The sequence below is a fragment of the Lynx canadensis genome, chromosome A2, assembly GCF_007474595.2.
Source record: "Lynx canadensis isolate LIC74 chromosome A2, mLynCan4.pri.v2, whole genome shotgun sequence".
Taxonomy (NCBI): domain Eukaryota; kingdom Metazoa; phylum Chordata; class Mammalia; order Carnivora; family Felidae; genus Lynx; species Lynx canadensis.
Window position 1 is genome coordinate 96,219,828 of NC_044304.2, and position 144,179 is coordinate 96,364,006.

Consider the following 144,179-nt stretch of genomic DNA (forward strand, 5'->3'; position numbering starts at 1 on the left):
AATTGGTTGAAATAAAAAAATTAAAAATCAGATCCATAGCCAAATACAGAAATATTCTAATTCAAAGTCTAGAGTTAAAAAGAAAAATAGTGACCGTGATTTTGATTTTTCAAAGTTATAAATGGCTCAAGATTAACAAGGAGCACCCTGTTTCTGAACTAGGTCAATTTAGTTGTGTTTCTCTTGGATACTTTGCTTGCATTACTATGACATCTGCATCTCGGTCCTAGATGAAAGATGGAGATCACAAGTGATGCAGTGGGAGACCCCATTCCTAGACTGTCTCCCACAGCAATAGTACCAAGGATAACTTTCTCCAGATTTACTATGGACAAATTCACTTAATAATTCTTCACGAATGATATGCTCAGCTCCTGGGAGGATGGGGATCACTTTAAACACATGGTCTGTCTGTCTCCCAGGAAATGAAGGCTCAGTGATCATGATGTAAGCTTCACATTCAAGCGGATGACTCTTGCTCAATGATCTCCAAAGCGATGACCTCCGCACCCTCCTCGCCCAGGTTGTTGGCGGCTTCGTTCCTCGGCTCCTGATGGCAGATGTAAACCGGGATGTCGCCGGCTTCAGCTGCGGCTGCGGCAGCGGCTGCAGCAGCGGCTGCAGCGTTGGCAGCAGAGCGGCGGGGGTTCCTGCTCCCCCAGCGCTGATCCCACTGGGTTTTGAATTGGGCCCAGTGGCGCTTCACGGTGGTTTGGACCTGGAAGAGAAAAGGAGACCTTGTTTTCGTATAATTGTCAGAAAGGACCTGAGCTGTTTATGAGTGGGCACAATTCTAGGAGCTCATCAGAGGTTAAAGGAGATCGAATCGTAATTCTGATCCAAAGGACTGTGCAGGATATGCTCTGGTTGGGGAACATACCATCTTGGCAGAAGAATTTACAAACTGGAGAAGTGAGTTGCTTGCCTAAGCTACCACTGGCAAGGTCATTTGCTCTTATGAGTAAAAGTCTGTTCTTTAGCTCTTCTACCCAATCAATGAAATTTGACTTGGTTTCATACCCAATATGGTATACATGTCATATCAGAGGAAAAGATTTTGAGAAGCTTTTATCTGCTACCACCTCTGGTAAGGCAGAAACTTTCATCTAAACCTACACATTATTGGTCATGATGGAAACCATTGCACAGTTCTGGGTTTTATGATAATGACTTCATACTGTTGATTTTCCTTTCTCCAACATGGCTTGAGAGCGGATGTGCGAGGTAAAACTCTGGTTAATGGAGTGACAAGCTTTTAAGAATAAAATTTCAATCTCTTTCTATTGAGAAACTTCTAGTATGTAAATAAACTCATCAAACTTACTTTATAAATATGATAAACTCTATCTTGAGCACAAGGGAGAAGGTGCTAAAGTCAGAAAGTTCTAAATATGAAAATTACAGTAAGCATGGCTGAAAACAACACAGACGATAGTGTTGCTTCCCTAGCTCTGCTTTCTACAGAACTGAATTCAATTTAGTAGTTAAGTTAATCTTTTCTGTTGTCTTCTAGCATACAGTGCTTACACATATGCTCCAAAGACTGTGCTCTTTGGGTTTGAGTTCCAGTTTGTTGACTCCATGGTGGTTGTTGTTGTTTTTTTCTTTCTTAGGCTTTTCTCCTTTGTAAAAAGGAGATCATGACACTAATTCAGAGTTATGAGTAAGATTTATTGGGGTTATTTAAATCACCTAGTATGCTACTGGTGCATAGCAGCAGTAATTCCCTACTTTTTCTCCTGTTCTGTCCCCACGTTGACTCCCCTCCTATACCCACCACCTCCAAGGATTTCCCAGTCAATGTGGCTGGATTTGAGAGAGTCAAGTGTCTCTCTTAATATTATCTAGCACTTAATAAAGACCTAGCTCTTTATTAAGGCTATTTGCTGGTTGAAAACTGATTCATGTAAGTGTTTTGCCTCCTATGGTTGTAAGCAAATCAGTAGAAGAGGTACAAATGTCAGCTGTAATATATGTATAGAGAGAAAAGGATGGATTGGAGCCATGGAAGAGGTATAGGTGAGGAAGAACAGAACAGTAAAGAAGAAAAGCAGTTAGGACAGTGCTGAATAACTGAGTATTGACTAGTTTGTTAACCCTCTGAGACATTTCTGTCTAGAGGTCAAGACACAAAGAGAAGACGAAGCCTGAAAGATTAGGTCCGTTTATTTCTAATTGAAACGATATACTCCTTCACACACTATGGTTTCCTGCACTCAGCTAGTGCCATTCAAAATAGCAGTAGGGAGACATGCTCCAGATAGGCTGAACTTGATCACGGTTATTCTTTTCAGAAGGAATTCAGTCCACACCCTAGGTGACCTGAAATCTTGGCCTCGTCGGTTTGTCCTTTAGCTATTTACCAAAAATGCCTCCATTTCAGTCACTCGGCCAGGCACAGATAGAAGGGATTCTGGTCCCGTAAGAGCACTCAGACACCAGGAACAGAGCTGCCATCAGGCAGAAGTGGAAGATTCCCATCCATCATTCTACTGCGTTTGCCTGAGTTGGCTCATCTCTCTGCCAAAGTGGTTTTAAGCCACTTATTGCTTTGACCCTGATTCTCCAATATTAACAAACTGCTGGTCTCTCTCCACCAGCTATATGGTTTCTTCCCATCAGGCCTCTGTTCACTGTGTTCCCTCTGACTGGAATGCCCCTCCCCCCACCCTTCACTAACACCAAAACTTGTGTTTTCAGGACTCAATTCTGTTTCCCTGGAAACTTTTCTTAACCCCCTAATACAGAGTTAGGAGTCTCTTCTGTGCTCTTGTTGCACTTATTCTCCATTCATTATTGCTCTTGCTACATTATATTATAATGCTTGGTATGTCTCCCTCTCCTCCTGTGTGTGTGTGTGTGTGTGTGTGTGTGTGTGTAGTGTCTATTAAGTCTAGGTCCTTAAATGTTTTAAATGCCAGGTTCATAATCTAGGAACCATCAAATACCCTGTTGAGGAAATAGGAAATACATTGTTTCGGCATATTTTTGGAGAAGCGATGTCCCCAGACAAAGGGAACTGATAGTTTCTGTGGATTCAGCATCTCTCAAATACCAACATTGTCTTTATAGCTAAAACTTACACCAATATTTAGAGGTATCCAAGGCAGACAGTGTAAGTTTAGAGTGAGTTTGTAAAAGTGCCAGCAGACAAAAAAAAAAAAAAAAAAAAAGTCTTTGTTTTTCCTCACCTGTTCTTTTAAAATAATCCCCTTTGGAGTGCCCATGCATTTTAATGAAGTACCCTGCGTAAATGAGGCCAAAGGGTTTGAGACCCATTTCATGTTTTTAATATTATTATTACAGAAATGTTCATAGCCTTCTATAATTGCATTCCTGAATTATAAACCTGTTCTTTTGTGTGAAGATGACAATCTGCTTCAATTTGTAAACCACACATATAAGAATAGGCCCTTAACAGGATGTAAAAGACACTTGAATAATTATAGTTTAATAGGGCAATTATCTCCTACAATACCACAGGTTAGGCTTGATGCTGCTTTGATCACAAGAATAAGGGCATTGAATCTGATTGAAAAAAACAGGGAGACTTTTCATTGCTCCTGAAAAGCATCAGAAATGTTAGAAGAGGCCAATGGGATAAATATACAAAGTTTGAATTGTATAAATTCATCACTCATTCTAAAAGCAATTAACACAGATCACTTTACATTTTCCCTAATTATATCAATTTATTTATTGCCACCTTTAAAAATAGAGCCCTGGACTGAGGGTTTGAAGACGTAATTATTGCACCTGGCTCTATTATTAACCATCTATATAAGGCTGGTACATTTGGGCCTCAGTTTCTACATTTGTGAAAAAGAAAATCAGGTTGCAATCTTCATGGTTGGACTTAAATGCTTTTATCTTTGGCCTTTGTTTTGCTTAAATTCAGTATAAGCACCAGCAGTTATATACTGTTGAATGGAAGGTGGGATTTCTCCCAGGGAGTTTTGATTCAATGGATGAAAAGATTTTCAAAACTCCTCCCTCATGTCTTCCCTTGTTGATGCCACAACTGAATAGACCTGCTGCCATCTAAATTTAAGATTAAAAATCATGAGTTTTAAAAACACTTTAAATCCACTGGGAAGTTAAAAAGTAACTATATGCTTTAAATGCTTTTATATGACTTTTTGAAGCTGGATCTCTATTAAATCCTGTTAATTAGATGCTGAGGGGGAATTCTGAATATTATTCATAAAGTTGCCACTGATATTTTTTTTCATCCTTTGGGAGCATTATCTTTACTAGTCTTTATCTTACAGAATTTACATGTTTTACAGTTTGAGGTAATTGGGTACTGCAAGATTATAAGATCAAGGTTTTCTAATTCCCTTTCACTACCTACTTTCCTATGTTTGGGGAAGCTTCCCTGTTCTAGAAGACAGAAATAAATAAATATCATCTATAATAAGGTTAATATTTTTGAAAATATTTAACTATTGTGTTTCTTAAATAACATTATCCTACAACCCTCTCATTCATTAAGTGAAGGTCATTCATTGCTTGAAGAACAAATTAGATTTTGTCTAGAGTAGGTTCACCAAGTGTATTCTCTGATCAGCATCAGCATCACCTGGAAAATGGTTATAAATGCAAATTCTCAGGCCCCATTCTTGTCCTACTAAATAGGAAACTCTTCTGGTTGGGGCCAACCACTCTGTGTTTTAACAAATTTTCCAGGTGATTCTGATGCACACCTAAGTTTGAGAACACTGGTCTGGAAAAACAACAAGAAAAATCATTGCTTAGCTTTGAGTCTCCAAGCTGACTTTCTTGAGTCTCTAGAAGGACAAGCTTTGAAAACCAGGTTTTATGGAGTGAGAGAATTTCTAAATAGAAAAGTTTACCTTTGCATTGAAGTGAAAACCTTACTGCTCTGAAAACAGAATTTTACTAAAAGCCATAGTACAGAGAACACACAGGATGTGACATAGCAGACAGAGTTCCTTGCAGACAGGAAGGGGAGTGGGGAGCCCAAAACCCTTCTAAGCCCCAGAGGAAGAGAAGAGAGAGATACAGAGACACAAAGGACCTTGCATTTCCCTTCATGGGGGAAATACCTGGGGACATGGGGAGAAGAAAGAAAGCAGGAGTAACAGAAACACCCCAATATAATAAATCTTGCTCTTATGATTTTGAGAGCACAGTTCTAGAAATTGATAGCCCCATAAAGAAGTCCCACATTTGGCTTGGTACCATGTCCAACTTGGTGCCTGAGCAGTGGCTATGACATTAGCTGAAGACAGATTCACAGGCCCTTCTCAGTGTGAAGAAAGGAGGCTGACTTCCCAGGCTCCTCAGGTGGCTCCTCAGAAAACTGGTGTAATCAGAACAGGGGCAGGGCCTGGTCAAGGAGACTACAGAGTAAAATGATCTCTAGGGTCCTCAGTAGTGAGGGGAGCCACCATGAGTTTCAACAGGGGGTGCTAGCATAATGTCAGTTTTCACACACTCCAGTCTTAAACCGAAATCTTCCTGATCATGCTAGTTTGATCTACAAACTATTTTAGCCATAATGCATGGACAATAGCAAGAAACATGAAAAAGGGAGAACATTCACTGTGTTGTTAGTGCTCTCTCAATTTTTAAGCTGTGGCTTGGAAACATTTGAGTATCTTTATAGCTGTGATCATCTTTTTGAGGTCCCTTAGATAGTTAATAATTTATTGAAGTTGGATGGTCAATGTCCACACTCTTGGAAGACTTCTAGGAACTATTTGATCCATAAGCAAGCTCTCATGGTTACCTCCTGATTCCTACTACTGTAATTCTCCAAATTCCTTTCCTGCTTCTAGTCTTTTCATCCTATCTGATCCATTTGCATAACAGGAATCGCTGATAACATACAGATAAAAAATAAAAACGAAAACCTCAATCTTCATAATCTAACTGACAGATTAACCCTGGAAATCTCTTAACATTCTGGTAGGCAAAGCCCAATCCCAACTCTGTCTCAGATGCAGCTGCAAGAATTTCCTGTAGGTTCAAGTGCCCTGCCTGTGTTTCAGGTTGTTCACAGAGGGCCTTGCTGAGATCCACAGGCCTAAAATTCATGGGGCTGTGACATTACATTTGACACAGTAGACAATTTCTATCTTATTAGAAATGTCACACTTGTAGCTTCTCCTGGTGAGAGAATCTTAATTAAAATGGAGACAGTTTCTTTACTTCAAAAAGCAGAGATAACATACTCAAATGAACTAGAAACATTCAATTGTTCAGGAGCACTCCTCGGCTTGCTTTCTATGCCTGACACTCCCAAGACAGCATCATGGTTAAAACATAGTAAGTACTGAGGTATTTTTACAAACGCATGCAATCCTCTAATGTTTTCAAGGCATGCCCCTTCTGAATATGGTTTTTATATTAGCCCTATATGGGTATTGCTTTAGATGGGAAAACTTATTTTGTATGGCACCTGTAACAACTCAGAAGACAGAGACATACATTCACAGAAACTGACTAAAGATAAGGTGACCTAAGCCCTATTTATTTTTTTATTAGTTTTTGCTATTCTTCAAACAAATGAACAACAACAAAACAAAACAAAACAAAAAACAAAGGAAGAAAGACACTTTAACAGCTGGCAGCAGAAAGATGTCTTTTCATTTCTATCCCAGGCCTTCAGTCTAGCCCATAGCAATAGTGAATACATAATATATTTTTGTTGAATGAAGGAATGAGTTTATGGATGAATGGACGAAGGGAGGAATAAAATGTACCAATTAAAAAGGAGAATGAGAATGACAAAAATCCCACAATGCAATGTCGAGGTTGGAGATAAATAATAGGTCACAAAACAGCAAAATATTATAGGTGCTCACTATTTAACTGAAGAAATAAAGAATGGAGAATCAATTAAATATTAATTGATTATGGTTAGAAAACCATTCTCGTTTGTAATAGAAAAATAATATTTTTGTTTATCTCTTAACAAAATCTGATTTGCCTTGGTATAGAATTATTCTTAATAGGAATTAATGTAAAATTATAAAAAATAATTGCGCATTAAAATTCATGTGGTATATAACTAGAGAACATATGCCAACAAATCTCCAGGGAGGAATCCTAGACATATTATAGAGCAGTGGAAGATGCAGTTCATTTAATTAAGAATCAGGAAATTTGGGTTCTAGTCACCGTTATACAATATACAACTATGACTGTGACATTGTGCAAGTCACATGTTCTTCCTGGAGTGTAGACTTCTCACCTAAAAAATGAGGAAGCTTACAAACCATGTTTCTTGAAGCCCTGGATATTCTATGGTACAAGTTTAAGCAGCTCCACTTTTTTTTAAATTCAAGTATAATTAACATATGTGTTGGCAGGATTTCATTCTTTTTTATGGCTGAGTAATATTCCATTGTATGTATATGCCAGATCTTCTTTATCCATTCATCCATCAATGGATACTCAGGCTGCTTCCATATCTTGGCTATTGTAAGTAATGCTGCTATAAACTTAAGGTTGCACTTATCTCTTTGAATTAGTGTTTTCATTTTCTTTGGGTAAATAGCCAGTAGTAGAATTACTGGATTATATGATATTTATATTTTTAATTTTCCAAGGAGCCACCATACTGTTTTCCCACAGTGGTTCCACAAGTTTGCTTTCCCAGGGACAGTAAGCAGGGGCATTTTTATGCTTTACAGTTGGGGTCCCAGGAGAGATTTCATTGGAAGAAAGGGAACTCTGACTAACTCCCCCCACCCCTGAAAACACTGGCCATATGGATCTCTAGATTTTACTGATCTAAATATTCAGATAATAAATTACTTATTTGAGAATGCTTTTTGAGTCTTAACTTCAGGGTTGTTTTCAAAATGTCGAATAAGTGATATGACACCGGCACCAAACAATGGGAAGAAAAAAAGCGATGAAGCAGGACAAATTGGCTGGATATTGGTTTTGCTCTAGTGAGCAGTTGGGTTTTCCAAAGGAATGGGAGCATGACTTCTCCTACTATGGGAATCCAGAATAGCTTTCACTATTCCTGCTCAAGGAACTGACTAACTTAAGGTGCCATCCAAGGAAATCAGAACTTAGCTGCCTGTCTGGATAGTATCTGCAATTGTACCATAGAAACACAGATAAGATGCAGCTTCAAGTAACGGAAAAAACATGATCCCTCAAGTCAGGAAACCCTGCGAGGTCAACTGTAGAAGTGAGAGCAAATGAAATGTGTACAGAAATCCTTTGGGAACTGTAAAGTGCTGGCTTTATATAAATGAGTGATGGTATTATGTGAAATGCATGCTTACCTCGTTGTTGCAGAAGCAGTAAATCACGGCAACGAAGAATCCCTTAAAAAAGGAGGAAAAATAGAATTGAAGTTATTTTTGTGTGCATTATGTTATTTAGGAATCAATATAAATAGCCTGGAGAGGAACATTTCACTGTTGCAACAGCAAGTGAAGGCTCAAGAAAAGACAATTACAGCACTCATATCCAGTGTTTTATTACAAGAATATTCCATTTTAAAGGGATATAGCTTCCAGCTTGGGGTCCAGTGGAGGCATTTCATACTGATATAAACATGTGCTTCTCTGCCCTGTGTTTTCTTGGCATTGGGGACTATGATGATAGAAATCCAGGTTGGGAAACTGACTGACATTGGTGATGTTGATCTTCAAAACTCCCCTTCATGAAGGAAAAACAAATGTGGCCCTCAAAATACTGGAGAGGGGAAGGAAAGGTTGAAAGGATGGTGGGAATAGAAGTTCTGTCCTCAGTACTGTGCAGTGGGCCCATCCCTGGACAAATATTTGTCCTTAGGAAGATTTGTTCTCAAAGCTCATACTCCCTCTATTTCCTTCTTCAGTTTTGGGATTCAAAAAAAGGGGAAACAGGCAGTGAGAAAGACAGAAGCTGTATCCCTTCCAGGTTGCATACATTTGAAAAGGTCCTTCTAATCATATATGAGGCCTAGAAAATGGTTCACCTTATGTCAACTAGCTGAGCAAGTAGTTGAATAAATACATTATTGGCTTCTTTACCTGGAAATGGATCAGAGAGTGCATCAGGTAATCATAGATCTTCCCAAGCATCTTGTTGGATGGCCTCCAGGGAAAGACGACAAACTGGATTCCCAGCAGGGGCACCAGGATCAGGGTGGCCCTCACAGCCTTCAGGTACATATGCGATTCTGCCTCTTGGGTTTCCCTCAGTTTACTCACGAGCACGCGGACGATGTTGAGCAGGAAGAAGAAATTGACCTGCAAAGATATGATGTTTTGAGGAAATCATCTATGTCAGTACTACTGAAGGGTGCCCACTTTCCTCAGTTCTTGTTTATTCCTGGGAGCAGATGTGACCTCTGCAGGACATGAGGGATGGCCTGTGACATGGTGTAATTTGCTAAGCATTGCTGGGAACATCAGTATGACCAGACCCTTTCAGATCTGAATTAACATTTCTTTTTTTTTTCCAAATGAGAAAATATTATTCCTGCATATGTAAATATATGAAGTTCAATTCTAAGGAGGGTGGTTTATTCTTTACTTTGATTTTTACGTTTTTACAAAGGAGCATCATAGATGACACTTTTCGATCTTCCTTTTTGGTCATTGCATTATGAAGATTTTCCCTGTAGGCAAGACTACTTAACCAAGGCTGAAATGAGGACCGAGACATTTATTTGTAAAGTATTTGTAGTGGAGACAGCGAACCCAGCCTTCTTTTCTCTTTCATAACATCTTTTTAAAGACAATCACTTCATTGAGGTATAATGCACATTCAGTAAAATGGAGATTTTAAGTTTACATTCCAGAAGTTTAGAGAAAGGTATGCACCTATGTAACAACCACTCCAAATAAGAAAAGAGCATTTTCATCACCCCAGAAAGTTCTCTCCTGCTCCTTTGTGGTCAACAACCCCCTCCCCTCCACCTCAAGCAACCACTAATTTCTATTACCATAGAAGTGGAGTATTATATAGTATGTACTTTTTTTGTGTATGTCTGGCTTCTTTGCTTTGACATATTATCTGTGAGATTCATGCATGTTGGATATATTAACATTTCATTCATTTTTATTGCTGAGTAGCACTCTATTATATGGGTAATACAGATAATTTGTTTATTCATTCTACTGTTGATGGAAATTGACATGGTTTCCACAATTTGACTATTATGAATAAGCATGCAATGAATATTTTCATACAAGTCTTTGTGTGGACATATGTTTTCGGTTCTCTTGAACAAGTACCCAGGAGGAGAACTGCCTGTTGACATGATAAGCATGTATTTAATTTTATAAGAAACTGCCAAACTATTTTTCAGAGAGGTGGCTTCATTATATGTTCCCTCCAGCACTAGATGAGAATTCCAGTTGTTCTCCACCCTTGCCAACACTTGGTATGGTCACTCTTTTTAATATTAGCCATTCTAGTGGGTGCCAAACTACTTTTGGCTATGATGATTAGTTTTGAAACCAAAGTTGTTTTTAAAATTTAATTGATGATTTATTTTTAAATGATTAGAATGATTCTTCAACCTGGAAGAGAAGTAACACGATTGCCCCCAAAAAATTCAGTAAAGGAGAGAGACCTTTATTAACAAATAAACTCTTACGAGGTGTTGGAAATATTCGAGACCTACATCGGTGGGTCTTTGTGAGGACTGTCAGGCTGGTAAGTACATCACTGCTCTGGAGGAGGGCAGAAGAAATTGGCTTTGGACTAGAGACACTGGTTACTAATGAATACTTCTTCAGTATGGGAGCAGAATATGGTGTATGACTCACTGTTTTTATTTTTCTCATTCGTACCCCAGGAAAACACTGTCTTTGAGGTTGGTGGGAAAACTAATGTCTAAATATTAAATTTGGTGGTTCTGACACTGGTCACCATATAGTAAACGTTGGGTAGAAACAAAGAGCTTGGAAATAGATGCAGATGGTCATATTCTCCACTACCCCAACTTCTTACTAGCCTATGTGATTTGGGGTGAGTTTACTTGAATCTTTGGGTCTAGTTTTCCTACTGAGTAAGGGTTGCTTTTTGAAGGGTTGCTGTTAGAAACAGCATGGCAGCGTATGAGAAGTGCCTGAAATACGTTAAGTGTCTGCTGAGAGGGAGTTCCAACGATGGCTCATGTACCAAAGATGAAATGAAAGATGGTTTTGTTTGGCAGAGACCAGGGGAAAAGGTGCAGATGGACTCTGCGGTTTTTCACTTTCTTTATCAGAAACATTTTTTATCATTCCTCAGCCCCTTGATCTTTACTTTTAACTAGAAGCATTTAGTTATAGCATTGTTTAAAGCAAAGTTGTAGCATTGAAAACTATATTTTTGTTATTGTGGGTGTAAAAATGAACTTATGCCCTTTCCCCAGTTGTGTTAAATGTTATTTTTTTCATTTGAAGACCCTCAAATAAAGTTGTTACAGATTATCTCACTATAGATTATCATTAAATTAGCCTAATTTTGAAGTTCGAATACACATGCTACATAGATCCGTCTTTACAGAAATCCTCTCAAAGAGGTAACACTTAATAATGGATTTAAAAAGCAATTCTCAACAACAATAACAAAATAAATAAAAAAGCAATTCTCACCACCAGTGCTGCCATGACGGGGCCGTGGATGATGTAAAGCAAATGGGTTTCCACACTCAGCCAGCAGCTAAAAAAAATAAAAAATAAGAAAAAAAATAAGGAGGGAGGGAATACATGAATATAAATGCATTTTATTTACAAATATGTTCACTTAAAAACCATCAAAATACTTACTTGTCATTGAAGTACAGCGCCCGAGTAATAGCATGGATAGTGGTCGGCACCAGTGGGAACCCTAAAAATGTGAGAAAGCAGAAATCACACCTGGTGTCTTGTCATAAGCTACAAGTAGGGTTGCATGGAAAATGGTAGTTTATCTTCAAAAACAGTGGCAAATTTTAATGTCTCTGTCAAAATATTTCCCTGATGTTTTTGCACAAAGTATTGTTGGTCAAACCAGATAAAAATGCTCTTGGTTAGAACATCATGTGTTTTCAGAATTTGGTTAAGAACATTTCTAGGTAATTAAAAATCTTGTATGAATTATCCAAGATGGTAGGTACATTATTACTCTCACTATGACTATTATATCATTGTTGTCTGTGGTGGTGATGATGATGATGATGACGACTATTAGCTGAGACCAGAAAGCTCTTCACTGAGTGTGAACTGGATTCTGCTATAGAGAGGAGTTGGGTCACCATGGAGGGAAGTGACCTGGGACAGCTTATGGAGTCAATCACCTGATTGCTCTGAATGCCTCGATGATGTTCATAGTGGTTTTTGTAGGTTTCTTGTGTTTTTGTCTGTTTATATTACATGCATTGATCATGTTTTCTTTCTGTAAGAATACTTCAGAGCAGTACTGCATTCCCTACCCTCTGTAAGTTCTAGCTGCAGAACCCTTATTAAGGCAGCTAACCATCCACTTCCCTGACTAAACTTGAAGGGCTAATAAAAAACAACTTTGAATTTATAAATGGAACAATGGAGGTCGTGACTGGCAATGCATTCTGTCAGGGTACATGTTTTCAAAATCATTTTTCATTCTATCAGTGTAATCTAGAATAAAGTTGTAATTCTTGTAAAACAAATTTTTTTTTTCCTCAGAGGTACCCCTGCCCAACAGAATATTGTTTGATTTGGTTGAGACATTTGTGGGAAGACTTTTTAAAATTATCATCAGATTAAGAAATGTATCTGAGAAGTGGGTTAGACCTCCACACTTTTTTTAACTTTTAAAGAATGCTTGTTTTTGAGGGAGAGAGACAAGAGTGTGGTCAGGGGAGAGGCAGAGAGAGAGAGAGAGAGAGAGAGACAGACAGACAGACAGACAGACAGAATCCAAAGCAGGCTCCAGGCTCTGAGCTGTCAGCACAGAGCCCAATATGGGATTCAAACTCAGGAACTGCGAGATCATGACCTGAACTGAAGTCGAATGCTCAACCGACCAAGCCACCCAGGTGCCCCTAGACCTCCACACTTTTATTTTCTGTGAGTTATATGCAAAAACAGCCTCAGCTCCTTAACCCATGAAGCATATAATTCAATAGGGCTACTGATTAAATGCTTGACCTGGGAGAACTTTGAGTTAGACTATTTGCACAAAATATAGTTGTATTTTATTCACAGCAGTTATAACATAGCATTTCCCCACTTGGGTTTTAAAAACAGAAATTCATTCTCTGGATTTATTCTGAAACTTACGTTTTAGAATTAAACAGCAGAAGAAGCATATGGAGATCTCACTCTCACCACATCATTTTGGAGAGAGGAAAATGTGTTCCTTAGTGTACAGAGGAGCATAGACCCCATATCTGCTGATTCCTGGTGCTCTTTGCCTTGCTCTAGCCACTGATGTCTCTTTCATGCAGTTTGTTTTCTCCTTCCTCTTCCTCTCATCCCCCAGGGCCCCAAGAGCTGTAACAACCCTTCCTTCCACTAAAGTTGGTGAGAGTAAAAATAATCCTTTCTCCCTAGGATTCTTTTTCTAGGGAACTAGATAAATTCTGTGTGTTCATTGTAAAAGTCCATGGGGGGAATTCCTTCTTTGATTTATAACAAGAGGAGAACCAGCAAGGCGAAGAATCAATTTGAAGAGGGTTGTAAAATAAGTGACTTTTCTGAGAGCTAAACTTCACTATTTGAAACTGCTTCAATTTGAGAGAAGTCAACTAGTAAGTGGCCCTGTGCAGATTTGTAAGGGAGTAACCACCAAAAGAAGCATTCTTTCACTTTCTCTTGTAGAGAACTGTACTACCAGGTACTTTTCTCCCAGAGGGTGATGTTCATTATGTCTCTTATGATTTTTAGGATCTGTTCCAGATCCTGGAGTGGTAATATTATTCACAGCTGAAATGAATGGATGGGGTGTGCGTCACCTGGAAACAAAGTTAGGTCTGAGGACATAGCTTTCTGGGGCTAAATCTTTGCTGTTCCACTTTCATACTCTTTTCAAAGCACAGGTTATGCCTTATTTCATGGCATTGTAAAATTTGGGATCTATCATACTGCTTAGGTGTGAAATAATTTCAAAAGGACAGTAAAAGTAATATCCAGTGGAAATGCCTTCTCTGCTCCATTAAATTCTTTAAAGATTCTGTGACACTATTTTTCTGGAGAAGTCATTTCAGTTGCACTTTTACTTGTTTTACCCCGACCAAAGATAATACTTGTTAAAGTTCTAAGACAGAACTATTGCTTTAAAATGCATCATCATGGTTGTCTCTCAATTTTGTTCTTAGACATGGTAAAGAGTTTGGTGGAATTATGGAGTGTGTGTGTGTGTGTGTGTGTGTGTGTGTGTGTGTAGGGGGAGAGAAAGATAGATTTATGTCTGGCATGCTAAAAAATAATTACACTTTAGAACTTTATTGGTTGACTATCTGTCTTTCCAAACATCTATCTATGGGGAAGTGCAAATCCTCATGCTTTTAAATTGATGATTCTATGCTTACCTTACTGAGTGCAATGTTCCTTAGGATTCCACTTCAATCATTCTGATAAAGTTTTAAGTATTTTCTGATTAAGAAAGGTTAAGGTATTCCATAAACATTTTACTTATATTTATTCCTTTCTTTTTGATACAGCTGAACAGCTTGTTCCTTTTTCCCCTTGAATTGTTTATGCGTGTTAAGCAGATGTCTTCATCAAGCTGTCTCTGATGATGTCAAAAGTTTTATAACTAATTCACAATGCATCAGTATGGAAAGAGTAGTTATAAATTGTTCCTTCCAGGGTGCCCTCATCTCTGCTGAATGTCACGGGCAAGAATAAATTTATAGCCTTTTGCTTCCATGGAAAATTTTCTGAGTATGGCAGATAGATGTTTTTGAATAGTCAAAACCAGTACAAGAAATATGCCATAAATTTTATGTCATTGGAAATAAGTAAAATACATCAGACAGAAATGGTGTGTGTGCGTGTGTGTGTGTGTGTGTGTGTGTGTGTGGCAGGCTGGGAGTGTGATGTTATTTTCAGGTCTTCGGTTGGAAGGCATCTATCTGACCAGCACCAATCATTATTATTGTGATGATCAGAATTTCTTCTGGGGGCATTAAACTGTATCCAGTTGATTCCTGGTATGATCATCTTTGGAGGACTAGAAATCTCTGACAAGGTATGTGTGAGGCTGAGAAGGTCAGGGAAAGGTAAGATCAGCCTTCTGTGGAAGGACACAGCTAAAAGAAAAACATAATAAAAGGCTATTTTGACCTTTGTATTCTGACCTGTTTTGAGGACAAGGAAGAGTAAGAGAACCTAGCACTTGATGTGGGACTGGCAGGATAGTCACAAACTTTCTTTCTAATCTTTCTGGATTTTGTAAGTCACAGAATGAGGGGAGCATGAAGGAGTAGCCCACAGGATGAGGTGGTTTGGGGTGTATTCTATATGGGCTTTCTAGTTCAAAAAAACCCCTCTCCCATTTTTTCTGGATGGGTCACCATCCCCAGACATGTCTGCACTATGTGATTAATATCCCTTTCAAAGTCTTTGACCATGGTTTATTGAACCATGGCTGGCCCCCTAACTTCAGCTGAACCAATCAGATTTTCTTGTCCTGCTATTCACAATTGGGACTTAGAGACGAACATCTATCTAGTGTTTCTGTGTACCTGGAACAGAAAAATGTGAGCTCGGGAAAATTTGGGGTGGCTTGTGTTTACCACGAGGACTGGGGGAGCAGAGACCCTGTGATCTATGTTCTGTAGACAAAGAGAAGTGTTAAAACATATACTTAGAAAAAAAGAGACAAAAGAGAGGGAGAGTGTTCCTGGTCTTCTGGTCTCAGTGTATAGTTCGTTCGGTAGCTGAGCTGTGTTTCAGATCTTGACTTCCATGAGGTACTCTAGATTCTGATAATTTCTCTCTTTTTGTTTAAATTAGAAAATTGTATTCTCTGTTACTTGCAACCAAAGTGTCATAGCATTATTAGCTCAACAATGAGACTGCCCAAATATCTGCCCTACTAATTCACCATTATAGACTTATTCTATTGGTTTTGGGTCATGTGTTTTGTCAAAGTCCATATACTCCTATTGGGGAGGGTGTTATAGAAACAAATATTGCATAGGGCCAGTCCTGGTGTAGATTATAGAAGATTTTAGGTCACTTATATGACTTCCCAGACACATTTCCATACATTGGTGACAATGCCTGTTGAGTAGGGGTTTAAATACAAAGGGTCATGTTGTTAGAAAGCCTTTGGATTATCTTTTCTCCTCATTAAATTTTTCCTCTCTTATCAATATTTTTTGGGGTCCCCCAAAATGCTGCATTAAAGGGCAGGTTTAATTGAGGACAATCCATAGCCCCTGCTCCAACAGCCATCGTCACCCTATTAGTGGAGAATAAGAGTAAGCCTTTAGCTCTACAGTCAGGATCCTCCTCTGGTCTGGGAGGTTCACAGGATGTGTCTTTTTTTGATAGCACTGCATGAGTTATTGTCCCAAAGCTTTTTCCCTCTTCCTGCCTCACTACCTACCCAGTTTCCTTCCACCAGAATGAGTCATATCTTAGCATACTTGGTGAAGGGGAGAAATTTTAGAGTAGCCTCATGGACCTCAGCACCCTTAGTCAATATGTACAGAAGTGACCATGGTTTAAGCAATCAACCAGAGGCTTTTCAAAGTCATTGCCATGCACTGTGGTGTCAGGTGGCTCCCCTTGGAGTCCCATGAAATTATTTGTGTCTATTGTTCAGTGGGGCTCTTCTACCTGACTTTTTACTGGAGGAGTTGTTGATGGATTGCTAAGAAGGAATGTTTTTGAGGAAGGGGAGTGGTGCCTGGATGGAGGAGATACAGAATTCAAAATGTGAGACTCTCTACAAACAGGTGACAAATAAAACTGAAGGGAGGATCTAATCATATCTCTCAATCAGAGCATGTTTGTCTGTCTGTTAGCTGGTCTGTTCCCACAGAAACACATAATCATACTCTTCCTTCTCTGCACTGACCCCTGTGCTGGCCACAGTCCATATGAACTTGTTGATGGGCTTCTACCGAGCTCTCTTGGAGACTGAACTCCTGCCCCCACCTGTGTCCCACCATTCCTCACAAGACCTAGGCCCCTGACTCTTCTCTGAGACCAAGAGTAGAAGAAGATTGTAAATATGCAGACAGAAGGGAAGGTGGCTGGAAAAAATACATACCCCAGCCCAAGAGATAATACCAACGCAGGTGTTGCTCCTCAGTGAACACAGCCACCACGATGAGTGTGTGCAGGTAGATTCCCTCACAGAGCATCCAGAAGTAGTTGCATGCCATCATGTACTGGTGAAAAAAGTGCAAAATCTTGCAGCTCAGCTGTCAGAAAGAAATGGAGAAAGTCAGTGGAAGACACTGGCAACGGTCTGACAGTGAACAGAGGGTAAATGCGAAAATGAGCCAGGTATTAACATTCAGTCTGCAGGGCATCTCCCCAAGGATCTGTGGACACGCGCCACCCTCTATATCCACAAGTCAGAAAGATAGTGTGCAGAGCAGTAGTATTACAGGTAAACAGCCATCCAGGGCGATGGAAGCCTACTCCTCAAAATGCTCTTTTCCTATTATATTCTGGTGATTATATAGACTAGAGAGGTTGATTTCCCTGCAATGTTTCTGAGGCCTGTAATTTTTGAGAGCATCCAAGGCTTTTTCACGTGGCATTTATGGCCCTTTTTCTGTGGCCAATGAGGCAAATAACCCAGAACTTGTTAGTGATGTTCCTAAAGTTCACTGATCTGTTGGTGAGGTCTCGTTAGCAATACAGAGGAGAGAAACAAGTGATACATTTCTCAAAAATGAGCCAGGAGCTATGCTGAACCCAATTGATGTGAGTGATTTTGTTTTCATATGGGAGGCTTAGCTTCTATACTGAGATCCAAACGTTTGGTGCACAGAGATTAGGATAGCAATCTTATTTAGTACTCAGTGCAGATGTAGGAGCCATACCTCTGGGGGAATCAGAGCAGCTACATAGTGTTGTCTGTAGAGAAATAATCATTGCTTCAACTGAATAACAGAATACCCTAAATTATTTCATAGTCACCTTTAGAATAGGGCTTTTCATCTTGGCACCACAGATATTCTGGACTGGATGATTTTTGGTTGTGCTGGCGCTGTCCTATGCGTTATGCGTTATTTGGGTATTTAGCAGTATTCCTGACCTCTGTCCACTAGATGCCAGTAGCATCCTCCACCCATTCATGAAATCAAAAATGTCTCCAGACATTACCAAATAGAGGAAAATGCCCCTGGTTGAGGAACACTACCCTAGATACCTAAATACCTAGAGTATTTAGTGGTGTTTAACTCTCTCTAACAACAATGGCAACAACAACATTTAGCATTTAAGACTTGGGGCATTAGAGATGATTATCTGCATTATTATTTTACCAAATGCCCTGCTTTACATATCGCATTTTGAATCTGACCAATTTTGGGCCTTTTTTCACTAAGTAAGGTAGTCATAGCATGACTGTCAGTACTATAGTAACCTTCTTAGGACTACACGTTTCTATTTAATGCATAGCAGTAATAATTTATTTACTGACAATCCAATGTGCTCAGTCCTTTTGGGACTCATAGAACATAGGGAAAAGCCAGCTGGGGCCACAAAAAGGCAAATACTGCATTTTCAGAGATAGAAGCAACTTCTGATTCTGTCCAAAGTGGAACAGTAATGCAGAGAATTCAAAACATCAGGTAACCCAAAAGTAATTAATATTTGGCTTAGGAAGGCACTGGCTTTTTTTTTTTTCCCATCTGAATGGCTTCCTGATTAGAATTATTTAATTTTATATTAGTTTGTATTTGCTACGCAAATACTTGCTATATGCACACGAGACTCAAACATATATTTGAAATAAGAAATTCAGTTGACTCTCACTACTCTTATTTAAAAGCCCTATACCTTCTGGGTCAAGAATTCCAGTGGAGATGTTTTGCCAGCCACCACTTGTGGAGGAAGGGAGAGGAAGAGGATGAATATGACAGCCCTGTGCAAAGATGTGGTTCTGTGTCATCCACAGCAGCTTTGGCTTCAGGTTTTACATACAGTCAATTCTCATTACTCACAGCTAGTTATATTCTATAAAGTTGCTGCAAAAACTGATTTAGCAAATGCTGAGCCATTGCTCCTAGAGGAAACACAGGGTTAGGTTCCTATAAGCCTCTGGTCAAAATATTTTCATCAGCCAATCAATATCTAACTTTGTTTTATATGTTTCTGTTTAAAGACACCTTATTTAATATATATTCTTGATTTGTTAACATTGAACTTATGACCAACAGCACTATAACTTCTGCCTGAGGGAAACTCATCTAGCATACCTATTTTTTCTGTAAGGTGTATCACAGCCAACTTGTACTTAGGAATATGACAACACTTTGGCACTATGCTTGGGGGCTATTTTAAGCAGTGAAATCACCCAACAAAAGCAACAAAGTGTGAAAAACATGGCATTTAAATAGACCATGAAAAGGATATTTATGCTATGAGAGATGAAATAAGAAGACAGAGTGTTGCCTTGTTCAACCTCAGCTGGGAATGTGTACATCAAGTGACTCAGTGTTTTTTTGCTACTCCGTGCATATCTGTAAATGGCCATGAAAGCACTGAGAATATGGATTTTGGACTTATAAATAAATTTTAGCAAGTAGGCAAATTTGCAAATATGGATCTGTCAATAATGAGGATCAATTATATTTGGGTTCAGGGTAAGATATTCTTTGGAGGGCAAATGGCTCAAAAGTTCACAAAAATTCTGAAAATGACAAGTCTATTATTTTCCCCCCCAATGTATCATGGACATGATTGGATATATCTAGATGATGAAGTTGATTATTAAAATTTTATAAAATTGGTCACCACTTAGGTCAGTGGTTCATAACTAGGGTTGTTTATCTGTATCACCTGGGGGACACTTACAAAATATGCATAAACAGACCTCATCTCCCTTCTGTATTTTCAAAATATTTTAGGAGTTTCTAATGTAAGTTCCTAGTGAAGAATCATGTGCCTGAGATATTCAAGGTCATTCTGTTGCATTCCACAAACATTTACAGAGCACCTAATATGAGCCAGGAACTATACTAACTCTGTGAATATCAAGATGAATAAGGTGTAGTCATATTATCTCTGACTTGATTACAACCTTTCCCTCAAGGATGGGGTGAACCAGGTATTCAACAGACAGACAGGGCTTCTGCTGAGGGTTAGTGCTTCACATCATTCTGGGATAGTTTTCTGCTTAGCAGAATGAGGTATTAAAAGATTCACTCTGAGCTCAAATAAGCTAAATAGCTTTTTGGCTATTTTTTCAGGCTGTGGTCACAATACTATAATTTTGGTTAGAGTAATGATTTCCAAAACTGCAAGACATAATCTATATTCAAATATAACTAGATCACTCCCAAGTAATACAACAAATGTTCCAAGCCAGAAATGTGTGGAATTTGTGAATTATTTTCTATTTTATTTTCTTCTTTAATATGGACTACAAAGGGATAATTCTACTGTGAATGATATGCATTCTAAGAAATAAAAGCAATAGTATCTGCTTTGGCTTCAGATAAACTGTTATCACCATTTAGTGTCATTATCTGCTCATAATTCAATAGAACATAAAATTTGTTGAGCAATAATGTCACTATCAAGGGAACAGATCCTACAGTTTTCTTAATTGGGTATACTCATCAGACAAATCTATGTTTCCCATCAAATAGCATGAAGATATTTTATAGTACTGTGATTAAAAATGGAATTGGAATTGCAGAGCAGAAATTTTCTTTAGTCTAATAAATTAAGTCAGCCTCAAAATCCTATAGAAGATACTCAATTGTGGATTTTGTTCCAATTGTATCTTTCTTTTTTTATGTTTATTTATTTATTCTGAGAGAGAGAGAGAGAGAGAGAGAGAGAGAGAGAGAGAAAGAGAATCCCAAGTAGGCTCCATGCTGTCAGTGCAGAGCCTGACCACAGGGCTCTGTCCCATGAACAGAGAGATCATGACCTGAGCCGAAACCAAGAATCAGAGGCTTAACCCACTGAGCCACTCACGCGCCCCTCCAATTTTATCTTTCAACACACTTAAAATTCTTCCCATATGTATAGCATGGGAAATATTGTGTGTCAGTGTGTTTAAGAACCATTCAACGGGGGAAAGAATGCCTCCATATGAAAACTGCTTTGGAATTTTTTGTTGTTGTTTTAGAAAAGACCAACCTTACAACAGGTAGTCAGTGTTTTTGAGATGTTCTATTGTGCTGGGACAGGGGAAGGGCTTTGGGTTGAGAAGTATAAAGGAAATCAGCTATTGCTCCATGGAAGCAATGCAAGCAACAGTGGGTCACAACCTATATCCTACCTTTAAGCCATTGAAAAATCTACCACGAACCATTCCTGATACCATTTCCCTTACAGGTATGTTACCAGGTCTAAAAGGGAGCTAGGGAATATCATCTTGCCTCTGAGAACTTATTCCACCATCTTCATGATGTCTGAAATGCCACATAATTTCATTTCTTTAGCTTACGATTGTTTTCCTTATTAAAATGTCACACCTCTGGAAAGGATTGCACATTTTAATCCTATCATTTATAGAAAATTTAGAGTAGAAGAATTGAAGAAATGAAAGGGAAGGAGGGTGGAGGATACTAGGAGGTGCAGATTTGGAATGTGGCATAACAAATGCTTATTACTCTTGTGCTGGAGGAAGGCATTAGGCTGGAAGATTACAGCTGCCAAACACAGATCCTACTGCCAAGAAACTTAGTGTCTTGAAGGGCCAGGGAAGGGCTGCCAAAGGTAAGCTTTGTCCACTGGAAACCTTTGGCAAGGGCCAAACCAATGCATACTTCATTCTCATAATACATTTTATATGTGACCAAAAACTCTCCTCTTTTACAAAAAAAAAAATACTTGGAATTTCTCTCTTTCATTGATAAAATGGAATATCAGGTGAATAGGTTCAGCTTCTATATTAACTCTGTCAAGTCGAAGTTGGCAAGTTTATTCCTAAGTCGTGTTTTAAAGTAGAAATAACGTTTGCAGTAGGTTCAGAGTGATTTTGAGTGATTAAGCATGATTATTTATATTTCCCTGAAGCTTCTAAAAATGTTTTCTCATCAGTTCATTTTAGCACAGAAGGAAGGGTGCAACGTTATATTTACTTGAGCCAGGGAAGAGGAATCGATAAGCAATCTCTAGATAATTTGCTTGAAGGAAAAGACATTAAAAAAAAAAAAAACCTGAATAAGAAGGATTTGTGGCCTATATTGGTTAAATTTACCAGGTTAATCTTTTATTAAATTTTACTCAGTGGTCATTTAGATTACATATTGAGTAAACATGTAATTACTGTTAAATATGTGTCTGCCTGATCATCTTTTTGTCTCTGCTGTTTTTTCTATCTCTACCCACAGGATTTAAACCCAGTAATACTTATACAGTAGGTGAGCAGTAGGTGCTAATTAAATCTAAATGAATATGGCTTTGGATAGTGTTTATAATGTTGTTCATCTGAAAGTATTTCAATTCCTAATTTATTTCTCAAGTGCCCAAACAAGAGCTGCTTAATCAAGATTTAACAAATAAATTCCAGGGTCCTTTTTTCCTAACAGACCTATGGTTCTTGCAAATGTCTGCAGGGGTCAGGCTATTGATACCAATAGAAAACTTACAATGCTGGGTGGGATCCCTGGCGGGGTGTGGGGCGCCCTCCTGAACCTGTGATGTTCTTCTAAGTTTTGGGATTTTTAGAAGGTAGCATCCCCAAGGTCAACTATTCCCTGTCATTTATACCCATTAACCCTGGTACAACAGAGATCTTCAAACTGGGCACACAAATTCTTTCTGAAAACGCTACCTTTCATCATGATTTGCAGTTTATCTTAATATGTTCCCAGTCTTGAGATAATGTTTCAATAATGTATTTAAAAATACAGTCACCTATAAACGCGGTAGTTTAGTTTTGGTAATATACCTGCTTGTTACTCTTTAACATTGGTTCACAATTTTCAATTATCTATACTACATGTAAATCATCCAGAACTTTTCAAGGCCTTTGAGCTTATTAAAATCCATAGTCACTTGTTTTTCTCATAAGGGAGAAATGCAAGACTTATTTATCAGCTAAATTGAGTTGCATGTGACATTAAGAGGGATGCTCTCCATTGAAGTACTATTCATGGATGCAATTGAAACATTTTTCTACAATGGCCATCTTTCTATGAGACCTATTTAAAAGTATGTCTTTTGCTGCTTCCCTTATCATTTCAATTAAAAGAAAACAGGCTTTTGTCTGGGTCAAATATACTCAGTCTTTTCTCCCCACCCCACCATTCCAAACAGCATTTCTTTAGAAAACACAAAATCAAGAGAAAACATGCTCTCAAATGACTGAAAAAGGTTATACTTTATGGGCACTTCATCAGTCTACCCCCAACTTTGAGAAAGAATTTTGATTTCAGGATAGTTTTATTATTTTTATTTTTTTATTATTAAAAAAAATTTGGGAGGGCGCCTGGGTGGCTCAGTCTGTTAAGCGTCCGACTTCATCTCAGGTCATGATCTAACGGTTCGTGGGTTCGAGCCCCGCGTCGGGCTCTGTGCTGATGGCTCAGAGCCTGGAGCCTGCTTCGGATTCTGTGTCTCCCTCTCTCTGGCCCTCCCCCACTCACACTCTGTCTCACTCTCTCTCTCAAAAAATAAAGCGTTACAAAAATTTAAAAAATTTTTTTTTAATGTTTATTTATGTTTTGAGAGACAGAGCGCAAGTAGGGGAGGAGCAGAGAGAGAGAGGGAGACACAGAATCTGAAGCAGACTCCAGGCTCTGAGCTGTTAGCACAGAGCCCGACTCGGGGCTCAAACTCACCAACAGTGAGATCATGACCTGAGCCAAAGTTGGATGCTCAACCAACTGAACCACCCAGGGACCCCTGATTTCAGGATAGTTTTAAAGTATTATTATTGAAGAAGGGTTTTCATAATTAGCTTTTAGTTTTATGTGAAAAAATTTACAAATGTTCCCATTCTCTGTGATATGATTGGAAGTATGTGTTTATTTCTCATTCATTGTAAACATTATTTTACCCAGTTATAGGACCAAAACAAAATGGGAGATTATTGGATCTGATGAGATGAGGGATGTTGAGAAGCATTTTATTTCCCTTACTTAATCATTTGAAGTTGTGGATTTGTGTTGAGACATATTATGGGAGAATGAGATATGTGAATGTTTTGGTATATAATCAAAGAAAAGTAAATTATTTTACATTTTTAGAGTCAAGGACTTACTTTTCTCATCTTTCCTATTGCTCTTCTTTCCTTCTAAAGCAATATCAGTGCTATAAAGTTTCCAAAAAGGCTTAGCGGAAAATTAGTGATGTTATTTATCACTGCCATTGTCTCCCTTTTGTAAGTGGTCCCTTATCATTCTGGAAGCTATTTTTAAGCAAAAAAGGAGTTCCCAGCAGAGAAAGATGACCAGAAAAACAACCCAAAGTGTCCTCAAACTTTCATGTGCATAAGCATTTCTGTACAGGAACGTATGTTGTACTTGACAGATGAATTAAGGGATTTGGAGCATAATTTGATGATTTGAGAATTTTATTTTAATAGGCTAATGTTAATACCCAACACCCCTACTATGATACAACTCCACTATACTGCTTCTCTCTTTAGGCTTTCATTTTAAGGAGAATAATTTGTAAATCTCTAAGTAAAACTTCGTATTCTTTAAATCAATTTATTAGGTGACTGATTATTTTGTGCTATTAGACATGTCTTCTGTTTCCCCAACCTATCAACCATGGAATTGCATTCCAAATGTGCAAAATTTAGAGGGAGAAATGAGAATGTGTCTCTAGAATGTGATATAAATTATTTATTTTAAAGGTAGCTTACATCTGGCCTGACCCCTCATGTCTTCAAATTTCAGGTTTCAGTGAAGATTTTCACCTTCTTGTTTTTACCTGAGGTTTTTCCTGCCTATAATATGTCTGCTTTTCAAACTAGCATTTACTTTGCTCTATCACAGGAGTGCAAATTTTCTTTTCTGAGGTGTTTCATTTCTTTGTTTTAAAAAATGTTTATTTATTTATTTATTTATTTATTTTTATTTTTGAGAGAGAGAGAGAGAGAGAGAAAGGGAGGGAGGGAGAGAGGGAAAGAGAGAATGAGAGAGGAGAAGGGCAGAGAGAGAAAGACAGAGGATCCAAAGCAGGCTCCATGCTAAGAGAACAGAGCCCAATGTGGGACTCGAACTCACATATTGCGACATCAGGACCTGAGCTGAAGTCAGATGCTTAACTGACCGAGTCACTCAGGAGACCCAGGTATTTTTATTTCTAAATGATATTTCTAAATAGTCAAGGTCTCAGTATCTTCCCATGAGGGTGATTTTTGATTACTTTTTTCAGGGCAACTTCTCTGTAGAACTTTTTGTGTAGCTGCAATAGAGCTACTCCAAAGAAATGTTTTGTGTCATTTGAGGGTGTCTTTGGATGTGTGGATCAGGAAATACTGGAAAGGTCTGCTTCTGGTTTCTCCAGGGAAACATGTCATATTGGGCCCAGGGCCATTGGAAGAGGGATTTTATACTTTCAGAGTCAATGTGGGGCTTCCTTGGGAGACAGGAGTCAGACCTGTAGGGGCAATGCAGTCTCCTGTGAATGGCTCCCTGGATTAGAACTTTGTCTGTGTTCTAGCCACTTCCACACAGACAACCAGAACTGGTCACAGATGAAAACTGGGGTGAAACCATCCAGAAGAAGTAGGAGATGGGAAGGAGTGATGAGTAAAAATGCAGAGAAGAAAATCTTTGTGGGAGAGAAATAGGCTAACCACATCTAAAAGCCAAAACAAAAAGGATTCTGATCTTCTAGTTAATTTTGTTGGAGTCTGATAGGTTTCTAGAAATCACATTTCTGTTCTTCTCTGAATGTTCCAGGAAGAGCTGGCCAACATATATATGTACGTCAACAGGGCACCAGCCAGCACTGCATCTCTGGCTTGTTCTGCCTCTTGTAGATCATTCTGTCTTGTGTGGGCACAAACTTTTGGGAAATGGAGGCTCATCTCCCTGATCTTCCCTGAATTATTTGGAACTGGAGTGAACAGTGCTGTGAATTTGTGGGCAAAGTTTTGTTTGTCTACCAGGGAGGATGGATCAAATAAGACTGACATTCGTTTAAGCTGGTAATTTTCCCAGCTCTCTTCTCTTGAAGTGAGAGGGTGATTTTGATACATGGAGAACTAGAAAAGGAATATTGCTTAATTTTTCCTCTTTATCCCTTCATATATCTTACAAGCTTGAAAATTCCCTCTAATCTACTCCTTGATATTGAAGTCGAAAAGGTATGGGTATGAGTTCCTGAAAGCCTCTTATAGTGCACCCCTCCAAAATAGGTTCAGTTCAAATGTAAATAATAAAAGAGTATACAGTGGTGATCTTCCTATGGGGGTGATTTTCTCAAATTTTAGCATGCATCAAAAAGCACTGGGAGGGGTTGTTAAAACGCATGTTGTTGGGCCCTACTAATAGAGATTATGATTCCGAGGGTCTAACATAGGACCCGAAATTCTGCATTTCTATCAAGTATCTGGGGATCCTGATGCTGTTTTTCCATGGGCCCCTCTTTGAATGGATTTAGGGTATAGATGTAATTTCCTCAGTATCTTACTCCTGTTTTAGTTACTTGCTGGCCTTCCAGTGCCGATAATCCTAATTATCTATGTTCCAGGAGACTCACAATGCAGTGGGAGAAGTCCCGACTTTGAGTCACATGTATACTAAAACCTCATGAGGAGAAATTACAGTACTTTTTGTCAAGATGCCAGTGCAGTTGATAAATGGAGGAGCAAAAAGGCACTCATATCAACTTGAAAACTGTCAACTTGTACAGTCTTTAAAGCTAGCTGAATGAAGGAGAAGAATCCCCCAGTCAGAAAATCAGCATTAAATAACTTTGTAAGGAAGTACCACAATCTTTCTGCAGAGGAATTTCAGGATGTAACATTTTCAATTAAATGCGAGTCTGTCATGCAATTCTGAGCTGATTTCTGATAAAGCTTCAGAGAAAATGAGCTTGAATCTGTGGAACTATAGTCATGATTCAGTGTGTTTAGGGGGGAAAAAGCACTGGAGATAAAAGTCCCATCTAAGATAAGTACATTGGAAGATGACCCACACATTGGCAAAGGAAGTGTTCTGGAAGTATTCAGAAAACAAAGCCATAGTAAACAGAAAAGCAGGATACACACATGATGGAAAAAAAAAAAAAAAGCCTGTTAGGAATGTGACGAAGGAAAACAAATTAACAGCTTGCTACGCTCAAGGGTCTTTCTCTATATGATATAATGAGGATATTATGTCACTCTTCACTAGAAGTTCTCAAGCCATGACTGAGTTAGTTTTATTTTCTCAGACCACCACCCTTTTGGTTATTTCTGACTTACTAACCTCTAAGTATTTTTTTGCATTTGGCTTTTACACTTAGTCCTTTTGGATTTAAGCAAAATTTACAAATGCTCTGTGTTTCCAATCTCCTATGCTATGTAACACAGAAATGAAACTAGGTGCAGAGTTAGAAAATGACAAGTACTTAAGGCCTCATGACTGTGGTAACAACTATAATATAAGTAATAATAGATAACATTTGACAGTTGTTATGTGCCAGCCTGGTTTTGAGCATTTTAAGTGTATCAGTTCATTTAACCCTCACACACAACTCTATGAGGAAGGTGCTATCATTATCTCCACTTTACACATTAGGAAAGTGGGTTTCAGTAAATTGCTCAACATTACAGAATAATCTCTAAGTAAGTAGAAGAACTACAGGATTTGAGATCCTCTAAGATCAGCAAGACCAATTTGGAGCAATCCAGCTAAGCACAGCGATTCTAGCGATGAACCAACAGGGTTGGTTCAATGTACAAACTCCTTCATACAACCAACAGAGTGGTTCTATCTCAACTAAAAGCTTTTGAGAATAAAATCTATAAGAAGTTCTGCATAAAATGCATGATAACCTTCTCAAAGCAGGGGAAACTAGCTGTAAATGTTGACATGAAGCCTTGCTACACAAACCACATCACAAGGTACCATTTGTAAGTCACTGATTTCCTGTGCAGAGGAACCACCCAGATTGGCCAGATGAGAGAAACTGGAGGTTGGGTTGATGTTTATAGCCATTTTAGCAGTAAATGCTTCAAACCCATATGGGAAACCATATAATCTTGGTTAAAATATCATTTATTGGTTTGATGTGTAAGTAAAACAAAATGGCATAAATGACCAGAGTAGGATATTTCATTTCATTACCACATCTTGGCAACATGCTCTCTGCATCATCCCTCAAATGCATCATACTTTTTCATTCCCAATCTAATTTCTTCCACAGGCTACTAAGCTGGATAATTCCAATCTAGTTTTACATGCATTGATCTCTCATCTCAAAAACTCTGCTGTCCCTGTCACCTCTCTCACATGGAGATGCCCTCCCTTACACCAGTCTCCTCTGGGCTGGGTAGGAGGGTTCTAGTTTCCACCCTGGGTTTCAGCTGTCTCTGGTGCCTTAGATCTCGGCAGTCATTCCAAACCTATCTTTCTGTGACTATGATGAAGTTCTGACATAGTCTGGTGGCTCAACTGTCCTGAACAAATTAGAATTAGAAGAAATCCACTTTGTTTTTCAGACTTTGCTTATATAAGAGGCTATAGAAAATGTGTCTCGATTATTTTGGCTTTTGAAGTGCAAAATGCCCAGATTTCCAGTAAAAACTAATCTCCCTGTATTGTCCCTTTCAGACCCAGATAAAAAGTTCAGAGAGACATTTCTTCCTAGAAAATGACAAGTACGCTGCCAGCTTCCTTTAGATGCAGTAAGAACAATGCTTTTAATTCTGCCTCCTGACTCTACATGAAGATCATCAAATAAGCAGATGGAACAAGAAAATGAAATTTTAGGTATTATGGAAATGAAATACTCAAATGACACAAATGACAATGGGCAATTTTCACATCACTCAATAAACTGAGGCTCTATTCAGCCCTTATTTGTGCCATGAGTTATTTTGAGTTTAACTTTTAAAAAAAGAATGTCAAGGAATGAAATTCTCACCCTTGGTTTTACAGGAGAGAATCTGCCTAACCAAAAAAATTCCAAGGAAAGAAACTAGCTACTTTGATGGGAAAGGGGCTGCAAGTCCATAGGGATTCCCTACTGAGGAGTGAGAACATTGTTTGCTTTTGCCCCCAACGAAATAAACTCTTCTAGAAGTAGTGCAACAGCATTTGGGATGATGCAGCCTCCTTTTACAAGAAATAACTTTCTTTTTAATATATTCCCTTGGGCACTGGGAAGGAAAATCTTTTTGCCTCTTAACTGCTGATTCAGTGACCTGAGAATTGGGTCAGAATGAAAAAATAATCTACAACTCTGCTTTTAGTTTGCTTAAGAGAAAAAGTGGGTTTAAAAATTACATATTTTGTTGTTGTTGTTGTTTTTTAAAGGAGACATATACCTGAATCACAGATAAATGGAATGCTGGCAAATATACTTTAATTTATGACTGTGGTTATTTTTTTATGTTAGTTGTAATTTCAATAGATATATGTAATTGACAATGTCCAATAACTTCTTTTTTTCAAACATTTCTTGTGCTTTTAAAAATTTTTTTGGGGGGGGTCTATTCTTGGGCTTTTATTATCTCCACTCTTCTTGGCTATGGAGAACCATAATCTAATGTTTTCTGGAATGTCACTCTTTCAAGAAAAAGGCAATATTTCAAATGATTCATTTAAAGTAACATTTAAATATACAATTTTGCATGTGACTTACTAATATATTGATGACCTGATTCTCGGTGTTTGGATGATATTTTTTCTGCCTTTTTAAGCAGTGAAGAACTTTACTCTTAGGAAAGATGGGGCTTTCCTAGTCAAACTTCTCCTAGTTCTTGTTTATCCCCTGTAAATGTAAATATATCACAATAGGGAAAATTTCTCCCTTCTCAATTCCTGAATTTATAGCTGCAACTGCAATTCAATTTCATTGTCTTTGGATGGGAAATGATACTTAAGAAATTGGGCTTCTCTGAGTGCGTTAATGACGGAATATGTGTTTTCAAGGTGAGCTACAGCACAGATTTCAAGACTGTTGTCTCTCTTGGAAATACTAAATAAGCAGTTTCAAGGATGAATAAATAACATAGAAGACATGTCTACTTGAAGGTTGTTTCTTGCCCTTTCTTGAACTTTGCTTAGACAGAGCAGCCCCAAGTTTTGCATACAGAGAGTTGGAGAAAAGATTTAATAAGATCTCACTGAAAAACAATGACTATTTTCAAACAGAAAACGTACTAAAACCAAATGACCTAGTTTTGGGGGGGGAGCAAGTGTATGCTTCACAATTTACAAACATGAATTAATTTTTGTTGTTGTAGTCATTTGTGCTTAGTCTACACTATTTATATATATTTGGTAAAGGGCATGAATTTCCAAATTTTGTTTTATGGAAGAAACAGACTTTTGGAAATGTGAAAGAGGGCACATTGTGTTCACACATTATGATGTTCCCTGTTTCCCACTGTCAGTGGCTTGTTATTGGTGGCTTATTCTCATTTTGTCTAACCTCAGAGGAGAGGAGGCTTCTTTTTCACCCAGACTTTTTGCTCCTGTGTTCTCCGTTAAGAAACCCCACAAACACTTGGAAATAGGTAAAAAAAGGACTGAACCCCACATGTTTGGTTGCAATACATAGGAAGCTGTTTCCATATGAGGCTTAGTCTATTCCTAGGCATTGTGAAGAAGACGTCATAAATAGCCATCTTCCCCCAATTCTATGAATGTAGTTCAGCTTGAAGACTAAAATTCGAGTTTTGGGCGATCGACAACACTTGATTGATTGGATTAAATTCTGCCTTTCAAGATTTTACAATTTTTCCCTAGGAAGTTTATTCTTGCATAGCTAAAAATAACAAGTCTGTTAGGTTAACAATATATTGATTGGCAGAACCAGGTGCTAGTCATGTCATAAAGATAAACTTCTTTCCATTTTTCAAACTTATGTCATTTTGAGATTGCCTAATGTGTGCAAAGGAGCCACCCTCACTCCTCCATACCATAAGAAAGCTTCCTGTTAATTTCTCTGGCTCTCCTATGCTCACACATTCTCCCAGGAGATGAGCTGTTGAACTGGGTCCCTAAACATCTGCTTATAGGCTTTATTATAGGTTTCTAGGCAAGAGAGAAGCTGCAAGGCAGAGCTGGGCTGACTTGTTGGCTAGGAGGCAGCCTATGCATGGTAACTGGCAGAGCAGATAGACATGTGTGCCCCTAAAGTAGCCTATGAAAGTGAAAACATACACTGTTAAGAGCCATGAATAGACTAATAAATGGACCAGGGAAGCCAAGTGCAGAGACCTAGGAAGTCAGTTATAGGGCAAGAGTTAGCAGCAACTGTGTGAGCGATCATTTGCAATACTGTGTCTTTGGGAATTTTTAAAAGTTTTCTGCTTCGGGGCATCTTGGTGGATCAGTCAATTGAGCATCTGACTCTTGATTTAGGTTCAGGTCATCATCTCACAGTTCATGGGATCAAGCCCTGTGTTTGGCTCTGTGCTGACAGCATGGAGCCTGCTTGGGATTCTCTCCCTCTCTTTCTGTCCCTTCCATGCTCGTGTGCGCATGTGTGCTCTCTCTCCACCCCCCACCCCCCACTCTTGAAATGAAGAAAATAAAGCTTAAAAAATTAAAGCTTTGTGCTACTTTTGGGACTCCAGGACAAGTTCTTGGAAGTAAGCAGGGCAGTTTTTATTTTTCTCGTTGATGGATAAGGTTAAATGGCTTCTGTAATTCAATAGTGAATTCAGAAAAATCCTGAATTTAGACTATTTCAGGAAGATAATAGGTTTAGTATGATTTCACAATGGATGAGAAGCCCCCTTCACCCTAGGAGCCAGAGAGAGGGATGGTGGAATGATACAGGGGTATGAAACCCTCACAAGAGAGATGGGACAGAGGTTACTCAAGAATTTACAATACTTCATAACGTGACTGAGTGTTGCTCCCATGATTATTTAGTGACTAAAGTGCCATTTCCAGGCCTACTCCATACGGACTGTAATTTGTCAGGATTTCCACACTTAATGTTGTATGGGAAACCAAAAATTTGAGCTTTTCTGATGAGAGATGCTTAGTTAATTGCTTTTACATTTTAGTAGGTGTCAGCTTCCCTAATGAAACATAGTATACGTGCCCAATTATGGGCAATTACCACTTGGGAATGGCTGAGACTATTTCTTTAAGAACACATCTTCTTAAGGAAATTAATCAAGAGCTCCATGTGGTATATAGGAGAGAGGATGGGATTTGTGTGAGACAGGTCTGGGTTTGAATCCCATCTCTAACTAACCACAGTACAGAGGACACATCCCTTCACTGAGCCTCAATTTATTCAGTTAATAATGAGAATAATATCCACCCTTTCCTGGGGTCTTGGGAAGACTAAAGGAAATGAAATTATTTTTATTAAAATCAGTTGACATTCAAAAAGTAAACTCATCAAGATGAGCCCATTGGGTCACATTCTGTAGGTAAGATAAGACTGTCTCGGATAACAGATGCCATGATCTTAAGAGATGGACCATCATACCTTTCTGGATATATTCGCACTGCAAAAATTATTAACACTGTGGATTCATTAGAAGCCAAATTAAGCTGCTTTCCCATGCCATGCCACTGTCACACAGGATGCATGCTCTGGGCAGATTTCACGCATTTTTGTCTTTGGGTTGGCAGAACTGTCAAATGCCACTTTTGAAAGATGAGGCTATCTACAGATGCTTGCATAACACAGTTAAGCAGAGAAACAAAAATAAAAGTATCCCTTGGTCATTTACTGTGGGCTGGATAGCTTCTGTTCATGCTCTCAAATGCACTCTCCACCCTGCTCCCACTGCCCTGGGCTCAGAGAAACACATCTGTACAACTCCATCCTGGCCTCCTTGCCTTCTGGTTTATGGCTGAGCTCTGTTAATAGGGATCGGCGGCAGAGATTGGGAGCTGAGAGTGAGTGAGTTAGGGGTATTTAAACCTTTTTCAAGTTGTGCAGACATAGAATATGACAGTATTTATGTGGGTTACTAGAGTAAATGCATAGCAACCCATAGCTAAATTGACTGGCGCAAGCCCAGCCTGGTGTCAGGATGCTAAGGGGAATTACTTTTAAGGACACCTGTAACCCATTAGTGACACACTGGGGCATTGCCTTAGTACACCTCAAATTGCCCACGTTCACAAGATGTGCTCAGTAAACTTCCCATAGACGTGAATAAATTTTTAATTCGTAGTAAAAACTCAAGATTTGTTGTATAATTCTGGTTTGGTTATGACTGAATTATTCCCAGCCCTTTACTACTGCATATAGCAATTACTTCCAATAACTATATAGAAATGATATGTCATGGTTGATGCGAAACTCAACTGTAAAAGTAAATATGATCACACATGTAAACAGTTGCTTCAGTTAAACACAATAGCACCATGTTTACTCTTCATGTGTACTACATCCTTAAGAACAAATCAAAAGCAAATCATTCAGTGTTTACCGGGTCCCTTCTCACAAGCTCTCCATTGGGTACTACTTCAACCAGGTGGATGATGATAATCATAGAATTCAGAATATAAGTCAGAAACATGTTCTTGTGCAGAGTTACCCTTTGGCAGCCAAGGTTCCTGGAGGAAAAAGTAACAGCATTAACTGGTGCCAAAAATATTGACATACCTGGAAAAAAAATTTTTTGGTAATATTTGTATTATTTCTTTTAGCAATAGATGAGAGACATATAGAAATAAGTGAGACTGGTCCCATCTTTAAGACTCATTACTACTTTTCTGCCTGATTTTTAAGAAAAGTTTTCTAGTCACGGTAGCTCATAGTTTTCAGTCCTCAGGGTGACTTCATACAATAACTGAAAGAGTGAGTGATAAAATCACTTTTAATTATACCAAATGTCGTGAAATTAATTAAGAGAAGGACTCTTACAAGAGAAACCATTAGGGTTTGGAGTGTGCTTCAGATGAAAAGTCGAATATTCATTGATGTAACCGGGCAGAAATTGTGTGGCAAATGGGATAACAGAGCATGAAGTCAGAACCAAGGCTGCCCTTGACAAAGTACTGAATCTGTGTCCTTGACCCATCACAGACACAGACTTTATTAAGTCTCCGTCATTCTTCTCTTTTGCTATTTTTTCTAACGTCTTCGTATTTCTCATATTCCAACTGGAATCAACTCTGTGGTTCTCCCTTTCCACATCCTCCTGATGGTGGAGCTCAGACACAGGCACAGAATTCTACATAGGCTCAAATTTGATCTCATTATAAGGCATATTGTGGTTTGGATCTGATGAAACCCATCCACGTGCCACTGCTTGTTGGCATAGCCATCTCCCACCTTTTGGACACTAAACAATTTGTTGGAATTTTCATTCCTTTCTCCTCCATTTCATAAGCTTGTACATACATATTTGTGTGAATGATCACATAAATAAACATTAGTTTGGATATCCTATTCCACTTTTTGATGCAAATGGAGAGAGTCCTGCAGGATGGCTATAACAAAATTGGAATGATTATCCAAGAGGAATAAAAATCTTGCATTTACCATAACTGATCCAGTCAAAAAACATTTAGCATAATGTGAAAATCTAAAACATTCAATTAATGATGCCAATGACTGATCATAGTAATTATTCCTAATTCATGGAATAAAGTTAGGATTCCAGGAATTTTGAAAAGGAAATTCTGGGGAAAGATGAAATATGAGAATGGTCTGGCTTTACTTAACAATGCTTTCCTAAATTTCGAATCAAAAGAAAATGCAATTATCTGTTGTAAAAAGTCGATTTAAGTAATAAGGGCATCTGTTAAAACATATTTTGATTATTGTAACTACATCTTTCAACATTCAGGAAGCACAACCATTAGAAAATAGTTAACACAGAATATCTTAAATTTTTCAACTTGCTGAGCAGGGATAGAATGCAGAACTTTATATCCAGGAAGGGTTTAGAGAAGAACTTAAACACACGCATGTGCACACACACACACACACACACACACACACACTCCTGTACTACTTTATTTGACAGCAGAAAACACTGTTAAATAAACCAAACCTAATTGGTTTTATAATAGTACTATAAAAGTAGGTTGCAAATTTAAGGCTTTAAAAAGAAAAAAATTACTTATGGGAAACATCATACCCATTTATACCACATAAACTCTTCAATATTGCAACTGGTACATTAAACCTGTGACCTGCCATTTTCCATATAGTCATAATAGCATTTCATAATTCTTCTCACTGGGGGGCAAATATCTGTGGCCTCATTACTGGATTCTGCCTGGCTTAAACCAACGACACTTGGCATTATCCAGAACTAAAGAGTATGGATAAATGCATCATACAGTGCCACTGTTCTCATGCCTGGTTTTCTTCTGATCAGGTAGAGTTCAATAATCTGCTGATATACAACATTAGTTTAAAGGACTGGTTAATGCTCAATCTTCTGTGTAAACCAAAAATCGGCTTCCTCTACTTCTAGCTTATTACTCCCTGGCCCTTTTATCCTTACTTTATTATTTTTTTCTCTTAAGACCACCTTCTGACATATCATATATTTGTTTATTGCCTGTTATTTTCTCCGTTTCTTTCACTAGAGTGGGAGTGCTAAAGGATTTGTTTTGTGCACCTAGAACAGTGTTTGACACCTTGTAGGGCTTGATACTCATGTTTTTTAATTAAAAATCTTTACATAAGAGCAATTTCCTTCTTCAAGCAGTGGCCAGTAAGTAGTTTTCCAGTATATCAGAGAATTACATTAAGTGCTAGATTGTGTAATATCTTATACTTTGAATCATACTGAACATTTGCCAAGTTCTTACTATAGGTATTAACTACCTAATATTGGACATTATGCTGTTGTTCAACAGTAGCTAAAACCTGTATGTGGTACGGTGTTAATTATATAATGAGAAAATGAAGGTTTAAAGCTGGATAAACTATTAGACTCCAAAGGAAGAATATGACTAGTATATAATAAGAGTTTGTGTCTTAAAATTTCAATATAATTTCTGCTTATTGAGTTTAAAAAAATTTTATTACACTTACTTGACAACATTTAAACTCAGCTTTTTGAAGCAAGTTAGAGTTACTTTAAATTTATTAAAATTCCTTCAGTAATCTAACACATATCACTGTGTACCCATTTAAAAATCCAACACACATTACCATATGGTTCAGACCTTTGGTAGATGCTAGGGGTATATGGATGAACAAAACAGCCTCTGCCTTCAGAGACCTTATATGCTAAATAACTGTTTATTTACTCTTATTATGATTACTGTTCTGAAGGAGAGGTATAGGATGCTAAAGAGGGTAACTGAACTTAACATGAGTAATTATGCGCTCAATTGTTCTCAATGCAAATACCTTGTTGCTTGAATGAACATGATCTGTCAGATCTGAAAGGTCTTAAGTAGAAAATAGCACAAACCTGATGTTAGCTATACTTCATTCCTCTTGATTAAAAGAAACAGTTATTTAGATAGACAGAACATTGCTTACTCTTTGCAAGACAAGGAACCCTAAGTACTATAAATTCTCTAATAGCAGGAGGATAAGAGAACATAATTGACGTCTGTCTTGGCCCAAAGTGTCACTCAAGTGTGAGGAAGAGATAATGATTTACCTAGGTATGAATCTCAAGATGTCATACTTTAAGACTAAAGCTAGATGTTATTTTCATGGTTTTAGCTTACTTGGGGTAAATCTGCCACACTATTTGTTTCAAATAATTGGGACCCTATGTATGTATGTGTGTGCTCTTGGGGAGCTTTTAGTCATATGAGAAAGCATTTCTATTTGCCTTGAGTTTTGCATATTGCATAAAACAGTCTGATATCAGAGGATAAGGAAGAGCAGTGTTCAGTCCTTTATAAGACAGTGTAATTACAGTCACATTCAAAGTAAATGAGGAAAGATGCAAGCAATAAAAAAAGTAAAAGTTGTTTTGAATTTACCGATGCATGAGAAAATGTGCATTGGAATAACTGTTGTGATTAGTACAAGGAGTCATATCTCTCAGTGTAATGCTAAATTTTTCTTTACCTGGCTATCATATTTTGTTCACAATAGACCAGACAAGTAAGGAGAAGGGGAGAGAGTCGTGGAATGGACTGCATTAAAACTCCTAGAAGAATTTGAAACCCAATACTCTTTATATCTTTCCCCTCTGACAAGAGACTTTATACCTTTGGATTTAGCACAAAATCTTTATCCTTAAGGAACTCCCTTTTGATCATAATTCTTGCTTCTTTTCCTATTACCACTATTCTATGAGTGAACAGTTTACCAAGATATGACTGGCAGTTATCTTTTGTATCCTGTTGTGTCAAGGGTGGGTTGGGAGAAAGGAGGTTATCTTTGGTGCCATTGATTTAGTGGTTTCTTTGGAGCAATAGGAAGGCAGCTGGAGATGTATCATAGTGGATGCTATAGAAGATAAAGTGTTATCTATCCATCCACTATGTAGATGTGACAGAATAATAGTGAATGCTGATGAGTAGAGAGGAATCAGTATTGCTTCTGGAAGGTCCCAGTGGAAAACCTCCTTTTGTGCTGATATGGCCAATGTAATGTAATGTAGACAATGTAATGCAATAAAGACACCCCCCCCCCCCATCTTCCAACATATATCTCTATTAACTTTCAGGCAAGAGTAATTAATATTCAAAATTTAACAGTAAGTAAGGCATGAGTATCAAGCAGTTAAAATGGATGATAATGAATGTTCTATTACTGTGCTTTCCTGAGAAAAAAGAGTTAGATATTTAGTAATTTAGGATTCTTCCACAGAAATGTCAATTGATAATTCTAACTGGAACTGATGGGATAAGTGAATTTTATTGCAAACTTGCTTAAAATGGTCAGGAAATGCACACAAATAAATGTCCACTTATGTGGCTTTCTCAAGCCTGTCTCCCCTCGGGGTATCTTCATCTTAACTCTCTTGTTGACATTTACTATTGGCATGTAGTAGTGAGGAGTCCTGCTGAATAAATTTGATGTTTCTATTTAATCCCTCTCCATACTGTTGCTCCTAACTAATTTTCCTGCAAAGAAAATGAGTATATATGAGTAATTTCCCAGATTTTTAGCAGCAATGTATTGGCAGTTCCACAGCCTCCCGTGTATTTAGTGACTTTAAATTCCTCTGCAGGCTTTCTTAGCCTGCTGGTTTGAGGAGGACACCTGCAGGGTTATTCCTTTTTATAGATCCTATAAGGCACATTTGATGAGTTGAGAGTGAGTTTCAATGGGATGATTATGAATGGGGCATTAGGTCTGAAAAGTGGGGCTGGGTGTAACTTCTCATTTTGGTTTCATGAAATTTTTATGAAATAGATTGTTTGGATTTTGCAAAATAACTCAACCCTGGGAATGTGGAATTAAGCGAGGGAATTATGATTTTTTTTTTTGCTCAGGTTTACACAGATGATGCATCTTAAACTCATAAATCACAGAAGCTTCCACTGTAATATGAAGTAGAGACCTTAAGGGTGATGTTGAACATTGAGAACAATTTGGGGAAAATGTTGCTAATTAAAAGATAAAATCCAGTGATAGATCAGAATTACCTTCTTTTAATATTTATGAAATGCAAATGTAAAGAAAAAAATCTGAAGATTCAGAAACATACTTTAATTTTAAGAAAAAACACAAATGCCCTGTATATTTTTAGTTTGAGCAGGTTTAAGATAAAATTAAGAACAAGTATAAAAATCATGTATGACTGCTTTTAGATCTGAATATTTGATATCTCAGCATGTGTGTTTTTCATATCCTATTTGTCTCGTTGTATGTGCTTTGGAGAACAAGCTATTTCGGTTTATGTCTCCCCATTATCGCACTCAGATTATAAATCCATAAGAGCTGGTTTTCCTCCCAAGATTAAAGTTGCTGTTTGGTAGGCTTTTGGAACTGAGAGATAGTAGGACAATATTAGGTGCTTTCTAATCAATCTGCCCCCAAATTCTCTCATGGGTTCAGCGAGATTAATTGTGTTCTGGGTCTAACTGGAGTTGAGAAGTATTTTACTTTACTTATGTGCTGTACTTTTAAACACCCATCTTCAGTGGCTTAATACAGCATGAGTGTTGAAAGAATACTGCTATTTTCTTTGCTGATTTGGCTCTCACATCCTATCACTTATTTAAGTGACTGGAGAAATAAAGAAGTAAGAAATGTTCCCTGGACATTTTTTATCTTTAAACTCCTGAATACACTTATTAGTTTCACCATTACAAACTTGGGGGCTTTTTCTTTCAATTTTTTATGGTTACATTAAAAATTTTAAAGGTGAGACTTTTAGTGACAGACTTTTTAATCAAAGTTGTATGGGAGCCATGATGATGTATTTATTCACCGTGGTCAAGTGCAGTTGAAAAATGAATAGACATTCCAAGATTAATCATGCTGTGTGTTTACTCTGTTGTATTCTGATCATTATAATTGAAAATACTCTTCTATTCTAATTCTAGTAATTGATCCCTTATGTCTTATTGCTTTGTTTATATCTTTCTCCTGTTAAACCATATATGGAAAGAGCTCATTCTGTTTATTTAATTTATTATTTATTTATTGTTATTTAATTATTATTATGCAGTTAACAAAAAATTGCTATTCAATTACGTTCCTTTGTCAGAATAAGAATCTTGACTATATAAGATACAGACATAATATGATAATGGTATAAGATAAAGGCAAAGATTAAAAAGGATCAAGGAAAAAAATAATAGTAGTTGTGTTAAGGGTGTGTTTACAGGTGATTCCCCCCTTGGGTTAGGCTTCTTTAGTATTATCATGATAATATTTTAACAAAAATCAAATTAAGATTCTGTTATACTATATATGAATCACTGTATATTTAGTTACATAATCACATCTGTAAAGTGTGGAGGATTATTTGTAGTCTGAGCCTATGAAGGAGCTTTTCTTTACCATTTATATAATACCACTGCAACTAAAAAAAGTGTTAGTTGAAGGAGACAGCCCTGTAATGTAGAAATTAGAGTTCTCATGAAAGGGTAACGTAGCGCCTCCTGCCTTTGATTTAAAGGAACTACACTAAATTTAGGATGTTTCTAGAACTGACTTTAACTTTCGTTACTATCTCACATGCATTATGAAGTCATTCCTGAAAAAAACAGATTTAAAGTTTCAAATTCTCCAATAATACAAAATCAGTAGTTATACCAATGTTTTGTCATATATAATGCAATCAAGTACGTAGACACAGCCTTGGAATAGAAACCTCATTGGGATTTTACTCCTCACAGTGTCTTAGGAGGTAACTGTGGTGGATGATGCCAGGTTTGCAAGGGCAAAATACTGACACTTGACTCTTCTTCCAGAGATTCTCCTTGGTCTTGGATGAGTGAGTCAAGGCCAGAAGGGAGCCTTACCTTCCTTCTCTGACTAAACACTATCATGGCCTCAGTAGCCACACTTCTCCACCGGCCAAATCCACCTGTGATACAGCTCATAATTAGGCAAGGTGCATTTGAACTTCTGGCCATGACCTCCATATTTTAGGATGGGGGTAAAAGAAGGAAGAAGAGCCTCTGCTCAATACTTCCTGCAACCTTAGCAATGGTAAGTGGAGCCTTTAACATGTTAACAGGATACCTATGGGCTCACAGGACTGTTTCATTTTGGGAAAGGCATATTGCCTTTGAGAATTATACGATTCCACCTTATTTTTCTCAGAGATAGGATTAAAAACGGTTTTAATTAATTTTATTTTCCTTGCTACTTCATGACTCTTGGTGGTGCATTTCTCTTGTGATTTGCAGAAGATCACCCTTCCCCCAACTCTTGCAGAGTTAACCATTTACTTCAGTACCTTAAATAAGAAAGTAAAAAGCAGATGCTATGAGGGTACTTACTTGAAAAACACGAAAATCCCCAGCGAAATCACCAAGGTGAAAATCGACAAAGAATGACCCACAATAGCCAAGTAGTACAGGACATATGCGTTCTGCAACAACAACAGCAACAACAATGAAACAGTTATAAAAATAAACAGGCAAATAAGTGATAATAGAGGAGGGAAAATAGTTTCTATTTTTAATATAAGTGTAATTCAACAATTGTTCTCCTTTAAAAAAATCTAAAATTATAACATATTTCAGACAAATTATATTGAATTATAATATTTGGGTTTAACAGGTTAAATAGTATAGAATTTGCATGATGTGGTGGGAAGAATGTAAGACTGGATTCATCAGAGCTGTTCTTTACTCAGAGTATTAGTGATTAAGTCTTTGTGTGACTCTCATAAGTCAGCCACTTCACCCCTCTAGATCTCAGTAGTTTTTATCTGTAAAATAATTTGGTCAAACTAAATGATTTTTAAAATAATTACATACTACTTATAAGAAACATAATTAAATACTGGGATACAGAAATACTAGACATAAAAGGATGGGGAGATGATGATCTAGGTAAACACTAACCACAAGAAAATGGGTGTAATATCATATAGGTCCAGAGCTCAAGTCAGAGAGATAAAACAATTTGTAATTTCTATTCACCTAATAATATCAGTTCAAACCACATAAACATAAAGCAAACGCTGACACCACTTAGTAATCAATAGAACACACAATACAAACGCAGTATAAATAAGTTGGATAATTTCTGTGAAGTTTTTTAATTCCTGGTAGAATGTGGCATTTATGTACAAATCATGACCCTTCTGCATTTGATTCTTGTCACTTTACTCGTGAAGAGCCTGATATTGAAGTACTGATTCCACTAACAGGCTCTCAAAGCATGCAGAGTCCTTTGTTTGGTTAAATGCATTATTGCTGGACAGAAACAAATATTGCTTTTCTAGGAGTTTGAATTTCAAAATGAACTAATCAACATCTCCTGAATTGTGGCTGTTCACCACTTGACCGGGTATTTGCATATTATTTGCCATTTTCATTGATACTACTCTCCTAACAGAATGCTTTTTATCTTTGCAGAAATGATAATTAAGGTTGGAGTCGTTGGTTTATATCTAGAACTTATGATAAAGACTTCAAAATAGCCTATAAGCCCCTTCTTAGGAAGTATTTAGGAATCTTTGCAAAAAAACAGATACTCAGCTGCTGTCTTTTCTCCCACCAATTCATTTTCTGGCTATTTTTTTCACTTTACCACTAGACAAAACCAGGAGTGGCATTTTCTAAGAGTTCTTCCTTTTAAATAGTTCACCATGTAGAATCCCCTTGTCATTGAAAGTACTGTTTTTAATTTAGATATATGCTCATGCCCCATCCTCTGTCACTATTTTATTTTTATCTCTGTATATTTTTATTTCTAAGAAAATTTTATACAATTGATTTTCTTTCAGTTGCCTCCAGACTACTTTAAAAAATATTTATTCTTTTGAAATAAAGTTGTCTAAGATTAAACCAACAGCTCATAATTTAGTTGCCATTCTTGGTGTCATTCTTAAGACTGAGAAGTGCTTTTTTTTTTTAATAAATTCTAAGATTCTTTCTTCAAAACAAAAAAAAATTTTTTTTGCCTGTATATAGATGGAAGATTTGTTCAAAGAATTTCAATCATTATGTTAGGTGCCCAGAGGGGAACATTTACTCTTAAAATCCTTTCTTTCTATCTCAGATGTGGCTAGAATGAGAAGGTCAAATATGGCAGCCTGAAGAACTACTTACTTGGATATGTACTCCTTATAACAATTGAGTTAACAGGATTACAGTTTTTTCCTGTAAAATCATAATTAACACTCATTCAGGTATTCCTTACTTGGTGACATGTCATCTCAGTCAGACCTTATTACGTAAATAGCTCTCCATTAGGATGTAGACATGCATCTAATTCTCAGAGGCGACTATGCAATTTGTAAAGCAGTAACCAGCATTGGTGCCCCCAGCCTACGCCTGTGACAAGATGTCCTTCTGGTCTCTAGTCAACTGGTCTCAAGGCTACCTGTTCATCTTGTTTGTTTTTTGCTGTTGTTTTGTTTTTAATAAAAGGAAAATTTTCTATACTCCTAAATCTTCACTGTAGCAAACAGAAGCACTGATGAGCTTTTAGCTTCCAACTCAGTAATTATTTAGCATGTAGGCCTATCTTTGAAGGAAACAAAAGGTTTCTACTGCTGTGTGGTTAAACACTGCCTGTTTCTCCCAGCTCAGTGGGAAAGAGGAGGCTGATTGTGGGTTTAGTGATTTTTTTTTTCAGATTTCTCATGCATTTGGAGAGTAAGTATCTGGGTTTTTCCCATTGGCTTAAATGTATCCAAGCAGAGATGATACTAAAAATATTTAACAGGCAGTAAGACAAAAGTAGTTCCACTGAAAATAACCTAAACTGCCACACCTGTATCTACAGGCTGATGGGCAGCCCCTTTCTAAGGGTTCCTTCAAGCCCTGATAGTAAAATTCTAACTGGCATCTTGGGGGCAGGGAAGAGGGGAAACTGTCACTTTGTGGCTTGAGGAAAAATCTCTAATTTTGGAATTTTTCCCACAGAAGAGACATCTTAGAGAGTCCCTGGAAATGCTGCCTAATGTCTGAATGGGGAGTCCCATCATCTTTCCCATGGACACTATTTGCCTCATTATAAATGGCCTGATTCTATATGCTCATGGAACTCTTTGACACCAGGTGTCAAAACAAGAAGTAGAATGTCATTTTTTTCTAATACTACTTCATAGAGTCCCTAGAAACTTACAGGCCATTATCTGATTTCCTTCTATAAAATAGGTTGGCATCTTGGTAGCAGGTGTTTCATAGTGATGCATATATTTCTATGTAAAAATAATGGCATTCTCACCCAATACCGAAATTTGAAATAGAACCTACCTTCAGTTTCTCAGGAGTGAAAGCATTACACATAGTATAGTTGGACCAGGTTCGATTGTTCTCAGGATGTTTATACCAAACCCCTTTCTCATCACAGTATTTTGTAACCTTTTCTGTTAAGGAAACACAATTATTATGTTATTATCTCAAACTACCAAGATGGAAAAATAAAGCTTAAAAGCCATGTCACAATGTTAATCACTTTATATAACTTGAATGTGAATATAGGTCAATGGAGACCATCATGAAGATGTATTATGCACAATGTTTTAGCATGCGTTGTCTCATTTTATCATCAGCGAAGCCATATAAAACGGATGTTGCTATATCTCCATTTTGTAAACAGGAAGCAGAGAGTGAGAGAGGTTATAGAGTTTGAAAAGTCACTGGATAGTGGGTCAGCTAGGATTTAATGTCAGGTCGTTTGCACTAAAAAGTGCTACCTATACTGTACCTCATATTTTTTTAAAGCCACATTACATTTCTGATTTTAGATAGAAACTATATGAGAAGAGCAAGACCACATCTTCATTTATATGCAATATTTATTTATTAGGTTGACTGTATGAAACCACAGTTTTTGTGAGTCAGATGGTCAAATATTGGCAATTTCATATAGTTAAATCCAAGAGAACAAAGAAGTCCAAAACTAAGAGGTGTATCAAGAAATAATTTTTGTGCTTCTCAAAAATATTTCATTTAAATCATCTCTTTATCCCACAGAGGGCATACTAGGGATGTATAGATTTAGCCTTCGCTATTTACTTCTTTAACCATCTCTCAGGTGATAGTGAAATTTGCTGATTTGGCTGGATTGGCATTTTAAAGATCTCCACCTTGCTATGGGCCAGGCACTGTGCTAAGCACTTTGCAGAATTATTTTCTTAAATGTTAATAATGACCCTTTAAGATGGGTATTGGTCTTCCCATTGTACATATGAGGAAACTGAGGCTCAGATAGGTTGAGTAAATTCCCCATCTATGGCTAGCAAGTAGGAAGGCCAGGGGTCAAATCCAGGTCTGGTCTGCTTGATTCCAAAGCTATTGTGCAGCTAGTTAACTCTGTATTAAGGCTCATAGTTCTGTGGGCAAGTTATCTACACTCCATTCAGTGACCCAAAGAATCATAAATAATTTGTTGACTGTAAGATAGTATTTAAAATCTAATCTGATTGGCTATACAAATGGAAGAAAAAATTATATTGAGTTAAATAAAATAGAAAATAATGAACAAATGCACATTGAAATGAATGCACTTGCCAAATTTAATCTGAGTTATTCTGACTTCCTCTAGTTCTCCAGAGTATCTCTGCAATGCACTTATTGCCTTAGATATCATAAAGCAACCTCAAATTGGTATAATATGCAAATAGGTTTTACCAGTGTATTTAGAACACTTACAAAATTTTGATTTTTGATAATTTCCTGGCAAAAATGTTTTTGAAGCATTTTTCTTCATTGGCAAAGGCAAAGAGCTGTCCCACCTGTGGATAGACCTTTTATTGTATCACTTTTGGGTTTTTTTTTTTAGTCCAGGATGTGGGAGTCTGAATCACATACTAATATTTGGAGGAAACTGTTATTGTTTTAAATACTAAGAAAACAATTCATGTAAAAAAAAACCTTATTTGTCTGAAACATCACTGAGATCTCATAATATTTAAAATAATTTTCTATCAGTAGTTATGGTTAGTCAATCAATATGCTAAGAGCTAGTATGAGAATTCTTTTATCTTTGGCAGATTTAAGGGAAATTAAAATTTTTAATTATAGAACTGAAACAGGTGCTATCAAATTAAACAAGATTCAAGCTTAAAATTGTAGATTTGTTTGTATGTCTACTCTAATAATTATTTCAATTGGATGAAAAAACACATTCTGCAAGCAAAAGATGTTTTCAAGCAACCTATGAGACTCATCATTGCTTAATGTAAATTTGTTAGAAAGTTAAATGGAAAAATTTTTAATTGTAAATCTGCTGAGATAGCCATTGGACAAAAACTATATAAAGAATCACCACTGAGGGGTGCCTGGGTGGCTCAGTTGGTTAAGTGTCTAACTTCTGCTCAGGTCATGATCTCACGGTTTGTGAGTTTGAGCCCCATGTTGGGCTCTGTGCTGACAGCTCAGAGTTGGCTTTGGATTCTGTGTCTACCTCTCTCTCTGCCCCTGCCCTCCTCATTTTCTCTCTCTCTCTCTCTCTCTCTCTCTCTCTCTCTCTCTCTCTCTAAAAAATAAATAAACATTAAAAAAAAAAAGAATCACCACTGGACACACTAACAAAAAAGGGTTAGCACTAATCAGCATAGAAAAATTGATATTGACAATTGGTCAATGATTTTGCTAATGCTATTTGTTGAAGCTTCTTGCAATTTTTAGAAAAGTGGCTTGCAATGCAGCATCTTATCTTTATTATATTGTCAGAAACTAGCTTATTTATCAAAATGAATACAATCTGTTTTAACAATGTTATTTAGCTATGTAAGGCAAAATATATTCTATGGAGGAGGGAGGGGTGTTCCTCCTCAAGAAGTCCATTCCAATCATGGACAAGACTGTAGGAAATATTATTTTGTTTTGATGTCACTAAAGTCTGGATCTAAGCATTTCTTGGTTCTACCTGTTACAGCTATAAGAACTTGTCCTCCCCACCTGGCAAGTCTTTCAATATTCAAAGAAAGGATATGTCTACTCTAACTTCCCTTTCCAAACCAAACATCCCTATTTACTTACACTACACAGTTTGCTGTCCCTTCATAGTCTGGAGCCACTCTGCATGTGCTGTGATACTGGTATTTCCCTAAGATATTTTAAGTTTGGACTGCCCCATGAAGAGGGCAGCATGCTTATTTCACTTTCGATTCATATGGAGGTTTTACAGATGCTCAGCTCCAATCTCCAGAGATTCAAACTTGATTAACTGGAGAGGTAACCAGGCATTAGCATTTTTAAAAAGCTCACCAATTCCAAAGGGTATCAGGGTTGAGAATCATTGTCCTAAACCATGTTGACCATCTTGGCGCTGTGCCATTAATGTTGACTGAGTGACATTAAGATCAGGGCCTTGAGCACCTCCTTGTAAATCTGCTTTTTACATTCTAGCATATTCCTTCAGGCCACCAGCCTCTTTTGAATTTCAGTGCTGTTATTCACTCTCTCATGACCTGTCTTTTACCAAGCACTTTGTCTAAAATGAAATCTCTGTCATTTCATGAAACTGTTTTGTTTATCATCAAGGTGTAGCTTTGGGTCAATGGTAAAATCCTAAAGAATTTACGTTTGGTGAAATAGGTATTTTTAACATGTGTTTTTCTTTTGAAGTGGATTTGTCTCCCCGTTGAGAGGGTTCTTTCTACAAACCAGGCTGATAAGATGGATCTATGCCTGGAAATCCCTGTTTTGCTGACCAAAAACTTGCCTTTTAGTCAGTAAGTATAGCCATTTTGGCAAAAGCCCATTGCTGCTTTGGAACTGGCCTTGTAGTCTCAGTTGCAGAAAAGCTCTTTGTGCCAATCAAGTTACTTCTAATGTAGTTGTCAAGTCAAGATTAATGAAGCATCATTTACTGGGAAGAGTCAATAAAAGATGGAAAGATTATCATCAAATAGCATTTAGTTAGAGTTTACAGGAATGTAGTGCTGAGCAGGGGCACAGCACTAAGCCCTTCCTCTTTTCACAATGAGAATTTTCAGCAGTGGCTGGCCTGAACTGGTTTTTAAAGTAGTCCCCTATAATCTCATTTTCACTATTTCTGTCTTACGGGGTGGAACTTTGGATCACATCCTTGCTAGATGCACGAAAAGCATCTCTCAAACATTGATACAGGGACAGACTAATTTCTCTGCTCTAATCTGGATTCCAGAGACTTTCTTGACTAGATTTTACCATTTGACTATTGTTTCTATCTTAACTGATGATCTCACTTTCGGTCTGTGCAGCAGTAACCTCTTGCCATTCTTTATCAGTGAGTAAAGGGAAACAGATGGGCTGGTTGATCCCAAAAGGTGGTAGAAACTCTGACCAAACAACTCTTGGAAAAATTTGAAAGTTAAGGTTGGTTTTTTCATACATAATCTCTTAAGCATGAAACAAACACTGATTCCTCCCTTCAAAATGTTAGTTCAATGAAGATCCTTCCTGTCAGGACCTTGGCATTCCCTTCCACTCACTGAATATTCCAACTCTCTTCCACTGAACCACTCCCAAAAGGACACTGAGGAAAATCGGCACTGTGAGGTGTGGAGGGATTACTGTGTTCTGTTATATCACATCTTGTTAAAAGGGATCAGGAGCTTGAGACGGAATGAACTGACTACCCGGGGCCCTGACTCCCAGCCAGCCAGTTCAACACCTAGAGCAACTTAAACACAGTCAGCAGACTGGGACTCAGGCACACCCAGGCACACTCTGCTCTCAGGCACAAACCTCACCTGTTAACTGGGATTTAAATCGTGTGTCTGTAGCTTAGTTTCAGCATATGGGTCTCTTTTATAACTAAGATTTATACTCCCTTTTCAGTATGTTAATCCCATATAGTATTTCATTAGGGCAGATTTTCTATCTAGTGTTTTGGAACAGAATTTTTCTGGCCCCAACACCTGCAGTCCCTGAAGCTAGGTGGCTACTGCTTTTTACTCCTCTGGTACAGTCTCGTCGGATACTGGGCTCTCCCTCCCATGGGCACAGCTACTTAGTGTATTGGTTGAGCTTTCCTGGTACCAGCCACTTTCTTAACTGGACTCTCTTTATTATTTAACACATTTTCATCTTGGCTATACATTTAATCACAAGCAGAACTTTAAAAGATCATGCCCAGGTTATGCTCCAAACTAATTATTTAAGAATATCTGGGGTGGTACCAGGCATCAGGATTTTTTTAAGTTTCCTAGATTCTTAGCTAAGTTGAGAATCACTCATTGCTAACACCTACCCAAATCCATTCCCCTTATCCCCACGTAGCTAGTCTCTGGATTGAGGCTGTTATACAAACTCAAACATCTCTTTACACATTCCTTGCACTGCTCCTGACCACTAACTACCACAGCATCTTGGATTCCAGATCTCCAATTTATTTGGATAGCTGACAGTTCAGAGATACATCTTGTCAGCCCTCTGGCTTCTCACTCCACTTGGTAGCTGGTACTCCTCGACCTTTATCCTGCCTAAGCATCCTGACCCAACTTCCAGTTACACCAGTGTGGCTAGATTAAGGCCTGAAGGAAAAACATGTCTTCCTTAGAAGGTTCTAAAGGTACTTCAATCTGCACAAGTTTGTATGGAGACTTAGAAATATTGCTTCCCAAATGCTTTTCCAAGACTGTTGCACCTACTTATATATATTATATATATATAAGAGAGAGGGAGACACAGAATCTGAAGCAGACTCCAGGCTCAGAGCTTTTAGCACAGAGCCTGACATGGGGCTCAAACCCACAAACTGTGAGATCATCACCTGAGCTGAAGTCAGATGCTTAACCTACTGAGCCACCCAGGTGCCCCTGCATTTACTTACAAAGAGAGGGTTAGGTAAGAGCTCTAGGGACTTGGTACACTTGCAATTTTGTATCAAATATTGTGTGAATATAAAATGAGATAATATATATGAAAATGTTTTGAAAAGTTAAAAATGACACTCAATGAAAAGTATTCCTGTGTTACTTTTATAACTAAAATGAATTTGGTGTCACTCATTTACTTAACACACATTTATTGACTGCTTATGTTGTGCAGGGCATGGAGCTGGGTATTAGTATGATCCATTATAACAGCATTAGTCTTATTTACTGAACATATTTTAATAATCTACTGTTGGAACAGAAATCTAGTAGATGTCTAGAGTTACCACCGTCTGGTTTATTTTCCTTTAGACATGACAGTTTTATATAACTCTCTTTTTTAAATTTTTTTTAATGTTTATTTATTTTTGAGACAGAGAGAGAGAGAGCAGGGGAGGGGCAAAGAGAGAAGGAGACACAGAATCTGAAGCAGGCTCCAGGCTCTGAGCTGTCAGCACAGAGCCTGACATGGGGCTTGAACTCACGAACCGTGAGATCATGACCTGAGCAGAACTTGGACACTTAACCAACTGAGCCATCAGATGCCCCTATATAACTTTCAGTGTTATATCAAATTTCCATTGTGCATGCTATATCAGCCCAGTAGACCCGAACTCTAGACCAATCATTTGCATAAGTTGCTAAATGTGACACAATTGAAAACTTAAGAACAACCACATTTAAGTAAAACTTCACAGTTTAAAAAAATTAATTTAAAATTTTACTAAAATTTAATAACAAATATTTAAAATATATAAAAATTTAACTTTTATTTAGAATTTAAGACCTAATGTACACAACTGACCAGTAATGCGACTTAAAAAATAAGGATAGCTTGTAATATTTGTGCAACTGAGTAATATTTCAAGTAAGAAAATTCTTCAGAAAATGCTGAAACACACAGAGTATGATTAGATAGATATCTTTTATATCTGATTTTCTTTTCAGAACCATGAAAATTCTAAAAGCGAAGCAAAATGTAAAATAAAAAGAAATATTTTACCTGATGGATCAAAGTCTGGAAAATAATCTGGGCAGTATTGATGGGACAGTACTCCAGCCGGTGTATCATCCCAGCACAGCCATCCATCCCAGGTACGGTTGCAATATGGACCTGATTATTCAGAAAGAAATTAACACTGTATTTGGAAAAAGTTGCAGAATCATCAGCAGGGATTTGACAGTGTTAAACAGGATCTATCTATTTAATAGATGGTTATTTTGGAGCTCTGGACATGCATATGCAAATATTAAAAAGAACAGCAACAGCAACAAAATAAAGATATTAACTTTTCCAACTCTTAATAGAGTTTACATTTTTAGAGGGTTTTCTCCATTTGCTCCTCAAAAGACATACATGTCATCTGTATGGAATCTTTCCTCTAAAATCTTTCCTTGAAAATGTCTCCAGAAATGCTGCAAAGAAATCTTGTGAAAGGTATATGCAGTATCACCCCTGGAATCAGAGGCTTACCTTGAAAAAACTAGATGTTTTTGTAACATATGGATCCTACTAGCCATTAACCTTCAAAGGGGTTGCCTTGAATAGTTCTATTCTTAATCCAAGGGTTTAAAATTCAATTGTTCAAAATTCCTGTGGGAGATGCATTTGTACACAGATAACAGGTCACACAGAAATCTAGTCTTATTATTTTAGAATCACACTTTGTTAGTAGCTAAAATAATGCTCAGTTCGAGTAGTTTATGTATTTATCAGCATTGGGTCTTAGTGGTGTCTCACTGCTTTCAAAATTTAATCTACCCTAAAATGTGAAGATTGACCTCTATAAAGCTATTCAAAAGAATAAGCCTCAGGCTTTGAAGGCAGTCCAAGAACAAAAAAAAAGGAAGGAAGGAGGGAAAAAGGAACGAAGGAAAGAAAGAAAAGGAAGGAAAAGCAAAAAGAAAAAGAAAAAAACAGAAAAAAGAGAAGAAATCTTAAAAGAATGATCATAGCACAAAAGTTCAGCTTCCCAAAATGATTAAGACTGAAGTGAATGAAGGAGTCTGCTCTCGCTTGGTCTCTGAAAATAAATGTTGTGTTTCTATTGTTTCACTTGCTTCAGAAGAAATGATTTCTTCTTTGGGCAGAGTTGCATCTAATAACTTTTCAGTTTCTTAAAAAACACTGAAACTACTGGAGACCGAAGAAGAACATGTATCTATCTTTCTACTGTCTTGAGTTCTGTTTAAAAGAAATATTCTAAAAACAGGAAGTAGAAATTAAATAGAAATTTAACTATTTAAAGGCAAACATGTGTAGTAATAGAATATAGTTAACTGATATTCCCCCTCACCCCCAACACACACACCAAGCGGTGTTATCTTAGAATATACAAGGGTGTACAAGATCTTGTTGGGTCTTTTCAAATGTTTTAGGGGACAGGGAAGAGAACTGAAATGGATGTAGTATGCTTGGCCATCACATAGCCCTCTACGGCTAAGAGAATAGGCTTGGCCCTGAAAATATTTGAACAGTCACATAGAGCATTCTAGAGAAGGTGACAGATAAACAATGCCTGCCTAGGAGATAGCTTTTTTCTAATTTCTCTGGGAACTGGGGCTAGAAAAGGAGAAGGAATAGCACTAGTTGCCAACGAATTGACAGTTAAGGGAAGATACTGCCTAATTAACCCAAAACAAGACAGGATTTTGACAGGATTCACCTGAGGCAAATTCTCTGCCCACCATTTTCCCATTCCCTTCCTATCATTTTCCAATTCTTCTCCCTCACTTCGTCCTGCATTGTTCCTCCTTGCTAGGTGTGAATACTGAGTTATTGTAGCAATTTTGTCATAAGTGTAGATGTTAGCCCAAAACCAGTTGGGTGGACTTGAGCAAAGAAAGTAGGCATGTGTCCAGCATGAAATATACAAGCATACCATAGTTTGAAAACCACCGTTAAAACTGCTGGCATATTAAAACTAGTCAACACATATTTACCCACTGAAGCAAAAAACCTTTAATGTTGTTTGAAACATATTTGCATACATCTTTCTTCTTACCTTCTCCTTGGTATGGGGGTAACTGCTGCATGCGGTCATAGCATTTGTACTGCGCATCCGTCATTTTCTTACGTCCTAGGACGTAGAGAAATGGCTCGGACTTCATATTTGGAGGATAGGTGTCATTTGAAGTGGCAGGAAGAACTGGGGTTGGGTGCTGTATTAAAAAGAAAAATCAGTCACTTATAGAGAGCAGGAACCGGTGTATACAGAAATAAATGAGACAGTCAAAAAGTTTGAAAACATTTTCCTTCCACGAGCAACAATTATATATGGTCTCCAAGTGGAATATTTTTCCTCATAACTGAAAAGTGTATTTATATTTCATCTACAAATTCTACCTACAGATTTCATATATGCATTCTTTCCATTCACTACTGAAAATGTATAGCCCCACTCAAACTCATGCACCTCTTTATCATATAAGATTGTTTTAATTTTGTTATCACTGTTAAGTTTAGAGATAAACAAAACAAATAACCTGATTTCCAAAAAATACCAATATTAAATCAACTTTGCCTTCTTTGGAACTTCTAATAATCATGAATCATGTTGTTAAAAATAGATATATTAGTGCAATAAGTAAACTTTTATATTAGATTCTTTCAGCTGATTTTTATTTGTGCTTAGATTATGTGCACTGCCAAAAATTCACTCCAGGTAGTCACAGAACAAACAAAATCTGTTCTTCTGAGATACTCTGCATTGGATAATTGGCTTTAATATCTTTAAATAGGCTTCTTCAGCAGGTGACCTACACAGGATAATTTATTTTCACTGCTGGAAATCAGTGCAAATCTTAAATATTTCTCTTAGTGCTTCTGCACTTTTGGTACAGGCTGTCACTGGTCATGATCACAGACTGACAAATCATCCTAAGTCATGTTTATATAGATTTCAATTTCTTTTGTGGCCATGATGTTTTTGGTGGTGCTTGAATCTGTGATTCTATACCCATGTTCTGCATAGAGACTTGTTCAGAGAAGACTGCAAGCTCCAGCCTGCACTGGCTTTTTCTTCTTCTGAAGTTAGGACGTTGCTCTCTTTCTATCACACCTGTTAAACACATTTTTTTATTTGGCCTTATTCTGTCTAAATTATTCTAAGATTGAAGTTTCCCCAACTGTATTCATGCCAGAAACAGTGTTGCATACTTTTCTCTATTCCTCACAGTCTCTAAAACAAACTCATTTTTATTAAGTTGACCTGTATACCTCAGGCTACTCGGAGTGTAACCACACTGTTTCCCAGTGTATGTCATTGTGTGGATGCGGCATGCTTTCCTATCAGATAGCATGTCACTAGATGCTAAATTGTACAATGCATAATACAATAAAAATTCGGAGTGTACAGAGGGCATGGTGCAAGAATAGTCAGTTACCATTACAGATACAAGGTAGAATTTCAACTGGACTTTGAGTATATGCAGTGTCTACATAGGCAGAGAGGAGAGGGAAGGCTTTCTGAATGAAGGGAAAGGAATGTGTATAGGTCCCAAAGGTAGGAAATGGCACGTATGAGACACAGTAAGGAAACCATTGTTCCTGGAGAGAAGCATATTTGGGGGTTAGTAAGAAATGGAATCAAGGAAAATAAGATAATATAGAGCCCTGAGAAAACAAATACAAAATGCCTAGTGCAATGAAAGGCTCAATACGTTTTAGCTAATATCATTAAAACATGACAATAAATTAAAGATGTACTGTAGGCTTTTGACCAGTGAAGTTTGTGAAAGGAAAATGTTAGTAAAATTCATGTGGTGGGCATCAGATGTTCACAGATCAGAGCTGGGGAGGGAGCCAGGAAGCTGAAGGCATGGACTAGAGCACTGCGTGAGGGAACAGGGAAGCACAACCCTCAGCACTTTCTCAGATAATAAAAACATATATTTGAATATAAGGACCGGAGAACAGTAATAGTCAAATAGCTCAGGTATTTTAACCTACATAATGGACAAGAATGGGAATACCTGAGAAGGGAGAAGTTACTAGGGGGAAGAATGTAAGTTCTCTTTTGTTCTTGTTTTGAAGGTGCCAGCAAGGCATCTGAGTAGAAATTGCTTGCAAACAGAAGAGGGTGAATACTTTTTACATACTGTGATAACTCTAGATGGACACTTACTGTTGGTATAGTTGATACTACTTTTTAAATATTAGGATTGTTTCTAATTTTAATGCTTCTTGAATGTATGACAGAAAAAAAAGAGACATTAATGAACTCACAGAAATTATTTCAAATGTACAAATCCTTTACCAACATAGTTGAACACCATTCTGTTGTCATATGATCCTTCCCTACTGGTTTTAAGATCAACCAATCAGCAAATAGTCATTGAACTTTATCAGCCAAGCATTATGATAGTGCTGAGTAAAATAAACATAGATCCTGCCCTCATGGAGCTTACAGTCTAGCAAGAAAGATCAACATAAAATATTTCCTGACACCAGGAACTGTGAAATGTAAAGAATCATTAATAATTGAATGCTCTGTATTCCTTCAGGAATTGGAATGTGGTTTGGGAGTAAAAAATACATATTTTTAATAGATTTCACGTTAAAGGCTTCATTGTGGATTATACTAGCCTACATTTGTATGAATGCGTGTGGCTGTGTGTGTTTTAACAATCTGACTAAAGATCACATAACCATGGTCTTTAATAGATCATTGTAGCTCCACAATAAGAGATATCAATTATAGGTTAACCTTATGCATCTATTTTAGATTCTTTGTAGCTCTATTCTTAGAATCTTTAATTGATGTGAGAATTGTCATTTGATATATTATTTATTTATGGGTAATTTTCTCACCATATTCAAATGAAATTAGAAGCTGGAATGTGATGTCCGATATAAATATTTTCTGTCATTTATACTAGATGTTTTAGATGTTAGGGAGCATCCTGTTTAAGTCTGGCATTCTTTCCAAAAGTAACATTCTGAATTCTATCTTTAATGGACTGGGCAACCAATTAATAAATGTTCCTGCACTAGTTGGAAATTCTTGTAAGCCATGGGGAGTCATTATGTGCAAGGCTACCAAGAGGAAAGCCTGGTATGTGTGTTTTCAATTACAGCATGATTTGTTTTAATGAAGTTTTAACATCTATAACAGTGTAGATATGACCATCTGAAAGAGCATGTGTATTTCATGTAGATGATAGGAGCATCAATCTTACCATTCTTGCAATATTGAAACAAACTCCAGTGAACTTGGTTTGGAGCCTGGTTCCATAGAGATTGTTTCAACACTGAAGGAATGAGAAATTAGAACTTCTGTCATAGATGAGACATAGTAATCTGAGTCCACTCCTTGTCTGGTTGGTGTGTGAGCAATGACTATAGAATGTTTGCAGTGGTAACTGAATGCTTCAGTGACTTTCTTCTGAAAATAACATATATTTGAGGCATTCTGTCATATATGTATATATAATGGATATGAAGATATAGACAGATAACGATTATATATATAATTCTAATAATGGAATTACTACTGCTTAAAAATAATACATATACAAACTTCATAAAGCTCATGAACATAGAAAGGTTTTGCTGGTGATTTTGTACCAATAAAAATGGCTAGTGAGGTGGCATAATTTTCAGCAATATAGAGACAAAAAAGAAGCAGTAGTGATTAGATAAGACTACCAAGCAATGTGAAACACTTAAAAATATTTTAGTTATCATAAGTATTATGTTTATATTATACATTTTGGCACATAAATATTTTATGCTCAAATGAAGATAGAGATGAGATATTAAGGGCACATTGATGTTCTGGATAAGGATTCATGTTCAAAGTTTTTCATACAAGCCATCTTATATGATTCTCCCAAAGCAAAACAAAAAACAACCTCTTAATTGTTGTCCTATGCAGCAGTTTAGCCGCCGTATATGTGATGTCACTCCTAAAGGTTCAAGTAAATGGCGCCACACATACGACCACCAAGCTGCCACCAATACCTGCAGTCCGTAGCTGAAACACCGTTGTTCTTTCAGTTAATAAATACTTTGCTTCCCCCATGCCAGTTACTGTTCTAGGTACTGGAGATTCAGCAGTGAACAAGACTGGCAAGGTCCCTGTCCCCATGGGGCTCACATTCTAGGAGGTTTGGTGCACACTAATCATGGAGTCCAGTGGAAAGCAATCTGGTTTGAGTGGACATGTACTCAAGCAATTCCTACTTTGATGTAAGACAGTCTTCCTACTTCTTGGTTTCTAGAAGCACAGAGACAAAACAATTACAGGACCATTCTGTGTAGAGCTTTAAGAAATGGTGCATCACTGCAGTGGTTCAAACGTAATGAATATGGGAACTCATGCTACAGTGCTGAAGGGAGAGATTCCTATTGATTGCCACAGACAGAATTTGTCTAAAAGGAACATGATTCCAGAATCCACAACTTGATATAACGAGCAGGATTTTGACATCACCATCCTTAATACTGACAATGTACATGTTGGAATTGTTTGTAGTTTTCAGTTACTTATACTTTTCAAAATAATAAAGGATAAAACAGAGCTTTGTAAAGTGTTAACCTGGTTCTTCCAGGTAGGATCAGATGGTTGGTACCTATGTTTTTTCTACTTAAGCATTATTTAAACAACAAAACTGTTCCATAATGATAAATGCCAAGCAAATAGGGGAATACAGATCAGTTACCAACAACGAATGCTTCTCAGAAGAATCTAGTTTTTCTATGTCTTCATCATTGTTGCTATAATTATCATCATCACTACCTTTTTTTTTTAGAACTCACTATGTGCCAAGCACTATTCTAAGCCAATTGCACTATTACAGATAAGGGAGAGGAAATGAGTAGGTGGTTTTGATTGATGTAAATTGAGGCTCATGAAATGCGGTGACCCAAACTGATACTTTAAAGACCATTTAGAAATCAGGTTGGTAGAATTCAACAAATATACTGGCAGTGATTTTTCACAATAATGTATAAAAAAGTAATATTTTATAGTAATTAAAATCAGTACCACTTTTTAAAATAATTTACTTTTCTTGAAGGAGTATCAGTGTAGAACACAATGTGTGTTTTAGAAGGAAACTCACATATCAAAACTTTTTTTTATGGAAGAATCCTCCAAATCAAATATATGATCCAAATACAAGACAGAGAAGCAAATTTCTGTTTATCACAGGAAAGAGAGCACAAAGCCACTTAAGTGCCCTGTACAGTATGTTTACTAGTAAAGAGATGCCCACAAACCATAAAATATTTCTGCCCATGGCTCAAATATATGAAATTATTTTAATCTTTGAATTTTGTAAAAGTTTTGAATAGAATTGATCTACTTTAGTTTTTTAGCACACCACAAATTATCTGTAGTCTTTATAATAGAAAAGGTGGAAACACTCAAACTGTCTTATATCTAGTTAAAGTTACTTTAGTTTTTCTTCTGTCAATGTTTAATATAATTATATGCTTTATAAAATAAAATTATTTAGAGATATTTACATACAACTGATCACATAGGATTTAATTTAAGCTATAAAAATAACAATATCAATCACGAATAGAATATACCAATATTTCTGTAGCTATAGAATCTCATATAAAGCTTGAGCATTTACAGACAAAATAAAATGTGCTAATAATTTCTACAATATTCTTGTTCCAGTGTTTTTATTATATTTACAATGGCATGAAGTTACCTGCATTTCCAAATACCAGATTACGTTTAGCAAATTATGTTGTATCTTATCTAAAGATCATAACATGATACTTTTACATAATAAAATAGACTATACTTAATATCCAAGTAGATGCAAAAGGACTACATTGACAATCATACCCATAAACCACTTATTTGATGTATAACATTACAAAATAAAAATTTCCTTAAAAATAAGATTTATGTTTATGGAATATTAGTGATATTTTTCCCTGAATAATGTTAAGAGAAACAGTTTATACAAACTTGTAAGCCCATGACGACACATTAATTAACAATGTAAATCCTGGAACCCTGGACTAGTTTTGTTTGCCTGAGTATAATAGGATCAGTTATTGACTGAATTTTATTGCCAGGTATAATTCATTGGCCAGGATAAGGATCAATACAACTCCCAATTTGTTTATGTAAAATTTACTCATCTCTCTTTCATGTGCTATGGAAGTTGATGTGATGGGGAGTTAACAAAGTTAACACAAATAAATAGGCAGGCACTGGTAGTATTTTCTAAGATAATTGCATTCCTGACTACTTGCTAACCATTTAGGAAAAAAACAATATAAAATTACAGAAATTGGGCATGATTTACAAGGCTAGAGAAAGAGTTATGGAATGACATTGGTATGTTAAGACCTAAGATTCTTAGTTTTTTTAAAAAAAATTTTTTATGAGAAATGCATTTAAAATCAATAGCCAGACTGAAAGAGTTCAGATGTTTGAAAAAGACAGAAGCCTAGAAACTGGTTCAGATCCACATGTCTAAGATGAAAAACATTTTATCGAAGGACATTATTAGACTTCGATGTTAATTTCCAAGATAATGTGGAGATGTCTCAAGTTAACGCTAAATTTTTATAAACAAAGCTCACATTTTTCAGTGAACTATAACACAAATCTAAATTGTGGAAGTTGGGGGGGGGATCTGTTAACAAAGTATCAAGGAAATGATAGTTTTGGCTTGTGGAATGTAGTTTTGGCAAGACCTCTCCCTGTGTGAGCATCTACTCAATCACATGCTCTGTGTCAGCATTCTTGATTAACGTGGCTTAAATAATGTTTTACTTACATTTAGGAAGATGAAGAGTACCAAGCACCGGCGGGTCAGTGTGAACTTCATTTTTGGTGTTTGAAGATGATCTTCTAAGTCCTAGAAAAATATAAAAGTAACAAAGACATTTACATTAATATATGTTTAATACTGACTACAGTCAATTTCTTTTTCTTGTCTTTCAGTTTGACTTGGAGAGGATCATGTCCCAAGACATTCTAAATAAATTCATGTAAGTAAACAATATGCTTGTGATGCAAATGCAGTTGCATGTTCTATTGCCCTTCCTTTCAGCCAGGAAGGACTGGTGTCTGGTTGTTGTCTAAAGTCCTCCTATTAAGAAATTCCAGAGCCACCTTTACATATCAGGATCAAAATATAGGATTCAGAGAAATCAAGAGCAATCAATGTGGGCTTCAGCTAACATGTGGTGTCAGTAGAACTGTTGAAAATTTCAATGGAAATGTCCAGAAAGAAATCACTTGATTAGACATGAACAAATACAATCAATGATTTGTAAAGGATCACCTAGGTAATTTAAGGCAACTTTTATTTAAGCAGTCTTATTTAGAGCCTTGAGTATTTTCCTTTCCTACAGAATTTTCTACAAGCTTCAAGTTGCTATTAAGAATAAATTTCTTCAATAGCAAGGATAGAATATGTCAAAATATTTTTCTTTCCTACAAAATTTTCTAGAAGCTTCAAGTCGCTATTAAAAAAAATTTCTTCCACAGCAAGGATTGAGTATGTCACCTAACAGCTCACCATTCCTACCCAAAAGCATGTAATCGTCAGAAACATGCTGCTGTCACAAATATCAGTTTTTCATGACTGCAGATAATTTTACACAAGGAAAGATAATAAAAGAGCAAAAAAGTATATATGTATATTTTTCATCAGTGGGATTTGCGTGAAAACTGTATTTCACCTAGGGGTGAGTGGCTATGATCACATCATATATCTTACACTTACATATTCTGCTAGGTATGTTAGTATCTGCACTGTCTACCTAATACACTTGCTCCCCAAAGAGCAAAAGTTGTATTCCATTTACATATCAGTACTACAGGAAACTGAGAATGTAAAGTATAATTTTCAAGTGTCATCCTATATGCGGATTATTATTTATGGCTTGTGGTTTACCTCAAGTCCACTAGTAAATTAAAAACACACATGGGTGAGCTGGATGAGACATGGTCCCATTACAAGAAACTGAGCATTGGGGTGTCTGTGCAATACACTAGGTATGAATGATACAAGACGTGTGCTAACACAACTATAACATAAAATGGGTAAAATGATCAAAAAATGGTACAAATACAGAGCTTCATAAAAGGGAGAGCTTCTGAATAGGGGAACCAGGGCAGGATTTGTATTTTGACTGAATAGGATTTTGAAAAGCAAGACCTATAGGCAGTGAAAGCAGATGAAAACAAGATATGAAGATAGGCAAATTTAGGGGTAGCTGAAGAATAAGGAATCCAATAGTTTAATTTTGCTGGAGCTTAGAGCTCCTCAGGAAGTGAAAATACAGCTAGAAAATTAGGGTCTGAGTCCCTAGGAAACTTATTACCCAAACCATCCTTTCGGCACTTTATATGCCAGCTATACGTTTTCATCTAGGTATATACATAACCTGACAACCTTGCCTGATGCTAAACCCCTTTCAGATAAGAATTACGTTTTAGCTATCTTTATCTCTCACACTTCACATAATCACTTACACATGATTATTATTATTATTGATTATGATGGGGGTTAGTGGTCCAATGAATCAAAGGAAGCATAGAACTCTGTGATTTTTAAAAACTGCATCTTCTCTACATGACCACATTAACAAATCTGAATACTGTATATCATTTTCCCTCTCCAATTCCTTGCATTCCCATGTCAGTGACTTGCATAATTATCCATGAATTGTCCAAAGGAGAAACCCAAATCATCCTTGATTCTGCGCACTTCCTCGTACCCAACATCTAGTCTCCAGGACTCCAATTCTATCTGTGTTTGGTATCTTTTCAGACATGTCCACCCTTCTCCACTGCCTTAGTACAGGACTCTGTCTTTCTCATCAGGACCCCAAAACAGCCTCAGGATGTTTCCCTACTTTAAGTCTTGATCTCTCCAACCCATTGTCTATATTAAAATGAGTGTAATTGTATCTTCTTTCAGTGATTCCCTACAAACTTTAAGTAAACGAATAAAACCCTCAACTAGGACTAGAATATAGGGCCCTATTATAGCAAGAAGCACCAATATGATTGTGCTGAGAAATAAAGAAGAAGAAACTAAAGTTGTCTCCCAGATTGCTAGCTTGGATACAAAGTTAGATAATGAAGAAATTCAGGAAGGGGAAGTAGGTGAAAGAAAAAGAACTTTTGATTTGTATTCTCCTTTAATTAAAAATATTACTACCAGAATCTTGGATGAGTCTTATTTCCTGGGCTGAAAGGCAGGACTTTTGAAATGTACTGTGTGTACTCATGAAATTAACGCAGCTTTGCTTAACTAGATCCTGCTTTTTTTTTTTTAAGAAGGAAATCATAGACATACATTGATTTTTTAAAGTCTGCTATTAATGGTAGCCCTATGATTTGGCCTCTGAGAGAAAAGATGTGTGAGTGCCAGAATTAAAAGTCAGATCTCTTCTTCAGATGAAAGTCCTACTCATTAATTCTAAATGTGAGAGCTACGCACAGTGAGAAGCCAGCTTCTCTATGAAGGTGAATATGGGGTGATTAGGCAGTTAATTGGCTTGTTCTATCCATGTCATATATTTGATGTCATTTGATATGTTATAAAGTGTAAGTTGCTAGGTTTTCGCTCAACAGTATCATTACCATGAGGAGCATTAGAGGCTGTGGGAGAACTGTCCCCCGGAAGGTGAATGAAGCTGCACATTTTTCTGTAGGAAAGGGGAGCCCCATGGTTTCAAAGCCCCACACACTGCTTTTACGATTGTCCCACGACCAACTAAAGCGAATGAAAATAGTAAGGACATGGATCTGAGAGTGAATGTTCGGAAATGACAGAGGGGTTTAGCCAAGAAACAAAGTCCTTTCCTTTCTCCTATTAATTGGACATGTCTATAATTTTAAATACATGTCTATAATTTTAAATACTCTTGCATTATTGTGGACTATAACAAATTTCTCATGTGCAACTTTATAGCAGATCTGGACTGTACCGAATCTGCCTCTAGTCAGGAAAGATCACTTGTAATTGTTCAAGGTTAAACAGTACTTTGCAGATCTGCCTCTCTTTGAGAGAAGTATTTCATGATAATGTGTGAAGAGGAGAGAAATAACATATAAGTAGAGTTGTGAAGAAAGACAGGGATTTATGAATTTAAGGGAGAAAAACATGGCAAAGAAGAGCAGAATCAGAATAAAAAATGAAGTAATTCACCTTTGCTGAGATTCTTCCAAGGGAAGAGAGGGAGAGAGAGAGAGAGAAAGAATGAAGAGGAGTTAAAAAGAATGATGGATGTGGAAAACCTAAGTCTATAGCTTAGTTGAATAGATGATTAAAGGATGGATAGATTGCAGGGTGGAATCTAGGGAAAGACTAATGTGGAATTTCCAAAAGGCAGGATTCAGAATTCAATGACCATGAGGAAAACAGTTTTGACCTAAGGCTTAGAGAGTTAAATCTGCACCCAAACAGGAAAGGACAAAATCAGGCAAACAGCAGCTAAGGGAGATAAAAATGCAACTTTGGAATGGGTACAGATGAGACAGGTAACCTGTGATCAGACAGGTAACCTGTGATCTGGTATACCTGGAAGATGACTCAGAGAAAACCAGAACAAAGCTTAACTTTGACATTAGATTATTAATTTGTTTACTTCTTAATGTTTTCCCTATTCCTTCTGTACAGCAAGGACTTTACTCATTTTTGTAACCCAAGAACCTAGAAAGGAGTCAGTAACATTGTAAGTGCTCAGTAAATGTTGGTTGCTTAGTTTAAGGGATGAAATTTTACCAGATTTTGGTAAGGTAGGAAGCATTATTATCTCCCCAAAGAACCCTAGTTGGAGAACCAAGAGATTCTAATTTCTGCTTTTAATTTTTTTTATGTTTCTTTTTAAAAAATTTTTAAAAATGTTTTATTTATTTTTCAGAGACAGAGAGACAGAGTGTGAGCGGGGGAGGGGCAGAGAGAGAGGGAGACACAGAATCTGAAGCAGGCTCCAGGCGCTGAGCTGTCAGCAGAGAGCCCGACACAGGGCTCGAACTCACGAACCGTGAGATCATGATCTGAGCTGAAATAGGAAGCTTAACCGACTGAGTCACCCAGGCGCCCCTAATATTTCTTTAGTGATTTAGAGAGAGAGAGAGAATGCAGGGTAGAGGCAGAGAGAGAGGGAGAGACAGAATCCCAAGCAGGGCTTGATCTCACAAACTGTGAGATCATGATCTGAGCCGAAACTAAGAGATGTTTAACCAACTGAGCCACCCAGGGGGCCCTAATTTTACTTGTATTATTTCTTTTGTTTTGGGCAAGGAGCTTCATCTCTATGTCAGTTTCCTGTCTATAGAAAGACTCCTTAGCCAATCCTCCTTGACTAGGAGAAGAACACACTCTCATATGCGAAGCTTATGGATTCCACTGGATCTGTCCAGCAGTCTTCTTAGGATAATGGTTTCCAACATGTCTTTTAACCACTTTTTTTTTTTTAACAAAAGCTCTTGTGGGAGCCCCATATATAAACCAGATGAATGTGGAGTCTAAAAGCTTGATTGTGGAGCTGGACTTAGAACATGTAAATGAAATAACCCTGGACACTGGTTCAATTAATGGGTGAGACAATACAATCTGCACTACTTTGAATCCACAAATGAACACTCAACACTAATCTCTTCTCTAGAAGACTGTATTCCTTTGTTGCAGGGATGAGTTGGTCAGTGGAAACCACTTCTATTAATACACAGAGTCTAAATCACTAATTCAATGATGGTGATTGAATAATCTTCATTTAAGAAGAACAAATTTCCTTGACATGTAAAGTTTTTTTTAATTTTTATTTATTTTTTATATTTTTATTTATTTATTTTTTTGTGGAAAGAATATGAAATGTCACTGTCTGAAAATAATGTGTCTATTCTCATAGATCAGCATTTCCAAAAGTGTATTCCATAGAATAGCAGTAATCCCATGAGAAGCAGCATAAAATAAAGTTTCCATGGCCAAAAATGTTTAGGGAAATTAAGCATTTCCTATAGTATTCTTAGAGATCTACCATAGACATTAGCACTTTAAAGTACCTAATTTTCTTGTACCAAAAACACTAGTCTGACTTTCAGTCTTCATTCTCCAAACTCATTTGACTATGAAAAAAATGTTTTTGGCAATAACAATTATTAACCCATCTACAGCATATACTTTGGAAAATGCTCTTTTGGCTCAATGGCAATTTCTAACCCACCATAGTCTATTAAGTTTGCAAGTCATGAGAAAGAGCTGCCCTTTTACTTAAAATTTTCTTTTTTTCTTCTCCATGGAGCAAAAGTGGAATTTCTGAGGTCTTAAATATTCCCCAGCCTTGGTACAAAGCCCAAAGCTATAAAAGGCATCTCAGAGGCAATTGCTCCTTTGGAGCATTATTTGTTAAGAACCTCTCCTCTAATACCCTGGCTATGAGAACAAGTAGTATGAGGGTATGGGCATACAGCAGGAAAGAGAAGAGACAGGCACTGCTTATCTCAAAATAGCTGTAGCCTTTTGTCACCCAAGGCCTAGAATCTGTTTCAAATTTGAAATTTGACATTTCTTTTGAAAAAAGATCTATCTAATATGTTTATGTAGATATAGTCCAAGTGAACAGGTAAATAAATTTTGTGAAACCACAGGGTATACTGGTTTGTTGCCTCAGCAATGCCTTCTGTTTGGATAACTCCTTTATTATGTGACCTACTAGAAAATCATTCTTCATTACTCTAGGCAGCTTGCCGAGACATAGTGTTGTCATTATGCCATTCCTTCATGTCATTATTTATGTTGACATATTCAGCAAAACAGACTGACTTCTTGCTCTTCATCATGAGTTTAAAGTGCTCATCTAACTCTAAGCTCCAAGTTTAGGTAGTAAAAACTGGCACTCTGCAGTGGGAGCTGTTTTTGGTAAACTGGTTGGCACATCATGCAAAAGCATCTAGATGAGAAGGGAAGCAGAATAAAAATGATGTCACATTGAAAAAAAATGACTTTATCTTTGACTCTTGTCAATGATCTGACATAATAAGTGTTCAATAAGCATATATTGAATGAAAAAGATAGATTGCCTCTAAGCAGTTGGCTAGGCAACATTAATCAGTGGGAAATCTTGGAGAAATGGTTCAAAATCACGTGTAGTTCAAAAGTGTGCCATTACTCAAATGGATATTATTAATGAATAATCAGGCAGGATTTGGTTAATTAAGACTAATTTGAGGAAGTGGCATTGTGACCTCATGGTACTGGATCTCCAATGGCAGTCATGATAGAGAAAGGAGAGATAAGAACTGACTGGTTCAAATCAACTTAGTTAAAAACACATCATGCACTTATTATGTGTGTCTTAATACCATCTCAAGATAAAATTTAACTTCAATATGTGAGAGGTTGGAAGAAAAACAGTCCAGTCTAAAGCGTCAGCATGAGCAAAGACAAGGATGTGGGAATCATTAAATGTATTGAGGAAACTCTAATTGGGCTGATTGTGAAGTTCATGTTCTTGGTCGTTACCTATGTACTGCCATCTGACATGAAAGGAATAAACTCAGCTTTGGACAAATGAAATTGGAGTTGTCAGCAGGGTCTTCTATATGGAGAACCTAAAATGCACCTGGTTGTAATTAATATATTCACTGCTTCTGTATAAGCTCATAACTTTATAGTCTTATGGGTTCTGTGAGATCACCTATGGTGAATATGGGAAGACGAGTCAGTACAGTGTAATGGAAAAAAGATCTTGGGCTAAGGAATAAGGAATCCATAGTCTAATCCTAGAATAACCTCAAACTCATCATGTGACTCTTAAGCATGTTACTGCACCTGTCTGGACATAAATTTCATTATCTATAAATTAGACAATAGAGCTATAATTAAGGGTTCTTCTCACTCCAACAATGGCTCTAAGTTGAGCTACAACAAAATATAAAAAATATATTTTGAAGAAAGAGAAAGTGTAGTAATTAGATACATATTGGGTCTATTTGACCCTCCAATAGAAAATAAACAAAAACAGCATTTTCCACTTTGTGCTCTCCAAAATATGATACCTATGACCACTCATTTAATAATGAAAAAGGGGAAAGAGTAATTCACTAGGACAAAGTTGGAGAAATGTGGAATATTATGTGCTCTTTTCTGGAAAAAGCATTAGGTTGATGTTAGGATACTAAAGGTTCTGAGAAGTCCTGCATCATTTAACTAAATTCATTTAAGTTAGCTCTTGTTACTAATTACATTTACCAATAATAATGTGCAATTAACACTCTAGGACTGAACAGGCAAGCTTAGCTATTAGTTGACTTCCACTAATTTCAGTGAATGAAAGGTGTGTTGCTCTTTCTTTATTAGCAGAAGACTTACTAGCATTTCTTTATTATATTGGAATAGAAATGACAGGACTTTGCCACAACTTGTCTGGATTACTGCAACTCACCTGAATAGATGACTGAGTTAAGTATATTGGTGCTATTACAGCATGGGGAATATAGTCAATTAAAAAAATATGTTGGTGCTTTGTTTTGAAAGTGCATTTTCACAACTACTGATATATGAAAAGTATCCTCTCTTATCCAGGAGACATCCTGAGAGGCACTGCACTGGTCAATTCAAATTACAAACTCTTTTAAGTCAAACTTTAAAATATTTATATAGAATCTGGGGCACCTGGGTGGCTCAGCTGGTTAAGCGTCTGACTTCGGCTTAGGCCATGATCTCACAGTTTGTGAGTTCAAGCCCCGCGTTGGGCTCTGTGCTCACAGCTCAGAGCCTGGAGCCTGCTTCAGATTCTGTGTCTCCCTCTCTCTCTGCCCCTCCCCTGCTCGTGCTCTCTCTGTCTTAAAAATAAATAAAACATTAAAAAAAATTTATGTAGAATTCAATGTCGTACACACATCAAACTATTCTATAAATACCAATAGGAATTCGAACTTGTGGGTTTATGATTTAGTCCTTACATACACATTATTGGGCCCTTATACACACACTTTTGACCAAATCTTCTTTCAGAAAAAGATAAACCTGATTTCATTGGATGCTAGAACTGAAAGAGATTCTAGAATTTAAATTTTCCAAACCTCTCATTGTACAGGTGAGCTTATGAAAACCTACTGAAAGAAGGTTAGTGGAAAAGGTCTAGTTAAACCCTTATCATATTCCCAGACTAGTGTGTGCTCAAAACTACTACCTTGCCTCACACCAAAGGTTTTCCCTTGTTGGTTTCAACCTTCTGCCCATGAAGCCTGTAAGGCCTAGTCTCGCTGGGATAGAAGTAAACAACAACCACAATCATCCTCTTGATCAGTTTGGTTTCTCTTAATCACCTTCAGGAATTCTGTTTGGTTCTGATTTCAAGGATATATTAGGGTAGAAGATGTTTAGGCCTGAATAAAGTGGGTTATATAAAGGAATATCTATCCTGTGGTGTTATTCAAAATGCGTAACAATGGCTGCCACTTAAACATCCACTGATCAGAACATTTGCTCGCTGTTAACCGCAGACTCTGTTGTGCCAGTGCTCACCAGCCCTGGAGTTGTCCACTTTCTTCCCCTCTGCATAACCTTGGTGTTCATTATACATGTGTCTCTGTATGTTTGTGTTTACAGAAATGGAGGTGAAGCGGAATGAGGCAGAGAGCACTTAGTTATAAATTCACTCATTAAATATATGAGTCAGATGCACTTTTTGCTCTTATGAGCCATTATGTACTACAGAGAATGCCTGAGTGGAAGCTACTCTTATGTACCCCCTTTATTTATACTGTTTCCCAATCCTCTCACCATTTCTGAGATTCCACACAAAGATATTTCACTGAGAATCTTACAAGGGGCAGGCCTGCTCCTGTTTTTCCAATTCCAGTAGCATATATTTACTAACAGAGAAAAGTACTATCAAATATAATTTAATCATTACAAAGCTTTCTTTTTCTTCCTATTAAATTATTTAAGGGTCCATTTCCCTGAAATTTGAGTGCCTAGGAAATTATCTTTTTTGCATTGCATGGCTGTGTAAGCGGTTCAAAAGTTTCTGTAAAATTAGCTGGATTCCCTTGAAAAACAGATTAAGTGGGATTAATGACATCAGGGTTGGTCAGCCAAGCTGGAACCCTCAATGTCAGCCATGATGATGCAGATAGTCTTCATTATAGCAGTTGTTTCCCACCATGACCCTAACAGCTAACATTCAAGGCCCTGATCTAAGGGATTTTTGTCTAAAATTATGGTGTCAAAGTCAATTTCAATGTGGCAATTTAATATTTCAGAAGAAGCCAACATTTTGCAACCTGCTTTATTGAAGAAAGAATGGTCCTTTCTTTATTAAAGAAAGTTGCATATGATTCACTTTGCCAATTCATTTTTTAAAAATTATACATGTAAAGAAATTATGGTCAATGAAATAAGACTTAGCCGATCATACATTTAATTAGGAACGCCAAAGAAGTGATCTTACTGCATGTGATTTGATTTGGGGATATAGATGGGATGATAACTGAGAATCATGGAGACAAGTTCAGTGAATTCAGAATGTGTCCGGGAGATATCCAGATAATCTCTGTCCATAAGTAATCCCTATTTGTATTTTCCCAATCTCTGACTGAATTTCTATGACAGATCTTTGTACTTCCTGCTGCCCTTTGGTGGTTTGCATTCAGTGAGAGTAGCTAAAGGAAACACTGCAAAGATATAGAGGGAACCTAAAGTTTATCAAGAAAAAGTTTTTAAAATTTTTTTAAAGTTTATTTATTTTGAGTAAGATAGAGACAGCATGAGTAGGGGAGGGGCAGAGAGAGAGGGAGAGAGAGAGAATCCCGAGCCGGCTCCGCATTGCCAGCGCAGAGCTCGATGTGGGGATCTAACTCATGAAACTGTGAGATCATAACCTAAGCCGAAACTGAGAGTCGGACACTTACTTAACCGACCGAGTCACCCAGGCGCCCCAGTAAAGAAAAACTTTTATCCTCAGGGGCTTGTTGATACATATATAGTAGTCTTTAGCTAAATTAAAACATGTCTTAAAATGGACTTTTTTTTTTTTTTTAAGAAAAAACTGGTGGTTGGGAAAGGAAGGAAGGAAACTAAAATGAATTGAGTGCATACGAAGAGCCAGGTAATTCTATTTATTACATTATCCTCACATTAAATGCAAATAAGCGTTATCTCCGCTTTATGCATAAGGAAACAAAGGTTTGCAGGTGTTAGGTGACTATATTACGATCTCATAGTCAATGAGGGGCAGAGACAAAAATTTGAAAACGGTTCTTCGAACTATGTTCTTTTCATATTTCACACTGATTCTAGAAATACGTACATTTAAAATCAATATTAGGCAATGGCACTTTGAAAATAAGTTGTCAGTAATTTTTCTTTTTATTTTTTTAAATGTGTATTTTGATTTTTATAATGGCTAATATTTATTGAAAAAAATTTTTTTTCATTTACATCCAAATTAGTTAGCATATAGTGCAACGATTTCAGAGTAGATTCCTTAGTGCCCCTTACCCATTTAGCCCATCCCCCCTCCCACAAACCCTCCAGTAACCCTCAGAATGTGTATTTATTTTTGAGACAGAGAGAGAGAGCATGAGCAGGGGAGGGGCAGAGAGAGAGGGTATAGACAGCAGATAGCCTGATGCAGGGCTCAACCTCATGAACCACGAGATCATGACCTGAGTCGAAGCTGGGATGCTTAACTGACTGAGCCACTCAGGCGCCCCTCAACAATTTTTCTTTTTAAAGGAGAATCATCTGTGCTTAAAAAAGTATGTAAAGTTTTACTTTGGAAAAAATATAGAAGTTTGGTAAAGATCTATTGTCTCTTAAATTAACAATTTGAAGAGTGTTAAACATGTTAAATATATTTCATTCTTTCTCTTGGTTAATACGTATTTTACTTTGTATTTTTATAGAATTCTAATTTATCATACATTTTTTTATAATTAATTCCAAATAATGACTATACATTTCCATTTAGGGTCTCTTCATGAACGTTCCTTGTTGAAGGGTTATGGGCCAATGAGGTTTCTGAGCTTTCGTTAGCAATCCATTATAACCACCAAAAGCTTCCAACAAGGACCAAATCTAAAAGGCATTAAGAGATTTATGACTATTCATTTTAAAAACATTAGACAAATGTTATTTTCTTAGGTCGACTGTATTGACTATATTGAATTTTATCTAAATCATGCATGTAAAATAATAATCATACTTTGAAATGATTGTTGCTTAAAGACAGATGTAAATTATTTATATTCTTTTTTCTAACTTAACTGTATTGAAGCAATTATTCACAAGTGCTTCAATGTCAGTTTCAAAGTTGTTCTCTGTGGAATCGTGCTAATTCTGGAGTTGGCCACCAAGGTGAATACTGGGCTAGATTACAACTAATGCTCCTTGATTAACTGCTTCAATATGCCTACAATAGGTAATTTAAAAATGCAGTGCTATATTTTTCTCCTTCTGTTAGAATTAAATGCAGAGTCTATACAACCAAAGATAATTAAGATCAAAACCAAAATACTCAATTCATCAAGGATCTTCTTAACCCAGTATCAGTGGTGAGGCTAATGTTGATCCCTGGGCTCTCCTAAACCAAAAAACTGTGGGAAATAGAGCCAGCCAAATGTTTCCATCTGGTCCATATCAACTGCTGTTTTAGAGTCAGCTTAATTAAGCATTGGCAAGTAAAATACTGAAATAATTTAGAAAGGTGTAAACAGAAGCCCATTAAGACAAACACATAACAAAGGAATTTTCAAACATAAAAAGTAATACTTTTATGAGTAGTTTGCTTATATTGTCATCAGTTAATACTTTGTTAAATGCCATAGATGTTCATAGTTCATGGCACTGGTTTAACTGCAGTTCAATTCTAATTTGTCTCCCTAGAACAGAGATGCTTCTCATGGAGTTTTGTGTATATAACAAATTCACCACTTGAAATGGGTAGCAAACATCACTGTAAAGTGCACAAGTTCACCCACCACACTCATCAATACATACATATACCTAGTTGACACAAAGGTAAACCACATGAGCCCATGGGCTGACAATATTTACCAGAACAGGAAACAAAATCAATAGCACACATGGAAACATACCCTAGGAATTGTTTCCTTGATTTATACTTAAGACCAGGATATTTATCACAGTCATTCAGAAATGTCTTTAAAGTTATTTTTTAATTAAAAATCAGTGTTTCTTGGGGCTTCTGGGTGGCTCAGTCGGTTAAGCATCTGACTCTTGGTTTCAGGTCAGGTCAGGGTCTCACAGTTGGTGGGATCAGGCCCCATGTTGGGTTCAGCACTGACAGCACGGAACCTGCTTGGAATCCTCTCTTTCTTTTTCTGACTCTCCCCCTCTTGTGCTCTCTCTCTCTCTCAAAATAAATAAATAAACTCAAAAAAATCAGTGTTTCTTGAAAAATAAAATAACAAAAGTCCTATTTTATTAAAAGAAGACAGTATAGAAGAATTTGATTGTCATATATATAAGTCCTATGGCAAAATGTGCCTTGCTATTTTTATACAATACTATCAAAGACATAAAATTCAACAGCACCTGGTTTAAGAGCAATGATAATATCATGCTCAGACAGCACATTTTTTCCTTGTATCAACATAAATATTAGAGACTTAGAGAACAAGTCAGAATATGTATTTTTTTGGCTAAAATAATTCAGTAGAAGTAGGAAAAAATACTGCAACATGAGGGTTCATGCATTTTAACATAATTTCTTGATGGGATTTTACCACAGTAAATCTTAAATACTATAAGCATTATAGTAATAGGAAAATATAACTATCTTCCGGCAAAATTCTGCTTATTAACTGCATAAGTTTATAAACTTAAACAGTTTTGCAGTATGTGTCAAAATCCTTAAAACATATAGACCCTTTGACAGGGTTTTTTTTTTTTTTTTCTTCTCAAGATATAATCATAAATTGGCTCAAATTTGAGCCCCTAGGTGGTTCAGTCGGTTAAGCATCAAACTTCAGTTCAGGTAATGATCTCACAGTCTGTGGGTTCAATCCCTGTGTCAGGCTCTGTGCTGACAGCTCAGAGCCTGGAACCTACTTCAGATTCTGTGCCTCCCTCTCTTTCCACCTCTCCCCTGCTTGTGTGTGCTCTCTCTCTCTCAAAAATAAGCATTAAAAGAAAATTAAAAAATAAATTGACTCAAATTTAATTATAGAAATATTCATTATAATATTGTCTACTGTAGTGGAATTTGGAAGTAATCTAAATGCTCGAAATAATGGATTCGTGAAATAAACTTTGGTCCATCTACCCTATGGAACACCACACAGACATTAAAAATTGTGTATTAGAATATTTAATTATCTTATTAGAATATTTAATTATCTTATTACACAGATAGGTATTTATTACATTAACACTTTAAGAAAGGACTACAGATTAAATGCCCAGTATCATCTTATTTTTGTAAATATATATATGTGCACATAAAAAAAGGCTTGAAGAATACAATAAAATTAATTTTCTGAATTCCTTTATGCAGAAAGCACTATCAATGTATTATCTTCCTGAGTCCTTTCAGTTGCCTTAGATATTATCGTTGTTACTGTAATCCTGTAGCTATGGAAACTGAGTCTTAGGGGGTTGGTAAAATATTAGTCAGATTTGCTGTGTAACAACCAACCCTCAAATCTTAGTGGCTGGAGAGGTCAGATCTTTATTTTTTGCTCAAGTGACATGGAGCTACTGGGCAGCTGAACCTCCCTCTGTGGATCTGTGTCACATGACTTGTTTTCCTGTGACCAAGACTGAAGGAGCAGCACTGATCTGGAGCATGCTGTTCTCCTGGCAGGGGGTTGTCTTGCCAGAGGAGCCAAACTACAAAATGGCATTTCAAGCTTTGCTTAGGTGGGGGAAGACACAACACTCACTCACATCCCATTGACCTAAGCAAGTCACAACATGAAGCCCGAATTCAATGTATCAGGAACAAACAATTCTTTCCTGAGTAAAGAGAAAGTGAATAGTTAGAAACATACATACACACACGTACCCACGAAAACTGCACAGATTTCCACAGCTGAGTAAGTGGCAAAGATGATACTAAAACCTCTCCAGGAGGTGGGATCGCAGGTGATTTTCTTTTGCTTATATGCATTTTCTAATGTTTACAATATATAGGAATTGTTTTGTTTTTTAAATTTTTTTTTTCAACGTTTATTTATTTTTGGGACAGAGAGAGACAGAGCATGAACGGGGGAGGGGCAGAGAGAGAGGGAGACACAGAATCGGAAACAGGCTCCAGGCTCCGAGCCATCAGCCCAGAGCCTGACGTGGGGCTCGAACTCACGGACCGCGAGATCGTGACCTGGCTGAAGTCGGACGCTTAACCGACTGCGCCACCCAGGCGCCCAGGAATTGTTTTTGAAATATAGAAAAGGGAAAAAAAGAAGAGACAGAATAAACCAACTTGCCTTTGTTCCGGGTTTTATTTGGTATTGCTAATAGGAATGTTCCCTGTGGTGTAGCTTTGGAGCATAGACTAAGAAAGACTTACAGAAGGGGAGGGAAAGTTATATTCCTCTCACCTTAATTGTGTGGCCCTGCTTTTAATCTGTCTTCTGATAACTGGAAGAATACTTAAAAAAATGTTTGACAATAATCCCCAATAAGGAATACCCCACAGATTAAAAGAGGGCACTTAAAACAAGAGAGTGCCATTTCAGAGAGGTCCATTTTCTATAATTAAAGCTTCATTCATGATATCAACAGCAAGTTGCAATAAAAAAAATGAGTTAGTACTAAATTAGCAATACGTTTAAGACAGAATGTCTGATGGTCTTTCTAATTACATCTCTTAAGAGTACCCTGGTGGTGATTAGCTGTTAAAAATATATTTCACAAATGTAATTACTAAACTATAAAGGGAAATGAATCTCAGTGGCCAATGAAGAACAGTCATAATATACCCATAAAAACAACTCCCAACAAAATACACACAAAGATGGAACATGTTCAGTGATATTATAGAAAACTGTCCAAGTTTTCCATTTTACTTCTTATTGCTGTTTTGCTTCTTTGGAATTCCCACCAGCAGGGGAAAAAAACAACATATCCTATCTCACATTTCGTAATTGCCTTTCCTAATAAACACTATGATAACATTACTTACATGTAGCTAAAAATAGTTAAAATTTGCAACAACTGTGCTTGAAATAAAGGTACCACCCAGCTGTAGAGTAATAGACCATAAGATAGTTACAATATCTAACCTCAGCAATATCTGGTACTCAAACAATGCCAGCAGGAATTCTTTAACCACATATTATTTTCTCTGTTCAGCAATATCTTTTCCTTTCTCCCACTGTGTGTGAAATCTGTGATCTGCCATTTTGGGCAGACACTCAAATAATACTTGTAAATAAGATAGGCCTCTATATCTACCACAATCTTTATGGTTTTAAGACCAAAGAAGAGATAAAAATGTTCAATGACTAGGCTTGTGATATATATTTGACCAAAACAATATGCCCCCTCGGCAACTCTGTGTAAATTCCACCCCTGCTATATCTTCAAATGGCATTTTTTTTAGTGTGACATTTCTCAGGAAGAGAGAGGTGTTGTATAATTTATCAAAAAAACTCCCCCCCCATCAAAAAACCTCAAGGACACCACAAAAAAACTACATTAAAAAATAAGCAAAAGACCTGAATACAAATGTCTCCAAAGAAAAAATGCAAATGGCCACTAAGCATATGAAAAGATGCTCAACATCATTAATCAAGAGGGAAATGCAAATCAAAACCATCTCAGTGGGAATGGGGGCAGGTGGGGAGGTTACTGTTCAATGGGCACACAGCTTCAGTTGTGCAGGATAATAAAACTTCTGGGGATGGATAGTGGTGATGGTTATACAAGATGAATGTACTAATTGCCACTGAACTGTGTACTTAGAAATGGTCAAGATGGTGAATTTTATGTTTTGTGTATTTTGCCACAATGAAAAATAAAAAATAGTAAAAAGACACCAGAAAAAAAAAAAGAAGCTTTGAATGACTGGTATCATTTAGAGTTCATCACTGACATGGTGGAGAAGGATAAAGTAACTGGCTGGGGTGGGGCTGCCGGGAAATAACAAGTGCCAGTTTGGAGATATGGATTCAAGTCCCAGCCCTGCTGTTGGCTACTTATGGGAATATGGTGAGATAAGGACCAGGGCTGTGTAAAATGAGAAAGTGCACTATAAGCTCTCTAAGTCCAATAACCCTACAACTCTATGAAGGAGGAGAATGATGAATAGAGAATCGAGTATTAAGCATGGCAGTACTCAGCAATCAGAGATGAAAGGAGGAAACAGATTGCTTATGCTTAAACAGAGATTTTTTTTCAAATGTTTTCTTTTCTTTTTTATATATTTACTTCTGCTTGAATTTTTTAATATGAAATTTATTGTCAAATTGGTTTCCATACAATACCCAGTGTTCATCCCAACAAGTGCCCTCCTCATTGCTCATCACCTACCCTCCCCTCCCTCCCACCCCCATCAACCCTCAATTTATTCTCAGTTTTTAAGAGTCTCTTATGGTTTGGCTCCCTCCCTCTCTAACTTTCTTTCTTTTTTTTTTTTTCCTTCCCTTTCCCCATGGTCTTCTGTTAAGTTTCTCAGGATCCACATAAGAGTGAAAACATATGGTATCTGTCTTTCTCTGTATGACTTACTTCACTTAGCATAACACTCTCCAGTTCCATCCATGTTGCTACAAAAGGCCATATTTCATTCTTTCTCATTGCCAAGTAGTATTCCATTGTGTATATAAACCACAATTTCTTTAGAAAATTCCTGTGGTCCAAACAGTGGTCAGGATCATAGGGCCTAGAGGATACACATTTCGTCCTTATCTCTTTCCCTTTGGGGCAAGATTACTTCTTCCCTCTGGAGGGCAGCAAGCCAAACAATGAAAACTCAGTCTAATGACACTGCTTAGAGAGAAGCAGATGCCCTTATTTCATTACAGAATTGTTTGGAATGAATCATGAGGACATCCATTCCTGGATAGCTCCAGAATGTGGCCAAGAAATAGAGGATGTTGAATCAGGGCTATTCGCTATTTTAATAGCTCTTCTCTTTTCCTTGTCTACGTTGTGAGGTTCCTCATGAAAGTGCAGTGACAGCTGCCTTGAACTACCATCACAAACAGTGCTGTGCCATTGAAATGCTTCACTGGGGTGCTTTTGCCCACTTAATAAGCATATCACTGGTGAGTGCTGAAATTATCATAAAAAGGCAAAAAGAAAAAGCATAAAACAAAACTGAATCATAAGTTAAGACAAACAGATAATAAGATTTTCAACAGAAACAAGTCAAATGGCCAGAGGTCACAAACAACCTTACCAACAATTATTATAGATGTATTGCCTGTGTGGGAACTAAATAAAGTATATCATTATGGGGCAGATACCAGATTTTGGTCACAACTAGAGATTTCTTTGTTAAGTCTTTGATTTCTTACTTAGGATTTTAGAAAGTCTGAAAGGTACATCATTTCCTTATGCTGATTTTGTTTGCTTGGTCATTTGTGTTTGTGAACACAGTAAACTCTGGGAGTCATTTTATTCAAACAAAAAATTGTATTTGTTGAGCTTTTATATTTTGTGCCAAATCATGTGCTAGACCTTGGAAATACAGTAAACAAAAATATATGAGATCCTTACCAACATGAAACTTGAAGTGAAGTTGAGGTAACAGACAATAAGAGGACTGGGAGAATAAATGCACCTAGCACGGGTAACAGAAGATTCCTGAAATAATGTAGGTTGAATTAGTTGTGACAGAAGAGTGGGAGTTTACCAAGCAGAGGAAGGAAGAGCTCTCAGTTAGACTAAAGCAATATGTGGAGTCCTATCATGTGGGGGAATGTGATGAATTTGACTCCTGTGAACTACAGGGAAACATGGGGCTGGAAAAGGGAATTGGGATTAGATTACACAAAACACACACATCATGGGGCCAAACTGTGTCCCCCTAAGATGCTTATGTTGAAGTTCTAACCCCTAGTGCTCCAGAATGTGACTATATTTGGAGCTAGGCCTTTTAAGAAGGTAATTAAAATTTCATGAGGCCATTAGGCTCCTTGCTGTCAGCACAGAGCCCGACATGGGGCTCGAACTCACAAACTGCGAGATCATGACCTGAGCCGAAACCGGACGCTCAACCGACTGAGCCACCCAGTGGCCCCCAATTTCACAGTTTATCCATATTCTCCTAGAGACGTGTTTCTTGGGGGCACACTTAGGGCTATATACCAACTCGTAGTGGCTTTAAGAGCAGTCACAGAGGGGGGCACCTGGGTGGCTCAGTCAGTTGAGCATCTGACTTTGGCTCAGGTCATGATCTTGCAGTTTGTGAGTTCAAGCCCCGCATCAGGCTCTGTGCTGGAAGCTCAGAGCCTGGAGCCTGCTTCGGATTCTGTGTCTCCCTCTTTCTCTGCCCCTCCCGCACTCATGCTCTGTCCCTCTCTCTCAATAATATAATAAACAAATGTTAAAAAAAAATTGAATAAATCTCTGCACTACAGAAGAAAATTGCTAAATAGCCCGGTAGAAAAGAAACAGGACTCTGTTGTTATGACTACATGCTACCAAATATCCAGCGAGCTCAGCTCTTTGTTAAATCACTTGGCCAAAGAGTTGTCTATGGTGATTGGTTTTTCCCACTTTAGTTCGAGTTTGAGGCGTAAGGTCTGGAGAGTCTCAGCATCCTAGCTTAATCTCCTAGGCAAGAACTTCTCCTCCAGGATGTGGCTAATAATTAGAAAAGTATAAAGTCCCAATGAGCCAAATTAGGGTTAATTTAGTGAGAATGAAGAGTAAGCAGCCTGAGTGTAATTAGAGGGAAAGCAGAACACTTCTTTGTCGAACACACATAGTGAATATACTAATGGTGTGAGGAAGTGGTAGAAAGGGGGCACATTAAGCTGTTACAAGCTGACTGAGAAATTAGTAATGTAACAGCAGCATTCCAAAAGGACAACCAGCTGGCAGGGCAGTGGGTGGGAGGTAGTAAGCCAGGATTAAAAGGGTCAGGGGACACAGGTAAGGTGGCCTCTTTTGGGGCCTTAATATTGGGGTTTTTTAGACAGCCTGAAAGTTGGGAATCAGGTCACAAGAAAAGGAACAACTACTGAGAAACAAAAGTGGAAGAAACCAAAGAAACCATCCCCTACACCATTGTACAGGACTGGAATCAGGTTGATAGAGTCTGCATTCCCTTGTGCAATTGTTCACATAGACAAGATGAGGCTGACTACCTCTTCTCACTTTTCATGTAGAAAAATTGATGTTCCCAAGCTACCAAATCTTGAATTTCTGGTTAACTCGTGCTTGCCAGGAGCCAGTCTACAATATGTCATAAGATACCCTCATAGAATCTTATGGAAGCATTGATACTACATATAGTTAAAACCTGGATTGTCATGTGGTATATACACAAAGATAGGTGGACATGTATTGCACAAACATAGACATAAGAGAATTATGACATATATATTGGGTATTTTACCAAGAGCAGATCTCCAATGTAATTAGTTAATAAAAGAGAGGAAAAAATCAAAGCAAAATGTAATATACTTTCTGGTTGGATATACTGGAAGTGTGGCTGTTAGAAGGTAGGTGGATGGACAAAGGAGGGTGGCCTTTTTTAACTCCAATTGAAATGGACAAAATTAAAGCATTCAATGCAAGTGTTTTTGACGCAATTTAACTGAATTTAAATCTTAATTCTGATTCTATGGACAGTGGGTTTTCATGTAGCAATAAAACAAAATAAAAGTCATGACTATAAATAGTAGTTGAATGGTCTAGTGGGTAGGGTCATTGAAATATTTTTAATTAACCCAATATGAAATGAAAAGTCCATCCAGTGCATTACAGGTAGAGTGCTGCCCTTGTGATGAGCTATTTGTAAGATAATAACTGTGTGCCTAGAGCAGTGCTCAAAGTAGTTATTCTCATCACCTAAATTAATCCACTCAACAACCCTAAAAGGGGAGGTTTGCAGGTGAGGAAGTGGCAGATCTGGGATTCAATATCAGATCTTTCAGATCTTACAGTCCCTGTACCCAGTGACTATGTCTCCCTGATTTTAATTTCCACAGAGCTGGGTTAAAGGTTGAGAATTCGGGTTCCTCTTTCCTGCTCCCTTGCTCAAAATTAAACAAACGAGGTACTCAATACAGAAAAAAACTGGCTATGACTTTTCTACTTTCATTACCCACAAAATGACCGACATAACCTGTGCACTCAGCAGTTAGGCATATTTGGAGAATTAATTTCAAATAGACTGCAACTATATTATGCCAAAATAGGTGCCAGGAGAGATTAAATCAATTAGTGAAGGGAAAATTTCAGACAAACTAGGAATTAGATATTACATGGATAGGTGGTTCTCACATTTTCAGTTTATGGATAACTTGAGTGGCGAACAAGTTTGAGAGTAATGTCCCACCATTTATGCCTTGCACTGCATGTATGTGTATGTGTACTCATTATATACTGACAGGAAAAGTATGTCATTAGTTCATGCTAAGAATGAAAGTGCAGGCGGTGATTATAGACCAAAAGTTCATAAGCATCAATGCTACAAGAAAGAAGTTCATGAACCATCTAAAAAGCCTTGTGATCTTCATTTATAGACGAACAACACTAGATATTTTCCCAAACAGGCCACTAAAATTTAAATACACCATAATTATAGGGAACTCTGGTAAATAGGTGAGAAGAAACATTTGATATGATCCAAGTTTTTCATTTTTATAGGATATAATATTTAAGTTATCATGATTGAGTAACATATAAATCTTTCAACATTGTCTTTATAATATTGTAACATCAAGAAAAACTTATACATGTACTTCTTTGGGGATGTATTTCAGAATTAAGTTAGTTTTAAAGGGCTCTTCAGTTGGGGTTTGACTTAAGGGTTATTCAATTAATTATACTTGAATCAAGGACTCTGTCCCAGCTTCATTTTTAATTCAAGGACTATGTTTTAAATTCTAAAAATACTAGAAAATGATTTCCAAAGTAAATTAATAGAACTTTCAAAAAGGACTTAGACCACCTACTTGTTTAGTGGTTAGAAAGGATGAATTAATAAGGATGTTCTTCCTTTGAGACCTATACAACAAAATAACTTTGACATTAAATTGAAAGGATTAGAGAGGTTTTTCATCTTATTTTTTAATACTGTCTTTATGCATGTATTTAAGTTATTATATGTAGTATGAGAGATAGTTAGCAGTGGCTCCCTGAGTCAGTAACTAAGATTGGTAATAGCATGTAAAAAGTATTTGAATCTACTAAATTATGTTGGTATTTGCCCAACTATATCAGCAACAGTCAGGCTGAAAATAACAGACTATTTTCAAAAACAAGGTGTCATTGTGGTAAGTTTAAAAAATAAAAAGTAAGACTAAGGTTTTCTATCATGAAATCAAATTTTAGATGATTTAAAATGTTTTAACTTTTCCGGTTATTTTGCATTAATCACAGTTGAAAATAATATCCTATTGGGTTTAGAGTTTGTCAATGATTCCTATCTTTCAACATTCAGATATATATTTTTAATATTCTAAAGTAATGAGAGATTTTTCTAATATACCTTTATATAATAAGTTTCTTGTGGGTTTGGACTATGAACTTACTTATTCATATTGGAAATAAACCCAGTAAAATTCTACTTCTCTCCCATGAATAAACAGTAGGAAAAATTACAATGATAATAAAAAGAAGTCTTGATATTTTTCAGCATGTACACACTCTGTAATGTTTCTGATGAAAGATTAAATGATTCAATATATATATTGACATATATATGTTGACATATATCAACATACATACATATTGTGCTAAGGGCTATGCTGGCACTAGAAATGCAACTGTGAGTGAGAAAGGCACAAGCAATTCCCTCTCAGAGCTACATTCTATATAAAGATACAGAGAAGGAAAGAGGAAGTTGTAAAATATATGCTTGGGAGGGGAAAGTTCTAGGCTCCAGGAGACATTTAGTTGCCTTACTCCACTCAATTGCCCAGATATATTGTAATTTTTTCCTGACTTCTTGAGAGTCCATATATGGGACTGAAGTCCCTCTAATTTTCCAAGTGCTGTGGAAAATAATAAAGAGAAAATTTGTTCATTGTCTTACTACCATCACGTACACAGCATTAATAAGCCAGAGCATGAAGCTAGAGCATAAAATCAGAACACTAATTGTAGGAGGTATATATAGTGTGTATGTGGGTTTTTTAAGGGGATATATTGTTTAAGCATGATTTACTTTAGGCTTTTCAGGGATACATTCTTGATGGAGTTGTGTTCTCTTGCCTTATTTATATAAAAAGTGATAGCCATGGTTTTCAACCTGTACCAGGCTCCCATAAATAATCTCTGACTTGAGGCATATTGTTTTCTCCCAAAGATGGTGGCTCTGATAGGTATATAATCCCACATTATCTTCTTACAATGTGATGTGGACACTCTTCCAAGAGGTGGGGGGGGGGTGGTCATAGTCCCTCCTCTTGAATCTCGGTACCACAGTAACTGACCTGACCTTCAGAGTGTGGCAGAATAACTCTTTATGACTATCCAACTCAGCTATTTTCCCTTGGCTCTCTCTTTTTATTGAGCCACTTTCTCTTGGACCCAGACACCATGTTGTAAGGAACCCAGGCCATAACACATAGAAGGGCCAAGTATGGGTGTTCTGATCAACAGTATGAGCATCAGATGCCATACATGTAAGGAAATAACCTTCAGATGAGTCTAGCCCCCTACCTATAAATCTTCCACTAAAGCCCCAAACATCAAGGAACAAAGTCAAGTTGTTCCCACTATGCCTGGTCTAAATTACTAGCCCAGAGAAATGGTGAGATAAAACAAATTACTTTTATTGTTTTAAGCTACTAAATGTTAGAGTAATTTTTTGTGCAACAGTAGATAGCCATATTAAAATATGGCTCAAGGACTTCAGGTATAAGATTAAGTAAGAGTATTTGTGTTTATTTTTAGCTCTGCCACTAACTAAATGTTTTAGTCTAGTGTAACTAGTCTTGAATAAGTTACAGTACCCTCTGGGTCTCAGTTTTTCCATATTCTAGTTGGGAAAATCAGAATAGATCCCTTTTAGCCTTAGCATCCAAGATTCTGTGATGGAGGCATTCTAAATAAGGGAGTATCAAGAGATATACCCAATGGATATTTGTTGAATGAATGAATTTTATTTTAAAAATAAAATTATATAATAGCCATTATCTAAATACTTTAGTACTTAGTAACTGTGACAGAGTGAGTGGACAGGAATCAATATATTGATCACCCTAAACACAATGGTGCACATTTACAACATCCTCAAACAGAACAAAATGCTATATGGAAGGTAAATGTTTTTGCTTGTGGTATTCATTGTGAAAAACAAAAAATAGACCAGTCGTCATTACTCACCACCTTCAGATAAAAAAAAAACAACAGGGGGCGCCTGGGTGGCGCAGTCGGTTAAGCGTCCGACTTCAGCCAGGTCACGATCTCGCGGTCCGGGAGTTCGAGCCCCGCGTCAGGCTCTGGGCTGATGGCTCAGAGCCTGGAGCCTGTTTCTGATTCTGTGTCTCCCTCTCTCTCTGCCCCTCCCCTGTTCATGCTCTGTCTCTCTCTGTCCCAAAAATAAATAAACGTTGAAAAAAAAACAACAGTATAGACAATATTAAAAGTCACACAAGTAATATGTAGTAGCAAATGCAAGGTGTGGGGGACACAAGAAGTATTCAATATTGTTTTGTGATCAGAAACTCCAGGGCTTCTCAAGCCTGGATACAGATTGGAATCACATGGGGGAACTTTAAAAGCACACTAGTTTCCTGGCCTCTCCTTCAAGACTCTGATTCACGGGGGGGGGGGGGGGGGGGGGGGGGGGGGGTTGGCCCAGGTGTGGCAAGGAAACATACCCTTAAGTTCCTGGGGAGAATTCTGGCTAGATCTAAATTTAACTTGTAGCTCCTCATTCTACTCTTCTCTTTTCACTCTTCCTGAGATCTCTACCTGATGAGAAACAGAAGAAGGAAAAGGGAACTTCTCTGTCTGGAGGCATTTGGTGTCTTTTTTATTTTTAGAAACAAAATGATCCTTAAATGAAGGAACTAGTTAATTTAAGGGAAGAAAATTATGTGAAAATCATATGATTCCTCTTTGTTGATCACAGAAAACCCAACTTCTATGTTAAAAATCCTGTGTGGCAGAAATGAACTATGACACTAAAGAAAATACCACGCTGTGAGGCTGACTCAGCTAAACCATAATGAAGATCTATGCCAGGTAAGTGGGCATCAATTTGTCATTCTCAGAACCACCAGCCCGGGAAATATGACCTTCATCAAATTAGACTGAATGTTTTCGCTTAAAAGAAAACCTGGTTTTAGTGACAGAGAATAAAGTTTTGGTTCTAGGAGTTGGACTGGCCCTTGGGAGATGTGAGACTGAGGTCAGGGCAGAGCAAGGCACAATGGTACCCTGTTGGTTCAGATTAAAGCATAGCAGAGAGGAATCCTATAAGATGCCTAGGCAAAATTCTTTTCCCCAAATCTCTTAAATTGTCCCAATAATATTCATTTTCAGGTAGGAAATCATGAAGTCTTATCTTGCACATTTCTGAAGATCTAATATGGGGAGCCATTCTCTCAAGAGTTGCTGGCAACTCTGAGACTCAAGTTATTAGAAATATGATAATGTTATCAGGGTAAGAGAAGATCCTAATGGTGTATTTAAGAGCTAACAGGATTCCTAACCTCATATCATATAAATAAACTAATGCCCTAGGTCCTTTTGGACCTTTCTGTACATATGACAAAAACAAAACAAAATGAAAAAACTTTCAAGACAACTCAGCAAAAAATTCCAATTTAGAATCAATCTAAAACTTTGGAGGTCAACTGCTTTCAAAGCAGAAACTGGCTTTATTTTCTTTCTAAAGACTTTGGTCAAAGCAACATTTGGAATACTCACATTTGGAGATTAACTTTCTGCCAAATACAGAAGTTCCCAGTCTATTTCCTCAATGGAAATCATCCCATTAAGTGAATCTTATTTATTCCAGGAACAGTGTTACATTTGTAGACTATGTTCCTAAGGACTCAGCATCAAGTAAATTATGTATATGACATCAGTATATAATGAAAGTTTAAATACAAAACTAAAAAATCTCTAAGATAAAAGTAGTAATATTAAATTCTAATTAGAAAATGTGAATACATATAGGCTGAATACATAAAACTATAGTTTCCCTACATCACTTGTTTGACTTAAAGCCTCCCTATAATCATATTAATGCGGCATTGTATTTATAATACTTTTACTAATTTTTTAATATAGAAGGGGTTTTCAGAGATGCATTAGAATGATCTAGATCTTAAAACAAACAAAACCAAATCAAAAATCTTTTCTAAAGTCTTTGAGTTGTTTTTTTCTCCCTATAAATTTCCCTGTCTGTAAGCAAGGGCATTTTTTAAATATTATTTCAGTCATCATAGTGGAACTCAAAGTAGAGTCATGAGTATTCATAGTTATTTACATGGATGATATAAAAATGTGTCTTCCCCTGAAAATATATTTTGACTTCAGAGTAGGTCTGCATTTCTCTGCTCCACATTTTCCATGAGTTAAGACCTTCCAATAGGAGGCATCCATCAAGAGTAGCAGGGCTTTCCCAAGGGAGCTGTGATCAGTCTTTTCAGAAAAGTTAGGAATCACACTGCAGGTTGCTTATGTTGCATGAACCCTTCGTCTCTAAGCCTGGACCAAGAGAACTGGGGAGCCACTAGAGTGTCAACTGGGAAAGTGACAGGGTTCTATTTTCAGACAATGAGTTGGGGAAAGGCAATTTTAGCGGCGGGGACAGTCAGGGTGGAGCCTGGGGGGTTGGGGGAAACTTCATGCAGGAGGTGACCTTAAGCTGAGAAGAGTAAGTGTAAAAATATGTGAGGCAGAAGAAAATTTTTATTGCTTAAGGACACAAACACATGTGATTAAGAAAATCATGGAAATAATAAGTAGACATTTTAGAATAAAAATAATAGTTGCTTCTGAGTGGGAAGGGAATGGAGTGAGATTGGGGAGGAGTTATAGGGTACTGCAAATGATCACCTTAAACTCAAAATAGTTTGAGACCTAATATGGACAGGCATCATGCTAATTACCTCCCCAACAACCCTGTTTTGCCATGGCATCTTCATTTTATCGAGGAAGAAACTGCATCCCAGAGAGATTAAGAGATTTGTTCAAAGTCTTCCATTTAGTAAGAGGCAGAGTCTAAGTTCAAACTTAAGTTTTTCTGACTCTACAGGCCCATGTTTTCATTTTTACCATACCTCACAATGGTTTCATTTTAAAAAAGCATTTCTTTTGTTTTATGGCACCACAATTTGTAATAAAAGTAATCCAGAGCCTTAAAAGTATACATGACATGAGACTTTTTGTGAAATTTACATGGGATTGACAACCATTTGGTGAGTATAAACATGGAGGTACCCTCTTGCTTAATTAAATCCAGCTGGAGGTCCGAAAATATTTAAGGTAATTATATTTTTGATGGTATGAATTACTATGACTTATACAGACAACATGAAAAGTCTAATTAAAAAGCAGCTCTCAGAGTGGAAAAGGCTCTTCAGCAATTCTTAAAGGGCTCCATGCAGTTTGGCAGTACCTGCCCCTTACATACACAAGAGTATCATAGGATTCCAGAGAACCACAGGATTCCAGAGAATCATAGGATTCCAGAGAATCATAGGAGTATCATAGGGATTCCAGAGAAAATTATCCGGTTCTAAATAGCGCTCATAAAATTTTTTTCCTTGATAAATGATAACACTGACATAATTTATGATAACTGCTTTCATTCCAACATATGATTGCTGCACTTAGGAACTGGCATCTAACTGTAATCAGGCATTAAAAACTGCCATGTAACAAACAAAATATTTAAGGCAAATCAGAGGATCCATGGAGGCCAGGAGTGACCATTACTGCTCTCCAAATACATGTCCATTCCCAAATCCAGACACAGCGGCTGCTCCCCCACAATGCTCTGTGCTCCAGAAAACCCCGAGACTTTCCTTCACGTGCATATGTATCCTGACTCCCCACCTTCTGAGTGGTGCTTCTGAGATGGTGTTAAAGTAGTACTGCTTTCAGGGAAATTGGGGTATGAGTAATCCCAAAAGACCATTAGAAGTCTCAGATATTCCACAGAAGATGTGAAAAAATTATTTACTTTCAAGAAAGAACAAACTGATCATTCATGTTAATACATGTTAAATGGAAAAAAAAAATCTTTGTAACCACATCTGCTCAGGGTAAAAGTATATATGTATTTATTTGCTGGGATACTCTGTTGAATACTGCAATATAGAATCACAGGTTTCTTACAGAACAGCTGGTTTAGAAGCTATTTCCTTTTATATTTCTATTCATTTGAATTGCTCGCTTACATTTTATTCTTAATATTTCTATATATGTAGAAGGTAGTATTAAAAGGTAGTATTTTCTGGAATGTTGTTTTTTCAATAAAACTTTTCAAAATTTCTGCATGGCATCATGAAATGATCAAGCTAAGGTTGAATCTTTGCTATGGCATTTATGAGCTGTGTGACCTTGGGAAAGTCAGTCAATCTCTCTGAGGCTCCATTTTCTTATTTGAAAAATGGGGCTCATAATGCCTGTCTTGCAGTGTTAATGTGAACTTCAAGGAGGTTGGGTCCATAAAACATTTGACATGCAATAAGCATTCAGTATATAGACACATTTTTATTGTGACCTGAGCCTGTTTCATTTCTCTTTGAGAATAAACTATAATTTAAGAATGTAGCCTCTAGAAAGCCTAATAAGTCAGGGAGAAAAGGCCCAGATACAGTCAGAGAAGTAGAAAGTCCTTAGAAAGCATATAAAATTGAGATAATAATCTTTATCTCTTTGTGCAGTAAGATTATTAGGAGAGATTAACACATTTACAGAATTGTCTTTACATATTCCTAGTAAATTTTTTCCTTTCATAGCTGAATGTAAAATTTTACACATTAAAAAGAAAAGTTCTGTTCATAAACATACTATCGTTTATACCATCTTATGTCATTGTAATGATAAGGAGCAAATTTCAATGGGATCTTAAAATTATTCTACAGTTAGATCAGCCTTTTAAACTAATCTCAGATATTCTATTGAGGCTATATGGCCAGATTTTTCTACGTGCCTTATGAATCGCTCTCCTACCTTAAAAAGTGGTATCCCTGGGGCACGTGGGAAGCTCAGTGGGTTGAGTGTCTGACTCTTGATTTCAGCTCAGGTCATAATCTCTAAGTTCATGAGATCAAGCCCTGCATTGGGCTCTGTGCTAACAGTGTGGAGCTTGCTTGGGATTCTCTCTCCCTCTATCTCTGCCCCTAGCCCCCCTCAACAAGATTTTTAAAAAAGTGGTATCTTACACTGAAGAAAGGATTTAGCAAATAACAATAACAATGGTGAAAATAATAGCTAATGTTACTAGCATTTGCTATGTTTTAACAATGTTCAAAATTTACATATGTTGTCTCATTTACTTCTCACAGTAATCGATGGGGTAGGTACTACCGCACTCCCATTTTGCAGATTTTTAAAAAATGAGGCACAGAGAGATTAAGAAGAGAAGAAGGAGTAATTGACATGGTATGTCCTGAGAACATCAATATTAAGGCATGTTGCTCTAGACATCCTCAAAGCAAATGAGCAAAGACCTTTCAAATTAAAGATAAGGAGAAATAAAAAATTAATGAAAACCATGGAATCACAGCATTCCTATCCCTCTTCTTCCTCTCTATGGAAAGCTTCCTTTGAGTGTATAATCCATATGTGGAACCAGTTCTATATCCTGGGCAGATGGAGAAAGCATTTTAGGGAGTGCCCTAAGTACTCATGAAGTAGTATTTATAAGTAAAATTAGAAGGCACCTTAAAAAGTATAAATAATTACTGGAATTACAAATATTGATATGCAAGTGATATTACTGATCCATACTTTTGTCCTGGTTTTACCACTTACTCTACCTATACCATCTCAGGCTAATCAATACACTGTTCTTGTTTCTCATCTATAAAATGAAAGGGCTTGATTAGCTGATATCTAAGGTTCCTTGAAACTTGACATTCTCTAGTTCTTATAACAGCTAAGAAAACTTCATCCTAGTCGTTTATATGATGTTCTGATCTTTAATATATTTTGAGACCAAGATCCTTATCAAATTGCACTTGACCTCTACCCACAAGGTCAGCTTCTTGTCTTAGTCATTGAAACTAAGGCATGAGAGATTTCATTTGCCTTGAAAACAGAGAAAATGATACTGACATCTTATAGATCTAATCTGTTCCACTCTGTTTGCTGACTGCGTTGTTTCTGCTGTGATACTGGCCTAATAAAAAAATTAGTAAGTTCCAGTTGTGGCCAAGACAAAAAGGACCTATCTTAGGGGAGCTATGTCTACCTTTGACATGATGAGAGTAAACTATTGGTTAACTTATAGTGCAAGGGAAGGGATGGAAAACTTCTTTGTTATTATATGTTATGATGGAATTTTTATTTTAAAGGCCCAATGTTTCTGTGGAATAATTAACACATTTGCTTGTGCCAATCTCAATAATTTTATGTACCAAGAGTAAATCCTTCACATCAACAGAGACCAGAAAGGTACAAACAGGATTCATACGAAGATTAGCATCCCTAAGAATGCATTGCTCTGAATCTTTGAATCTTACACATTATATTTTGCAACTGATTTCTACATACATGATCTTAATTGTACTTCACAACAACACTTAATGGGGACAGCAAATGGAAATATAATTATTGTATAGATAAGAAAATGAGGCTTAGATAAATGGAAATTGCTCCTGTTTTACCATATATATAAAGGCTAAATATAGCCATTATCACCCAACTTATAAATGCCAGAGACAGTACTAAAACCTAGATCTTTCCACTTGGAGGCCTATTTTCTTTTTGTTCTTCATACACGTATATATGTGTGTGGATACACAAAGATTAAGATTGTTTATCTCTTATTAAAGAAGGATGGGTGAAATTTCCCATAATGTACCTATTTTCCAAAAGGAACTGTATATTTATTTTATGGCAAAAAAGTAATAATCAATTACTAGAAGTCTTTCCTAAAGTATAAATGGCCCCAAATGTTGCATCACTCTTAAATTATCATGGGTTTCTGGAGACCACTTTAACATGCAGAGCTGTAAAATGATAGCATTGATAATAAAAAGGAATTTGGAATCAGAGCATGAGAGTAAGTCCAAGGAGGACAGGCTTGGGCAGGACATGGGGATGTCTTCTGCCCATTAGAATCAGGAGAACATGAAATGGCTGGTGTTTGAGAAGAGAATACTAAAAACTTGCCAAGAGGGTATCAAGATAAGCCATTATTCACAGCTTTGCCTCTGCTAGCTTATAAGGGGCTGCACACGTCATTCTACCTTCACATGGGAAGACAGAACTGAAGGTTTTTCTCTACCACCCAATGCCTTATCATAGTGCCAGGCACAAAGGTCAAACTCTGAAAATGCTTCTAACCTTGGAAAATTTGAAGTACTGGAAAGAGCTTTGTATTATTACTCTGAAAAGATCTGGGTTTGATTTGAGATCTCTTTTTGTTATTTGCTAGCCACATATAGTTAATGGGTTAATGACTTGTATCTCTAAGACAGGTCTCAATCCTATAAAATTCAGATGATATTAATAATTATCATGCCTCTTCACATAACTGGGAGATTAAATACTGATATATTATAAACTATGAATGATTACTGTACATACATTATTACTATTTCTATTTTTCAAAAAGACTTTTTAAATATAGTCTAATAATTCATAACAATGCTGCCATCTTTTTAGAATTCTGAAAGATTACATGAGGAAGGACTAAGAGCAGATGAAACTATATGGCAAAAAGCCAACTTTAAATTATTCTTCTATTCAAGCTACTAACACTTTAAGGATTTGAGATATAAAACACACACACACCATACTTCTCTGTACATAGTTATTGTGAAGGCAGCCTGACTCATCGACCTCTTAGGATTACCTTCTATCTTATAGCTATAATGAGGATATATTTTCTATCCAAGATAAGGAAACCTTGTTGAGTAAAATACTGACCCAAGGAGAACTTTAAAAGGGATTTGTTCAGTCTAACTATATAGAATACCCAGAAATAAGCCCAGCTCCTCATGGGAATTTATTATAGGGTAAAGGTGGCATGTTATTTGGTAGGGAAAAGATGGATTACTTCATAAATGGCGCTGGAACCACTGCAAAGCCATTGGGGGGGGGGGGAACACTGGGTTTCTTCTTTATTCCCTATATCTAAATAAATTTTAGATAAATAAAACAAGTAAAGCTAAAAACATGAAACATTGAAAATAGTAGTTAAAAATACAAATATTTTTATAATCATGGAATAGGAAAAACCCTCCAAACATATCAAACTCAGGAGGCATAAAAAATAAGACTGGTAATTTGGACAAGATAGAAATTTAAAATTTCTTTATAACACCACATATACACAGCAAAGCATAAATAAGCAACTCAAAAATCAGAAACTGGGGAAAATATTCACAACATATGTGATACAAAATGATCTAGACCTTTAACAAAAACAAAGAACAAAATGAATAAGATGAAAAACTCAATAAAAATGGACAAAATAGAATACAAATGACCAACTCAAATATGGTAAAACTCCACTCATAATTAAAGAAACACTTAACTCATTAGTAATTCATTAACTTCATTCATAATTAAATAAGTGCAAATTAATGTGAAGAATTTTCTCACCTGTTGGTTCAGCAAAGACTAAAATGCCTTATTATCCAGCATTGGTATTATGCAGCACTTTTCTTAGTTGGTGGGAGTGTAGGGGTGCAATATTTTTGAAGGGCAATAACTATAAAAATTCAACCCATCTAGTTTCAGGAATTCTTCTGTAGGGTAAACCACTTCAAGAAATACACTAGCACGTGTAGAGCATACAAGGATGTTTGGTTACAGCAGTTTTTGAAACAGATGAGTTTGGAAACAGTCTAGAATAATTGTTTTTCATCCATGAAATGGAGCATTAACTATCAAAAAGAATGAGATCACTCTCTATGGGATAATATGGAAAGATCCTCAAGATGCACTAAGCTAAAAAAGATCTATATAACAGTGTTTTTATTTGATCTCATTTAGCATAAACATATATTTGCATTTACCAAAAAAAGTATCCGGAAGGATACAAGGCAGGAATCGCTTGCAGTGGATTGTTCTGGGGAGCTGAATTATAGAATTGAGAGAAATAATACTTTTATTTTTATGTAAATCTTTAGTATTATTTAACTTTTATATTTTAATTTTAATTAATTAATTAATTTTTAAATGTTTATTTTTGAAAGAAAGAGAGAGAGAGGCAGAGCGCAAGTAGGGGCAGAGCAATGAGAAAGGGAGACACAGAATCTGAAACAGTCTTCGGGCTTAAGCTGTTAGCACAGAGCCAGACACAGGGCTCAAACCCATGAACCGTGAGACCATGACCTGAGTTGAAGTTGGCCGGTTAGATGACTAAGCCACCCAGGTGCCCCTTATTTTTTTATTTTTAATGTTTGTTTATTTTTGAGAGAGTGCAAGTGGGGAGAGGCAGAGAGAGGAGAACAGAGGATCTGATGTGGGCTCTGTACTGACAGGCTGACAGCAGAAAGCCCAATGTGGGGCTCAAACTCACTAACTGTGAGATCATGACAGATGCTCTCTGTCTCAACTGACTGAGCCACCCAGGTGCCCTTGTATTATTTAACTTTTAGATAATGATCATGCTGATTTTATAATAAAAAGCTTAAATCATGCTAAATAAATAGTGATTTATGCTCATTAACTGCTACTCATAATCTTGTAGGTGTTTTATAGAGTCTTATATGAAGACCTTTTCTATAGACTTTAAAGACTTTCAGTCTTCACTCATACATACCAATCTTTTCCTCTGTTCTATGAATTTAAGCTCTATAAATGTGGTTGTCATATTATCTAGAATTCTTTATATTGTCATAATCATCTGATTGCTTTAATATAAATTAGCTTAATTTAAAAAATTGGTATCTATCACCAATATAATTTTATTGTTTTTATTTTTTTATAGTTTTATTATTTTTAAGCTTATTGTTTTTTAATTTATTTTATGAGAGAGATACAGAACAAATGGGGGAGGGGCAGAGAGAGAGGGAGACAGAATCCCAAGCAGGCTCCAGGCTGTCAGCGCAAAGCCCGATGCTGGACTTGAACTCACGAACCATGAGATCATGACTTGAGCTGAAACCAAGAGTCTAATGCTTAACTGACTGAGCCACCCAGATGCCCCATAAAATGACCGTCTAGGGCAATGATTCTAGAATTAGACACTCTGGATTAGTCTATCCAGCTACCCAGCCTCCATACAACACAGAATACTTAGTGAGAAGATTTATGTCTGGTAGAGTAGCAATCAACCACCATACCCTCTGGACATGAGCAAAGAGTAGACTGTTCAGATCCTACTGGTAAGTAGGAGAAATGTCAATTTCATATGTAAAAAGCAATAGGCCATGTATCAACATATGTGTATCTGCATTTCTCAATTTCTAAAAACATAACCACAAAAAGCTAAGGCACCAAAAAAGTAAATCCCCTAATCAGAAAGTGAGGAAGAGAATCTGTTGCTGAAAAGTAAAAATTAGGGGGCTGCATATTTCTTTTCACCCTAGATTCTAGATTGTTTTCCAGCCCATTCTTTTTGTATCCACATAAATTCGTTGTTGGGAACTCTTTCCCACCTAGAACTGTGCAGAACCACAGATATTAAGATGTATAGATATCTCCAAACCTATTACATACATATCTATTATGTCCTCTATTATACAGTCACCTCAAATCTGCATTATCACAACTCTATCAAACTTCTGAAGGGTGCAATAGTCTGCTAAATTTGTGTCATGTGACTAGGCTCTGACCTTACAGTACCAACTTGGAGAAATCAGAAAGCCGTAAGTACATTCCTGGAATTTATAAATTTCAGCGAATTCTGCCTCTCTTCCCTCAATAGTTTTTTTTTAATTTTTAAATAATAGTTCCAAGATAATGTCCCAAGTATATTAATGAGACATTGTATGTTTGTAGTGCATATCTGAGCAGGGATTTTTTTTTAAGTGGCACAAAGCATAACACTCATATTATGGAGGAAGCCAGATACCTCATCAACTTAAAAACTGAAGTATATAATTCTCTAGGTGGTATATCTAGCAAATAAAAAGAAAATAACTTTAAACCTCTTGATGCTGCTATTCATTTATTGATTTGTAAAGCGTTTAAAACTACACAAGATTTATTGTCTTTCACTGAACTGGATAAAACATGACTGTTTAGATAATGTGTGAATATGAAGTATTTATCTCCTTCAGTTTTTTTTTTTCCCCACCCTCTGGGTCCTTCAAGGACTCTCACAACTGGAGATTGGGAGTGTTCGTGTGAGTACACACACACACACACACACACACACACACACACACAGTATTCCCCAAGTTAGTGAAGATATCTGTAAATACCTGCTCTTCTTTTCATTTCAGAACCTACAGTATTGATAAAATGTTAATGATTTTTCAAACAGAAAATCCTGCAGTCTGTCCATGTGAACAAAAGTGCAGTTTTCTGGAATGACATACTAAGTCATTTTCAAAATTCATCAGAAACTTTTCAAACTCTGCTTTGAACAATACAAAAACAGATCTCATCGGGGCACCTGGTGGCTCAATAGGTTAAGCGTCCAACTTCAGCTCAGGTCATAATCTCACGGTTCTGGGTTCAAGTCCCACGTCAGGCTCTGTGCTGACAGCTCAGAGCCTGAAGCCTGCTTCGGATTCTGTCTCCCTCTCTCTCTACTCCTCCCCCACTCATGATCTGTCTCTCTCTGTCTCTCAAAAATGAATAAACATTAAAAAAATTTTTTTAAGGTTAAAAAAACAGATCTCAAGTCCAAGTCGTGAAAAAGAGTCAAGACAGATTATTGATCATTAAGTTGACGTGTATATACCAAGAGACCTTGAGGAAATAGTACAACTAGGTATGTGCACTTTGATGAATTATCAAAACTTTGGAGATTTAACTAAAGACGGTGGCATTCACTGAAAGCATTTAAAAACTGACATCAGAAGGCTTAAATTTTCTTTGAGGAGATATTCCAAGCATTACAAGAAATGAGAAAATAGAACATGCATCAGAAATAAGCCTCAAATATGTTTATGGCTTTGTTTTTACTGATATATATGCATGTGTGTATGTATTTATATGTGAAAGATGTGTGTATACATGTAGAGACTGAAAGGCAGAAAGAGAAAGAGCAACAGAGATAGAAAGATAAAGAGGGAAGGAGAGAGTTAAGGAGGGAAAGACTGTTGCCCTTTTCAAGTAAATTTTTGGTAGTTGAAGATATACCTTATGAAACTGAAGTATTATAAAGCAGAAGGGCAATTCTTTTTACAATTTCCTTCAGATTTTCCCATTTTGAAGCTGAGTGAACGGAGTCACAAGGAGATTGAGAGATCTGAGCAAGATCACACGTTGACCTAAGGCCTAGCCAGAAAGAGCCCTGAAGCTGCCCGAGGCCCATGCTTCTTTTAACTCCCAACATCTTATCTTGTTTTGTGCTCTCCTGTGGTTGTGAAGATGCGAGTGATTAAGAAAAGGGACCAGTATTTAAGTAAATGTCAGCAAACTTTTTAAAAAGTGTGCTTTCTTATGCCACTTGCAAAACTTTTGGAGGCAAAAAACAAAGGATAGAGCATCATCAACTTATTTTTAATTAGTTTATCCTTGTTTTGTTTGTGTAAAATAGGTTAAGAAAATGGAGATGACTCAGTCATTACATTATTAATGTTAATGTTTTAAATTAGCATTACTAAAAATGTTGCTTCCCAATAGTGATCTCTTTGAAATGTAATAGAACATGGCAATTTAAAAGTTATTTGTTAAAATGAATGCTAGAGAATACTTCATCCATGAATGTGCCCCCGGCTTAATCAGGTTCTTAATCTATATCCTTTTTTATCACTTAAAATCTAGAAAAACTGCTTGGAATTTTCTCTCCAATAGTTTCAAATACAAACAGTTGCCTACTTCATTCTACACAGTAAATTTCCCTCCATATGGACTTAATTTTGACATGGTTCTATAGCCCTCACTTTTGTTTTTGTTGTTGTTTTGGTGCTGCACAAAGAGTGCTTAGTGAAAGCTTTAAAAATGAACTAGAAATAAAAGGATGGATAAATGAGTATATTTGTCTCATAATCACTGGATTTCTCATCTAGCTCCTCTAAGTGACTATGATGTTATTTACGGCAGAGACTGCATCCTGTTGACCACTGTATCCCATTACCTCCTAGGTACTCAATAATGTTTGCCGAATGAACCAATGAATCCAAGTCTATCACTCTATATCTTCAATTTTTTTTTTCAACTTTTATGTGGGTATATGTCTCATGACTTCAACTATACTGGGAGCTCTTTGAGTGTAGCACGCATATTTTACTGGTCGTGGCAAGCCCCAATTAGGGATTAGCAGAGTGCCTTGCATGAAGCAACACTTCAAAAATCAATGGGTGAAACATTCCCTTTGATTGCTTTTTTAAACCTAGAGATTGTGCCTGTATTTTTAAGCCTAAACCACAACAGTGAAATAAAATTTAGATCAATATAAAGAAGTTTTCAATAAGTAGGTATTAAAAATCCAATATCTAGCTCCAGTATCTAATATTTTGATAATGAGGTAGGTTTCCTTTTGAAGTAGTTTGTTCCTAAGATCTCAAATCTAACAAATATGCATAATAATACCTAGAAATTTCTGTAATGGATGCCCTTATTTTATAGAAATTTATTTTAGATAATATATTTATACCTCTAAGACTCTCTGATTATAGCAACCTGTAATTACATTTCATATTTTCATACTTGAATGTCTTTCATCGTAGAGGAAACAATCATCCATTAAACAAAATGGAAAATATATGTAGAATGAAGAAAATTGGCTACAGTCCCACCACCCCAGTACAACCACCTACCATATTTTAGTCTATTTTTTCTAATTTAGTTTTTGAACACATATTTATAATTTCCTCTTCCAAGTTATCAAATTACATCTTATATATTTTATTTATTAAGTTTATTTCTGCTTAAGGAAAAAAATGCTTTCTAGTACTAAGTAAGCAAATTTAATTCCAAGTCATTCACCAAACTTACTGATTGTGTTGTCCTCTCCCAAGGAGCTCATGTATGCAATTGGTCTCACAGAATTATCAAACTATTAGACAAACAAAATTTAAATAAATGAGAATAAGGTATGTGTGTGAGAGCATGTATAATTTTTATAGATAGCTGTATCTTTAACACACTATCCCTAAGTAGATAATGAGACTACGTGCTTTTTTTAGAAAATGAATTCCAAAGGCACTCACAGTAAAGTATATTTTAAATAAAGTGAATTTTGTGTCCCTATTGGTTTCCACTATAAAACTGAAATTTTTAGGGCAAGTCATATTAACCTCTGCATCAGTCTCGTCATCTTTAAAAATAAAAGTCTAATATAAACATTCACTGTATAGGGTTGTTTGGAAAATTAAAAGAATTAATGCTTGTACCGAAGTGTCCAAACACATAGAAAGTGCTTCGTGTATGTTAATTATAATTATCATTACTGGGAAAATTTTGTGGCCAAATAATAATCTCAGATTTTGAGGCTGAAGTTTTTTCTTTTCTTGGCTTCAATTAAGTAGAAAATTCTAATTTTTTTGTCATAATAATCTTTTAGAAATCACTTAAATATTTCTATCTTTTTCATTCTATACATTCCTATCTTCTAAATTTGACCAATTGAAAAAATATTGAAAAACATGACCTTTTAACACTGACTCTCTGCTCTACTTTTCTGCAGTTATTTGACTTTCTGTTTTAATTTTTTTAATTAAAAAAATGTTTGTAACATTTATTCAATTTTGAGGGACAGAGCTTGAGCGGGGAAGGGTCACAGAGAGAGGGAGACACAGAATCTGAAGCAGACTCCAGGCTCTGAGCTGTCAGCACAGAGCCCAATGTGGGCCCGAATCCACAAACCATGAGATCACAACCTGAGCCGAAGTCAGATGCTTAACCAACTAAGCCACCCAGGTGCCCCTCTGGTTATTTGACTTTCTTACAGAATCTGGATTTAGTATAATAGAAATTGCTAGGCTATTAGGGATTTGTAAGCTATCTCAGAAGCTACCTGGTTGGATTTCTCAGAACTATATTCAAACTAATAACATGAAATTAGTATCTTATCAAAGGTAGAGAGCTTTTCAAATTAAGGTTCAGACCAAAAGATGATGTAGAAACAGATCATAGTGTGTTTGCCAGACACAAAGCAAGAGGAACCAGGAACCAGGAACCAGGAACTCAAGTTTTGGGTCTGCTTTGCTAGATGGCAAGTTATCTCTTCTGTTATGAGTACCACATTATACTCATTGATACCAAGGCTTTGATTTAAGTCAACAAGCTTGTTAATTTGAAAGTTTAGGAATTTCAGGCCAGTAAGGAATTAGACTGACAATAGTCAATCAGTGTTAATCCTTAGGTTGTTTTCCTTCCTTCCTTTCTCCTTTCCTTCCTTCCTTCTCTCCTCCCTCCCTCCCTTCCTTCCTTCCTTCCTTCCTTCCTTCCTTCCTTCCTTCCTTCCTTCCTTCCTTCCTTCCTTCCTTCTCTCCTTCCTTCCTTCCTTCTCTCCTTCCTTCCTTCCTTCTCTCCTTCCTTCCTTCTCTCCTCCCTCGCTTCCTTCCTTCCTTCTCTCCTCCCTCCCTCCCTTCCTTCCTTCTCCCCTTCCTTCCTTCCTTCCTTCCTTCCTTCCTTCCTTCCTTCCTTCCTTCTTTCCTTCCTTCCTTCCTTCCTTCCTTCCTTCCTTCCTTCCTTCCTCAGAAACATCTTTATTACAAGTGTTTTTAAACACTTCTTTACATGCACTGCAGAATGAGTATCAACTTCCTTTCAGATTATTTCTTTGACTATAGAATATTTCCGTAGTGGTTTCAATATTTCTTTTGGATAATTTTTTTTTTATGTTTTAGAGACTTGTTTCATATTAAGTTAATTTCAAAGTGACTGAGTACTGGGGTGCCTGGGTGGCTCAGTTGGTTAAGAGTCCAACTTCAGCTCAGGTCATGATCTGAGCCCGTGTTGGGCTCTGTGCTGACAACTCAGAGCTGGAGCCTACTTCGAATTCTGTCTCCCTCTTTCCCTGCCCCTCCCCCACTCACATTCTGTCTCTCTCTCTCTCTCTCTCTCTCTCTCTCTCTTTCAAAAATAAACAAACATTTAAAAAATTAAAATAAAATAAAAGTGACTGAATGCTCTTTGGAAAAGAATTATTGTGTATACAAAAAAAATCAGTGCTTAATCTTAGTGGAACATGTAAGCAAACGGAATTCACTTTTTTGCTTTCATTGTCAATTCTAGACATAGGAAATAAACTAGGGCAGATGAAATGTGATTAGAATCAATGTATATTTCTCAATGAACTATTGTGATGAGGAGTCAATATAAAGATTAGAAACCACCATTCCAAAAAGATTCACTGGCAGTAAAATACAGAAAGAGCCATTAGCATATGTCTATGTGAATTGGATTGTTTTTTGTTTGGTTAGATGAGAAAACATGGACCCTGAGTGATGAAGCCATTTTCCCCAAGATGACACTGGTAAACAATAGCAGAGCATGGTAGAGACACCACCTCCTATAGCATTTATTCTTTTGTTTGTATCAATTCATCACACTATTATTGTCCTTTAGAAATAAATGATCAGTACTTTACAGAACAGTGTAAAGAAGGGGAAAAAGTGTTACTGATATTGACTCAAAGACAAGATAAAGAAAAATTAGGTTGTGATTTATAATGAATATTTTGAATCAGTTAGATTTGAGTATGGGTTATTTAAGAATGGTCATAAAGAATGTTAATAAGACTTTCAGGATATCTAGAGGATACAAAATAATGTAAGATGATAACTTATTAAAATCTATTTCAATTAGGCAGATCATATAGTTTAAACAGCAAATTATTCCAAAAAGAAATACAATTATTCCATGTATTTGTCAATAGATAATACAAGATGTTAGTTCTTTTAACTATGTGAGTTTTAGAAGTTTATTCAACAACATAGTTCCTTATGACTTAAACAAAACTTTTTCTAAAGAGTAGACAGAGAGTCTCTGTTTGACAGTATAAATTTATGAACAAGCATAAGATACCAAAATTCTAGCTTGGGTCATTCATTCCCAGAATACATCTTTTGTATTTGTTAGACATCTTTTGATACAAGATGAACTAAATTGCCACAAAATCATAAAACTATGAATCAGAATAAAAGAGTTTTGAGAAAAATATCTATTATTCATGACTGCTCTCTTTTCCCCAAATTTGGGTTTGTATTATGAAATATATTTTTATTATAAGGAGTCGCCATATACAAAAGTAGCTCTAAAGCTGTTAGCAGAACTTCACATTCACACAATAACATATCTTCCTTATTCTGTCAAATAGCTGGCTTGGCAAATTTTAAAATTTATGATGTAATAGAAATATGTTCTAAAATAGTATTCTCAGTATAAATATATCAAAACTGATTGTTTTCTTTGAAAAGATCTAATGGGAAAAGAATTAGAAATGTATTTTACTCATATTCAGCCCTTAACAAATTAAACCCTAAGGAAAAGCTACACTGAAACTTTCTATCCAGAGTTCTATAATACTAATGTTTTATTTTACCCTGAAATACTTGCTCTGAATAAGGCTTCCGATTTCGCTAACTTAGCCTGAAACTGATATGCGATATTTAACCCACTTTACTGAAGATTTTGTGAAATAGGAATGTTTGACTTTATTTCTGTAGAAAACTATGATCTTCAATTCCTTGTGGAGTAATGTTGTGTTTCATAGTTGTAGGCACTGGCCTGGAATATGATTATAGGAAAATTAGTTTATTTTAATGCCTATTGCATGCATGGATGACTCTATTAAGTGAATAAAATTTGATAAGTAGATATATGATAAAGATATAAGTATGATTTCACAGAGTTTCAAAGTAAAGCAACAATTTGAAGAACAACAAAACTTCACATTTGATCTGATTTTTCATGTATTTTTAAATCACTTATCCCATAAATGCCAGGTATCTTCATGTGTCTTCTTTAATTTCTTTTAACTTCATGTTTGAATATTTTGTATATGGGACATATATAACTTTGATTAAAACATAGGGTCAAGGCACAGATCCAACCACAGTTCAGATAGAACGCGAGGTATTTGTTTAATGAATGAATGAATCTGCGGAAAAAAGATGAAGGTGTGGGCAAAGTCAGTGATTACCACACTAAAATACTTAGTCATTGTAAAGACAGTACAATAAAATTAACATTAATATATATGAAGACAAAATTTTCCTCTTAGATCAACAGTTCAATATATACTTCCATTATAATAGCAAAACCCTCTACATGTAAAACATAGCTCCTTTTTTTTCTTTCACTACTCTCTATCAGTACTCTTGTTTTACAGCATGAACTTTCACATAAATTGGTTAATCAAACTGAACAAAGATACAGTAATGAGTACTTTGACCATTATTTATATTCTAGAAAGTTCTAGAAAGGAGCTTTTTTCTATTAAAAGTGTTCTCACAAAACTATGGAGCAGGTCAACATAATTTTCCCTCATTATGTAACTGGGGAAATATAGTGATCCTCAGTGGCAGTCAGTGGCAGACAGAAGTTGTAAATTTATAAATCAAAATATTCAGATTTTTGCTTAGTTTAAGCTATGACCAATTCCATTTTCATAGAAACATTAGATATGTGCTTTCCTGCCAGTGGGGAATACTCCCCAGTCCCTAACTGCTATACCAAATGGGGGACTCAGCAGGTGGACCAGGTTTTTCATTCTAGAAACCTGTGTAGATTATGTAACTATAGACTTTATTCCCACCTTTTAATTAACTTTAATGCCACATCACATAAAAGAGTTGGCTCAGTTTCATTTCTTTGGATTCATATAATACATTAGACAGGAGGTCCATAATTTCCTTGACATAAAAAGTGCTTAAGATCATCCACAAGCAGTGCATTTTGAAATTCATTAAAGATCTCTGACATGTTCTTCTATTAGCAAGGTTCCAGAGAGCACAGATGGCAATTAGTCACACAGGTGTTTGGTGGTTAACTTCTTTGATTGAGGAGAGCAGCACCATCTATGAAAAGAACCTCTGAATCTCCAGAAACATAGTATTAGATGCTATTCAGAGCATCTCCTATCAGTACTCTAACTTTACTCGATTCTTATATAAATTCTTTGCTCGTTAATTAACATATTATCCATGTTAAACTTATACGATGTTATATGTCAATTATATCTCAATAAAGCTGGGAAAAAATAAAGTCTTTACTCATATGAGAGCTTTCAAAATGGCTGATTGATGGAAAATCCAATCCTGGCAGGATGGATGGTTCTTTTAGCCAGTGGTTCTTCAAGTGTAGTCCCTGGACCAGCATTATCTGCATCACTTGGGAGCTTGTTAGAAATGCAAATTCTTTGGCCCCACCCCAGACCTACTGAGCCAGAAACTGGTGATGAGGCCTAGCAATTAGTGTTTCTATAAACCCTCCAGATGATTCCCATACAAGTAAAAATTTGAGAACCCCTGCTGTAAGCTCGTTGGAGGTGCCTGGATAAAGGGCTCTCCAGAGAGAACACAGTGGAATGTAAAAATTAAAGTATTATTACAATTTGTATTATATTTAAATTATAAAACACTATTTGGTCATGGACAGGATGTTTAATTCTTATTTTTAATTTCTTCATTTTGAATTCATTAGAATTAATGTATTTGAATTAATAATTTATAGACGTAGCACTATATGGATGGTAATATGACTTTACTGTATGAGGAATTTGCTGTAGGCAATGGTGGGATGGAAGTTAGTGTGGGAACCTAGATGGAGTTGCTTTTGCAATGTGCTTTGCAAATTGGAAGGGATCTGAGATGCCAAATTATCACCTTTGGTGTTCCATGTGTCCTTCTCGCATGCCCTATGACTTCAGGGTATTTCCTCCAATCACACATTACCTTTACACATCACAAAATAGAAGTGAAGAAAAAAACCCAACATCTTGAAAGATGGAGACATTAGCAAATTACCAATCTAGGGAGGCAATATGAAAAATATTTCTTTTCCTTGAGTTTATTTTCATATACTCTTCAAAGCAATTCCAGAACTGGCAGTATGAAATATGTGTGTCCGTACAATTATATTTATATTCTCTTAATCCTTATTTCTTTTATTCTGTTCATTCTTTATACTGGTTTCCAGGTCAACAGTGCCAACTGTGAAAGCCACTGCTATTGGAAGCTTAAAAACAAACAGAAAAAAGGACTCCTCTAGTTTTAGGATAATTGAAACAACTCCAAAATATGGTGGCCAAAGTGTTAATCAAAATTCAATGTGTAGCTAAAATTTTAATCTGATGAAATCATCATCAACAAATTACCACAGAAGTTTTTAAATTATAGCTGAGGGATATTTAATACACTGAATAAATAAATCAACAAAATTCATAATGCTGTTAACACTCACACCAAATTAAAAATATCATTATTTCTGAGATGTTAAAAAATAACTTATATGAACTATAAGAAGAATATGCGTTTTGTTGGTATGGTCACGATTAAATATTCTCAATATCAGCTCTGTAGATAGCCATGTAGAAATAATTATCACAACTGTGTGATATGAATAAAATAAAGTAGCGGTAAAATAACCAATGTTCTCATTACTTCGAAACTTCCCTCCTCAATTTCAGGAAAGATACCACATGATTAAGTCTATCTAAAGGCACGTGCAGGCTCTGTAATAAATAGCTTTCCCCACAAGCCCTGAAGAGATTATGTGTGTGTTGGATGGGTTTAGCTCCAAGGTTGGGTTGTTGCTGAAGACAGGAAGGGAACTCTTGTTAGTTTTTCACAGACGCTTCCATTATCTACTGGTCACTAATCTATCTTTACAAGTCCTTCTGTTGCATATGTTGCTATTTGCTGGGTCTCCTTTTACCTTAGGCAGAATAGAATAATATTCAGGAGGCTAGGTTAAAAAAGACCTCAAGCAGCAGAGAATGTAGTTTATTGACAGGACGCTTTACAGATGGATAATGATAGTAATGAAAAAGCTGTGTAATTGCTCTTTGTGGTGGGCCAAAACCTCAGTCAATGGCTGATACACATGGAACAAAATTATTAAGGCACTTTATTTCAGAGCTGGAATGGTTCCCAAATTAGAACAGACCCGCTAACAGTCCATCTGGCTATGTTTTGGAATGGTAGACAGATTGTGGCCTATGGATGCAATTCTTTAGAATAAAAACAAATGGCAGAGGTGCTTCTTTGCCAAAAGACCCAAAGGATTTCACAGGAATTTTATCCATATCACAGAGCCTTGATTGCTCATGTCCAAAGCAGAAAAATCTCAGGAAAGATAGGAGTATTCAATGTCATTGGTGTGAAAGATAATTTCCCATTTCCTGGTAAATGCAGAAATACTTGGCAAACTAGATGTGAGATCAATTTATTTGGCTGGTATGCTTTACAAAAGATCAACATACTGCCAAACCAGTGGGAAAAATGGCACTCTGGCTTTCCTTCATATGACTCTGGTATATACAAGAGCCACAGAGAACCAAGACTTGTTGGATCATGGTTAAAATTAGGACTGGCCTTAAATTTAGGAAGAACATGATCATACGTTCCAGTTGGTTAACTATCAACTCCTTTAGTTAGTTTTGCCAATGTCAAATAGTACCTTTCTGTTCAAAGAAAGATTACAGAATAAAAGCCTCCAAAGGGAGAAGAACTTTGGTGTTTTTGTTGTTGTTGTTGTTGTTTCTGTTTCTTAGGGACATGCAATCTAACCCACAGGGGGATCACCCAGTATAGACTAGGGCTCCTGAGCTTTGTGGGTACAATGCAAATTGGAGAAACCAAAGCCCATTCCCTCTTTGGTCAACTCATGGCATTAGTGTAATGAAGGTTGTATAATCCCTTTTGCTCTGCCATACCAAGGCCAGACAGAGATGAAAGCCTGCAATAATAATGAGGGAGGCCAAGCAGCACTGAATGGTAGGTGACCTGGCTCACAATAGGCATTCAGTAAACAGTCCACTGAATAAGATAAATTAATTCTAGCCTCAGTTCTGCTGCTAACTACCTATTCAACCTTAACTACTTTTCTTTTCTGAGGTTTCACAAAGCAAGGATGATAATGGTGCTCCCAGGACAAGTATGAAGTGGGACAATACCCAGAAACACGTCTTAAGAAATCTGAGGGATTACAGATGATACTTCTCTAAATGTAGCCCAGGAACTAACATTTTAGAGGATAAAAGTAGTACTGATTTTCTCATTTTTATTCTTATTTTATTAAAATAGGTAATCTAAATTGAAGAATACTTTTTTTCCCATGGGACTCAGTTATGTGATTTTCATTTTGAATAAGCCAAAAGTATGTCTGATAGACATTTTCATTTTTCCCAAATTAACCAAAATGCCCAAGAGATCGCTTGGCACCAATCATCCAATATGACTTCATTTTTGCAGGAAGTTCTAATCATCTTCCTAATCTGCCACCCTTTCCTCCAAAAGCCTGACATTTTTTTTTTAAACAAATTATGCTTCATGTTTTCAATTGAAATATTGGCCTTTGACTTCTCTTGAAATGCAAAGCCCAGCGTACTAAAAAGCATTAAGCTGCTCTTGGTTTTTAGGTTTTTTGTGTTAATGAAACATCAGAGGTAAGGTTTCAATGAGGGAGGATACTGAAAAAAAGATCAAAAAGACTTGGCATTGTTGGATGCTTAAACATGGATTGGGAAGTCAGAGTGGGTAGACACACTGAAATGAAGAACTGTTCATTTCATCCTTTCACTGTGGGTTTACTCTGAAGGAGAGTGGAAAGATAGAGTCCTTTGCTCACAGGTTTAGTGGCCAAGTACATCTGGAATTGTGTACAAAGATAAGCTATTAGCATTTTAGAGTCTTTTTCCTCCTTGCCCAGTAAAGTCAGAAAATACTTTCTTTCTCTTTTTTTTTTTGCTAAGTTATTTCTTTGAGAAATAAATCTGGAGGTCATGGCTCACGAGTTCAGGAGCAGTCTGCTTTGACCTTCCTGATGTTTATTTAGCTGCTGGTATACTCTTATCTTCCTAGAGACCTGCTTTCAAGTAGAAAACAAATCAAGTACCACGGGTGAACAAAAGATCCCTTTATCTAACAGAGGGATGATTTTGAAGATGCTACTTTTAAAAGAACGATATAAAAGAAAAAGCTAACTATGAACATTTTGTCAAGGTCATAAAATTATGTATCAAAATAGCTAAAAATAAAACCAAGAAACATGATTTACTAGACACCTATCAAATGTTTGGCACACGTTGCAAAATACCTCTAATATTTTCCACAGCCCTAAAAGGTATGAATTAGCAGTTTCTGTTGAAAGAGTAGAAAGCAAAGCTGAGCATAGTTAAAAAGCATGCTCCAAGTTGCACAGGGAGTAAATGGATGAACTGGGATTTGTAAACTAGGGGAATCTATCTCCAAAGCCCATTTGCTTCCCACTAACCCATGCTGCCTCATATGATATGATCTGTTTGGTCCCAAGTGCACAGATTTGCTCAGAGATTGCAAACCTAACTCATTCAAAAATAACTATCATTCTTTAGGAGCACCTGGGTGGCTCAGTGGATTAAGCATCTGACTCTTGGTTTTGGCTCAGGTCATAGTCTCACGGTTCATGAGGTTGAGCCTAGCATTGGGCTCTGCACTGACTGTGGATCCTGCTTGAGATTTTCTCTCCCTTTCTCTCTGCCCCTCCCCTGCTTGTTGCCAGCACACTCATGCATGTGCTCTCTCTCTCTCAAAAATAAATGAACATTAAAAAATAACATTCTTTTGAATAAAGATGCAAATGTAGGTAGACATTATTTCTGTTTCCATCCATGTTAGCATCCCTCCCAACAAAACTCCAAAGTTTTACAAATTATGGTATAAAAAAACATTTCTTATGAAAAGTTTGAATTTCTTAGAGTGATAATGAGGAAATATTAAACTCATATGTAACAGTGTTTGCAGAACGGAGGATAATATTTTTGTGAAACAAGTTTCATTATATGGTCTCTTCCTCCCTCATTTTTCAGTAAAATTATATCAGAAGGCTTTACTGAAGACAGATACAGACATTACAAGAAATATTTACCTTTATCCAAGTCCAGAGAGCATACAGTGTTTAGAAATATATAAATAACCCCATATAGAACTGTTTGGATACTCATACAAAAGAGATAACATTTACTGAGTTATACTAGGTATTTTATACATAGTGCCTCAATCTATATAAAAAACCAAGGAAGAGACTGTTTACTAACCCTATCTTACAGATGAGAAGACAGAATCAGAGAATTAAAAACTTGCCCAATATTACTAACTCAGTCAATGATAGAGCTGTTACGCTAATCTTAACTCAGTAAACTATATTGCTGCTCAACATTACTTACAGATTATTTTATGGCTATTCACAATAATTCTCCCATAATTATTCATGTGAATATTCAGGAAAATGAGTGTAAACTTCACTATCATTGAATCTTTCTGACCTATAATTTTTAACTCTGTACTTATGCTCTATTTTTCTAAGTATGATCAGCATTTCTTCTAATCATAATATATGACTTATATGAGACCCTGGTAACAGTTGTATAACTGAAATCTAGATAATTCATACCAAACAACTTTGAAGTGCAAATTTTATTCTTTATATTTAATGAAAATTCCACCTAGCTGAGTATTTTACCTGTAACCTTGAATTCCTTAAGTGCACAGGGCTGTCTTGTTTAACATTTTATTTTGTAAGCGCTTAAGCAGTTTCTTGTGAAATGGAGACTTTGAGAACCTTTGTCTTATAGCAGTAAGTATGAGGATCATTTGACATTATGTATGTTAAAAGTCTTATAAAATGAAAACTAATATACAGATAACTATTATCTTGCTGCTGCTTCCATCAGTAAGCTAAAGTCTACAGCTTTTGAATGAGTGAATGACTGAATTAATGTTCTCACAAAGACCAAAAAGTATCCCTCTTTGGCTCAGTAGTTTTCACTTGAGATATACAGAAAATTGCCAAAGAATTTCAAAATGGAAAGAATTTCATATTGAAAACCAGAAGTAATTAAACTTGGCTTATCTACTCAGGGCTGTAAACACTATTTAAGCACTTGCTCTTGGCCTAAGAGGCAGTGTGATCATTTCTCTGACCTAATTATGAAGTTCAATGCAGACTGAGCTACAGTATGGGACTTTTGGAATTACCAAAACAGCCTGAACTCTGTTCAGCTAGCACTCATGTTAGCATTTTTCTATTCTATCTAAGAAGGAATGAGTTAATTGGTGAGGCTATCCAGAAGTTTCTTCTCACTTCTAGTCATCGATTTTAAGCTGTGAGTGCATGGAAGAAGTATAAGAGCATTTTTAAAGTGCAAAATAAATCCTGATAGCTGTTTTCTGCACTAAATGCTTTCTGCCCCCAGACAGACACATGCTATTTCATGGAAGTGAGTGGCATACTTTGTCACCAGTCCTGGGCATTAATTTTGTTCCTGCTCTATTGATCAGCTTAAAGAGATCTATCTTATTATGCCATGCATTTCTATTTAAAAAAGGTTAATGTTTGCTGGTTAACTGGTTTTGGAAAGAAAAACCAGAGACCTTATAGAAAAGTTTGAGCTCTTATTCCATTATGGAAAAAGTGACATCTCTAAAAATTTTAGAGAATGGTAAAGAGCATCATCTTTTCTCTCTCTTTTTTTTTTTCCTAAGAGGAAAGCCTTAAAAAAATAAGTTTATTGACTTCTTTATGTTTTAGTATATTTTCATAAAGTTTCTTTTGGGTCATTCTTGATATTAAAAGTTAGTAATGGAATTTAAATATGGACTGTGGATTAAACAATAGTATTATTGTTAAATAAATGCCATTTTTTAAAGTTTTAAAATTTATTTTGAGAGAGACAGAGACAGTGCAAGTGGAGAAGGGGCAGAGAGAGAGAGAGAGAGAATCCCAAGCAGGCTCTGCACTGCCAGCACAGATCCTCATGTGGGGCTCGAACCCACAAAGCCGTGAGATCATGATATGAGCTGAAACCAAGAATCGGATGCTTAACCGAATGAGCCACCCAAGGTGCCTTTGTGACTTTTTTGTAAGTTTGAAGGTCTATTGAAATAAGTGAGAGAAATACACTGATATTAAGAAAATGCTGTGAAATAATTTTCTTCATTTCAAATGAACATTTATAAAACATTTTTTAAGCCGTAAGTAATGCAAAGCTCAGTGAGGTAAAAAAAGATCTTTCCTCTTAAGTTCTGTTCCAGGTTTCAGGCTAAAATGAATTTCCCTCATTGACAACACCTTCTAATATGTTTAGTGCTTTGGAGAAGAAAACTGTAATTGGGCACTTTGAAGGGGAAAGTGCTCATTGGGTTACTCAATAGAACCACAGTGTATCAGAACAGATGAAGACAAACAGATGAAGACTTCTACTGGTGGTGGAAGTCAGAGTAGAACTCAAGTGGCACGATGAGTTATTATTGCCCCTTTGCTATGCTGCAGTGGATTGGGTCCTGGGTGTTTGTGTATCATCGAGTATAGGGTTTTATTAGTCTAGTTCTATATCAGACATTTTCCACTTTTCATTCCAGTTTTCAACTTCTCTCTTAGATATTAATACAGCTAAATGAAATTACATTTCAAACATTCTAAAGCACAAATGAAAACTTATAGATATAACTATACATCCCTTATCCTTTTCTTAAACTCTGTAGAATTCCATAGCTTTTCATTTTAATAGTGACAATATCTTCTCCATTTTTTTTTCCTACTACGAGCTTAAGGTTAGTCTACTAAGAAGGTAATTAGCTTATTATTTGATCATTGTTTTAGTAATTTTATTTTAAAAATTAATAAAAATAATTCTTATATCAATCATGAAACTTTATCATTCTATGAATCACTTTTTAAAAATATATATATTTAAATCATCTGAATGAAAAATCAATATTTTTATTCTCTTGCATAAGGGCAAACAACATGTTTGATAAATTTTATTCTTACCAAATTAATGGAGTTGACTAGTTATTATGGGACTGTTTTAGCCAAAGCCCAAGACACTTTATAGTATGCCACTGATAAATGTACACTTACTTTATTTAGAATGGGTGCTATTAAATATAAAACATTTCCCATCTTTTTCTAGTAGAAAATTAGCCAGGTGATATATGCCCAACACATGCCTTTTAAAATATCACTAGCTGATCCACTAAATTGCAGCAGTGATCATTTTGCTATGATAATGGATAATTAATGAAGGACACAGAAAATATAATAAGAGACTGACTTAAAATTTAATTTTTAATAAACCTAAACATTCAAAATACCTTAAAAGTCATAAAGTCTCTCCCTTTATTAGGACCATTGTGGTTACTGTCATAACAAAAGGAGCCAAAAATGCATAATTCTATTTTCGGTTGAAAAAGCAGACAGACCCAAATCATCAATCTTTTAGTGTGTCTGACTTTCTGGATGGGCGACTATCTAGTTTATACCCCTACCCTCTGGGGTATTCCCAGCATTTTAAGCGTGAAAAGTGTTTATTTCCTGTCTCAATTCCTCTTGTATTATGATACTTATTCTTCTTCAATAGAGGTGGTGAGCATGTGGTCAGCATTATCATCCATTTAAGATCGTTGCATGCTAAGATCCACCCTGAGGTTAGTGTTCTATCCTGGGCTAGACAGTTCTGATCCCCTTCACATGGAAAACATCCTGTTTTTCTTTCTTTAAAATGACTTATCCCTCTTTCCTGTATTCTAGTGATTCTTAATATTTTTTTTGATCAGAGACCCTTTTGAGAATCTGAAGGCAGCCAAGGAGCTTCACGCCAGGCAGATAGGCACAAGTGTTCACGACTTTGTGTGCTGTTTCAGGATATGCTCTGCCTCATAGCCTGTATGTACACCCTTCAGGAGAGCAGTTATTGAGATAAGAATGTCCTCAGGTTGTTCAAATAGTGGGTTCTTCAGACCAACTCTCTAAGATATTCTTTTTTTTTTAAAGTAGGCTTCATGCTCAGTGTGGAGTCCAATATGGAGCTTGAACTCATGACCCTGAGATCAAGCCCTGAGCTACAATCAAGAGTTGGACACATAACCAGCTGAGCATCCAAGTGCTACCCAACTCTCTCCGATATTAACTGAGTACAAGAGATTTAGTATCTGCATTTTAACAAACTCTAAGTGACACAGATGTATGAAGAGTGTACCACACTCTGAGAAAGACTCCTTGAGAGTCTGGGATCCTCAGATGAAGACTCTCCACTCTGTGCCCTCTCCAGGTTTTATGTTTCTTAGTTCCTAGAAGAATTTGAACTTAGAGACCTTACATACTTTATTTAGTTTACAACATGTTACAACATGTTGTTGTGTTATAAAGACTCCCTAGATAATTATCTTTTATATATAAAACGTTCATTTAAATCCCCAGCATAAGGATTTATGAAAACCCAATCACTTGCATCAAAGTCCCATTGTTTCTCTAAAGTGTTCTGTGAAATTTTTACTTCATAATGATCTACATTTATTGATTGTACCACCTGTTTGGCAAGTGTATTATGTTTTAGTTATTCAAGATCTTAATTGCTATTTAGGGGAGGCATATGGTTATCTTATTTCTCCCATTTTTAACTGAGATATAATTGATATATAACATTATATTAACTTCAACAGCATAGTGATTTAATATTTGTATACATTGTGAAATAATCACCACAATGTCTAGTTAACATGTATAGCCATTCATAGTTACCATTTCTTTTTCTTCTGAAAAAAACTCTTCTGTTTTTTCTGAACTTTTAAGTTCAGAACGTAAAGGGAACTTTTAAGATTTACCCTCAGCAATATGGTAAACATAGTTAATAATATTGTTGTATATTATATTTCATATTTTGATCATGAGCTTTTGAGGACAAGGATCTAGTACAGATCTATATAACTACTGATTGCTCAGCCCAGTGTCCCAGGAAGTAAGGAACTTAATAAATCTTTATTGGTTGATAAATTCATGATTAAAGAAAGAAATGTTCCTCTGAAATCAGTAATTTTCCTTAAAAGTCTATGACAATGTACTCTTTCACTCTCTCACATCCAGTGAGTCATTTCTTCATGGCACAGGTCTCTGGGATCAAACACATCTTACATAGGATTACATCTCAACTCTGATACTCGCTTGTTGTGTGTTCTTGGGCAAGTTAGTGAATGCCTCTAAAAGGCTCAGCTTTCTTATATGTAAAACAAGAATAATAAGAGAATTTCCTCCATAGAATTGTTGCTTCAAAATGAATTAACAGAAAAAAAATGCATAGAATAATGCTGGAATATAGCAAGTACTCAGAGTTACTTATTTGATTTCTTGGTAGTGTTGGCCCCTTGTGGCATGTTGTAGGCAAAACTCTAAGATGACCCCCAAGAATCTTGCCCCCCTGGTGTACTGTCCCACTGTCCCACTTGAATACATGCCCCTTAAGTGTGAGTGGGACTGTGAATATATTCTAATCCACTCCCATGATCAGACTGTGTTATATGACAGGAGTGAAGAGTTTTTGCAAATATAAGGAAGGTTTCAAATCTGCTGACTTTGATTTAATCAAATGGAAGATTTCCTGGGTGGGCCTGAGTTATTCAGAAGAGTCTTTAAAGGAACTGGGACTTCCTGAAATCAGAAAGTGTAAGAATACAAGGGCCGAAGACAGGGGCCACATGGCAGGGAACTTCTGGCAGCCTCTAGGAGTAAAGAGGGGTCCCTGGCCTATAACTAGCAAGAAAGTCAGGAATTCAATCCTATAACCACTGAGAAAACAGGAATCCTTATCCCATAATACCAGGAAATTAAATTCTTCCAACAACCTTGAAACACCCTTGGGAGAGGACCCCCAACTCCAATGAGATCAGAGTGGGACAGATACCATGATTTCAACCTTGGAGGACCATGAGCAGAGTAGAAAGCTAGCAGTAGAAAGGTGGTAACATTGCATAACAAACTTATGAATGCTGATTAAAGTTGGATAAACCACAAATTATGCCTGGAAGTTTTCAAATCTGAAAAAAAACTTACATATAATAGAAAGAAATAGGTAAATGGGCCACTTTCTGTTTTTGTATGCCACTTTAAGATTTCTATTATGATTTGGCATTATAAGCTGGTCTTCCTATTGCCACAACTGAGTACATGTTACTCATTTATTGTATACAACAATATCATAGTGTTCCATTAGGAAACAATTTATGGTCACCTTTTTCTGTGGCACATAAATAAATTTTGAAACATTTTTGTATGTTTAATATGTTTTCATGACTTTCAGAATCAAACATATTTCTGAAAACACTTCTATAATGGAATCATGACATTTCTTAGCCGTGTGGACACAGTCTGTACTTAAAAGGTTCCATTCTTTTTCAATGTATTACAGTTAATAAATTTTCTAAGTATACATCATTACGTATTATTAACCATGAAAACCAAACTCAGGGTTAAATTCTTGCTTTGCCATCTCAGTGATTTGCATTTAAAGGGAGAAAAATAATCAGACAAACAGGACAGCCAAGAGTTTGTCTTCCACATTAAACTGAAATAAATGAAGGTTGGGAAGTGTTGATTAAGCTTGCACCGACCTTTATGAAGCTTTCTGAGAAGCCATCATCTTTTAGAAGGGAGACAAGAAGCAAGGAAATGTTAGAATGTATAGCAGAATGCCTGATATTTAGTGAAATGTCTCTGGGTTCTTTGCCCATGTAAATTAAGGTGTCACCCCCAAAGTAGAATAGCTGCAATTTTAACTGAGTCTTTTGAAAAGATAGAGTATATAGGTGTAATTTAGAGCTCTGGCTAAATATTTTGGCCATTACTAACTTAAAAATCCCTTTCAGTGCAGCAGAGGAAAGCATTTACTATGTTTGACTTTACTGAAGTGCAACATCACAGTGCACTGACAAGTACCTCCCCAGGGAGCTTAATGTATAGTTAGGCTACAGCTTAGGTATAGAGTTACACTTTCATTCTATTTGCTCCTGCCTTATCAGATATCACATGCACACCAAAAGAATGCAAAGAATGTCATCAAAGAAAGACCACAGAATGGGGCACCCAGCTGCATCAGTCAGTGGAGCATGCGACTCTTGGTCCCGAGGTAGTGAGTTCAAGCCCCATGCTAGGTACAGAGATTACTTAAAAATAAAATCTTAAATAAAAAAAGAAAGAAAGACCACAGAACCCCTAAGAATTTCACTATGTCTTTTAATTCTAATTATGAAGAAAAACAAAAAACAGGGTATCTATGTCCTTTATATAATTAAGCTAGAATAGTTTTGTATAACTCAATTTGAGCTTCCAATTCAGTTCGGTTTTAATTCTGACCATTTTAAGTGTCTGAATTGGTGTCATTTTCTTTGTTTTCACTTGTAACTGACAACCGTCATTTTAGGGTATTTCTCAAATATTTTTGCCAAGATTTAATTATTAGATATAACAAAACATTGTGGTCTGTTTTTTATTTTTTTATCATCGGGCAATATTTTTTTCCAAAAAATGCAACTGATCATTGATAGTGAATGGTCACAAACAATCCCAGATGTCACTAAAATCTCATGGAGGAACAATAAGGGGAAATGATAGGAATTTCATTGATAAAGAAAAAATATTACACAGGATACACATAGAGCTATGAATAATATCTATGTTTTTAAAAAGTATAATTAGCTATAATCCTGAAAGTAATATTATTATTTGTATTCAAGTGTTTTATAGGAAAAGTTATCACTTAGCTGAGGTATGTTAGACTTAGCTTTAAAAATTTGACAGACATTGGCTCAGGTATTATTAAAAATATATTATTTATCTAGATTAGATGCAGAGACTACATCCTGAATTAGAATTTTACTAAAACAAGTAAAGGCAGCAGATGTGGCTAATCATAATGATATGGAAACCTTGTATGAAAAGAAGGAAAAAAATCAGTAATCAATCTCAAGAACATATGTATGAGATTGAAAGAAAAATTTAAGAGCATTTCCTTTAAGTTATCTCTTTATAATTTTTTTAATGTTTGTTTATTTTTGAGACAAGAGACAGCACACGAGTGGGGGGGAGGGGCAGAGAAAGAGGGAGACACAGAATCCAAAGCAGGCTCTGAGCGGTCAACACAGAACCCCATGCAGGGCTCGAACCCACAAACCATGAGATCATGACCTGAGCCGAAGTCGGACACTTAACTGACTGAGCCACCCAGGTGCCCCGTTATCTCCTTATATAAATAATTTGAGAGCATTTACTATCCAGAGAAATAAAACGGCCAGCCTTCAATAAGGCCACTGCAGTTCTCATTACCATCTTGAGCTGAATTCTATAGCTCCAGGATTCCATTCAGCTCATTCCACTCTATTAGAACCTCAAAGATTTTAAACATTGCACTAGGTGTTTCTGCATATCCACAGAAACAGAATGTGCAACAGCCAATTCAATTGTTTCCAGCACCTTCCAAATTGAATCCTGGGGACTGGCAAAGTAGCATAAATGTCTGAATCTGGCCTGATGTAAGTGTGGAGTGTGGAGTGCTGCCCTGCCTAATATATTACCTTTTACAAAAAGATCATCAAAACCTCTACCAAACAAAATGTGCCTGCAGCCAAATCTAGTGTGCAGATTACTAATTGTTCCCTTCTGTTCTACCACCTTTTGAATGGGGGGGTGGGTGTTGATCTCATTTTCTATCATGGCCACTCTTCTAGTTCATGTTCTCAGTGTTTTCAGGGACACTGGCCTTCTTTCAATTCTTTAAATGTACTATGGAGCTGGTACGTATTCTAAGTCCTTTGGATCAGAACCCTGACTTCTTGTTCTTCTGAGAACTCAGTTGAAATAACACTTCCTCAGGTAGACGTTCTTTGACCACCTGAGCTCCTCCTATTATTCTTATCTTATTGCTTTCCTCTATTGTATTTATCATAAGACATACTTATATATTCCTCATAGACTATAAGCTCCATGAAGGAAGAGACCAGGGTTTATCCAGTACCCAGTGCTGTGTGACACATAGTAGGTACTCAGTAAATATTTGTTGAATGAATGAATGAATGAATGATCTAAGAAGTAATGGAGGAGGTAGAGGAAATGATTTTTAAGTTGAAAACCCAAGGATACCTGAGAGTTAGCAAGGCAAAGGATCCTGAGTGAGGAAAAGGGGGAGCAGTTCCATGGCAAAGACTATAATAGGGAGAGAGCACGGTGTGCTCTGGGAACTGAAAGGTGCCTTCCTATGACAAGATTCTAGAGAGTAAGAAGAAAGAAGCAGTCCATATCTTTTCATGGCCTGAAATGGAAGCCCCATGTCAAAGAAGGATCTGTGGAAGCACTACCAGGGATTTATCCACGGGATACAGATGTGCTGTTTTGAAGGGACACATGCACCCCCATGTTTATAGCAGCACTATCAACAATAGCCAAAGTTTGGAAGAAGCCCAAACGTCCATTGATGGATGAAATGGATAAAGAAAATGTACACACACACACACACACACACACACCATGGAGTATTACTCAGCAATCAAAAAGAATGAAATCTTGCCATTTGCAACTACGTGGATGGAACTAGAGGGTATTATGCTAAGTGAAATTAGTCAGTCAGAGAAAGATAAACATCATATAACTTCACTCATATGAGGACCTTAAGACACAGAACAGATGAACACAAGGAAAGGGAAGCAAAACTCATAAAAAACAGGAAGGGGAAAAACATAAGAGACTCTTAAATATGGAGAACAAACTGAGGGTTACAGGAGGGGTTGTGGGAGGGGGGACGGGCTAAATGGGTAAGGGGCACTAAGGAATCTACTCCTGAAATTATTGTTGCACTACATGCTAATTTGGATGTAAATTTAAAAAAAAAGGGATCTGTGGGACAACTGTCTTCTGCCATGGACATCACAGATTTACAGTGAAATGAAGCAGATGAGCAGAGAGCAGCAGAGATGAGAGCTAGATAGAAAGTACTGCCAGGCTTCTTCAAAGCTTTCAATGCCTAGTTTCATCCCTAGAGTGAGGGGGAAAGGCGGGATTATTCTCTAGTAGCTGCTTTCAGTTTCTCTAAGCTGCCCTATGATCCTTCCAACAAAATACTCCTTGTTAAGGTGACTGCAAATGAGTCTGTTGTGTGAAATAAAAACACTGATTAATTCAACAGGATTTGAGGGGCAGGTAGCTCAATTTTGGACTTGGTGAGTCTTCAGTACCTGTGAAAAAGCTACATGAGTACATTAAGTAGGAACACAGGAGTCAACTGTTAGGATATGGTTATGGTTCTCTTGTATGAAGGTTCTACTTAAATACAGTCACTCTATCTTTGGTAAAGTCGGTTGAAAGTATTTTGTGCTGATGCCTAATATTTTTCATACATGGGTAACATGATCAAATTTTGTTTGAATTGAGATCCAGTAAATAGTTTATCTTTGTCAATGTATTTCCTAAGTATTTTAGTCTTTATGTAACTCAGTGTGTTTCTTTATTTGTATTTACTTACAGGAAAATTGGATGCAAATTTAGTACCCAATGGTAATCAATTTATTTTAAATGCCCAGTAAACTCTACTTTTTCTTGTTCCTTTTAAACAATTTGTATTGTTTTATCCCCAACTGTCCTGTTTTCAAACTATGCTCAAACTTTAAGACAACTCTAAAGATGTATGTATTCATTATATTTAAGTGGTATAACAGAGAATAGGAATATATAAATATTAGCATTTCTCTATAAATCAATTTAGTTCAACTTCTCTTTCTCCATTTATAATCAATCAGGAAGGATTCAATAAAAAATAGTTCAATACTGGTAGCAAAAAATTCTATTTCATTAAGAAAAATGACAAGTGATTTGGCATTAAAACTCACTGTAGCCTTATAAAGACTGTAAAATTTCAGATGTGTTTTGAGTTTATAATTTGTACCTATGATTGCCATGCAAATTCACTCCAGTGGGCTGAACAATAGATACAAATTGGATTATAAACTCCAAAGTAAGAAAATCAAATTATGGCTTTGTAAATGAAACACGAAACTGAGCACTGAATTCTTTTCAAGATAAAAGAGCAATAGAATTGAAATTAAGTGATAGAAACTGGGGAAGATACATTCACTGCTTCATTTGCATTAAATATTGACTTCAGAACAATATATCACATAGTTTTGTAACTAAAAAATCATCTGCTGGAGTGTTTTGTTTTATGTTCTTTTGGTATATGTTAGATAATCTACGGGCTACAGGACATCTCAAGGTTGTGCTTTGTACACTAACATACGAGAACAGTTTGGCAGATTGCAAGACAAGTTCCATTCCATCCATTTGTCCATCCACAAATATCAAGCTTAATGTGTGGCTGGAACTAGCCATCCTTCTTAAAGGGCTTGGCTTAGGGGCACCTGGGTGGCTCAGTTGGTTAAGCATCCAACTTTGGCTCAAGTCATGATCTCAAGGATCCTGGGTTCAAGCCCAGTGTCGGGCTCTGTGCTGACAGTTCAGAGCCTGGAGCCTGTTTCAGATTCTGTCTCTGTCTCTCTCTGCCCCTCCTCTGCTTGCGCCCCTGTCTCTCTCTCTCAAATAAAAATTTTAAAAAATATATTTAAAAAAATAATTAAAAATAATTTTAAAAAATAAAGGGCTTGGCTTGGACCATGCATTGTAAACTGGGTCTCTGGACTTCTAATTAATCCTGATAATCTGTATTAGAAGAGTTTCTGTTGTTTTAACTTTATAGGAAGTTCAGTGATAAGCAATTTAAAATTCACTTTAGTGGTTATTTTGGGGTTATAAATATAGTATGAACTCATTACATGTATTTGGAAAAGTTTTCTAAATGTAGTAGAGAAAAAATATCCATAACTGATAAATAGGTGACAATCATTGTTACCATTTTGATGTATTCATCTCTCACTCTCTTTTATATAAACAGTATAATATCTATACACACATATAAATTTGGGATCATACTCTATTAGTTTTTTTGTCAAGTTTTGATTATATTGTGAGATTTTTTATGCCAAAATTTAAAAAAATGTTAATAATTACAAAATATTCTATCAAATTGTTAAACCTATTATATTTAGTATTTTTTATTATTGGTTATTTTTTCTGTTAGTGGTTTATCATTATCACAATTAGCAATTAGTAATATTTACATGTGATAATAATTGCTATATGACTTCCAAATTTTAAATTTTGATAGAAATTAAAACTAAACAAAACATAGGCTGCATAACAACAACAAAAAGAAACAGCAGAGTAGAGGGAAACTGGAAAATTTATAGCAAAATTTATGATCAATCATGCCAATTATGACAATAAACATAGTTATATTTCTCCATTAAAAAAGACTAACTTTTAATTTGGTTATCAAATCCAATTATATCCTGCTTACATTGATAATAAACTAAATAAAACAATGCAGAAATGAATAAGTAAAGTAGATCAATAAAGTATGGTCTGATACCACATAAAATGCAAGAAGTGTTGAAAACTGAAATCTGATGGTATAGAATCTCCCCTGTTCACATCCCAGTTAAGGCTGGATGTTATAATTTTTAAAAAACTGTTCCAGTTTTATGGGCAAGTATGGCACATATATTTCTTATATTAATTTACATATCTCTCATTAGTGAATTTCACATACTTTAAGACATTTCCCCGTTTGATGATTTGCTTTCCCTTGTTTTGCATATTTTCATCAGTTTAACTCCTTTTCGAAAGAATTTTGAAACACTTTATATAGTTATATTGCTAATAATTTGTCATACAGATTACAATTTTGCCTTTATTTTTCTATATAAATTTTTGTTTATGGAGTTTTTTTTTTAACACATAGAAGATCTCAAGACTTTGTTGTCCAACATACCTATCAGTTTCATAGTTTGTGATTATTTTTCTTGTGTTCTTTTCCTTAGGATGGCTTGAGATAAGTGTTCACCTTTCTCTAATTCTTTTTCACGAGTCTTTTAGCTGGAAGTTGGGATGACTCCTCAAGCTCCCTGGTAACAGTGTGCCCCGAATGACCATTTCTTCATAAAGGCAGGCTTGGCCAGGAGGAGCTTGTGGTAAATCTTCCCACAGCCTTCCTCCAACTGCGAAACAGCAAAGATATTTATGTCACTGTGAATCTCTACACCTGTGGTCAGTGATTTCATGCCGCTCATGGCTCATTTCATGCAGAGCAGCAGGAAAGGCTGCTGTGCAGCTTTCCCAGGGCTGAACATGAACTCATCTTCTCGCGAGCTGTCCCACACTGTCCCTGGCCTGCCAGAGAAGGGCTGAAAACATGCTGTGTGATACTGCTGTCTGTGCTTTCTCTTTAGGCTGGTCCGTGCACGAGGCTGGACCTGCTGCGTGTTAAATTGGTGGAACTGAAAGAATAAAATGCCCATGAGATAATGTATTTTGGCTTACTTTGTAAACTGGGAGGCCCTGATATTATTACCAAGAAGAAAGGAACCTATTAGGCCCCTCAGTAAAATGTGACTTTCATGTATGCTGTTGCTTTTTATGTCACATAACTAGATATCCTGTCCTCTTGCCAAGTGGAGAGTGCCAGCTTGTTAAATTTAGATTTAGAAGGGTGAGGTAATTTTGATGGTTAGTATTAAAAGAATTTGAACTATGAAATGTAAAGTCTGCTTCTAGATGTGCAGGCTCAAACGAGGCAATGTTTGGTTAAGAAATTGCATTTGACAGACACTTAATGTGGTATCTCCTAGTATGGGGATTATACTGAACTGAGAAATCCAGGTCTGAAGACCTTGCCTGCTCAATTTTGATGATGTTTTGCCAAAGAAATGATGGAAGCCCCATCTTTGAGGCAGCTGATGCTAGGCTGGCCAGGACCTTGAGAACATGTTTTTAAAAGACCCTATGCTGGCAAGAGGTATAGAGATGACTTCATGGGACTTCTGAGTCTGGAATTTTTTTGCTTCTATTACCAATTATTTTTGCTAGATTTTTGACACAGTGTTTTTAATTTTTAAAATCTAAATAAAAATAACTGTCAACTTCCTGAAACTAAGCCTTAGTCCTGCTGCTGGTGTGGGACCGACCTCGTATCACCCCTCTTTCATCATCAGACAAGGGTGTGGATTGGAACAAACACAAGAAACCTCCTTGCTACACTCTATGCTTGTATTTCTCTTGAAAAAAGTGAGAGTAGGGGCTAAATAAGTGAAACAATGGTAAGGAACCCTCCTAAACATATACATTTGAGCACACTTTCTTTCCCTTTGTTGAAACAAAACAAAACAAAACAAAACACTGCTGCAAAAGAACAAACTCTGAAAATACTAATATGGAAGAAAATGCCATATTCTCTGATATTTTTTGACCATAATCCCTCAGGCAATTTAGTAGTACATATTAATAGTGCATTCTAAGAAGACTTCAGGCATCATGCTAGGGGTTTTATGATAGAGCAACCCCCTACATTCTGGATTTCCCAGCAAAGTCCTGGTTTATTCCTGTTGTCCTGATGTAATTATTAATAACATCCCTGTTCACTCACAAAAGTGTAGCAATTTGAGTGATAGTTTATATAGTCATATTATTTATGTGACTTATTATCTTTTCTCTTGTAAGAACCATGAGGCAGATGCTATTATTATGATCTCCATTTTGCAGATGAGTTACTGATTTATAGAAAAGCTAAGTAATTTATCTGAAGCCACACACTTTTTAAATGGCAGAGGCTGGGAATCAAACCCAGGCAGTCTGGCCGCAGATCTTGTCAGGGTGGGTCCCCAGGATTTGTCCTGAAGCTGAGTGACTTCTAATGTACAGTATACTCCTAGAGTGGAACAGAATTGGATTCAGATTTGGGTTCTCTTCATCAGGATAAGCTTGTATGCATGCTTTCATGCTCTTGGCTCACAGAGCGGTAAAATGAGCTCTTGGAAGCACAAGTCTGCTAGCCCCCAGAGAAGAAAGTGCCGAACGGGGATGGAAATTCTCCCATTTGACTTTAGCGACTTCCAGGATGCAAGGAAAAAGGCCCCAATCTCATGGTACAGACCCCTCAGGAATGGTTATGTGGCTTAGGGGAACTCTTCTCTTGAGGCATTGGGCCAAAGTGGCTTAAAAGGATGAGTTTGCCTACTCTGGCTGGCAGGTACGGCACACAGCTAGTGCAACATGAGGACAGTGTGTGTTAACTTATGGAACATACTTCCTTTTGAAGTTTCTGTTTTATCCAGTAGGATAGATAGCACTACTTCTTTGTTGATCTCTAACCCCTGAATGCAGAAAACTCTTTGGGTATAGAAAGAAATAGATGGAGTGTACTAAGTAAATTGCATCTTTAAAATGTCAGCTCTGGGGTGCCTGGGTGGCTCAGTGGGTTAAGTGACTTCAGCTCAGGTCATGATCTTGCAGTTCGTGGGTTTGGGCCCCAGGTTGGGCTCTGTGCTGACAGCTCAGAGCCTGGAGCCTGCTTCAGATTCTGTGTCTCCCTCTCTCTGTGCCCGTCTCCTGCTCGCACTTTGTCTCTCTACCTCTGTCTCTCCCTCTCTCTCTCTCTCTGCCAAAAATAAATAAACATTAAAACATTTTTTAAAATGTCAGTTATTACCATGTTAACTAGCTTACTTTTTTCATCCTGAAAACTACCAGTGCCTTAAATCATGTTTCATTATATTTGAAAAGTCACCCCTTAGTATTCAAAGCAAGTAACTGGTCCCAATAACTTAATGAGTTGGAATCAGCCATTTCTGGATCCATTTGACCTCTGTCCTGTGGGTTCTCAGGTGTACCGTCTTATCAAGGCCTTACAACACTATGTGAGGGAAAATTTGCTTCTACAAAAGGAGTTTGTGGAATTGCCCTGATGGCTAAGTTTGAGAACAAATGGCTAATTCATGGGCATATTCCTCTGGCTCTAGAACATTGCTCATCCTGAGGCTTCTCTAAGTGGTCTTCAAATGACTACACACATAACTTGGTGATGGGAACACTTCCCAAGGTAGAGCGCCTACAAGTAACTGAGTGCAAATTTCTACATTCTCAATCTCTACATGAAGTCTTTCCTAAGACCAGTAGGCCTTCGAATTTGTCTTAGGTGTACCAAGTTTTTTCTCTAACCTCTTTTCATAAACAGCCTTCTCCCACTTTACAAAAGAATAAATGAACAAACAAAACACAAAGGCCACCTGACACCCATCTCTTGTGCATCTTTTGGGATATAAAGAACCTTCCTGGCTCCAAATATTGGTGTGGTGTTGGTAGAGCGAATGGCTATAACTAACCATTAGGTACAGTGATTGACTAACAAATCTTTTTGCAAGGCAGGTGGAGTCCTTAGCTTTCCACAAAGTTGTAAGAGGATCTAAATAAGTAAAGCTGAAAAATGATTAGACATAATTCTTAATTTAACGATCAATTATCATGTGATTTTTGACTTATAACTGGGAAGAATTCAAAGAACTAAGGGACCTAACTATAGTAAAACTCCTCTAGCCCATCTGCTTTCTAACGTAAATAAATTTTCTCAGCACTTCAGTTAGAAAAACCAAAAATACAAATAGAACTGATGCTGAAATCTGTATACTTCTATCAATATATAATCTTTACCCATGGATATATGAAATAATTAGAAAAACAAAAAAACAGAAAAATGAAATCCCACAAAGTACTTCATCCATCTCATAAAGAGAGGCATTTTCAATACTTTACTTTAGATATTTAGTAATTATTAAAATTCATGATATATTCATGTTGTCTTGTACAACTGTAAACTGATAATAATCATAATGATAATTCAATCCAGAAGAAATTATTTTCATGTGTGTATATTAAATTTTTATTCCCTGGGACTCTTATTAAGATTTAAATTTGTACATGTTTTTTTTCCTTCTTCAGAGAATCATAATGATGTGATTATCAAAATTTTCAAGTAAAAATTATTTTCAAGTAAAAAAAAGTGTTACTTTTTTTGGGTTTGAATTATTTCCTTAATTTCAGAAAGTGAAATGGAAATATGAGTTAAAGCATATGACAAACATAAATGATGCAGAAGTTCCACTTGTTAAATTTCTACCTATATACAAGGAAGAATGACAGGCTGATCACTTGGTCTCTTTGTGCCTTCATTTTTTCATTTCACAATGAAGGTGTTAGATGAAATTCATTTATTATTTTAGCTGTTTAGCTCTTTATTCAGATGGAATTTCATGTGGAGGATAAAAGGCTGAGTTGCTTTGGTAGAAGTTGGCTGCAGCTAAGGCCTGGGCCATTCCCTCGCTGCCATAGTAAACTTTGAAGAGCACTTGAAGAATTCATATGGTAAAGAACTCCACTTGGGAGACCAGGAGTTCAAAGAGGTCCTTCCTGACTCAAAACCTGTAACTAAAAAGAAACAAATAATCTAGCCTTCAACCTCATGTGGTGGTACAGTCTTAGAACTTGTTTATGTAATAATTGGTGGTATGATCAGCCCTTTTATTTGATATGCAAGAACAAGAAGGATTTAGTAGACTCTGGGGTGGGAAGTTTGCTCCAGGGGGCAGCAGATATTCTAAATGTTTAGACCACTTTGGAGTCTTCTTCTACCTAGGGAACACAAGGCTTGCTTTTGGTAAACCTTACCACATTTGCCAATGATTCATTATAAGAAATGTGCAGTTTGATGTAACCAATTTAATGTCTAAAACATTTACAATAATATCATCCAGCCAAAAAGTTACTTTTAATATTCTAACTTTAATTAAACTACCTGCTGCTCTGTCTCCAGTGTACAGTGAGGTAAGACATGAGCACTATGATTCACCTGGAGATTTACATCAGTGTTAGAGACTGAATGATGATAAACTACTCTCAGACCTCCTGTTCTTTAATTTAACGGCAATAACTTTTTTTAGGTAATTCTCATAACTCTCAGTTCTATGCCGCTTTCAACTAGGAAAGGTGGAGAGAGAAAAGGGGAAATCTGGGAGAAAAGAATGATATCTTCTCAATGACTGAATTTTTCAGTTTGTTTCTTAAGCGTTCCCAGCTTGTGGACCATTTAAAATACCCAGCTCAGGAAACTGACATTAGATAATATGAAGATAATTACTCTGAAGGCTGAAGGTATCCACTATTTGTCATAGAAAGTTTCCCAGGAGAATAATTTTAGGTCAAGATTTGTGGTTAGGGTATTAAGATGAAAAGATCAAAGTAAAAAAATTAAGAGGTTGATCTTAGAATTCATTCAGACCATCTGACTAGATAAACCCTCTGCAGATTGAAGGCTTGCTGAAGACCTTATTAAGTCAAGTTAATGGGAAATGCAAAGCTAATGCAGTTATATTTGTAACTCAATTGAGATGTAAAGACCATGAGCAGTGTTTAAATATTATTACAATGACAAGTACATTCAAGAGGGTCTATCTGGGAACTAATCTGTCCCAAACTTCCACATGCTGCTGATGGAACAGTGCTTTAAATAGGGCAAATAGGCAATTCAGTTTTAATCACTAAAAATCTTATCTACTGGAAAGATCGGACTGGCAACATAATTAAATTCAATGATTTGCTTCAGAACACAATTATAGAGTTCATCATTTGTTGCACTTTAGCTAAATACAGCAATATGTCAAAATGTGTGGTGAAAACTTTTTTATTTTTCCCAGTACAGAACATTTAATCAGCTTTGTTCCTCAAAATAATGACTTGGTTAGACAGGGTTTCCTAAATAGTGTACCATGTGGTTTTATTTTCTCTTTAAAGACAAATTAGTGTAGAAATTTGTCAATTTGATCAGGGCTGGTGGATTTTTGTATCTTTAGAATTTATATTTATTGTAATCAAGAATTTCCATTTGGGTTAAATACACATGAGAAAATGAGATATGGGACCTGGGACAACTGGGAAAGGGTATTTAAGTAAGTATAATATCTGGATGGATTAAGGATGGCAAAAAACCTACTTGAAATATTTACAAAATCCATTTTCAACCTGTATCTGATTCTAATTATTTCTAATGAAAAATAATTAGAAGTGTATATTATAAATATTTGGAGGAAGAAGGTATAATGAATGAGTATAAAGTTAACACACACACCCCAAACATGATACATAAGCTCAAAAATTATTTTAATCTTGAAATGTGTCCCAAAAATGAAATAAATATTGTGCATGTATGTTTTAACATCATAAATATAAAGCAAGTCCTCTCTGAGATTGTTTCTCAACCAAATTTAAGATAATTTCTTTCAACACGAAATGCCATTAACAGAGTGTTAACACTCTGCCACCTACTGGACAACTTGTTGACTCCCAAGGAATGTACTCAAGAGCTTGAAATGTGTATTTCAGCAGTAAGGCTTCTGAAATTCTTTGGCAGGAATAAAGCTCTGGGATATATGCAGGCAAACTTTTCCGACTCGTTTGACAACAAGATACCTTCCCATTTGTTGCTGAAGGCTGTTTTGCTAATGTGATTCCTATGCTCAGAATCAGTCCTTTAATGTTCAAACAACAACAACAACAACAACAACAACAACAACAACAACACAGTAACTTCTGCAGTGACTTTTTGGTGCCAGCTAGTTTGGATCCATTCCCACATAAACAATCACAACTTTATTTTTAGGCATCAGGCCAAAAGTGACAGTGAAAGTGGAGCTTGGCAAAAGGTTGTAGGCACTTCTATCCACACCCCCCGCCCCCCGCCCTAACTCCCCTTTGGGAAAACAAATACTGGACCGTTCTTGTGGAATGGCATCTCCTGGGTGGAGGGCACAGAATTTGCCAGCACCTCTGCTTTCAGCAAAGTGTGCCGGTAGCTTGAAGCTGCAGGTGTCAAATTCTACAATATTTAACTTTATTTTACAGATATAACAAAGGTAAAATTAAATCATGATGATATGGTATATTTAGCCAACTCAAATAGAAATTACATAAAATTACATAATATGCTTGAAATAAATGTTTAATACAGATAATACAAATTAAGAAAAAGGCCAGCTAGCAGTGAAGTGGATAAAAATAACAATAGAATAGGACATCATATTTAAATATTTATACTAAAATCAAAGAATGTCAAAGTTACAAAGGATATAGAGAGCACACAGACCTCACTTCTTTAAAGAAGTAAACTAAGACGCAGGAGGTTAAGTGATGGAAACAGTTCAATGTAGAAAATGGCTGTGTCAAACCCTAGCTTTGTCATTTTTCCAGCTGGATGATCTTGGCCATTGTTAATTAGCCTCTTGGGGTTTTAATTCCCTCATTTGTACAGAGTAAATGTATTACCTAACTTACAAAATGGCTATGAAGATTACCTGAGGTAAAATACCCAGCTCAATTTCTCAAAGCCAAACAGGTGCTCAATAAGCATGTTACCCAAAGTCACAAAACCTATTGGCAGAACGAACTAGAACCCAGGTGTCCTGATTGTTGATTTGATTCCCTGTGCAATACTGCACTGTTTCAGGGCTTACATACAAGTAATTTTAAAACTAAGATTCAGCTCCATTGGTATGTATGTGAATAGGCATGTGAGTATGACTTCAACAAAACCAACGTCAAGGTTTGACCTTTGTGAATCAATTGATTAGCTATATTTCATTCAGCCCTATCTTTAGAAAGTCACTTTCATGGCCTGAAGTATGGGTCGATCAGATTTGATATTAATTCTTTATACTAAGCCACATCTTTGTAATTATCTGTTTCCATCCTCTTAGAAGGACATAACTACATTAATTTCAAAGTTAATCTTTGATAATTAGCATTATTTTCATACATGTAGTAAAGCACATGAATAGTTTTTTATATCAAAAAGAATCTGCGACTCTCAAACAACAAGCAATTGAGGGACATCATAAGAAGGAATGCTCGAGTAGAGCTCCCCTCCCTAGAAAGCACCCCACCCCCAATAAAAAAGGGATTACTTTTGTCCAGTTGGACATGGTGGATCATATTCAGTGGAATATCACAACTTTGGGAAAAACCAAAAAAGTTCCATTTCTCTCATAATAGCAAAAAGTGTCCACCATTTTTAGCTACTGAGTAGAAATATAAACTTTAACCACCTTCTTCTTGTTTTGAAATGTACAGTATTGGTTTAGAGGGAGAAAGCTTTTAAATAAAATGGCCTTTCACTAAATTATGGGTTGTTTTTAAAGTTTGCCTCTTTGCTTATCAAATTTCACTCACTCATGGTGGAGAGACTTCACTGACAAGATGTTGACTGCCATTCTGTGGAAGAGTGTGTAGATTGGTTTGTTTGTTCCATAGAGAACACAAGTAGGGTCAAAGGTGTGACTCCCAGGGAAGGTTTTGGCTCAATATATCAAAGAGTTGGGGAAGTGTTCAGTAAGGGAAGAACATGGAGATACTGAGACAGGACTGGGTCCTAGGGACTGGATCTTTTAACAGGTGGGAGTTAGTCCAGATAACCAGTAAGATCTCTTCCCACACTGAGATTCTATGATGCTAAGATTACAAAATTCATGATGTAGAAAGATGTTTATGAAAATTTACTAGTATTTTTTGCACAAAAAAGCTTTGGAGGCATATTAATATAGTAATAAGGACAGAGTGTGGAAGCAGACTTCCTGACAGAGTTGCCAATGAGTTTTGCTCATTATTAGCTGCATTGCCTTGGGCAAATTACTGATGTTTTTCTGTGCCTCAGTGTCCCCGTTTGTAAAATGGAGTTAATAGCAGAATGTACTTTTTGGGCTATTGTATTAGGTCAATGAGTGAATACAATGTGAAGTGTTTTGAATATTGCCTGGTTCAGAATCATTGTTGCCCCGCCCCCCCCCAATGTCAGTGCAGCCTCCCTTTCTAGAAAATGACACTATACCTTGACTACACAAAGGGAATATGATCCAAAATCAAGCAGGTAACTAGGAGATACAAATGTGGTAACTATGTGGTACAAATCCTATCACTTGCCACTCCTACAGCCATGACAGACATTAATCTTCTAGCATGACACTCAGTGCCACTGTGCCTAGATGGTACCTCAGCATCCTTTTCAACACAGAGCTCTAGAGCAGACAAGTGAGAAGAAACCTATTTTGTTCATGTTTTCATGATGTTTGAATCTAAACTTTACCTGTAAAACTTGTCAGGATCCAAAGACAAACCAGTTTGACACATCCACTCCACTTGCTGCTTTAGTGTGATATTTTTTCATTGTGGCTTTGGCAAATTGCCACAAGATATTGGTTTCATCTCTTTATTTTTCATATGCAAAGATGTGCATTTTTAATAAACCATTATTAATATTGGTATATAAAATGTGTTTTTGTGCTTTGTGAGAGGCATCAATTCTACTACAGTTTGAGAGTGTATTTATTTCTCATGATATTCTATTTTTTAGGGATTGGAAAGAAAGGTTTTCAACACTTGCTAGAAGAGACCTGTTCCTATTCTTTAGAAATGAAAAAACCATCTTACGGATGCAAACTTTCCTCAAGCAAACAAAATCAAAATACAAAGAGATCAAAAGAGATCCAAGTTAGATGCCATGAGTGGTCTAAATTATTGAAGATGACCCTGTCATGATTTGTTTCCAAAAGGAGATTGAGCTTTATCATTGACCTGTTCTAAGAACAAGATAGCCAAAGCTAGGGGAGTGAGGGGTGTGAGAGAACGATAGTCTGTTGGGAAGAGCAGAAAGTTTAGCCATTCTGTCCTCTCTGCCCTGAGAGGAATAATCCCATATGGGTCCCAGTCCCCGCCAGTGATTGCAGCTAAGAAACACTTTATGGAAGAGCAGAAAGTTTAAGACCAAGTAGCAGCAGGCTATTTCTAGCATAGCTAAGCAGTCTGTTCCAAAGGGAAGTCTCAGCTGCAGGGATAGGACAAGTGGCAGAATTCTGAAGGCAGAGCTAGTGAATAGTCCAATTGCCGGGCCAAATATATTAGAGGTACATGTCATTTTATAAAATACATGATATCATTACTATTTGAGCATTTATTCTGTACCAGGCACTGTGCTAAGAGCCTTGCTCACTCAGTCTTTATTGACACAATAACTCTGAGGGGTAGGAATTAATGTCCCTATTAAATGAATGAAAAAAACGAGGTATAGGAAGGTTAAATTGTCTGCCTCAGGCCATGTTGCCAGTAACAGGCAAAGCTAGGACTTGATCTTAGAATCATTGACTCCAGAGTCTCTGTACTTAACTGTGCTGAGGGGCCTTGTGGTTATGGATAACTTCCAGGTCCCGCCTTGTTAGGTCTCAAGGGCTAGTGGGAACTTCTGTGCAGGCAGGTCCTAGCCAGATGGCAGAGAATGCCAAATAGAACTGTTACCCAGGTGTCAATACTCTGCATGGGGCTAGAGAAACTTCTGAATGAATAGAAGGTCAGGAACTTGCCAGTCAGAGAGGATTTTGATTTGATTAGGCTCCAGCAATGCCCCATACCCTCCGTGCTCCAAAGCAAAGCAGACATCGTTAACTCAGGGCCCTTGGGGACTGTGGGTGGGCTACGGAAAGACCGGTTTATTATCCTCAAACTGGTTGTGAAGAAGAAATGACAGGCCTGCATACTCCTGGGGTCATTTGGAATAGCCAAGATGGGACTAGGGCTGTAGCCCCAAATAAATTTGATAGTGGTTTAAACAGCAAAAATCACTTATGGAGCACATTAAACGCAAGTGTTTAGAATAATGTCTCCCTTCGGGGGGTTTTGAAGGGATAGACATGTATCAAAGGGGAAATACTGTATTCCAAACTTGTTAAATAGTTTGATACAGGTCAATGATTATACCAAAGTGGCACAGATTAAGCATAGCATTGAGCTTATCATAGGTTTATTAAAATAGGTAGAAACTCAAGCTAACTCAAGCTCACAACAAATCTGAAATCTTAGCTTTAAAAATGGGCCTTAATAAATAAGAACTGGACAGCAAAGAGACAAACTGAAGGCCTACTGGTAGACAGAGGAGTCTTATCTCATTTATGAGTGAACAAATATTTCTGCTCAATTTTAATCTAATTAAAACATCCTGTACTCACTGAGGTCCTTTTCACCAATCGTGAGAAGAATAACATTGATCTGTGAAACAGAAGTGACCAAATACTAGGAGCCTATATTTCATACTGCATAGCTTACCTTAAGCAAATACTACATCCTGCAAACAATTAAAAAATGAACATGGGCACATAATTCTTTCTGAATCCATTAAGATTATCCTTAAGTCACCAAGATATTTGGGGGTACTTAAATTAGTTGTTTTTTTTTTCAGGGCAAGTTTTTGCTTTAAAACGGCAGAGTAGGGATGAAGGATGAACATGGAAATGGAATTTGGATGGCTTTTATTGTCAGTGGCTTGAAAAAGTATGAAAGTAAAGCGTGGCACTCAAGGGTATTGAAATCCTTGAGTCAGATATAAATGGGAAATATTTTCTTTGCATTCAGACATTCTGTACAAGAAGAAATGGTCTATGTTGTTTTACTTGGAATGTCTTTGATATGTTCTTTACTTACAAAAATTATTTTAGAGAGCATGAGAGAAGCAGAAAGGCAGAAGGAGAGAGACAATCCTAAGCAGTCTCCATGCTTAGCACAAAGCCTGACATGGGACTTGATCCCACAACCCTGGGATCACGACCTGAGCAGAAATCAAGAGATGGATGCTCAGTTGACTAGGCCACCCAGATAACCCTGTTCTTCACTTTTTAATTAAAATTTGTTTTTAAAACATGTAAGTTAAAGTTCTCCCTCATAACCATCCTAATTTTCCAACATGCTGGCTCAGATGTAGAAACCATTAACAATTTGAAGTTTATAATTCTGGATACTTTTCTGTGCACAAAGATGTGAGTAAAATGTATAATCTTACAAAACAGGATCTATTTATGTATCTAGATATATTCTCTTGAAACTTCTTTTTTTCTTTTGGTATATGATGAACACTTTCCATGTCAGTGCATATAAATCTACTTCATTATTTTTTAACGGCTATATTATATAGCACTGCATAATGTAGGTATGCCATAATACATTTAATTATTCCCTATGGATTGGTATTTAGGGAGTACCAACCTTTGAAGTATTACAAATACTGCAAAGAACATTACAGAAATACTGAAGGAAATGTTCAGAAAGATCCTCATTTCTCTATGGTAGATAATAAATAGAAATGCTGGGCCAAAGCATATGAGCATTTGTAATTTTGACAAGTAATACTAAATCGCCTGCTTTTCCTTGGATGCCTTATTATAATGACTTCCATTGGTTCATCTTCCATGGATTTATAACCTATTGTCATTTTTAAAAAATTGAGTTATCTTTTTTTTTCTTTTAGGTTTATAGGAGCTCTTTGTATCTCAATGTTTAGTAACAGACTCTGGAGTAAAGGAGATCTGAATTTAAGTTTCAGTTTTGTTTCCTTCTTACTAGATGATGTTGACGTTTTGTCTAAAGTCTTCAATTTTCAGTCTGTTTATATGTAAAATGAGGGTAATAAGACTACATACATGATAAGTCTTTTGTGAGTCTTAAAAATAATACAATGTTTATTAACTTTTAAGATGGTGCTTGGTACAGTGTGCATACAATAAATATCATTTGTTTCCTATGTTGCACATACTTTTTCCATGTTATTAGCTGACTTATAATTTTATTCTCAGAAATTACCACTTTATGGAAATTTTGTATTTAGATATAGTAAAATCTTTCACCCTCTCCTGTTTTGGGGCTTTTGGGTTTTGTATAATGCTTAGCAATACCTAGATTATGAGCAAATATATCCTTTTTAATTCCTCTAAGTACATTTACAGTTTTAATGTTTACACTTAGACCTGAAATACATCAGTATTTGCTTCAAAGCATGGTGCAAAGTAGTTATGTATTTTGAATTTCTCATCATTTCACCACTGAATTGAAATGCAGATGTCATCATCCACCAAATTCCAGGGTATTTCTGCACTCTTTATTCTATTCCATTTACCTATCTATCCTTTTCCATATCAACACTATCATATTTTAGCTGCTTGTTTCATGGTACGTTTTGACCCTAGGTAAGGCCAAGACCCTAACTCTTTTTAATCTTTTGGTTATATTTATTTATCATCTATCTTCTGCATTAGAATGCTTTCAGAGAGGCATGGCCTTGTTTTTCACTTCTGTATCTTCTTTGACTGAAACGACACCTAGCCCAGGGTAGGCACTCAATATGTGTGATTTGAATAAACAAACTTAAATCTAGTAGTCTTTTTTACACCCATTCATTTTTTATGCCTTTTTAAAAAACTTTTGTATTGTTAAATACAAAAAACATAAAACAAAAATATGAACACCTTTGTAACTACTGTCCTATATCTAATTTTTAGAAATAAATAAAGCAATTCTGACTTTCCATGTAATTATTGTACCAGCTATAGTAGTTTTAAAAGCAGTTATATTGGTAGGATCTTTATTTCTTTGTATACCAAGGTTTGGCAATTGTTTATTTATTTGTACTAGTTAAAAGGACATGATTTACTCTGCTATTTGTTTTAGGAAAAATAAACAGCTACTTCCTGGAACTTTCACCTTTAGTGAGCTAGAAGACTGCCATTTGAAATAAATAGAGCTTCAGGTTCTTTCTGTATCTCTCAAAGACTCTGGAGAGATGTTCAGAGGGGAGGGCAGATTTCACATGTCCTTCTGTTCTTGATAATCTTTTAAATAAAGATGGTTATCTTTATTACATTAATCAACATTTAGCTGGAATAAAGAAAAATAAGTGAGAAAACAACTCATTTTTCCTATTCACCCAGGTGTTTCTGATATGAATTTGGAAATACTGGACAGAAAATACTGGAAATATTAGAAGGAAAGAAAATATTAAAAACATAGGCAGCAAAGAGTCAAAGCATCTGAAATGCTTCCCTCAAAATACAACTGCATATTGTTGGTGCTTTGCTGACAGTGAGTGGCCAGGGAAATGCTCCGGCTGATGTAGGGCCAGATAGACACGGGCATGAAGTAGTCAAACTGAAAACTCTAGAACTGTACAAGGGATGGGGAGGAGAGTCTATTGCAATGGATACCTGAGAGGTGTTTGTGAGCTTGATAGCTAGACCAACAGTATCAGTATCATCTGGCAACTTTCTAGAAATGCAAATTTGGGGGCCCCATCGTAGATTGAATCAGAAACTCTAGGGTGGGGCCAGCAATCTGTGTTTTAGCAAGGCCTCCCAAGTGATTCTGTTGCTGGTTGAAGTTTGAGAACTACTGTTTCAGTGCAATTAAGAAGGGAAGATGGAGGGTTAAAAAATCTGGCAACGAATAAAATCCTTGTCCCTGTCAACACCTTCCATGTCATGAGGATACATGAGAAGTTGAGACAAATTATTTGAGAAAATATGGTAAGACTGGCAGTAAACTGTAATTTTAAAAATTGGTAGGCGGGGCGCACGGGTGGCTCAGTCAGTTAAGTGTCCAGCTTCAGCTCGGGTCATGATCTTGTGGTCTGTGAGTTCGAGCCCCATGTCAGGCTCTGTGCTAACAGCTCAGAGCCTGGATCCTGCTTTGGATTCTGTGTCTCTCCCTCTCTCTGCCCCTCCCCTGCTCGTGCTCTCTCTCTCTCTCTCTCTCTCTCTCTCTCTCAAAAATAAATAAACTTTAAAAAATTAAAAAAAAATTGGTAGGCAAGTTAGGCACTTTGTACAGTGCCTCCTTCTTAGCAAGATTCATGCACACAGTTCATAGGGCAGAACTGTTTAACTGGATACTAATAAGTCAAAACTTTTCTGCTCCCCACCCCCAGCCCCTGAGACAACAAATCAGTTCCCATGATTGCTGTTCAATAAAACTAGGCTGAAGTGGTTTTCCATAGCTTGCCTACTGAGAAGTGTCTTCTAACATAAAGTATGATGACTATGGTTAATAATACTGTATTGTATAGTAAAGAAATTTGAAAAGAAATTTACAAAGAAAGTGGATCTTCAGCATTCTCACTGAAAAAAAAAGGCAAAGAAAAGGTGATTGAGAGTAGAAACAAACAAAAAAAGAAGTGCCTTTCACATCCACGTGGGTTATGTACAAAGTGGGGCCTTTGCCCTTTCATGGCTTAGCAAAATGATTTACTGGCATTATAAGCCAAGTTGATTATTTCATCTAAAATATTTCCATTACCTGAAATAAACTGAAAGACCCAAACTAGATGTTCTCTCTCCCCTTTTCACTTTGGGAGTGGTGGTAAGTTGCTGGCAAGATACTCAGGTAGTTAAAAAAAAGATTTTGAATATTTCTAGTCATTCCTTTCAATGGAACAAAGTTAAATTTTTTTTAACGTTTATTTACTTTTGAGACAGAGAGAGACAGAGCATGAACAGGGGAGGGGCAGAGAAAGAGGGAGACACAGAATCTGAAGCAGGCTCCAGGCTCTGAGCCATCAGGCCAGAGCCCGACGCGGGGCTCGAACTCATGGACCACGAGATCATGACCTGAGCAGAAGTTGGACGCTCAACTGACTGAGCCACCCAGGAGCCCCACAAAGTTAATTTTTAAGAGAAATATGTTGGCCTTTGAATATAAATATTTTCAAGCCATTTTCATAAATTGCTGCAGGAAGATTCTCAAACATTATCTCCTGTAGTCAGGTACTCTCGCTGGTGTCCCTGTCTCTTGTATAGCTCTAAACTTCCCGTTTGGAGATTCAGCCTTGTCATTGTCCCTCCCTGTCTGGTGGCTGACACACCACATGACAAGCTCTCTGCTGCAAATTTGCACCCTAAATCCCAGAAAGACATGAAACTTAATAACTGTCACATTCTTTAAGCTCAAGGTATGCCTTCTCACAACACAGTGTATAGGCAGTCTACACTTGTCTCTGAATATATTAGAAGCAGCCATTTAAGATCCAGATTTCTGATGAACTCAAAACAAGAGATGGAACTCCAGAGTGTGCTATATTAGGAGAAAATCCCTCTGAAAGAAAAGAAAAGGAATTGGCTTTCCTTCCTCATTTGCTGGCCTCTGAGGACAAAAATATATCATACTTCTCCTTTCTCTTTAAAAAGACAGAAACTTCTTATTCTTTAGGATTATAATGAAAACAATGCTTTTTCGACTAAGGAATCAGTGAGATGCCCACTTCTTTTAATCTTCCAGTGACCATACTGTATCCTAGGGAGATGAAGTCACTCTTCAGGTAATTTAAATAAAAAACAAACAAACAACACACTGACTACCAGTGTCTTGTAATCTAGGAAAATATATCTGCTGGTAAGCTCTAGTCCCACAATGAGCCCTTTTTTATAGATATAAAAATTATGGGTCCACTTTCAAATTTTATCTTCCCATTAAACTGACGACCTTTAGCTACTGCCTCCTTTATGCGCTCCAGGATCTTAATTTTCATAGCATTTGGTGATCTTTACAATTTCCATTCTGACTTGTATTTGTTTTAATATTAATTTTTTTGGACTGATATAGACAATAAATCATTTTTTTAATGTTTATTTTTATTTTGGAGAGAGGGAGAGACAGAGCACGAGCAGGGGAGGGGCAGAGACCGAGGGAGACACAGAATCCAAAGCAGGCTCCAGGCTCTGAGCTGTCAGCACAAAGCCTGACATGGGGCTCAAACCCACAAATCGCGAGATCATGACCCAAGTGGAAGTCGGATGCTTAACCAACTGAGCCACCCAGGCACCCCTACAATTAATCGCTTTAAATTTCATCTGAATCTCTTTCTGAGAAGTTTATGTGCTGTGTCCATATGGACAGCATCATCTACAGAATGATGGAGGCACATTCAAATCAAAGGGATTTCTCAGGTTTTTACCATTACTGGAGTCGTGGTGTGAGATAGTGAATAGAAGGTTTGAGATTCACACAGAATTGTAGGTGGGAAGTAACCAAAAGAAGCCTTGGGATATGGATAGAAGTGGGTGCAAGCCCAAATCCATCACTTAACTACTTAACTAGATGAGCTACTTTGGCTCATTTTAATCTGAGTTATAGTTTTCTCATCTATAAAATGAATATCATAATAATTATAAGAATAGATAGCAGTTATGAACTGCTATATGCTTTATACCATGTGTGGCACTTTTCCTACTTTATCTAAAATCCATGAGATAGTCCTTTGGGATTGAAATAATTCCTTTCTTAAAGGAAGTTGAGGCTAAGAGAGGCCAAGCAATACTAGTACGTAGTATATCCTATTGTGTACTCTAAGGACAACAGCCTTCCTGTTACAGTAATACTGGTTTCTGGAAGTTTGAGTACAGATCACATGAGATGCTGAATATGAAAGCATTTCTTAGACTGTACACACACTAGTCCACCAAAGCTCAGGTGTTTTCTCTATGGAACGTGCTATTCTATAAAAATATATTTATACACTGGCAATTTTTTAAAATATTTTTTAAAGTTTATTTATTTTTGAGAGACAGAGGGAGACAGTGCTAGTGGGGGAGGGGCAGAGAGAGAGGGAGACACAGAATCTGAAGCAGGCTCCAGGCTCCGAGCTGTCAGTACAGAGCCTGATGTGGGCCTTGAACTCACAAACTGCGAAATCATGATCTGGTCTGAAGTCAGACGCTTAATCGAGACGCCCCGATATACACTGGCAATTTTAAGTGTGACATGCTTCCTTATAAATTCCTAAACAACTATAAAGTGATACTCACCAGCATAAGGGTTAGTCTTGGGCTAATTTGTAGTTTGCTTTGTGTACCATCGTCCATTCCCTAGCAGCATGCTTTTTTAAAAGACCCCCAAATTTAAAATTTTATGAATACATACAATTCCTTGCCCATTGTCCCTGATGTGAGGTTGGCGACTTAGGGTCGACACATGTATAATTTTAAAATAAAGTATGTTTTAAAAAAAATCTATCATCAATTACCGTCATCATTAGATAAAAAGAAGGGATATTTTTGCTCCAGTAAAGGAAGAATGTAATCTCAGAACAAAGTGCAGTCCTTTAAATCAAACACACAAGTCGGGAGAAACTCTTGACATTGTCTTTGATCTTTTTATTTTGCTGCCAGACGGTGAAACTCCACCATGGATCAGCATGGGCCATCAGGCCGTATTTGAAGACCATCATTTTAAATTTTTTCAACGTCTATTTATTTTTTGGGACAGAGAGAGACAGAGCATGAACGGGGGAGGGGCAGAGAGAGAAGGAGACACAGAATCGGAAACAGGCTCCAGGCTCGGAGACACAGAACCGGAAACAGGCTCCAGGCTCTGAGCCATCAGCCCAGAGCCTGACGCGGGGCTCGAACTCACAGACCGCGAGATCGTGACCTGGCTGAAGTCGGACGCTTAACCCACTGCGCCACCCAGGCGCCCCTTGAAGACCATCATTTTAAAGGCTACATGGGACGTGGAAAAATCATGGACGGGTAGCAAACAAACCTGGGCGAGAATGCATGCTCTGTTTTTAGTAGTTCCGAACAGCAATCCAAACCACGTGCTCCAAAGTTAGGCGGTTTAGGCCTAAATCCTGCCTCTGCGTTGAGATATATCACCTTTAAGTCCCTAAGCCTCACCGGTCTCCATAGGTAAAATGGGTATAATAAGAATGCCTGTGATTATTATGAAAAATAAATGGGATTATTTGTCCATGACTCAACCTAATTAGCCCTCAAAAATGTAAGTTTTAAAAGTAACTTACTGTTCACATATTAACTATTATAATTATTTTATTCTTATTTCTTATTATTAATTTATTTGGCTTCTTTGATTTTCAGTTTTCCCATCTGCAAAACGGAGATAAAAATAACTAGCTTGCAGGGTGATTGTGGAGCCTAAATGAGATGATGCATGTTTGTACACAGATTGGCATATACCAGAAGCCCAATAAGTGGTGGTCCCTGCTATTTCTTGTAACATTTCCCCTCTTTGCTCTCTTTGTGCATTCACAGTTGTCAAACTGCCTTTGGCTCCTCCCAGCCCCTCTTTGGTGCCCTATTTGGAACTCTGTCCCAGGCTCCACCCAATCCCTCCCTCATGCTACCTGTCCCATTCATTTGTCCCTCAAAGTCCTGTGTGCATCTGAAGGTAATTTCAGCAACATATCACCTTGGGAAAGTTTTTAAACAAATACATTGAGAAATCCTAAAAGCAAATCACATGCATGATTATCACTTAAAAATTCAGTGATGTCTATTTTGGAGCTCTGCGTAAAGTATTATGAAGAGGAGGGGCTCCGGAGTGGCTCAGTCGCTCAGTTGGTTAAGCGTCTGATTCTTGATTTTGGTTCAGGTCATGATCTAAACGGTTCGTGAGTTCGAGCTCCGCATCGGGCTCTCTGCTGTCATTACAGAGCCTGTTTCAGACCCCCCTCTCCCTGCCACACCTCCCCACTGCTCGTGCTCTCTCTCTCTCACTCTCTCAAAATAAATAAACATAAAAAATATTTTTAAATAACTATTATGAAGAGGAAAGAAAACAAAATGAAGGTTTTACAACAAAAATCTCTAGTTTGGATACAATGAGTAATGGTAAGACCAGACAAGCTTTCTTTCTTTCCTACCTAAGTCTTTTTTTTAGGTGTCCATCAGCCTGGACAACTCAGGGAGTCACCCAAGGTGCTGTATATCTCCCATACATTGCCCTATTGCCTACATCTCCCTACATAATGCCCACTAGTCACCATGGTGGTTATGTCTGTATCCTGACCTTTCTTTTTTAAATATAGGGTCTGAGATTCTGGACAGTGACAGATTCAAAAGGAGAAATTAACTCAGCCTATATTGCTATAATCTTGGTTCCTCAATGAAGAGTATCTTATTTCCTAGCACATCTCTCTATTCAATAGAGGTATATGTTCAATATAAAATTGTTTAATGCAGCATGGGATGGAACCGATATACCTGTGACACTGGAGAAGTTTTGTCTCCTTTATTTCTTCATTTATATGATGGAGGAGTTGGATTATAACCTCTAAGATCTGCTCTAATCATCTATAAAAACGTGTGTACTAAAGGAGTAACGAATGGTACAAGGTTGTTTGAGAAGATGACATACAAGTGACTGAGAAGAGGAAACGTGACAGGGAGGTGCTATATTCTTTTGAAACTTCCTCAAATGCACAAGTAAATTATGGATTAACATAAATTAACATGAGTAGAACTTAAATATACGAATGAAGGCTGGGAATGTAAAGCTGATGGCGAGAGAGAACTTTTATTGCAAACCTTGGTGTATTAAAACTAGATGTTGGGGCGCCTGGGTGGCGCAGTCGGTTAAGCGTCCGACTTCAGCCAGGTCACGATCTCGCGGTCCGTGAGTTCGAGCCCCGCGTCAGGCTCTGGGCTGATGGCTCAGAGCCTGGAGCCTGTTTCCGATTCTGTGTCTCCCTCTCTCTCTGCCCCTCCCCCGTTCATGCTCTGTCCCTCTCTGTCCCAAAAATAAATAAACGTTGAAAAAAAATTAAAAAAAAAAAAAACTAGATGTTTTCTCCTGAATCTTTCAGGTGGGACCTTTTAACAAATATGAAGAAGAGCTCAGGTGTATTATTCTCATTATGCTAAGAGATAGCATGGGGCTGGGGGTTAGGGGGTAGGAGCTTAGAAAAATTCATGCCTTAAATCAAGAGAGAAGTAGCAAAGAAAGTAGGCTCTGTCTCATCTTTCGAGGTTCAACATGTTATCATCAGTCAGTCTGCTCTGAATCATAACCTTTCTCAGTGTGTCAACTTTGGCTTTCTGGAAGGGAAAATTTTAGGCAGGGTCTAAATGAATTCTATAATGCAATGTTTATGAACCTTTGGGCTTCTGCTAAATTGATTTTACTAATTTACTTGTTTGAAGGTTACCTAAACTGAACAGAATGGTGGCCTATCCTTTTCTGTTAGAGAAACTGATCAATTTTCAAAAGCATTCAAGATGTGTTTCTGTGTTAAAGTGTAAGGGCTTTCTCCTCCCATCCCAAGAGGGTATTTTGCATTACTGAGGACAATATAAATATTATTCTGTAATATTTTGAGATTATAAAGGGCAAAGAAGATCCTGAAGTGTTCGTTTTTTTGTTTTTTTTTTTCTTGAGTGCTTAGAATATAGAGTCACAGGGGTGCCTGGCTGGCTCAGTCAGTAGAGCATGCAACTCTTGATCTCGGGGTCATGAATTTTAAGCCCCATGTTGGGCGTAGAGCTTTCTTTAAAGGAAATACATAAATAAAAATTTTAAAAAAAGAATATAGCATCACATCAAATTGACACAAGAAATGCTAAGAGTAGATTTTCTTTTCCCATTAGATTGAAGTAAAACAAATAAAAGTATCTCCTTGTGCTATATACACATTTTTTTCTTTTATTCTTTTTCTCCATGAATTTGATTACACTTTTCTACAACTTTGGAGGATAAAAGCTTCTCACTTTGTGATGCATTCATTTCCTGGCCTCTGAAATGATAACTTACTGCTGGAAAAACGACTTGATTCACAGGGAAATTGGATAATCTAATGCAAAGCAGTTAGGTTCTAGATCAATATTCTGTGAAATATCCCTGACACACATGTTTTCCAATTCTTTCTTTCATTATTCTTAAAATGAGCTGTAACAGTGGGGGGGGGGGGAGCTTTAGAGTAAAACGCATTACACAATACACTGCATGAAAAATTTCACAGCAGTAAATAAGAGAACTATAATATTAGAAAATAAAATAACCTCAGATATGGTAAATAAATTAAAAGGGATCAGAGATGGTAAATAGAAATCCCTTGTGAGCAGCTGAGCATCCTGAACACAGAAGCGCACACAGATTTTCCCTCGGGTATCTGATCAGATCTCCCCCGCTGCACGAGTACTCAGAGTGCTGACATAGTCACCGCATAGGGAAATGAGACCGCTTAGAGCACATGGAAAAGACTTGGCATGCTCCAAAATAGATCTTGGAAAGTTTATCATCTCCAAGTGAGTGAATAGGAAACTTGACCATTTTTAGACTAATTAAAATTCAATGTATTTGTACTTGCCATTTTTAGACCACTTTTTCCCCCCACATCATTAAGACCATATATATCATGGGTTTCTGACTAATTTCCATGGAAGTAATCAAAATATAGTTTTGAAATTCTACTTAAAACCATGTTTTGTTAAGAGTTGTATTTTGCATTTTTGCAGCAGAAGTTGCACCTTTAAAAGAATAAAAACGATTAACTTTTGAATTTGACTCTGCTTTTCATGAATGAGGTGTCAACTTGGCAAAGTACAATTTCCTCTTCTTGTAAACCACAGGGCAGAGTGGAATACTATTAGCATGGGTACATCTCATGACAGCTATAGAGATTAATATTTAGAACAAATTAGGAAAACCACTATTTAATTCTTTTAATTTTCCAAGAAAAAGAAATCTGTGGATCTGCTGCTGAAAGACATGCAAAAATGCAAAATTGAAAGACATTTTACGTCATAATAACAAATTTTGGCTGTTAAGCTTTTAACGTAAATTTACAATAAATACATTTCCCTTTTAGCATTTACTTACTCTCAGGAGCCAGACCTCCTTGGTTTCCTTTCCAAATCTGTCGTGGATTAAGCTGCGTCTTCTCCCATAGGTTACTTACCTCTCTGTGCTTTAGTTTCTTCATTGTGTAAAGAGAATAATTATAGTACCTACCTGAGAGGGTTGCTGTGAAGATTAAATATATTAATATCTATTATTATCACTGGCTCAAAGTAAGTTCTATATAAGTGTTACTATTATTATTACTACCATTATCACCATTATTAAAATATTTCAATAAATCTATTTTTTATCTAAGTATCCTTGAAAGTTGTTAAAACATACTTTTCTTAAAAACAGGAAATTACACTGCTGGGAGTCTGAGACTGATCAAAATTTCACATTGGGCTCTGTTTAGAGTATGGTCTGGTCAATTCCAACACCATAACTTAATTTCTAAGAGTTTCCCATGTACAAGTTGTTTATATTGATGGAGTGTTCTTACTCCAGCTAGTTTTGCATACTGTAACTTGAAATACTTATTTAAAAAAACCTCATTTGAGCCAAATAATTTGTGAAAAGTTCACTTAGAAATACTTATTTTGATATACGGGCAATAGGCAGACAGGTGAAAAATGTAGTTGGTTAAAACTGCAGATTCAAAACGGGCTAAGAACTATAGATACAGTTACGATAACTTATAAAAGTGATTCGATTCTCAAAAGCCCCGTATCCTCCAAGGGTGATATAGATTAAAATTAGCTTTTACAAGAGTGGGTATGGTTTTACCTTAGCAGGTGTTAGCCCCCTTTAAACTCATGAATATGACACCAGGTGGTCAATCCTACTATGAAAAGTTACATATAAGGGGAGATTTGAATCTTATCAAAAAGGCACACCTGCCCCCAAGTCACACTTGTGTTAGTACTTAAAATTCCTGCTATTATCTTCACTTTCTTTCAAAAAGGCAGATTTTCCAAAGATTTTCAGCCAGATATCAAGAGGCGGTGTACCATAAAAGGGTCTTATAGTCACATAAATTGAGAAATGCTGTGGATGGGACAAGATTTTAAATGGATGTACTCCTTCAATTTGTTACATAGATATTTATTTAGCGCGCTGGGAATTAAAAGTGTCAACAAGACAGACATTGTGGAATTTATATTCTAATGTAGGTGATAGAAAACTAAAAGAAACAGACACAAAAATAAAATGCTTACAAACTGTATTGACTATTATGAAGGAAATAAGCAAAGAGCTGAGATAAGAGATTAGTAGGACAACACATACTTTAGAAAGTGCAGGGACTGTAGTGGGACTCTTCAGGGAGTGAGCATTGTTAAGCTAAGGCCTGAAGTAAGAGAAGCAGCCAGCCATGTGCCAATGGGTGAAAAGAACATCCCGGACAGAGGGAAGGGCACGTGCGAGGGCATGAGGGGGAAAGGGTGTAGTGCCTTCCAGTGAATGGATCAAGATCAGCGTGGTGGAGTGAGTGGTCCCAGTAGATGAGGCTGGGCTCATAGGCTGTGGCTGCCAAGTCACACACAGGAACTGGAGGCCAAGGTGATGAGTGTGAGCATGGGTTCAGGTGTCCCTGGAAGCTGTTATGGACAGAAGAGAAACCGAATCTGGGCTACATTTGAGGAGCTCATTTTGGGTGCTGAGCAGAGAATGTGTCATGAGAGGCCCAAGGGCTAGTGAGCAGGCCACATAGGAGGCTGTTGGGATGGCCCTGGCAAGAGCTGACGGTGTGGGGGCTACATTACAGGCGGTGGATACGCAACGAAGCCCACTTCTCACAGTTTTCAACAAGCTGATGTGTGGCGTAAAGTTTCAAGTTTGGGAATAAAGATCCAAACTGATTTGATTGGAGAACACACAACAGGAAATGCCAGGTTTAAGAATTAGCTCCTAAATCGTAGATAATGCAAATATACTTTTTTTTTCCTGAAGGGAATAAAGGTTTATTCCACTACAATATTACCTGCAGGGAGCAGTGTTTATAGGAAGAGGGTAAGAGGAAAGCAATCGATTTTGGCAAGCAAAAAAGG

The 144,179-nt window shown here is 36.8% G+C and overlaps 1 protein-coding gene across 1 annotated transcript; it reads right to left on the bottom strand.

The window, feature by feature from the left end:
• Nucleotides 1–426: 426 nt before the first annotated feature.
• On the bottom strand, nt 427–59,307 carry CALCR (calcitonin receptor). The gene is made up of 12 exons (XM_030294717.1): nt 59,257–59,307; nt 52,506–52,662; nt 50,504–50,614; nt 43,946–44,058; nt 41,012–41,103; nt 33,607–33,733; nt 17,161–17,314; nt 11,742–11,802; nt 11,568–11,634; nt 9,009–9,227; nt 8,274–8,315; nt 427–718 (listed from the first exon to the last, which is right to left on the bottom strand). The coding sequence occupies exons 1-12, from the start codon at nt 59,305–59,307 to the stop codon at nt 461–463; spliced, it is 1,452 nt and encodes a 483-aa protein (XP_030150577.1). The 3' UTR covers nt 427–460.
• Nucleotides 59,308–144,179: the final 84,872 nt, after the last annotated feature.

What these genes read in the sequence shown, in the direction of transcription:
- CALCR (XM_030294717.1), bottom strand. Translation starts at nt 59,307, where the DNA reads ATGAAGTTCACACTGACCCGCCGGTGCTTGGTACTCTTCATCTTCCTA. An exon ending in TCCAGACTTTGATCCATCAG is followed by an intron (nt 44,059 to 50,503) that starts GTAAAATATTTC and finishes TTTCCTTAACAG; the next exon opens with AAAAGGTTACAAAATACTGT. An exon ending in AGCTTGTGAGAAGGGACCCG is followed by an intron (nt 17,315 to 33,606) that starts GTAAACACTGAA and finishes TCTTTCTGACAG; the next exon opens with CTGAGCTGCAAGATTTTGCA.